This window comes from Phalacrocorax carbo, chromosome 9, assembly GCF_963921805.1.
Source record: "Phalacrocorax carbo chromosome 9, bPhaCar2.1, whole genome shotgun sequence".
NCBI classification, from domain to species: Eukaryota; Metazoa; Chordata; class Aves; order Suliformes; family Phalacrocoracidae; genus Phalacrocorax; species Phalacrocorax carbo.
In genome coordinates this window covers 26943174-27085088 of record NC_087521.1, presented here as the reverse complement: position 1 = coordinate 27085088, position 141915 = coordinate 26943174, and the positions used below count along the sequence as shown (strand labels likewise).

General features: G+C 47.6%; 2 protein-coding genes and 3 long non-coding RNA genes across 6 annotated transcripts; 2 read left to right on the top strand and 3 right to left on the bottom strand.

Moving 5' to 3' along the window:
- The first annotated feature begins 12397 nt into the window (after positions 1-12397).
- On the top strand, positions 12398-18995 carry LOC135314940 (uncharacterized). Its single transcript, XR_010374359.1, has 3 exons — positions 12398-12510; positions 16789-16863; positions 18903-18995. It is a non-coding gene; the product is annotated as an uncharacterized LOC135314940 (long non-coding RNA).
- Positions 18996-24454: 5459 nt separating this feature from the next.
- Positions 24455-33308, top strand: LOC135315042 (uncharacterized). Its single transcript, XR_010374491.1, has 4 exons — positions 24455-24604; positions 27634-27755; positions 29360-29545; positions 31481-33308. It is a non-coding gene; the product is annotated as an uncharacterized LOC135315042 (long non-coding RNA).
- On the bottom strand, positions 25669-31188 carry LOC135315041 (uncharacterized). Its single transcript, XR_010374490.1, has 3 exons — positions 31000-31188; positions 29336-30693; positions 25669-27661 (listed from the first exon to the last, which is right to left on the bottom strand). It is a non-coding gene; the product is annotated as an uncharacterized LOC135315041 (long non-coding RNA).
- A 23174-nt stretch (positions 33309-56482) lies between the features above and the next one.
- TNFAIP2 (TNF alpha induced protein 2) lies at positions 56483-77702 on the bottom strand. The gene is made up of 12 exons (XM_064460823.1): positions 77444-77702; positions 70267-70618; positions 67675-68302; positions 65933-66047; positions 64575-64700; positions 63534-63634; positions 63346-63444; positions 63027-63150; positions 61926-62048; positions 60885-61040; positions 59597-59718; positions 56483-59184 (listed from the first exon to the last, which is right to left on the bottom strand). The coding sequence occupies exons 1-12, from the start codon at positions 77693-77695 to the stop codon at positions 59043-59045; spliced, it is 2340 nt and encodes a 779-aa protein (XP_064316893.1). The 5' UTR covers positions 77696-77702; the 3' UTR covers positions 56483-59042.
- A 14147-nt stretch (positions 77703-91849) lies between these two features.
- Positions 91850-115444, bottom strand: EXOC3L4 (exocyst complex component 3 like 4). Of its 2 annotated transcripts, XM_009504949.2 has the most exons (12): positions 115231-115444; positions 113167-113566; positions 109225-109876; positions 105915-106032; positions 104730-104855; positions 103385-103485; positions 101393-101488; positions 99055-99169; positions 96883-97005; positions 96078-96230; positions 94969-95090; positions 91850-92878 (listed from the first exon to the last, which is right to left on the bottom strand). In XM_009504949.2, the coding sequence occupies exons 2-12, from the start codon at positions 113516-113518 to the stop codon at positions 92716-92718; spliced, it is 2121 nt and encodes a 706-aa protein (XP_009503244.1). In that variant the 5' UTR covers positions 113519-113566; positions 115231-115444; the 3' UTR covers positions 91850-92715. The 2 variants fall into 2 exon arrangements, with proteins under 2 accessions (XP_009503244.1, XP_064316892.1); XM_064460822.1 differs by lacking the exon at positions 96883-97005.
- Positions 115445-141915: the final 26471 nt, after the last annotated feature.

The following is a 141915-nucleotide window of genomic DNA, read 5'->3' as shown; positions in this document are numbered from 1 at the left end:
AATAGTGGTTCCTTTTTTAATTTGCCTGATAATTTAGAAATATCTTCACAAATTACCTCATTTTGGTTCCTCAAGGACCACATCTTTCTCCTTTGCAGGGAAAAACTTGCTGTGAATGATTAACGCTGGCAGAGTGATTGCGATGAAGGTGGCAGAGGAACACTGCCAATGTGCTGGCAGTCGGTGCTGTGCAGCTCTCAGGAGCTGGGTTAGTGTCTCTGAATCCTTATATAGAGCTTCCTACTCTTTGCTGAGAAGTGGGAAGCAACGGAAAGATGAGATACATCCTGATACTGGCAGCACATGAATGCATTACAAATACTCTTCCCTTTCCTTTATCTGTATCTGATGCCCTGCCTCTGCCACCATGTTTTGCCCACTTATTGCTTTGTTGGTGTTTCATTCATAGAAGAGAGGAAGGGGTCAGAAAATACTGAAGACTCTCAGGGAGCTTCCACATCATGTAGCAGTGCTGAATCTTCTAGTGCCACATCTCCTCTAAATGCTTTTATGGTTTTGGAAGAAAACAGAGTGGTGCAGTGTAAATGTTTTATCACCATGTATTTGGGAGGCCTGCTTTATTCACCCTGAACTCATGCTGATAAAAATTTAATGCTTCTGTTCAAGCTCATGCAGAGTTCCTCCCCAGGGTATTTTTCTGAAACAGTTTCAGAGGATGATTAGCTCTCTCCTGGGACTCTTTTGGGTTCCTCCTGCTGTAGCAAACCCCTCACTGTAGCTAGCTAGCTCCGATGTTTAGAGATTGCAAAAATCTTCTAACACTGACCTTTTTACAGTGTGACATGACATCTTCTTGGATATCCTGAGCTTTACCAGGGCTAGTGGCTAAACCAGCTCCCCACTTGCAGTGGGGTGGGAATGGAGGTCTTAACTCAAGCGGTCCAGCAGTGACAATGGGAGATGCTAGGTGCTGAGCATTTCTGAAAACGTGATTTATTTCGGTGTCTATATGAAAAATTATCTCTCTTCTCTCACCTCCTCTCCTAAATAACATCTGCTGTGTCAGAGTGTTCAGCAATGAGGATAAGGGCCCTGAGCTGTGTTGTTAATATACCCCATCCCATTTAACAACTCCTTTGGCAGTGCAGGTGCGTGGGACATTCCTGCCTTAACTTTTAGGCAGAGATACCTGATGTGAATGTTGAGTGGAGAAATGATTGAGTTTTGATCTTACGTTAATATTTAAATGTGTCCAGCTCCTGTCTGAGAGATCTGGGGATGTCCTGGAAGCCAATCTGTAGTTATGAATTTTAGCCTCCAGATGGTAGATGGTGTCTGGCAGATGTGCCCGTGGAGCCATGTCAGTACAGGTGGGGGTGAAACACGAGAGACTGGAAATTACACAATCACTGGCCTCTTGTGGCAGCAGGAAAAACATGCCAATTACTTAATGTGGATTTTCAGTCCCAAATCCCCACCTGGAGTGCTGCGTCCAGCTCTGGAGCCCTCAGCACAGGAAAGACATGGACCTGTTGGAGCAGGTCCAGAGGAGGGCCACAAAAATGATCCAAGGGCTGGGGCACCTCTCCTATGAGGAAAGGCTGAGAGAGTTGGGTTTTTTCAGCGTGGGGAAGAGAAGGCTCTGGAGAGAACTTAGAGCAGCCTTTCAGTACTTAAAGGGGGCTTATAAGAAAGATGGGGACAAACTTTTTAGCAGGGCTTGTTGCGATAGGACAAGATGTAATGGTTTTAAACTAAAAGAGGGTAGATTTCAACTAGATGTAAGGAAGAGATTTTTTTCAATGAGAGTAGTGAAGCACTGGAACCAGTTGCCCAGAGAGGTGGTAGATGCCCCATCCCTGGAAACATTCAAGATCAGGTTGGACGGGGCTCTGAGCAACCTGATCTAGTTGAAGGTGTCCCTGCTGACTGCAGGGGGGTTGGACACGATGACCTTTAAAGGTCCCTTCCAACCCAAAGCATTCTATGATTCTATGATCTCTGCATATGCTGCTCCATGTAGTGCTATGGGTACAGATGTGTGTAGGAAGTTTCTTGTGAAGTTGTACCTAAAGTTTTTCCTGCTGGAAAGGATATGTGAAAAAATGCACAGATGAATCCTGTCAATCTAAACCAAATTAAAAGACTCAAATAAAATCATTTTAGGCTTGTCTGTCCAAATGGAGATGGAATATTCATAATACAAGCTTTCAAAAAAACCCACAACCCTCTGGATAAAATCATAGATCATCTTGTAAAGAGACATGGTGGTGGCTGAGGTAACACATTCTTTACCACGCTAGCAAGCAATATCGATAGTTTATTTTTTAAAAAGCTCTTTCCATCCCAGGATAGCAAGCAGCATTTAAGTTGTAGTTTTCCTCTGGCAGACCTGACCCTGGAGCTTTCCTTCAATAACTCCAGATAGCTCTTAGGATTAGAAAACAAGCTGATGGGTTGCTGCTTTTCTAGGGATATGTCCAGACTGACAGCCTGTAGCACTGCTGTGGTTTCTGTGGCAGAAACACTTCCCTCAGCTGCTGTTCAGGACTTGGGCTTTCTGAGTGCTGAAGTAAGAAGGGTGGACCCTGAGTAACAGGAGATAAGGTGTGAAAAAGTACTTCTGGGATACTACAGCTGAAGGAAAACAGAAGGAAGCTGCAATTACTACAATATCCTCAGTCCTTGCTGGAGGCCTTTGGGGCAAAATCAGGGAATGGGAATTCCCAGCTTGGTCTCAGTTTCTTTACTGAAGACTAAGCTGCTGCTTCAGGAAGTATTGCTTTATTCTTATTTTACTATGTGGATAGGATATTCTTAATGCAGGGATTTTTATGATCACTTCAGACATCCCTATTGCTTGGCTTTCTACAGTTCATCTTTAAAACTTTGGGGGTTGTGTGATTTATTTATTACTACTATTGTTGTCAAAAGGGGCAACATCTTCCTTAAAGCAATGCTTGTTTCATTCTGAAAAAAAAAAAACCAAACCAGAATTAGGCAAAATCCCTGGGTATTAGCTAAAAATGTTCCAAAGGAATGGCAAAGTAGGGTACTAATTAAGTGAAAATTGAGGTCAGTTTGGAATGGGGTCCTCACGATCAGGAGGAAAACGGAGGCAACGCAAATTGTACATCAAGTCCAATATTTCAGTCTTCAGCACGGGGGAAGGGGCAGCATTCAGTTCTTCAGGGAACTTGTTCTTAGGACTTTAGTGTGGTTTCTGAAATTGCTGGGACTGTGTAGCCTGTCTGTCAATCCATCTGTCTGTCACCTCCTCATAAACTGAATTCCTCCAGTTTCAGACAAATCCAGAGCAGGACAGAAGTCTCAGATTAACTTCTGCAAAATGGGATGAAAATCAGAAAATCAGTGGCTGAGTGGAGAAGAGCTACTTAAGCAAATGTGCTCAGTAAGGGAAAGGAAGAAACGTCCTTCTTTCCCTTTTGCTCTGACTGTAGCTGTTGGGCAGCAGTGGCAGCTCCAAATTAGCTCCAGACTTGCAGCTCTTTGGCCTGTTTAGGGTAACACAGATCTCTGGGAGGCGAGGGAGTGCAGCCTGGGGTGAGGAGGCACTGTGGGGAAGCAGCTTTGTTTCAGCTATTGCTATGGGAAAGGTGGCTTGTATTAAATATTTGTGCTGCTTTATTTACTCTTGCATGCACATGGGTTAGCTGGAAAGTAAAGAGGGGATTTGGTGAGCAACATTGTCAAGGAAACCATGTCCGTGTACCTTCAGAGTGAGCTGCCAGGTGGAGTCTCTGATGTCTAATAAAGGCTGAGTTCATACCATGTTTTGTTCCTCAGCAGGAGCAATGAAAGTCCATCCTCTCTCCTCAGCCATGTATTTCCATGAAGTGCGTAAAGATGTACTATTTTGTGCCAGCCACCCTCTGTCAGTTTGGTTAAAAGTAGCTTTAAAATTGGTTAAAAATGACTTAAAACCCACTCAAGTGCATTAGGGCAGGGGATCAGATGAACACACAGATGCACACAACCTGTGGCTGCATTGTCTCATTTCTTTAGGAAATAAGGTTATCCTTAGAAATAGGAATAAATATGTGCTTTCCACAGAATGATAAACAGCTAATTATGCACAATTAACAAAGTCACCTCATGCATATGACCATTATGGCAATGTCAACTGCAATGTCAAACTGGAGGGAAAGGTATTTTTATTTTGTTTGTTTGTTTGTTTTCTCTCTCACTGAAGCCTGCCTTGCTTGTCATACAGATTGGCTGTTCTTTGATTCCTGATGAAATCAAAGGTGTGCATGTGGGTGGAGGAACACATTGTCAGACAACAGCATAGCTTCACAAAGTGCTTTTGCATGGATTTATATCCTAGGGAACCACCATGTTTCTGTGCTGTACTCTGCATGTTTTATCACCATAATTAATATTATTTTCTGTCGTCTTTCATGCCTTTGATTCAAAGTGCTGGAGAGGACTAGCATGTTCTGGAAACAAAGAAGGAGGTGAAGAAAATTCAGATGTCTCTCCAGATACTGCAGATCCAGCCTGCCTGCTAGGACTCAAGTGTATTTCGTATAACAGATGCTACTGAGCACAAAGTTTCCATTGTATATGCCTGACTGCTCATGTGGAGCCCCTGCAAAGCAAGCAGGGGCATCACTGCATTGCTGGAATTGGAATATTAATGTAATTGGACTCTTGCAAAGTCATTTCATTTGAAGTGCTGATAGTCTGACTTCATCCGATTAGCATCCAGACCAAACAGCTATTGTTCAGGTCAGGCACACAATCCACTTATTATGAAGAGATTTTATCTGTATAGGCAAAAGAAAGGGGAAGCAGCAAGACAAAGGGTTAGGTCAACAGAGAAACATTATAAACGTTTATCCAAGATATTCACTTCTTCAGTGAAAGATCCCAAAGACAAAGGTGTTACAGTTTTTCCAAGACAGAAAGACAGAGTCTCAGTGATGTGGGGAGGCTGCGGGCTTTTCCAGGAGCTCCAGGCAACAGGGGAAACTCCTGAACACTGGGGATGTTCCCAGAAGACAAATTGCTCCTCTTTCACAGTGAGCATAGCAAGGGTCAGGGCAGGAAGGAGAATGACCCCCCCTAGAGAACGTCACACTGTGGATAAATAGAGCCATTGAAACACCAGGAAGAAGGAGAGGGTGGGGGCGGGCTTCCAAAAAGTGGCTTTTGAGGAAGAAGAAGGTCATTTGGTACACCTGACAAAGGAGATTGTTCAGAAGCAGAACTGTGCTTGTTACAGTCCTGTGTCCTTGTGGTCTCCTATTGCCTTTCTTTCTACTTGGAAGGACTCCCCTTGAGTGGGCACCTCAGGAGCCCACAAAAGGGGCAGGTGTAATGTAGCAGTGCCCTGATTCCCCTGTCCCAAACAATGGTTTTGGGCAGCAAACAGTCCCTTTGCTTTATGTTAACACTTGGTGAAAGACCTTTTTTCTAGTTTGATCTTGACACTTTTCAGCTTCTCTGCTGTAAAAGTGTAGCTTCCCTGGGGACTTTGCTTGTCTAGGCATAAAACCATTAATGGAAGCGCTGCGGTAGATGATGTTCCTAGAGATTCAAATCATTCCCATGTCTTAGGAGCAGAACTTTAGCCTGAGCAGTAAAATAGCATTAGAGACAGTGCGGAGAGACTTGTGCACCCTGCATGTGCTGTTAAGGCACATAGACCCAGAAAAGCAGGCTGGTGGTGGCCTTTTGGCAGCTTCTTTGTGGCATGTCCTCTTGGTACAGTGCATTCCCCCTCAGTGATGACATCCTTCAACCCTTGCCTTTGGAAAGTAGTTGTGGGCAGAGGTATGCAAGTGGGTGATGATGGATTGGTGCTCTCACTGCAGCAGGAGGGATGAGGCATCACCTCATGCTGGTGATGGGCTTGGCACCCACAGCCAGCAAGGTGATCCCCAACTTGCTGTCCCTTGGTAGGGTGCTCGTAGCTGCCTGCTCCGCCAGGCAACTGCCTGTTCTGCCTATACACACACACTGACCCTGGTTTGTGAACCAAATAAAGATGGAACAGATGACATCTGGGTTGTTGATGCTGCCGTGCTCAGATGGGGTGAGCCCTGAGGGCACTGTCATCTTGGGGAGTGTCTACCATGGCTTTGATTGAGTGGATCAGGTGGACCATGGAGCAAGAGATGGCCCTAGCTTCAGGAAGTCTATCCATCTTTGCTCAGTAACTCCCTGCTTTCGACAGGCTCATATTGTATTCCCTTGAAAGAAGCTTTCTGGGAAAACACAGCAATTCCCATACATCATGTTGCCCCAGTTTAGGGCACGATCTGCAATTTTACTGTGTTCAAAATCTGTATACTGCAGAGAATCTTGCCTGCAGGACTGGCACTTTGACATCCAATTTCCTTCCACAGAGAAGTCTGGGGAAATTATTTTTGTTAGAGCCGGGTTTGTTGGGAAAATGCTGATGAAGTGAAACGTAAACACATTGTGTTGGAATTTTCATGGGAAAATATTGCTGAAGGGTTTCAGCATGCCTGGAATGCACCTCTCCAGTACTAACCCTCTCACTCCATCTTGTATTCATATATAACACAGCTATAATATTCCAAAGGAAACATTTTAACTTTAGCCAATTAAAAATTAAGGTCAAAATGGAATGTACATGAAGTCTCTCAGTTTTCAACTTTTTTCGCAACCTGGGAAAACATTGCATTTTGCAACCTCAGTATTTCCTACTGGCAGCAGCTCAAACGTATGACCACTGCTGGAATTTCTGTTTGTCCTTCCAAATGAAATGTATTTATTTCCTTCTCCCTATCGTTACTAATGAATCAAACATCTCCAGGATAACATGCTGTGGAATTAATTACTGAGTAAAAGAGCCAGAACAACATAACATTTACTTGGTTTCCAAGTAGGAAACTAGTGGAATTTTACTGTCACAAAAATGTAGAAAATCTTGGAAGAACCTGCAGGTGTTAAGCTCAGAAGGACGAATGCAAATATTTGGAATAGTCTAGATGCTGTGTGGAAAAATTGCCCCTTAAATTCATATCCCCCAAAATCATCCTTGAATAGCATATGGTTTTTGAAGCAGTGCTGCTTGTAATGGCTAGTACAAGACTCTGTCATCAGATGATGAAAATCCTCAAGTTCTTGATTTCGTTTTTATAATAATGGAATGGAGAAATAAAAACCAGTCTGTAACTATCTAGCAAAGAAAGTGTGGTAAGGACAGCATTTCAGCTTATCTCCAAGTGTAGTGTCTTTCCCACAGCAGTGCAGGAACTTTTTTAAAATCTATTTTAAACATGAGCTCCTGGAGTTAGATGATACTTTCTGTGTAGGAATTTGTTCTGAGGTATATGGTCAGAACCTTTAGCAGCCTGAGAGTCGCTGATGTGGTCCTTGCTCTGAGTGGGCGTACATCTCCTTTCTCTTCACTGCGGACGTTGGCTGGTGAATAGACCTATGAGTGTGCATACACATATGGACACACACATGCACACACACAGTTATGGTGGATTGCTGCAATGTTATGCCATTTTTATATATGTGTGTGTATATAAATATAAAATAATATCTAATACTTATATAGTTGCTGGAAAATTGCACAATCCAGAAGGCTGAGATGGCTCTTATCTCCTCTGAAAGGTACTGCTAAAACAGGAAAACCAATGCCCATTCTCCAAGACTTTACTTCCCTCTTGGCTAACACAAGGCTTGTTGGGGAAAAATTTGGCTCCAAATCCAGGTGTGATCTCCTTGCCAAAGAATAACTCAGGTGCAGCCAGCGTGAATAGGTTGGGTGAAAAGTGATGTGTGCTTCACAGAAACTATTAATAATCAACTCCCTTAGACTGATAGGTTTGTCATCTAAATAACTGGCAGAGCACAGGGATGTTTTAGTCATTTAGAAAATGCCAAAAATCCCGCTGGCTTTCCCCCACTGCTTGTGGTTAGATTGTGTATGAGGTTTTGACATTATTTTCCTAGAAGAGAGAGAGATTACATAAGAGGGCTGGCAGCCTATAAAAATGTCCTCGCTCAGCATGGGTAGGAACCAGGTTAGACTACTTTGAAGGCAGCTGAAGCCTGTAGCCTCACAGAAAAAAATTAGTCTGGGGAGAAATGTCCTCTCTGAGAGACATACTGTAAGATCACCTTGCAGAGGAGTGTTTCTAACAGCTTTTTCTGATAGCATTCCCAGTTGGACAGAAAGCATCTGGACCTCCTGGGATCATGAGGAAGACAAAGTATTCCTGGGGAGACTTCACAGGAAAAGGCAGCAAGTGGGAGAAAATGGCTGGGGAAAATGCAAGGATGCTGCCTAAGGCTGCGCATGAGGAGAGAAAGACGCAGGAGACAAAGAGGAGAGGGAAACTGAAAACCATGGCAGGCAAATTGCTAGAGGCTGTGGCTCGTGGGAAAGAGGCAGTGGAGGAGAAGGCTAGCAGTGAGGATGTGGCAGGGAATTTGCTGAAGATGGCAACCAGTGGGAAGGAAGCAGAGGGAGGGGCGCCTGCAGGTAACCTTGAAGTTCTCTGTGTGTCCAGTCCTGGACCTTCTTGCCTTTCCCAGCCCTGCAGGCTCTTGTTTTCATTAGCGTCTGGTGTAGGTGCTTTACACTTTCCTCCTCCTCCTCCTCCTTCACCTGAGTTCTTGTCTTTTCTGAACTGTACACTTGCTCTTCTGGAAACTTCTGTATTTTACTTTCCTTTTACCTCACAAGTATTTCTCTTTGCTGTCCTTATTTTAATCCTTGCAAAGACTCCCAATGTGTCCTGTGAGAAAGACGATGCACGTGTGACTGACACCCTGTCAGGTGTGACTGTGCTGTCCTTCCACAGATGGGGAAAGGGAGGTAGGTTATACATGGGCCAACTGTACCAAGTAAACATTTCCTATGTGTTGCATGTGTTGAGGCAGGATGAGTGCAGCTTGCTAGACCCCTCCTTAGCAGCTTGCCCATTGCTTTGCTGAAGATCCTTGCGTCAACCCTTCTCCACTTTGTGTCATGCTCCTCCCTCCAGTTCTCTTTGATTTAATTCTTACTCCACAGACAAGGTATTTTCATAGAGGAAAGTTAAGATACAGGTGAAAGATAATGGAAGCCCATACTCTCTCATTCTTTACTCTGCACCCAAAGCTGTAGCCTGAATTGATTTTAGAGGTCCCACTTCTGTCCTTGCTTACCTTTCCCTGGGTTCTCATCAAGTTTGATTTTTCCTCTGGGATCTGCTCCAGATACCTTTGGTATCCTGTTAACCCTTTGTTGCTCAATTTTGTAATCTGTAAAATGCACAGGAAGAAAAAACACAGCTCTTTGCAGCTGTTGTGGGATTACTTTGAACTCTTAGTGGTGGGCTGGATGTGATGGGTAAGATACTTTGGTAAGATACTTTGGAAAAAAGCAGCAGTGAAAAAATTCTCCTTCCAGCTTCTGAACTCTAAAGATTTTGTAACCGCCTTGACGGGCTGTCTGGTGATGAGGGCAATGGCTCAGTCACCACAGCTTCTTGCAGATGTGGAAGTCATGGGGAGTTACATGAATCCCCTTTGTGAGACACTGCAGGTAGGTAGCCAACCTTCAGTTTTCATCTTCAGGCAAAACTGTATGCATAGTTGTTTGGCCTAGTTAAAAAGCCCTGTCAAGGGAGAGCCCTGGACTGCAGTGAGCAGCTGTGGTCTACAATGAGTGCTCGCTGGCAGGAGTGAGATCCTCTGCATAGCCATGCCAGACTGAACAGGAGAGAGGGACCTTACAAAAGAGTTTGCAGCACTTTGGTCCTGCCAGGGTTTCTGTAGAGAAGACAGAGAATTCCTTCTAGGCTTGATTTTCAGCTGTTGGCTCTTTAAGATGATGTCCTTTCTCTAATGCTTTTCTTCTGGAAAAAAGATACTTTCCCTAAGGAAAGATTGTCATTAATGAACCTGCATTGCCCACAAGAGGAGGTCTACTGAGATGATGACAGAAAGCTGCAGAAGACTAGTTTGCAGGCTTAGTTAGCCTGGAGGGGAAAGATGAAGGAAAGAAAGAGGAAAGTGCTTGCCTTGAGGAAACTGAGAAGTGCTAGTGCTAGACCTTAAGTGAGGTGATCTTGAGTAGATCGTGAAGATTTTTGGGATACATGTAAAGTACATATTTCAGTAGTCAGATGTTGAAGTGATGGGTCCTACAGAGGAGTGAACAAAGTTGTGTTGTTACTCTATTGCAGAGGAAACCATCTGCAGATTCATTGAGCAAGGAAAATTTTTAGAAGCTTGTGATCATATTTATGATCTGGAGCATTCTGGAAAAGATGATGTGGGAAAGTCTGAATCACTTTATAGACTACTGGCTGAACGAATGTGGACTGTGGTGGGAGAAGCGCTCAGTGGAAGTGGTAGGATGTTCCTGGAGCCGTTGCAGTCAGTGGGGGAATCACTGAAGTGGGAGAAGCAGAAGGAAGTGGAGTGGCTTGGCAGCAGCCAAGAGATGGAGTCTGTTTCTACCTGGAGTCCAAACTTCTGGAAGAAAGATCTGGAGGAAAAACTAATACAGTACATGATGGCCCAGATTGCACCCTTTGGTTCCTCTAGTAACACAGATGAGACTGCACTAAAACAGCACCTGAGTCACCTGGAAATGACGTTTCTCCCCAGCCTGGAGCACAGAAGTGGTTTCTTCAAGGAAGCAGGACTGCTCGTCACCTACGCCCGTTGCTGTCATGCCTCTTTGTCTTCTCACCTTTCCACCCTTACCGACAGTAACCATTTCAGCTTCAGCCAATGTCTTTTAGTTTATGAATGGGGCCTTAAAATGTACAAAAGGTATGTTTGAAGGACTTCTTTTTCTCTACATTTTTCTATGTCTGTTCTGAGCACAACCCCTGCTTCCTTTTGATGCTCAGGACTCTTACTGGATTTAGACTTGGCCACTGCCTATTTTACCTTCTGTGCTCTCAAAGCCTTTTTTCATTGTAGTACTGCCTCTTTCTAAATCCTTAGTGTTGGGCTCAGGGGCTTACCTGAGGTAGGCAGGTATTTTTCTGCTGGACTCCTGTTGGACATGCATAGTGTCCTGCTTTCCTGAACAATAACTTTTCTCACATTAAACCTTTTTTAGGAAGGTCTAGAATACTGTGATTACTCCAGAATAATTTTCTCTTGCCTTTATGTCGGCGTTATGCTTTATGAACTTCTCTTGTCATCTCCTTAGTTCTCTTACTGCTTTATCTGGCTTGTAGTTTGACCAATTGTTTCCATATTTCCTGCATTAGTGTTCAGATCACAGGAAAAACATATAGCAGATCATTAAATTCCTACCCAAGTTTGGGAAAACGGATGTGGTTTTCCCCATGATCTGAAGAGCAACACATCTGGGACATTTTGGCCCAATGTGAATTCAAAGCCTGTGGTTGTCATCAAAGCCTGAAGCTTTCTTGTGATTTCTTTTTGTGTGACAGTGGTAGATGAGGTGTTTGATTCTCTGTGTCCATGGCTACTTTGGTACTTGACAGCTCCAATCTACTTATGTCCTAATAGTTTTCAGCCTTTTTGGGCTATTTGATTGCTTCCATCCAAGCCTAGAGCTTCTCTGTTCTTTGTATTAATTACACTTCTAAATCCTCGATTAGCTCATAAATAGTTCATCAGGTGGGCTCTTCTCCTCACCAGCTCCCAAAGGAGGGAGGCAGGTTAGTGGGTACGTGCTGGTGCATACTGTCCTCAGACACATGGGAGATGTGGTGAGGATGCATCCCTTCTACTGCTGCTTTTATGGGTTTAAAATGGTAAAACTTTGGTTTTAGATAAGAGCAATGGATTGATGAAATACTGAAAACCTACATGAAATTGGAGGTGAATAGTTACATAATGTAAATATATAATGAAAAGCTCAAAGGTAGGAAAAAAATGTGTTATGTAATTGCTGAATTCCTTCCAGAAAATAAAAAAGCAAGAGCAGCCTGTGATTGTATTAGGGTCAGAAGATAGTGAAGAAAGTAGAAATGAGAAGAGCAGAGATGCCAGACTTAACTATTTGTATTTTCCTCTTTGAATACAGTTTCCACCTTAACGAAAGCTCCTGTGTGGATGCAGTTGTCCTGGCATATAGCTGCTTTTTCTTCAGCTCAGAGACAGTATGGGACGTTTGTAAAATTGTGCGTCCATGGAAGTGTGTTTGGGTGACTCTGCCCAAGCCCGAGAAGGAATTCAGCAGCAGGACTGAGGGAAGGGGAGACCAAAATGTGTAGTTTGGGCAGCAAACATAGGAAGATGGAAAAGAAACAGCACAAAAGCATAGCTGGCAAAAGGGCATGATAAAGATCATCTACCATGTTGTGGCTGCAAACATTGCTGGGTGCTGGCAGGGCACACTGTTTGCTTAGCGTGAGGTTGTGGTGCCAGGCAGGGGGTGCCAGGTGGGCGACAGGCTGTGGACCAGTGGGAAAGGCCTCTGGTTGAGCTCTTGTTTCTGTACGCAGTGGCAGCGAGACATGTCTGGGACCCAAGCAGACCCCCCAGCACAGCCTTTCCCTTGGCGTACAGTGTCTTTTGTGGATTATTTTGAAGACTGAAGAAAAGTTACTTGCAGTCACCCGGGTAAGAACTCAGGAGTTTTACCTTGATCTGCCTTTTTTATTCCTATGGTTTTAAAATAAGGAATGTCCTTGTTAAATTAGCTGCTCCCTTGCTAGCTGAGCCCGCTCTGCTCAGGTGGGTATGAGCCCCAAGGTCTCCATCTTGGCCATGTTTCATTGCAGAGCCTAAGTGTGAAGATCCATGACTGTTTTCTGCCAAAGGGATGCTTCCCTGTCCTTGCTCCTTAGCAAAGAGATGCTGGGCATTTGCAAATCTCTCTTCATCCTGTTGCTGCACCTTTATAGTGCTGCAGTCTAGTCTGCTCAGAAGCCAATGCATCTGGAGGAAAGGGAGGGTATGGGTGAAATCCACTTCCTTACTGAAGGCCATTTCAAGATGCTGTTCATCTTCTCTCCAGCTGTTAATGAGCCCATAGTGTGCAGCAGTTGGTTTTTTTATAGCCCCTTTGCCTCAGCTGTGCAGATATTGAGGCTGCTGGATTTGTCTGTATGTGGACCCCTCACAGCCCTTTCCAGCCAGCTGGACTGACATTGCTGAGGTTATAGCAAAGATTATTTCCAAAGCCCAGCTGAAGAAATCGTGCAGCTGGTGCACACCTGGCAAGGTTGGAGCAGGGCATCCTGACTTGAGATCCCATAGGAGACTTTAGCTCCAGGGCTGCAGGACCTCTTTCTTTTCTCAGCGAAGCTGCCCCTTTGAAGAATGCTGTCCCAGCCCATGGAATACAAATGAAGCAGGGAGGACGCACTGTAGTGATGAGGACCTCCAGACAAGACCATGCTATTTGGAAACTCAACGGGGCCGTATAGATTCAGCTAAAGCCGAAATGCAGCAGCAGGATTTACCACAATCATCTCTCTTGCTTTCCCTTTCCACTAGCCCTTGGGAAGCAGAGGAAGGGAAATTCCACGGCAAACTGCTGAATCACCCCAGGGAAAGTACTCTAAATTGCAGAGATTTTCCTCAAGATCTGTTCCTTGAAGGAAAATGTGAAGGTAGTCACAAACATGGAAGCAAAGGTGCCAGCTGGTGACAATATGCTTAAAACCTACTGATTTCGGTGTTTAATATTACACATCTTTATGGGCTGTTTCTAATCGTTACCCTGGGGAAAACCACATGTTCTTAAGGTCTGTTTTTAGCATGTATTTCAGTGAAGGAAATGACTTTACTCAGGGTAGTGCTAGTGGGGTGATCTTAGAGCACGTCACTGAGTCATTGACAAACCCTCACAGATGCTGACTAACAGTGATGGAGACTTTAACTCTTTTTCTTTTTTTTTTAAGTTCCCTCTAATGTAATAGCTGGAGAAAGCCTTTGTTTAACCATGGGCTTTCTGCTTTCCTGATACACCATGCGCTGAGCAGGCTCACCTAGATCTGGCAGTGGTTACAAGCTTTTGTGCCATGCTGCCCTGAATTGGCTGCATTTTTTCATGCTGCCTTGGATCTGGAAGCATCACAGCTTTACATGGTGCTGCACTGTACATGAAGAACAGAGCTGGAATTGCTGGATAGTGTCGTACGGCAGCATCCCAGCTTGCTTCATATCTGGCCAGCTTAGGACCAGCTCCAGGTTCAAGCTAATGAGCTTAAGTGGATATGAGCTGACTCCATATGGAAAAATTATGGATGTCTCTTCACTCAGCTCAGTGGCATAGCTTATAAAACTGCTTTATCCCTCTATTTCTTTTTCCAGGATACTCCAGCCCTTCATTATTCTAAATATACAGGAAGCTGCTAGTGAGCAAATATCCTGTCAGTTACCCCTGAGTGACTGTAATACATAATTGTGACTGTAAGTCACATGGTGCGAGTTTTGCCACTTCAATGATGACTAAATTTTTCTAAATGAAAAGAGACTGACCAGATTAAGCCATGGTCTGCTTTGCCTAGGAATACCTGGCTTGTCACTGGAAGTGCCAGCCTGGTATCTGTGCAAACTGAAAGCACTTTAAACAGAAATGAACGATGAGAACTGTGACCACATCTGAAGGTGCTGAGAGCTCTGATGCCACGTGGGGTTCAAAACCACTTCCAAACACCACTGTGGGGAACTCAGCCAGCTCTGCAGGCAGGCTGCATTCCCTCAGCCCAGACATGTCTAGGGCAAGGGGTCTTTGTGCCTCATGAGGTTGCAAGATTGGTGAACTGGAAATGATGGAAAAGTGACTGGGTTGTCAATCTGTCACCCCTGCCCTTGCTGTATTGGGCATTTGATATGAGTGCAAGGCAAACCTTCTGTACTGAGAGGTTGAAAATGAATCTCCTGTCCCCTGCTTCTGCAGCCTCAGCTCAAAACTGGCTTTGTCCAAAAATGGAGGTGGCAGGACTGGACATACATACCTGGACAAAAGCTGGAGGAGAGTTTAGACTGACCTGCAAAAGATCACTTGGGTCTTTGTCTTCTTCCCTCCCTCCCTCCCTCCCTTCCTCTATTTTTTCAAGTAGACAAAGGAGGACTGTTCATGTGCTTTGGAGAATTTGGGTCAAGGACCTGTTGCTACCCAAGCTAATAAGGCTGTGCAGTTGTTCTGCCCACCTGCCCGTTGGTGTGCCAACAGTGTGCTCCCACCCATGTTAGCCTCTTTCTCTTGACCACACTTGATAACAATGTTGTTGCTGTACGCTTCTATGGGAGAACTTATCTTGGGCCGCATATCTCCGGGACACAGGGCTCTACCCACCCTGGGGACAGTGATGCACAGACATCAATATGATGGATACAAAATGTCCGTTTATTTAGCTGCGTCACACGCTTATATAGCTCTTGTGCTTCCTGTTCCTGCCACTCCTATGGGGAGGAGTCTATCTTTCCGTCACATCCCGTGATCTTCTGGTCGCCGATCCCTGTCTATTCCCCTACGCAATGTAGAGGTCTCACGGATGTTAAATTCTTGGATGTTTCAAAACAGCAGCTGGACAGATGAGGGACCCAAGTTATAACTAAGCCTCTTGTATTTTCTGAGGGGCAGTGGTTGGCTGGGCAGTCAGCACCAGCAGGCTGGTGAAATTAAGAAACAGCATGGGGTACCATATCTTGGTCAGACAGAGAGGGACAAGGAGGAAACTGGAGGTTATTTATGGGCCTGTTTGTTACAGCAGAAATTCTGGTCCTCTCCATGTTGGAGATTTGGTGCCTGAGGTGCTGGTGCCACCATAAGAGCTACAAGCTCTTGGTAACTCAGACACATTGCCTGATCTAAAGGAACTAAGTACCATGGCTCAACAAGTTATTGCCTTGCAGTAAATGCATGCTTTGTCCCATTGGGGAGCAAGACCTTCATGTTGGCTTAAGCTGACACATTTTACTGTGCAACTGGGGCAGGCTAGAAGCGTTTGTGCTGCTCAGCTGGGATGTGTTATCTCAGCACATTGTGTTCACACAATTGCTTACAGTCAGGTGATGGCACTCGGGAAGAAAGGAATTTTTCTTGGGTTGTTTGTATCTTTGATTAACACTTTTCAATGAGAATGGCAGAGCAGTTGTTTTGAGTATACTCTTGATGGCATTCTTCAGTGACAGCCACAAATTTCCTAATTCATCAGTCAGAAAAGAACAAAGACAAAAGTGGAAGATCAGACTATTTCCTTGGAGGAGGATGCAGGAATGAAAGAATAAAGAAGCAAGCCAGGCTTTTAAGTTTAAAGCTTCTATAAAGGTCAGATCATGTTTCAAGCACGGAGTTCTTTCTCTGCAGTGTTAGTTTTGTTTTTACAGTCCATTCAAAATAACACAAGCCAGCCAAATCTTGGGAAATTTCCCATCATGCAGCCCCATGGAGCTCATCCCTCTGTGGCAGTAGCTCTAAACACTAACCCGACTCCTCTTTGCACTCACAGGTCCCTGGCTCAAGTGAGGGAATGATTTTAATTAGCACTGGCTGGTTTATGTGGGTGCTGGTTGAAGCTAGGAAGGGTGGAAAATCTCAGCTACAGTAGCTGGCAGCAGAGTGTTGTGTCTAAGTGTTGTTTTGCTGTGTAGGCCCCTTCATTTGAGCCAAAATAGCTAGGGAAGACTGTAGATAACCCGAGCTGACACTAGGATGAAAGAAAGCTACAAATCATTTAAACTCAAATAAACAATGTAGAACAAAACAGAACAATGTTATCAGGTCAGCTGGAACTGACTATCAGGTCAGCCAGGTTTTGGGTTAAACAACATGGCCAAAAAAAATAGAGGCAGAAATTCATCTAGTCCAAATGCATAATGAGAGACTGGGAAACCTCACTCATGATGTATCTCAACTGTTCTTTTTTCTTTTCTTTTAATATTTAGAAGGAAGTAGGGAAAGCCCTGAAAGAAGCCTTTGATATTGGGAAACCCCCTTTTGCAGATGCTGCAGTCATTCAGGTAAATGTGGGGTGGAATTAAAAAGCCCTTGTATGTTGGGGCAACTGTGTTTTTTCACACAAGTATGTAGGTATTTGGCAAGACCCAGTTTTGCATGTCTTGGGCTAAGCTGGTGAGTTGAAAGCTTGCAAGTTAGCTGCCATACTTAAACTACATCTGTTTGCTCCCAAACCTGTTTTTCCCTAGTGCATATGTGAAGAAAACTAAACTAAATAAAAAAGGACGAGCCTGCAATTAGCTGATTCAAGCTGAAGATGCAGTTTCATATATGCATTTGGATTTTCATATAACCTTTTGGAAAGTCATGGTGTATGTTAAACAATCTGCTCTGTATGAGTTTTGCAGAGTACTTTTATAAAAGCAGCGAGAGTTGCCAAGCCATGGCAGGTCCCCATATCTGGCAGTGCAAATGCGGGCGGCTTGCTGCCTGCTTGTGTGCTGGGTACAGCTGTGACTGCTGCCCGGACAGGTTAGGCAGCACAAGGGACTACTTCAGAGCACGGCAAAGCCGAGTGCTTGAAGAGCATCGCAGAAGCACACTCTTCTGATTTATGAGCAGTACATACAATGGCCAGAGAGTGTTTGGATCAAGACCTGTATCCTTTTTCTCCACTGCCACCACCCCAGAGGCAGTCATGTTTCAGGTCATGAGAGAGGGAAGTAGCCCCATGGTCCTTTGGGATGGCAGACAGCATCAGGCACCCCAATGGATGCTGGCAGTAGGCATCACAGATCAACAGCAGCTGGCCTTCCTTGTAAGGACATAGCTTTAGCTGGGAAAAACTGGCTTTTCTGGTCCAACTCAGACCCAGGCACCAAGTGCGGGAGCTCACGAAGGGGACTGCTACCTCCTCGCCCTGCCCTGTGCCCGCTGGAGTGGTGGAACAGTAATGTATTCAGTGATGTACCTGTGCTAGGGTGGCTTTTAGCTACACAGCTGCCTTTTTCTTTTTTTTTTCCTGCTTCTGGCTGACAGAGCAAAGGTTTCTAAAGGGGACCAGGCCAAAGCCTGATTTTAATGCTGTGGTCCTCATATTTGCAACATCTGGCCATGCTTCAGCATGGCTGTTTTTGCTCTGTTTTCTATGTAACTGACAGGTTTGAATGCTCTGGGACAGTTGATGGAAAAGCCTGGATAAATAGGCAAGCCTCATGAAATTACCACCTCCTCAATTTTCTCAGGCTGACACTTAAAGATCAGATAGAAAATGAACAAGGTGTCATGGAAACTCATCAGCCATAGTTTTCTGACATTTTGGTGTGGCATATTTTATCCTGTCCCTTTGGGTGAACTTTTACATCTGTTGTGAGCAGTGGAAAAACCCATTCATGGTGTGAGTCACCCTTTGTCTCTGGCTGACACTTCCCAGAGCACTGGGAGAGCACAGCATATGAGTCCATCTGTCTCCTTTTATCCATCTGGCTCTCCTCCCCTTGCAAGCTTTTGTTTCCACAGAGCAACTAATGGGCAGCATTAAGTTGCCACCTGCTCAAGCCTGCCCAATATGGAGTGGTTTATTAGCTGTCTGGCACAACCCACCTCCTGTAGGCACCTGGGCCTCCTAGCTGGGGCCAGTGGGGTGAGACAGGCGCCGTGGTGTTTAACACACACTGCTATGTCAGGCGTGAGCAGTGGTGGCTGGGAAGATGACACCTGTCTTCTTCAGACATCCCTGGTAGAGACCCTAGCAGAGGCCTAGAGAGCACTGTTGGAGCTGCCTAACCTTTTTTTTTCAGCAGCTGCACCCAAATTTATCTGTGAGGGTGAGTCACATAGAAGTGCAGGTGCTCCCGCAGATGTCAGGTCTTTGTATGAGCTGAGCTGCCAGGCTGGACATTGCTAGCGGAGAGCGTTTGTAGGGAAAGGCTTTCCCCTGAGTGCAGGACTTGACTCCAACCACAATGAAAGCAAACTGAAACAGAAGTTGTTGCCTAGAAGGCAGAAAGATTTGCAGCAGGGTGAGGAATGGGATGTATTCCTTTCACTGCTTAGGGAACAAATGGTTTTGTCCTGTTCTCTCATGCCTTGAAATCCACAGATACTAACAGAGAAGATGGAGGCTGCCTGGCATGTCAGTGAGAGCCTGGGCGAGAAGGTGGAAGCTGTGTGCCTGGAGGAGTGCCTGAGGTTCCTGGAGAGGTAGGAGGGATGCTGTTTTCCTCCTTGGCAATGTCCTCAGTGCTCAAAAGAAAGAAATCCTGATGAAGCGACTGGCAATGCTGTATTCACCCAGATCTGCCATTGCCCCTCTTTAGTTTGATGGCTGTTTCCCATCAAGCTGTAACTGGAGGGACAGCACGTTGCTGCTGTTTATGTGCTCAGCATTTGCTGTCGGACTAAAGCGGAGGGAACAAAGTGCACCCAGACTTGCCTGGACAGGTTAAAACCTTGGGGGATGTTTATTCTAGAGAGGCTCAGACCTTAAGAACAACCAGAAAGAGGGGCAGTGACGTGGCTGGTGCCCAGGCTTGGCCCTTCCTACCCTGGCTGTGCTTCCCAGGCATGGTGCTTTCTGCTTCTCAGAGGATGATGAATGTCTTCTCATCTTCTGTCCTTTTACCACTTCTTTTGGCTCCCTTTATCTGCTTTTTGCTCTTGGGCATCTCCCTCCCTGTGTATACCCCCACAGCACAATATGCCAGTGCTGCTGGTTATAGATGACTATTTCAGAAGGAGGTTTGATTTAAGATCCTTGGTCCTTCACATTAAGAGGGGAAGGAAATTTCTGTAAAATGGAGTTGCCCAGGAGCCATCTGTGTGACTGAAGCTGTGACAAAGCAGTTGACAGACTTTGTGGGCTATTCATACACACTGAGGCTTTATTCTGCAGCTTTATCAGCAAAGCCTGAGATGCTTCCCAGAAGCAAGTGTTGCAGCAACAGCAATGGTAAAATGAATGTCCTGCATCTAGATCCCTAACAGTGGCACCCAAGCAGCTTGAGGGCTCTCCCTGTGCCACTCCTGTGCTCTCCTTCCTCACCAGCTGGGCAGGACAGAGACTGTCTTTGTCCTGCTTTAGATCCCCACCTTGGGGAGTGAAAATGTGCTGAGAAAACAAATAATCACAGAATATTTCTCCCATTTCATGCTGGACTAATGCTGTCAGGAGCATTACAGAGCATGCTAGCTTAAAGATATGTCTTCCTGTTTTAATTTAGCTATGAAAATGAAGTAAGAAGCTTTCTCCAGCTTGATGGCTGCCCTGGGATCTGCAGCAGCTTACAAATCCTGGAGAACTGCTGTACTCTCAGGTTAGAAAACAGACCATATTGGCATGTGGAGCAAAACAAAATTTCTGCTGTCTGATCTTCTTCCAACTCTGCTATGGGGTCAGCCTTGCGTCCAGCTGGATCTGGTTGTCCAGCCCCATGCACACCAACACTTAAGCATGGAGGGAGCCAGCTGTGGTCAGCCAGACCCCTTCAGAGCTGCCCGGCAAGAGAGAGGGGGCTGGGACTGTGCTGTTGGCAGCCCAGTACTGCTGCTTCTCACCTGCTCCCAGACCCTGCAGGTGCAGGGGGCATGGCCTGTGGTTCACCATCTCCTTCATCCTGGTGCCCTGAGCAGTAGGCAGGCAGCAATGCCGCGTTGCATGTGGGGACATTATCCTGCCCAGCCCTACCGTGTGTTGCAATATGGTCCTCTCCTGGGCCTGATTCTCCCTCATTAAGAAAGCCTCATAAATGTTGCCCTGAGATGTGTGTGCTTGTGCACTTCAAGGTAAGCCCAAGCTTAAGTGCTTTGCTGAATGAAACCCTGTCAAACATGCCAGGCTTTCTCTGGTGTTGCTAGGAAGGAGGGAGGAAATAAAGCACAGAAGGGTGGGGGAGGCTGTTTGCACCTATGAGCTAATTTCAGAAGTGCTTGCAGTAATGGAGAAAACAAGGTTGTTTCTCTTCTTCCTGTCTAAAATTATCTGGGAATCTCTGGAGTCAGCAAAATGCCCAAATCCAGCATATGCACAGTGCTTACTTGACATTGGAGCCTTGCATTGAGCCTAGGTAGCTGTTTTGTTTCTTTTATTTGCATGTTGCTCATGATGAATCCTAGACTGAATAATTATGAGGCTCTTTTATGTAATTCTGTACAGTGATACTGAGAATGAAGTTATACACTGAGCTTTTCCAGAAAGTAAAATGTCCATTTTCAAGCTGGTGATCATTTTAACCAGGATTTGCTGACTTGAAGATTGTTCTGATGGAAAAAATTGTTTCTCTTGTATTTGTAGAGTGTTGGAGGCACACAGGATGCTCACCAGCCTCCATTTGCCAAGGCCACTTCATTCCTACTCATTTTTGAAAATACTAGAATTTTTACTTATCTAATTTCACTAGTGGTGGTTCAAGTGGCATTCGTGTGCACTGAGCTTTCATGTCCTTGTGGCAGTATCTTAATGAGAGCTATCCAAAAGATGGGTGCACATAAGTGGGTTGCTGAGCTAGCCCTGTACCTGAGCATGTGTCCATTAAATTAAACAGGCAGTTGTGTTCCATTAAATTAAACAGGCAGTTGTGTTCGTTACTGTAGGAAGAGTTTTGATCTGAGAGAATAGCCTGATTTGATCTGATCAATACTTTCCATATTCCCCCCCACCCCCTTTTTTTTTTAACAGGACTGTCTGGCATAAGCTAACATACATTTGCAGTGCCAGCACTGGTCAGGATGTTAAGGTAAATGGATTTCTAGACAGGATGGAAGATGAGATTACAGAGCATTTTCTGCAGAGGGTCACTTCTAAAGTCAAGGTATGGGAGCCCCATGTTAACATTGAATATTTTTAGACTCTAGGGCAGGCATGCACTTTACTGTCATGTCCTGATTTGGAGAGAGTGAAACTATAGTAGGATCTTCAGGCCCATTACCTTCCTCTGCCTTGCCTGAAGCTGTATATTGACAGCTTCATCTTTTCCAGTTTTTGGGATCCCAGTTCCACTGTTTGTAGCATTTGCTGTTGTGCTACAAATGGGTACACCTTGCTGCCCCTGGGCACCCAGACATGAAGAGTTGAGCTTCACCTGCTACCTACTCACTGCCAGCAGCCCAGCATCTTCCTGGGGCAGTGATAACTCACGGAGCCCAAGGCTGTGGTGGGTAGTCAGGATGTAGAGAAGGATGACCAGAAATTTATCCCTCCCTTAGGCTAAGTTCCCCTCCCTTCACACTTTCTAATATTAGGCTATTAGCCCAGACACCCACCTTCATATCCTGAGCTCCATGTCTAGATAACACACAGTTGCAGGCTCCTAGTGTGTGGTGGTGTGCATGTCCTTGGGAAGCTTCCCTGAGCATCTTCAGGCTCATCACACAGGCTCCCTCGAGCATGCTGAAGGCAGCAAAAGGAAAATGACAAAAGAAACCCTGGGCACACTGTGCAGTTTTGATTTCCAGAGCTCATTGTCAGCCTGTCCCATGGGCGGGAGCTGGGGGTGGTTCTGACAGGGAGCACAGACAACCCTGGGACCCTGGGGAGGAACAGGAGAGCTAGCGCTCAGGTTTCAGTCCTCCTCTGGCTGTGTCAACATGGGCTTCAAATCATGAAAGACAGAGTTTATCCCCTGCCTGCCTGCTAAATGGTCCTTATACTTTCCCATTGAATAAGAGGCAATGGCCATGCTGGGAGCAGGATGCCAGAGCAGAAGGGTGCAGAATGGCTGGGTCTTCCTGCACTCCCCATCTGTAGGGGCACATTTTACATAGACCCCAGATTAGAGCTATTGCCACCCATTTTTCATAGTTTTTGATCTTCCAGGTTTGGGCTTAAGAACTTAATACATCCTTCCTGAATATGAATTGTTTCTTTCTTTCATGTTTCACTTTTCTTTGAAATAAAGGCACAGTATGCTGCAGCTCATGGAGGAGTCTGTTTCTGGGAGCAGAAGGAGCAAAAGCACAATAACCCATGTCTGTTGTCTGTGTGGTGTCTCTACATGTGCACCCTTTGACTCTGTCTGTCCCTTTTCCTCAGGGAACACTGAAGGAGCACTTCAAAAAGTGTGACAGTGGTTTTGACCACATCCTTGAATCCTTAAAGCAAAGCTTTTTGGCATTAGGGAAGAAAAAACCAGACATGTATGAGGTAAGAAATAAGTAAGAAAAAGGTATTACTTAGGAAATCACTAAAACTAGTCCTTGAACCTCTGATTGTACAGTATTTTAACATTAATCCAAACGACAATTTTGTCTCTTGTTGGAAGGGCTTTTAAAGATCTAATTGTCTCATACCAGTTCCTCTATCCAACAGAGTTGGATACCTTCCTCACTGTGACAGCTAGGACCTTTCTGTAATCTCAGCAGAGAAACCAACAAGTGAAGAAATGTGGAAACTCAATGTAACTCCCAAATACAGAGAGGGAGCATTGGGCCATCTCTGATCCTACCACCGCCCCAATACCATTGTATTGTAAATCTTCTCAGCTCCTCATGTGCTTCAACCTTAGTTGTAAGGAATATTTATCCCTTTGATGGAGATTGGACACAGGGAGAAGCAAAAGGTCCAGATCCCCAAAGGACATAGTGTCTCAGGCACTTAAATATGCCAGGGTTGGCAAAGAACAACCTCACAGAGTACCTCAGTTTTTTCAGCTTTATGGTAGCCTAAACAACTTGTCTAGGGTCTCATGACACCCTTGAGTCTGGCTCTTCAGCAGTGAGATTGGTACCTGGGCTATCCTCTTCTGCATGCAGGTTGGATTTGCTGCTGCTACCAGTGCTTCACATGTCCCCGTAAGCACTGGACTCCCTTTCTCTTACCCTCCTAGTTCTGCAGGCCCTTTGTCAGTGCTGATTTTAATTAACATCTTGAAATGTGCAAAAGGTAATGGAACAGAAAAAATTAGGAGCTATTCTGCTGTTGTTCAGAGTCTGTCACTGGACATTATGTCACATTAGTGCTGGGGAAAGCAGCAGCTCTGTGGTGGAGTGCTGTGCCAGAGCTCTCTGTCTCTTGCTTTGTCTCTTTTGGACAGGGCTGGGGATTTCCTGTACCTTTGGACTGCAGCCTAAAACTGCTCTGATTTCAATTGCTAATGAAAATGAGCTTTCTGTGCAGCAGCCCATCTCCTCTTAGAAACACTCCCTTCCCCTTCAGGCACTGCATTGTCTCGGCACCAGGGTTTCTCAGCAGGTAGTGGGTGGCTCAGAGATGCCCAGGTGTCTCTGTGCCCAGCCACAACTGTGTGCCCAAGGGTATGGCCCTGGGATGTGTCTAGTGGGGATGCTCCAGGAAGGCTGGATCTGGCTTTGTCTGTAGTCCAAACTGTCCCCAAGTGACGTGTTTGTCAGCCTGGGGCTAAGCCAAGTGTCACTGCTGTTCTGCAGTGTGAGTGACCTCTGGCTCAGCTAACTTGTTCCATTGCTTTTGCTTGGATGTCTCCACACTTATAAACATTTATGTCATCCACATACAGCTTGGAGGTACTCCATGTGTTAGACCAGACATTTTAAAGGGATACTTAAGCAGAGAAACAGGACACCCATCTGCATGGACCCTATATCCCCTGTCTACACAGGTCAGAGTCCTATAGGTATGGTCTGGTCCTTGCTCAGTACAGGGAAGTTTATTTGGTCTTCTTTGCTCTGGAACAGGCTCTCGTCAAGGCTGTCAATGTCATCATTGTTACAGAATATGTGCAGGCCCTCCTGACCACTTCCAGGAAACCATCTTCTGTGCAGAGGAGGAGGATTGTCAGCAAGATGGAAGAAGATCATAGGATGCTGCAAACTGTCTTTAAAGAGTGCTTAGTAAGTCTTTGATATGGTTATGGTTTTCCTCTCTGTCATCAAGAACAGTACCAGCAGAGGAAAAGGCTCTGAAAGCAACAGAAAAGCTTAAGGCGTCTTACCACACTGGTATCCAGCTCCACAGAAATGACAATCAGATGTGCTGACAGCCCTTCTGATCTGCCAGAAGCTGTTAGTTTATAGTTTTGAAATGTGTGACTAGAGGAAGAAAGATTCACACTCCTGCCACTGAAATAAGAATAAGGCATGATCCTCTGAGTTCGTAAGACAGCTCCAAAGCTGTCAGCTCCCCCAGGCAAGCCTTTGGTACATGGCACAGGGGTGCAGAAGCGGAAGAGCTGTGTTCCCCCCAATGCTTTCCCTTGAGCCTCTGCGTTGATGGAGCACATCAGCTGGTCCACATCTTCCAGGGCTTCACCTTCCCTGTGGATTACCTGTATGCTGCTCCTCCCTGGACGCGGGGTATGCATTGTTACCCCTCTGTCAGGCCTCCTCCCTCCCTGCAGGCCCTCCCCAGCCCCTCAGAGCTGGGCTGATGGCTGTGCGAGCCATTTCCCTGTGCTGCAGTGTTTCCTCATGGGTGGAAACATGCTGATGCTGTTGTGGTTGGTGACGGTTGCAGAGAGGAGGTAAAGATGCCTTGCAAAAGGGACTGGTCAGGTGTAAAAGCAGAGCCACACCTCTGAAGAAAACTTGTGGAAAAATACTAGGTCATATTTGCAGAAGCAACTTTGGAAGCTTAAACAGCCTCTTTGCTTAATTTGTAATCTGGTGTAGCTGGCAGTGCTGCACACGGCATCTGTGGGTGCCACCAGGCTGTCACATGGGTCCCCTGATTGCCCAAGGGCAAGGATTGCAATGCCAGCAGCATCCCCTCCTGCAGCTGCCCCAGCCAGAGAATCGCTGCTGTGCAATAGCCCCTGGCGCAGCTCTTCTGCAATTGCAGGCTGAGAGCACCCAGGCATAGCACTTTGTAAGAGGCTGGACTGAGTGTCAGAGCAATGATTGCAAAGGTAGTCTGGTAACAGGACTCAGATGTGACACAGCAGATAAAAAGCCTTGCCTTTATTGGTTTTAATAATTTCGCAAATTTGGAGTCATTCTTAGAACTTATGAATTTAAGTGCTAGGGACTGGAAATCTATTTTCTTCCAGCTGAGCCCCCTGCAAGTCATTTTTCAGCAATTCTGACCTTGTCCAAAGAATAAAATGAAATCAGAATGATCGTCTGTAGGCTCCTCTAGAAACCTCTCAGACCCATTACAATTAATGCATTAGTTTCATGGTGGAAAGCTGGAAGCTGGCAGTGCTCTTAGCTGAAGATCCACCTCTCCTGGAGTGATCAATCACAGACAAGTCAATGCTTTGAGCAATCGAGCCATTGGGAATAGCAGGAGGATTCTCTAATCTTAGCTCTGAAGTCTACCAGTAATGCTGTTCTCAGCATCAGCTTTGGATGTAATGTGCAAGGAAAGCTGGTTTTATAGTGTAAAGGAGATACAGGAAATCTAATTATGTACTAAAACCCTACATTGAGCTTGGGTGAAAAAAGTCTGCATCTAGTTAGCACTGTTCCCCTTGCATCCCCGGTCTGTGCACTTTCTTATTGATGTGGGAACACCGAAAATCTCAGGGAGGAAACGTATAAGCGATTTGCAGGGGACAGGCTGATATTCAGTCAAATGAGGTACACAGTTATGCATGCAAAATATGTACTCTGCTACAGACTGAATTTATCATGCAGTTGCTGCAGAGGCTGCACCTGCTCCCTGCCCTGCTCTGCCCTCTCTTCAGGTTCTTCCTTCCCCTCCAACCTTAAAGCACATTAGGAAATACCTTGCTTCTCTCCTAAGAGCACTACCTGTCAAAGGCACTTAAGCACTGCTGACAAGATGCCTCTTTTTTGTCCTTTTAGATTGCAGGCTGTTTACCCCTGACCTTGCCTGTCTATATAGCCCTTAACTAAATCTGACACCTTCAAATTAATTAGCATTTGTAATAGCAAGCTTGCCAAGCATGAAGTCTTCCAGTATCAGTGCGTTGGGAGCTGAGTACAGCTTGTGTGCTGTGCAGAGCTAGGCATGCTGTTTGTCTGCAGTGTGGAGGAAGAGAGGGAAGGCTGTCTTTTAATATTACTATTATTTTTAATTTATGTTCAATGCGGAGGTGAGCTGCACTGAGACTGCAGCCTGCTGTTTCTAATGCCCTGTGGAGATCAGAGGAGCCCTGGCTTCTCCTGCCCCAGTTTGGCAGCCCGTTCTCCAGGTTTGCTTTGTCACAGAGTCTCTGTTGACGTGATGTCATCAATAATTCAGAGAAGCAATTTAATCGCATTACTGCACTGATGAAAAATATGAACAGGAAGGACCTGAAGCTTTCTCTTGGAAGTTCATCCACATTCTGCTTCCTCCGGCTTTGCTAAAAATGCTGTGTTTCTGGATGAGGCTTTCTTCTTCTGCGTGCTCTAGTTCAGAGGGAGCTGACCATATGCAGCATCTACCAGCCATGTCATATCCTTTTCAGTGTCCGGCCCTGCTTACTCTTTTTTCTGTTTTTCTGTTAGGGGATCTGTGTCCCCTCACCCTCTCCCCAAGGTCACTTTTCAACTTTCCCTGGGCTTGCTCCAGGACAGCAGAAATGCCATCATGTTTGGCCAACAGAGCTTGTTTTCACTAGATACTGGGCTGTGCTTACCTCTGGAAGGAAACCACTTCCCAAAGGGTGACATGGCCTTGAGAGGACAGGTGAGGTAGGGAAAAATGAGGTACATTTGGCCTCTTTGTCAAAGAAAGTGCAGGAGGGGATTCTGCACTGCTGAAGGTAGTCACCCAGCAGCCCTGGAAGCAGTCTGTGGTTACACCCCAGTTTCTTGCCTCCTAACCTGGAGGGAAAACAAACTTCTGTACATACACAAACAGTCCTGCAAAGCTCCTAAGCCACACAGTGAGATCCCCAGTCTGGTACGAGTCCAGCTCATAATGTTGTATGTTGTGTCCCTTGTCCCGAGCACAGCTTTGCTTCTCTTCCCAGGGTCCTGCAGCTGGTCCCCTTAAGGATCCTATAAAAGCAATTTTAGAACTTATTCAGACTTCTGATGCTGAGGGGATGAAAATAGCCCTGCTGCCCATTCTCAAAGAATTTCCTGATCTAAGGTAAGGTCTTTTATTGGTTTGACTTCTGTAGTTTCTTAACTGATTACTTGCCACCAGAAGACCTATAGCAGTATTAGTCCTGCAATACTTTCTCTTTGCAGCATGCTGGGCCTGGCGCAATGCTTACCTTTGAATGCACTCGATGCTGGCTATTTGCAGGTGCTGATTAACATGGTTTATAACTTTGCCAGACATTAGCCAGTGGAGTTGAGATGTCCTTCTGTAAAGGTGAAGGATGGATGAAATGGCTGTCAATAAAAACAAAGCAGGAATGCTGCAGAAAAATACTACCTGAATAGACAATTTTACAGGCACATGTGTGCCAAATGTAGGTTTCAAGAACATTCTTAACTCAGGCATTTCATAACTTCCAAGCACTTGGCTGTTGGCCTTAAACCTTCACCAATCCTTTCCTCGGTATAACTGTTTCCACAAAATCCTAGGTGTATTCAGCAAGAATATACACTTCCATTTTTCACAGGAAGCTGTTAACAGAAATGAAACATAACTTTTATTAAGAAGGTGAGATCTTAGCTAACTGCATTTGTTCCAAGTCTGTGGTTTATTACATCCATCTTTTGTTCTGATGTCTTGTCCTAGTGACTGTATTTTTCCAAGTTAACATGATTACAGTGTAGACCTCTCTGTCACAGGATGCTGTGAAGGCCAAAAGTGTGAATAGCTTCAAATGGGGAGCAGACAATTTGTGGTAGATGATTATTTCAGTGCCTATTCAACATGACAGTCATGATATAACCCCCAGCAAAGGAAGGCCCTAAACTGCAGACTTCCAGAAGGGGGGAGGAAAAAAAAAAAAGACAAAGAGACATCATGTTATGCTTTGTCTGGTTTCTGTATTCCTTTCCTAAGCATTTGCTACTTTTGAAGATGCGCTTGAGCTAAAAAGCTGCTTATCTGATACAGCATAGCAATTCTTATTCTCTTACTATGTATATACACACACGTATAAAAATAGTTAAATATATATATATAACTGTATTTTTATATATTTATAGTATAGGAAGTGGGCATAGGAAGTACTCAGGAGAACGTTATTTTGATCCAGATCTTAGAGTTGGTCATCCTGGTGTGAGTAGATGCACTGCTTTTGATTTCAGCAGAATCCTGATTGTTTAAAACTGCTCAGATAGATACACTTGCCCTGTTTGTAAATCAGACTAATATGTTGTGGCCCCATGCAGTGAAGCAATGCTATATAGAACAAAAATCCTATAGCCTTCCAGAAGAACAAGAAGTAGCTCCATTTGAGAGGAGAAAAGATACCAAAAGTGCTTCCAAATGGTCAAGTGCAGAGTTACATGAAACCTATTATGGTGAATACAGATCTTTTTCTGGCAGAAACCTGAGGTGAAGATTTCCAGTTTCAGGGGGGTGCTGTGTGCACTGGGCTTGGGACCCATGAGCTCAGCCATATCCCACACAGCTCTTGTGATACAGCCTCCTCCTTGCTAGGTGGCCAGAGGGCATCAAAAAGCAGCTCAGCAGCTTCCAAGCCTTGGTCTGGCCCAGCAAAACTGAGTAATAGGAAGCAAGCTTTTTTCCTTGACTCTTTCACTGACCTGCCCTCTTATCCTTTTGGAAAGGAAGGAACATCTGAGTGCAGTGCTGGACATCAAAGGTTCACTCAGCCGAGAAGACAGAGCTGCTCTCTTGAAGGCATTTCACGATAACTGCAGGGAATCAGAAACAGAAGCAAACTTGCTTTTTGCAGATATAGAAGTAAAATCTAGAAAATATGGACTCTGTGGCTGCTTCTGCTGTTAGAAAAGGTAGGTGTGCATGTGAGTGTGCTTGTGTGTAACGTGCATACCTGCACAGCACAGGCATTCCTGCTTTCAGGGAGGTGGAACCACCCTGGCTGTAGCGTCACCTCCCTGAGGTCCTTGTTGCTGTATATGCTGGTTCTACTTCCCTCTCTCCACCTGCAAATTTCCACATCATGAAGCACGGTGCTGTAGGCAGGGCAGGGTGCTGAATGTTTAGCTGCATGATTCAGGTTACTGCAGGAACAAAGGATAAGACAGGGTTCTTCCTCCCTGTCCTTTGCTCCTGTCTGTGTGTGCTGCAGCTGCCCCTCAACAGTATCTCCTGCCTCCCAGCTCCTACCGTGTGTGCATGGGCTGGGTCTCCCAGGCAAGTGCTGCTGCCTCCTGGCAGGGCACGCTGAAGGATTTTTCTCCTCCATGGTCCCCCTGCTTTCCTGGTGCAGAGGAGAGGGGTATGTCGGCCCCACTGCTGCCCCCTCCATGACAGCTGTATTAATTAAACTGGGCTCGGTGCTGTCCAGGTGACTGTGCTGTGCTGTGGGCACCAGAGGCCAGCGTGTCCCCTTTGTGCTGGCAGAAGGAGCAGCTGGTGGCAGAAGGTAGGAGGGATAAAAGTCAGAGGGATGACTGTCACTGTAATGTCTTAAATCCCCTTGGTGTGAATTGCCAGGGCTCATCTGGAGCACCTGCAATCTCCTTTCAATCTCCCAAGTGATTCTTTCACAGTCACAAATTGGGAATTTTGGGGGGTAAGCTGCAGCACATCTTGAAACTAAGCAGGTCCTCATGGTTCAAAAATAATCCTTAGTGAAGAAAATTCAGCTGTTTGCTTCACTTGAAATAAACTGCAACTTCTTTTTAGTCCGAATTTGTCCAGCTCCAGCTCATGCCAGAGAATTTTATCTTTGTCAGGCCAGAGCCCTTGGCTATCAGAAATAGTCTTGCTTGGTTGATATTTACAGATCGTCATCAGTCTGTTGGGTAAGCTGAATAGACTGAGTGTCTCAGGTTGAGAAGCACAGCCCCTTTCTACCTCCTCCACCACTCTCTGGTGTCACCATTTATTTATAGTTCCCATGTTAGCAGATCAAGAATGAGTTACGCAGGGCTCTGACCTGGGGCCTCCAGGCACAAGCAGACAGCAGGCTACCCTGTTAGCAGGGAGAGAAAGCAATTAAAGAAACAATTAATAAGCACACAAACTTTCCCTTCCTAATGAAAACTGATTCTGATATAATGAACTGGCAATCAGCCACCCACTTTTATACCCTCCTTTAAAGAAATTACCCACGGAACTGCCTTTGCTTTAAACAAGATATTCAGGAACATGTTTTTAAAACACTGTAAGTCACTTAATCTCCTATTTGCTGAAATCCCCTGGGTAAATAGGCTCCCAAATCCCAGAAGACCTGGCTGTGTCTGCAGTGCATGTGTGCAGCACAGGTTGGTAGCCTCACCTGAGCTCAGGGGTAACAGCAACAGTGAAATCAGCATTGGGATGTGCTCAAAGGGAGGTCGCCTTCCTCCTTCATCCCAGTCCCGCAATTTTGCTGCCATGCACTGGGGTATGACCTGTAGGTATATCAGGAATCATCTGCTTTCTCCCAGCCAGGAAGGCAATAGTTGCATGTATTTGTCCCTTCTGTATGCAGAGGTAGGAGGACTTTGGAAAATGTTTGGTTGTTTCATGTTAGGATGAAGTGACCTCCCAGAAGAGGAGTGGGAAGGTTTGGCTAGAGTGTCGAGGGAGCAGCAAGGTGCCCACGGTTGTGGGCCCATGGATTGTGTTAGCCAGAACGGGAGATTTTCAGCAGGTAAATGTCAATACAGCTTCATGTAGGAGTCTGTGCGTAGGAGGGATGTTTTTGCTGTTTGACTCTTGCATGTGTTTTGATGAGTGCTATTTAATTACCCAGCTTTTTTCTTACTTTTCCTCAGGCCTGCTATGAGAAACTTGAGGTCTGGCTCCCACGTGGCAGCATCTGAAATCACAGCTCCTTGAAAGCTTCAGGGACCTGTGCAGCTGGATGCACAGAGAAGCCTGACAGCTATGGAAGACACAATTCCTGTGCTTTTGCAGGAAAACCACGTGGCCCAAATCCTAATCTTCTATGTGAAGTCCAGGTGCAAGATGAATGGGATATGGCAGAAAGACATTCCTTCAAAATTTCCTAGAGATTGCTGCCTAGCTGAGTCCTGGTGGTTATTCCCAGGATGCGGCACATGTGGAGGAGGAAGAAGGTTCCCCCTCACCAAATTTCTCTCTGCTTCCATCCCTTGTTTCATGCAGCCTCACAGGAAACAACAGACTGCTGCACCACATGGTGTTTTAGCAGATGACACGGCATCACAACCTCTCCCAGGGACCCAGGACCCTCCATTAGGGAATCCTGCCTAGCCCACGGTGCTGGTGGGTGCCTCCAGGTTTGGGCACCTGGATCCAGCCCCCAAAGCCTGACCTTTACCAGGAGGGGTGCACACAGAGCTGCCTCTTCCCTCGTTCCCCACACACGAAGTCTGTGACCTGCTTTGTGGGTAGCCTGCTGTGGTACTGACTGTGGGATGTGGAGCTCTTCCCATATAAGTTTTACAGCTGGCTCTGGAGCCTTGCATTCATTTTTATACCTCAGTTACTGGAAATTTCCTCTTGGAGAGGGAGGGGAAAGTCTCATGGGAAGCAGGCAGTGAATGGAGCTGTTTGTCCCAGCCTCTGGGCAAGGTCTGTGCTGTTTTCAGATGTAAATAGGCAGTTCCGCAGGGAAAACATTGACTTTTCTTCCCAGTTATCTATGGACCGGTCACAACCTCCTAGCTGGATTTCGTTCAAGGCCCTCCTTTGGTATTGTGTTAATATAGGCCATTGCCATTCCTTTCTGGCTGTATAAACAAGCAAAAAAGGCTCTGCTACCTCAGACGTGCCAGTGCTTTTCTGAGTGGCCATTCCCCCTCGAATCTGCTTCCCTAACAAGAAAAGAGGAAAATTTGTGCATAACCCATCAGTGTGTAAAGGTGGGGACTTGTCTGGCCCTGGGACCCTGAGAAAGCACAGACCTGGGTGGGTGCTGCCGTGCTCTGCAGTGCCGTGCTGTCGCTCCAAGGGTGCGGGTGTCCTGGCTTAGGGGCAGCTGCTCTGCCTAGAGCCCGTTGTGCAGATGGGGTCCTGTGAGCTTGACAGGAGCCGGGGCGGGTTTATAATTGTTGTGAGCTTTGCTCCTGGCACAGTGCTGAGTGTGGGGCAAGTGGCAGGGAAGCGGGAAGGAACAGGCTGCTCTGTCTCCGGGGAGTCCTCTCTGAGGTTTCAAGGCACCATGAGACCTCGGCGTCGTTGCACTCTGTCCCTCACATCATTAAAGGGCAAGGAGAGTGTCCTGTGGCCTGCCTGCCCTTCCTGACCACACATCTTCTTCAAGGGCCCTGTCCCTGTGTCCCTTGCATTTTATAGCTGTCCACTGCAGCTTTGGTGAGAACTTTCCTGGGACTTGGGAAGGCTGGGGGAGCTGGACAAGCTGCAGCCTGGCCAGGTGGGCACGGGTCGGGTGGGCTGTGGGGCTGGGTGGACACCTGCCCTCCGAAGGGTGCCAGCCCTGCCAGGCATGCTGGGCCAGTCACCCTCCCCTCCCGCCTAATTGCACCTTTTTTTCAAGGGCGGGAAGGGATGACAGACGACTGCAACAGCAGGGGCAGAATCAGCCTCTGCCAATGGGGATTTCAAGCAACAAGTCTTCCAGAGAAAATAAATAAAAATCCCTCTGACATTTCGATTACCATTGGGCTAAAAATAATCCCACAGCATGTGGATGGCTCCTGCCATATATATGTTGATGGCTACGTGCATCTCTGCCATTTGACATTCACAGTCAGACGAGGGTATATTCTGCTTGCAAGTGATGGCTGGGAGCCATGGGGGTTGCCAGGCTTGCCGCTACTGACCCTGTGGCTGAGATGGCTGAGGACAAGCTCGATGCCATCACGGCTGCCGCTGTGCCTGTCCTCGCTGAGCAGGCGGGGGACGGGCAGCACCTCCTGCTCTGTGAGTGTGCGTAGAGAAGCATCAAGTTTCTCCACCCTGTGCATAGCATCCACTTATGGACGGGGCAAATAAAGATGTAAGATTTGGTGTGGAGGCAGATGGTGTGGGAGGGATGTCCTCAGCCACCCGCAAGTCGCCTGGCAAGAGCAGATGGTATGTGGGGAGGCCCCAGGTGGCTCCCTGGGAGAGGAGGTAGCGGCAGGGGGGATGCTGGGTCGATACCTGGGGCGGTCAGGGAGGGGAGGGAAGGAGTGGGGAAGGGGAGTGAGGGATTTCCCTTCTTTGGGGGGATTTTAGCCTACTTTGCCACGTGTCCTGACCTTACCCAGTGACCCAGCCTCCTCCTTTCTAGCCTTCACCCTAGGTTGGGGTTAAAGCGCTCGGTTGGGATTTGTGCTGTGCTCTGTGGAGGGCTGGGAAGCAGGATCACACTCAGGATCCTTCCACAGGATTATCTCATGGCCTCAGGAAGTGATCAGGGGCAGCACTGCCCTTGCTATCAGCCTGCCAGGGCCACCATGGCACTGCAATGAGCATCTCCCACTTGCCCTTGTATGTGGCAGCCCCCACAGTGGTTTCACCACTGCAGGACAGGATTGCTCAGAGCTCAGCACCCAGAGGCTTCCTGCACAAAGACCCTCTCCCACTTCTTCTGTGCCCAAGGTTTCACAAGGATCCCCTTGATGCCAGGGTCATGTCACTGTCATGCTCATCCATCACCTGGACATGCCAGCCCTGGGGATATGGGCAGCAGGGAGTGACACACTGCTTCTGGTGGTGTGACCCTCTGGCCTTTTTGGGAGCTCCTCTCCATCCATTGCCTCTCTGGCTCTGCACCGGGCTGACGGGTTGTGTGGTGAGCAGTGATTTGTCACCCATGTACCCCACATTGCTCGGGGCTGGGGTTTGGCTGGTCACTTTGAAGTGCTGTGTGCGTCAGAGCCTCCCCAACCACCCCTGTCATTTGAGCTCCTGTCTCAGAGGGTCACCTTCAGTGCTCAATGCTGAAGACAGTGGAAAACAGATGCTCCTTCATTATGCTGCAAGGTCTGAGGAAAGACCTGACATTTGCTTAGGTGCCACCTGCACTTTCCTAGTTTACTTAGTGGCTTTGCCAAGGATATATGACAGTGAAGGGAGGGCTTGATGGCAAAGAAACAGGTAATATTGAGGGTTTGGGACATGCTGACTTCTGTTGGATAGCAAATGTGCACACGCAAGATCAGTCCCTAAACCCATGAGACCTCAGAAAGGGCAAGCCACTTGCTGATTGCAAAGTGATATAGGAAGTATTTTATTCCCTTTCTTCCTCCCCCGCCAAGAGGAGCATGTTGATGCTGAGAAACTCGTACACTGATCCCAATATTAACTGGAATAACTTGCAGGCACCTTTGAGGCTTTCCTCTCCAGCCCCAGGCTCTGCCAGCACCCGTCTGGGAAGCAATGCCCAACCCACGGGTGGTGATGGGTCACGTGTGGGATTTACAGCACATTGCAAGCCACCACGGGTAATTCCCTCGCTGGGAAACACCCCAGCACAATGCTGAAGGTTTGGTTTTAAGGCTTAAATGTCTGCCTGTACCCCAGCACCCCATGGCTGGTGCCGGAAGGAGGAGAAGGAGGCACCGGCATGGGCTGAGGTCTCTTGCTCTGCAGGAAGGGCTGGGCTGGGTCTCCCCAGTTTCCCGTAGTGGCCCTGGGGACACCCCGGCCTGGGAAGGGTACACAACTGGTGCCATCTAGTGGCACTGGGACACGGAAATGGCCGTGGCTCTTTTATATTTATTATTTGTATTATTATTACGGGGTATTACAGGGGTATATGCCTGCATGACGTATGAGTTGTGTGGGCTGTGAGTGGCCCCTTACCGGGGTGTGAGACTTGCAGGAAAACAAAAAGTTGGGAATACTGATGTAAAGTAGGATGCGCAGAGCATATAGATATTTCTGCCAACAAAGTAACTGGCAGTTTTGTGGGAAGATTGTGAAGAAAGCGATGAGCAGAATTGTCAGGATGTGTCCTGTGTTTTATAAAAACAGCTGAGGCTTATAAAAACAGCACAGAGGAGAGGTTGAGAGGCAGTACTGCAGAACTAGGACCCAAGCAACTGATTTCTTCCCTCTCCACAGCAGTGACAGTTCCTGCTGCAGTGAAGGGCTTTAGGATAAGGTTTTAATTGGCTTAATCTGACCTAAGGCTGTATTGGCACCAGAAGTTTGGCTCCCGCCCCCACCACCTCCATTGTATTGGCTTTAGGGGTCAGCTCCACTTCTGTGACGGCAAATTAACAGCCAAAATTAATAGTTCTGCATGGGTTTGCCTCTCCTCTTTCCTTCTCAGGGGCTCTGGGGCAGTTACCTCCCTCCGAGCTCCAGCTGCCAGCTCCACACCTAACTCTCCTGTCTCCTATTGCCATCCCAAAGCTTGTGGTTTTCAGGCTGTTCGCAGTCGCCCTCCCTGAGCTGCCCTCTTGCCCGCAGTGGACAGAGCTGTTCCGTCACTGGCAGTTTGGTTGCTGCTGCCCACAGCATTGCGGAGAGTGTGGGCTGCAGTGCTGCCTGTGCCTGCCTGTCCTGGTTCATGCAGCCTGTGCAGGGGCCATTGCACAGATGGACAATGGTTTTAAAGCAGCTGCTGGGAAAAACCCTGTGTTTCAGGGCTGGGACAAAGTATTTGCAAGGACTTTTGCAAGAGCAGACTGTTTGGAGCAGTTTGTTATATCATATATCCTTGCAGGGTTTTGAAAAATGTGAAGCAAATCTTGGTTCACAGATGAGTATCAGATTTTTTCCTTCACTGGATTATACCCTCTGAACTTCTCCACACTGATCTTTTGTGCCTAACAAAACAGGCTTGTGCTATGACAAATGATGTCATTTTATTCCCCTCCAGACTGCCCAGTGCTGAGAAAGATTTGAATCTCCATTCCCAGACACTAGCTGTGGCCATGGCCCATTTTTCTTGCCAATGGCTGGGATCTGTGAGGTCTCATCCATCATGAATCAAACTTGAGAGGGAGCGCTGGGTGTGGCCAGGGCAAGGATGAGCCCACGCTGAGGTGTTGCAGCCCAGAAAGGAGATGGGGAAGCCGCTAAACTTTTCTAAACACGAGCTCTTCCTTAAAGCTCTGTGGAGGGAGGAGCAACTTCTGTGCCCGGGCTGAGGGCTGTGCTCTGCCTGTTGTGAAGCACCTATGTAAAGATCAGCGTGGAAGAAGCTTTGGCATTGCTCAAGCCTGCGTTTTGCAATCCTACCACATATGTCAGCGGCCTCACCCTTGCTGCACTGGTGACGACATACCAGGAGTGGCCTGGTGTAGGTGGCAGCACCCACCTGTGCGTGCAGCTCTGAGCTGCAGCTACCCCAGGGCTCCCTCGTCCCCCCTGGTCTGAGCCACTTGTTGCACCCTCACGTCTGCCCCCTGTGGCTCTAGGCAAGGCTGTTTGCTCAGGGCAGCCAGGGGCTGGTTTGGAGACGGCCTGTCAGCGGAGCTGGGGAGGCTGGGTGCTGCTGCCTGCCCTGGGTGCTGCTGCCTGCCCTGGGTGCTGCTGTGGAGATTGCGATGGTGCCTGGGGCTGAGACCAAGGTGCACACCGCAACGGGCAGGACACAGCCACAACTGCAGCACTTGTCTGCAGCTCCATCCTGTGCACTGTGGGGGACCGGAAAGGGCTGATTCCCAACTGTGGCGATCATGACCCCTCTCCTGTGGGTACTGTGACCTGCCTGTCTTGAGAGGTGACTCGTGCAATTCCTGCTCGAGAAGCTGGACATCTCCTGACCCCCCCTGCTGGTTTGTACCCCAAGTGTGCACTGGTGACGCAAAGCCCCCGCTGGGGCCGGCTCAGCCAATAACCCACGTGGCGATGGCCTCAGTGGCCTTACTGTAACCGCGTTTCATGATCCTTTCATGATGAACTGTCTTTTGCAGGTTGTCTGGGTGCCTGGGATGTGGCCCCGGGCTGGCTGCCAAGACACACAGGTGATGGGCTCTACTGGTTCTCCTTCAGAGCAGCAGCACAAAGATAACTGCAAAGACAGAGACCTCCCCCTGCCCAGGTGTGGCCCTGGGCTGGGGGTACTGCAATCTCCCCTCGCCTGTAATTGATAAGGTCTGGTTTTACCCCTTAACCCTGTGCTAGCCGGTCCCCGGGCAGAGGGGCTGCTCTCGGGCGGGCCCCAGGCACAGCCCTGCGTGTAGTTACCTCGACCCCCCAAAAGCGAGGAGGTCTTGTTGCCCCAGCCTGAGGCCGAGCTGCGGGTCCCCCCCCCTCGGGTGCCTGCTCTTTGCTGGTGAGGCGTCCGTGTGAGGTTGGGACCCGCCACTAGATGGGGGTAAAACCTGCGGGAACCGCCGAGGCCGCGCGCTGCGGCGGGGCACGGCCCCGCGTGGCGCCGGCGGCGCTGCGGGACGCGGCCGCGCGTGGGCGGCGCCCCCGGGGAGGGCGGCGAGGGAGGGGTGCCCGCCACCCCGGGGGGCGCGGGGGCAGCGGTGACCTGCGTGCGGGGGATTTCTCCTCCCAAACCCGTGCCCGGTGCCAGGCTGACTCTCGCCCCATTGCTAACTGGGAACTGTTGTTCTTGAGCCCAGCCCCACAGTCTTCCAGCTTAAAAACACAGGACAGCAAAGCTGCACTCCCTTGTAGGGGGAAATCTGCCCCCCGTTTGGAGCACTGCAGGTCTGATGCATACTCGGGTCCTGCCCCAACACCCAGTGCAGGCCCTGGGGTGGGCTCCCTGGTCCCCCAGCTCTCGAGGGGCTGCAGAGTCGCTCGCTGGCAGGGGCACCTCGTTTTCTCCTGCCAGGGTACTGCAGAGCAGGGCTCGGCAGCGGGAGCAGCTCTGCGCTGCGGCAGAGGGGTCACTGCGGGTGTGCTTACTTCTGTTGTGTCTCCTCTGAAATCCCCACCGGCTTGCCTGTCCCCATCCTGGCCCTGTCCTGTGGCCAAGCCTCACCTGATCCCAGAGGCTTTTCAGCTGAAGCCTGTTCCTTCCCTGCCCTGGGGAAAGCTCCGAAGCCAGGCTCCCCTGCTGCAGGGGATTTGCTCATCCTGGGGCTGTGTCTGTCCTGGCTGCCCCTGGGCCCCTGCTCAGCCCTGTGCCCAGCGCACGGCACTTGCCAGTGCTTCAGTCCTGGGGGATCCCATAGCAGGTGTCTGTGCTGCAAGGGGAGAAATGCCACGAGAAACAGGGAGCACTAATTCGAAGCCTAAACCTACGGTGGTTTCTTTATAGAGGCTGTCCCCATCCGGTGGGGGTGTAACAGGGGAGCTTCCTGCTCTGTTTTATGTCCCGCATAGTCATTGACAACCAACCCTGTCAGCAGCTCCTTCTTGGCTCCTTCTTAAACAAAAGAGGCCCAGGCAGGCAGAGCTCAGGCTATGAGATCATAGTTAAAAATAGTCACAGCCGAGATGTTTTCCTCAAAACTGCCTGATATCCACACGGACCGGGATTACTGTGTGGGCACAGTGGGAAATGTCTCTGCATATCAGACACTTGTTGCAGGGAGGGAGGAGAGGTGACAGTGACTGCAGGAGCCAAGTGCCCATGTCCTGTGGGGCAGATGGTGGGCTTGAGGCAGGGCCCTGGCACTGTTTCTCCTATTGTCCGCTCAAAAACCAGGGCCTCAGAGCTGTGGAGCTGTCAGCAAACCTTGTGCATTCACAATATATGAGGAAGCCCTGAGGGAGTAACTTCCTGAGAGTGATTGGGGAAGAGCTGCCATCAGGGCTTGGGATCAAAGCCAGCATAGAGTTGAATTTCCCTGAAGACAGCCTTGCCTTGCCTTGCCTTTTCCCTATTGCATTTCTTTCTAGAAGCATTTTTTAACCTGTTTGAGGACGAACGTCTTGTCTAGCCCCACCATCTTTCATAAATTAAGCTATGTTGTTTCCTTCAATGCTTACTCAGACATCACGTTTCTGGATTGTCAGTCATTCTCTCTCTTTTCTCTTGGACTCTGGAGTGCCAAGAGCCTACAATGTACAGTAGCTGAGCTCCGACAATGACAGCTAGAGCAGGGGGGTTTCTTTCCCTGTTGCCTAGGTGTCACTCGTGTTCGCAAGTCCCAGCTAGAGGTTTCCTTTTTCACAGCAACGTGTTGACACAACCCATTCATGACCCTTCATTACTCCAGAGTGTTTGGTTTTTTGCAGAGTTATTAGTGAATGGGCAATTTCCTCTCTGTATTTGTGCAGTTGCTTACTTCTGTGTCGTTGCTGTATGGTGTTCTTGTTGAATTGCATCCTATTGATTTTGGTTTGGGGTTTTTTTTTTTTGTTTTTTTTTTTTTTTTTTCTAGATAACTGCAAGGTCAGATCCTGTCCCCATCCCTGGCCACCACGCTTGCAGCTCCAGTCGTGAATCTCCATCCAGTTTTGTGTCTGCCTCCCAGGAGCTTTGCAAAAGCAGACCCACAGCTCGAGATCTGTATGCCCGAAGAGGTGTGCCATGCTTCCCAGACCTGTGCGAAGCCACAGCCAGCAGTGACAACCCTCCTGTTCTGCTGCCTCATCCCTGCTGCCACTGTCAGGGGCAGTGCTTGGCATCATCAGGGACCATGGTCCCTACCTTGCTTATTTACACAAATGGTACTTGACATGGTGTCAAAAACCTTACTAAAGTCGAGTCCCAAAATCTGCAGCTGCTCTGCTCTCAGGGAGACGAAACTCCTGTCATGGAGGGAAAGCAAATAGATTTTTACAGAACAAATTTGATTAAAAAAATCTTGGTATCGTTCGCATTCTTAAAGCTCTTTAATTCTACCAATATATTTCCAGGAAATAACCTCAGGGCTTATTCCTCCCCTCTTTTAAGATCAGCACTGCTTCCCCGTGCCCAGGGAGCCACCTGCCTCTTGGCCATCCCGGGGGATGGCTGCGAGATGGCTTTGACCAATTTTCCAAACACCCTGTGCTGGGACAAGGTAGGTGGATGATATCCATCTCTGGAAGCCTCCAGTTTATTTAGGCTACAGTTAGAAGCACGGTTTGTTAGCATTATCTTATTTAATTTATTTTTTGGTGGTGTTGGCGTAAGCAGCCTCCACTGCATGTCCTCCCCCCAGTGCTAGTGCAGCTGTTGGGGGCTGAGAAGGGGGCAGCGGTCATGGGGGGTGACAGAGGCTGCTTAAGCCAAAGCTGCTGCTGGAGCAGACGCACCTCCCAGTACTTACAGTTGTGTTCCCCTGGTGCTTCTCATCCCTCGGTACTGGCATGTGCTTTGGCTTTCCAGTTGCTCCCCAGATGCTTGTGCCACAGTTTTACATGAATCCCCTGGAATTTTAAGAACTTGTTTTGTTTCTGTAATTCTGTCTGGGATTAAGGAATTTATGATTCAGCTGAATTCCCATCGTGCTGTACATCCTCCTTCTGCACTGGGAGATTTCTTTGTGAGTTAAATATTATTTCCTGAGGAGCTGCCTGCTTCTCTAAATTCTGCTTTTCCCTTAGACCAACCTGCCCTGGGGTCTTTCCTATTGCATCTGTCTCCTGCAGCCTGCCCCACCAACTTCATTTTTCCATCTCCTCCTGTCCTGAGAATCAGCATTTCTCTGGTGTCCCCATCCCTGGTGCCTACCTTCCTCTGCCCAGGGCTGGATTCCTTCTCCCACCTCATGAAGAAGGGGATCAGGAAAGCAGTGCTGAGTCCTGCTTATTCAGTGAAGGGGTGAGGAGCACTTCCCAAGCCATCCACGGAGGCTCAGGCTCGTGAAAGGCCCATGAGAGGGTAGAAGCAGGACAGCCCAAAGGTATGGCTAGGTTGAGCCTCTCTGGAAGGTGGGGGAGCAGAGCAGCGTGCCCTGGAAGGAAAAGGGGATCGGTCCAAAATAGAAGACTGGGGTGTATAAGAGGTCTGAGAAGGACAACAGCCCAGAGGCTGAGGGCAGCCAGGAGGACTCATGCACACGGGTGCCTCTAATGCTGCCAGCCTCTGGCGCAGCACAGGGCTGTTTTGGGAATGGGAACTACCCTGAGTGGGTGAACTTCAGATAAATCACTTCTGTAGGCTGAAAAGGCTGCAGCATGCTTGGGGAGACCTTGGCATATGAGTGCATGGTCCTGGGAAGAGCAGCCAGAAAACAACACTGTGCCTCAGTTTCCATTTTAAAGCTGCAGCACTGCTGCTACCTGTCCTACATTTTGTCATGACTGTCCCAGCAGTAGAAAGGTGCAGGGTCTGTCTTGTCTCGCTGCAAGACTGTGCAGGTAAACCCAAGCTGGTGTGTAGCTCATGTGTGACCTGGTCTTTAGCAGAGGTTGAGCTGCCAAACCCTCTGGGGTTAAGGTGTGCGTTTAGAGCTTTCCCTCTCCTATCCCAGCAGAGTGCTGGGGTTGAATTCAAGGGCTGGCACTGCTGGAAGAATGCAGGAAAAGCAGCAATTCTGGGAAATCACTCCAAGCCTCTGTATACTGTCAAGGCTGCCAGGCATGATGCAAGCTCATATTTCTGCATGCTTTTTTAAGGAATGTGTCAAAGCAAGGCTGTAGCTACCAAAGGCGGCAGAGCATGGCTGGAGTATATTTCATTGGAAAAGCCGTGTTCTTTCCAGAGGACCAGCTCTTCCATCCATGGAGAAATGTCAGAGTGCTGCCCTGAAGGAACAGCACTCTGGATTCACTTAGACACCATCTGATTTCCATTTTCATAAATGTGGAGATGTTTATGTTAGCCTCCAATGTTTTGCACAATGCTGGACTCCCATAGTTTCAGCATTGATGAAATTCCCCTTTTGCCTCAGATAGGATGCAGCTGGGTTCCTCCCTCCTGGGGTTAAGTGAGGGCTGGGGACAAGTTTCTCTGCTGGCTGCTGGGCTGCCAGCATAGGCAGGGCAGCACTGCTGTACCACTGAAGTGCTGTCACTAGACACCAACAGCAAAGGCCATTCTTGAGCCTGAGCTGCCACCTCCAGCATCTCCTCCAGGACTGTGCTGGGGGCCAAGGCCAGGGGGCTGGGAGACAGGGGCAGCAGCCTGTCCTCTGACAGCCACTAGTTTTAGAAAACCACAATTCCTGGCAGGAAGGATCTCCACCAAAGTCCTCCATGTCTGAAAACACAAGCAAGAGAGAGTTGCCCCAGTAATGGGTATGTTATAAGTGAGAAGGTCCAGCTGAGGCGTCTCAACCATGTGGCCAATGAACAGAGGTTGCAGAGGCTAGGCTTGCTTTACCTGACAAAGATTAAGACAAAGGACAGTTTGATAGCAACCTACGAGAAGGGTGGTTACAACACTAACAGAGTCAAGCTTCTCAGTAGCAGCAGGTGATACACCAAGGGGGAATGGACATAGGTTGTGGTTTGGAAAGTTCAGGTTCTACATCAGGGGAAAACTTCTTCCCTAGAAGGTGATGCAGCCCAGAGAGCTGGTGGACTCTTCTCTTAGAGGTAGGTTTTCAAGACTTTGGCTGGGCAAAACTGTGGGCTGACCTGAGCTAGTATTGGTGATGGTCCTGCATTGAATGGGAGGGTGGACCGGAGGCCCTCAGAGCCCCTTTCTGGCAGTGCCATCACCCTGTGAGCCCTGTGGCCAGGCCAAGCTCACTTACAGCTTGTCTGAGTGTTTATGTGTAATGGATCATCGCTTCTTACCTGCCTGAATAGACATAGGAGGTGAAGGCTCTGTGGACTTTGTCTGAAGAGTTCTTTTCCCAAGCATGGTATAACAGGGAGGTTGATGGAGCAGAGAGCCGGGGTGAAGAACACTCTTAGCCTTCTGTAATTTTTAAACATTGACCTACTCTACTCAGAAAAAGAGCAAATAAGGAGAGGGGAAACATAATTAAGAATAGACTAGAGGGGTTTGCATCTCCTCAAAGTCATGAGTCTGTTTTCTTCACCACACACCACTCCGGGATGGGGACAGATGGAAAGCCAAAGTCCCTGCTGGGGACCAGATAAGAGTAGAGTGGAAGGACAGGAATTTTCTTGTGCCACTGGATGCTCCTTCCTAGTCTGGAACTTGTTGGCATCGAGGACCTACGTTTTTCTATTGCTTCCTGGGAAGCAAGGCCTCCCAAGACCCTGTGGCAAGAGTGGTATTTCCCACAAGGCTCTGCTTTCTCAAGGCATTGACCCAAGAAGTGATGCTTGCTTGGAATGTTTGTTCTTGTTGACATGAATGGAGCATAAACACATGTTCTAGCTGCACACAGGGACGGGAGGCAGGGCTCCAAACTCCCATGAAACCAGAACTCTGCAGTGAAAGATTTGGGAGTTTTTGGTAAGCTAAAGCTGACTTGAATTTATAAGTGCACTTCCTCTCTTGTAAAGATATTTTCTATATTTAACATAGCCTTGTTTTGTTTTTCTGCCGGGTCAGAAGAAGAAAATGCACAGAAGATATTTTGGGGGAAGAACTATGAGAAGACTGATTTACTGATCTGAATTCCCGGACTGCTTTTGAGCTTGAAAATGAGTGCGACTGAGGTTTGGCAGAGTCTGAGGGTGACCTTTCATAGAGGCACTCACTGCTTCTTCTGAAACCTCTGGGCACTACATCAAAATTATGAAAATAAACACAAAATTCAGATAGTATGGAGCCAAATGACACAAGCCATGAGCCTCAAACAACTGGGGAGTCTGGGAGCGGGTGCAGGATAGATGCATGGGTCAAGCCAAACATGTCTCCAGCACAGTGTCCGATCCCTGACAGTGGCCAGAATAGGCACCCAGGGAAAGCAGAAGGGATGGGAGAAGCATAATCCACCCCCATATACTCTCCCACACATCAGCAATTTGTGGCTTACACATTTTCCAAGCCGGAGCAGTGCCTGTATTTAAAAACCTTTGATGTTATTTTGTTCCTCTTGCCCCCTCTCTGTCCCTCTATGGCTGCTTTCTGCATACAGCTTAGCTTTTAGCAACCACAGCATCCTGCAGCAGGAGCTGCTGCAGCCTAATTACACAGTGAGTGAAAAAAGCTTGTTTTCTGTTTTTGTGTCTTGCACCTACTACCATCATCTGATACCTCTTGTGTAGGAAGAGACAGTTCTCCTCCTTCCTCCCTCTCTAGGCCTCCATTATTTTGCAGACCTGCATCCTCAGTTGTCACGTTTCCAGCCTGAAGGATCCTGTCCTGCTCACCCAGAAGCACTGTCATGACTCTGCTAACCCCACACCTCTGCTCTGGACCTTCTGCAGGCACATCTTTGAGATGGAGGGACCCAAACTGTGCACAGTCCTTGAGCTGGGCCTGCCATGAATTTGTGTTATGGCACAATTTATTGTTCCTGATCTGTTCACTTTTTCTTCTCATAGAAACTCCTAGCATTCAAATTGAGATTTCTGCCTACTTCCTTGCATTAGGTAACATTTCCACAGCCCTGTCGCCCCATGGTCTCATTTGCCTTCCTTGTTTTCTATGTAAAACAAGGATTTTGCATCCCTTTGTGTAGATCTCCTCTGCCACTTGAACACCTGCTTGCTCAGCCTCATAAGGTCACTTTTACTGCCATAAGTAATTTGGTGTCATTCGCAAATGGTAGGGTCCCCTGCCTGTCCACCCCTGCCCAGGTTCCTGGAGACACCCCTCCAAGATGAAAATTGCTTATTTCCCATCTCTTCTCTGTTACTCGTCCCTGTGAGGACCTTCTTACTCATCCTATTGCTTCCCGTCTTCTCTCAGAGACTCTGGCAACAACTTGTCAAATGCCTTTTGGAAACCTCGGTAGGTTACAGCAGCCACATCTTTGCGCTCCCTTTCTCACCCCCTCCAAGAACACCAGTGGGTTTGTGAGGTGCCATTTCTCCTTGCCGAGCAGAGCTGGCTCTTCCTCAGTGCATCACTGTGAGAAAGGTGACAAAGGCTCCTGCCAGGCACCTGTGCCACCCGACAGGAGGGTGCTGGGCTCTGTGGGTGTCTTCCAAGTTATTTGGAAACATCCAAGGTCTGCCCTTGCTGCCGGGGCTGTGCCTGCCACCATGCAGACCCTGTACCAGAGGGAGCCTGCCCCTGTCCCCGTGAGGAGACCTTCCTGGGCATGGGGCCACCATGCAAAGTGGGTACAGCTGCTTCGTGCTTCTCCAAGGCCCACCCAACAGTTTCACATGATGCAGAAAATCCTTCCCACGTGAATCTGCTGGAGAGATGGAGCTGCCAGCTTTCCTAAGGCTTTTACATGTGTCTGTCTGGGTGTGTCACATCCCTCCTTTCCCCATCCCCATGTCATATTTGAGCTTTGTATCTCAATGTGCAGGGGTCCCTCCTTGTTGTCCCCAAGGTTTTGAGATATGTTTCATGAGAACCACAGAGATGCAGATGGGGACGTGCTGGTGAGGCTGCTGCCTTACAACAGAGATGTCTCAGCTGTGGTCTGGAGGACAGCCCATGGGGAGATGGGGACAATCTGCTGCACCCATGATGATGGCCTTCCTCCTTCCTTCTAACCCTGGAGGTTGTTCACTCAGTTTCAAACAAACAGGATTTGAAGGTAAAGCTGGAAGCACAGAGAGGGGGCCCCAGCTCGCAGACCCTGTTGGGAGGTGCTTTTTTTAAACTGGAAGATCAATATTTGGGGGAGATGTTGTGGCAGGCAGAAAGGGTGTCTGTGGAAGAGACACAGAGATGACAACTAAGGAAAAATCTCAAATGCTTTTCTGGGGTTACTTATTGGTAAAAACAGTCATTCTAGTTGTGATGGGGAAATGGCCCAGTTGTGAGTGGGAGGGAGTACTTGTGCTTGGGGACACCGTTCATTTGACAGTCATCCTCTCCTGGTGTGCCCCACATGGGACTGGTCTCTGACTGCTGCTGGCTTGCAGCAGTGCAAAGCCCATGGATTCAAGGGAGGCACTCCGGAGCAAGATGCAGACAACTTTGGATCCAGAAAAGTGATTTAAATAGTCAGAATTCCGGGAGATCCCAGGGACAAAATTGCCGCAGAGCTGTAGATTTTCTTCAGGTGGGTCCTGGGGGTCCAGGCAGATGTGGAGGTAGGCAGCTGCCCTGGGGCAGGGGGTGCAGTTTGGGTTATCACACATTGCCCAGCTTGGCCAAGGACACAGTGACTTTTCTCTGTCCCTTCCTTTCTGTGGCATAGTTAAAAACTTGCATGTTCCAATCTGCAAAAGATAATTTACAAATGAAGTAAAACCTGTAAGGCTGTGATACCCAGTCCTCAGCCAAAGTGACCCTTTGCTGGAATACACCAAAGTGTTCCAGGAAGAAAATTCTGCCCCAAAACATACTAGTTGGCTGGAGCTAACCTTTTCAGGAAAAAGGCAGTGTTTCAAGACCTAATGGCCTTCTACACCGTGTTCCTTTCCTGGCACAGACAGCTTAAGCACATTTCCTGGCCCACGTGTCCAATTAACCTGTACTGGTTGTATTGCAGGTTCAACATGTGTCCAGCAGTGCAGGGGGTGTTGCAGGCATCCCAGCTCAATCTGAGCAGACGCAGTCAGGGAAAATAGAAAACCTGCTGTTAAATCCCGTGATATTAGTTCACTGGCTTTGCGTGAGGTCAGAGGCTTTCAGATAGAGAAGTGAAAAAAGTAAAATGGGTCAAGGCAACAAACAGGAAAACCAAGGGTTATCTACTGAGCAATCAATGACAGCAACACAGGGAAAGTACAGGGGAAGTAAGATGTTGTGGCAGAGCTATGGGCTCATTGCAGTAACGAGAGATTGTGAGCCCATTACATGCTCTCTGATTCCCATGTCCGTGGTTTCTGCTAGTCTGTTTTTAAGGGTGAAGACTGGCTCTTTGGAGGCCTCAGGTATGCATCAGGGGGGTGTAGGGCAGCAAGTGTAGAAGGAAAATACTATATCTAGGTCCTTCTGCAAGGGCGGTGGGGTGTAGTTAACCATGTTGGAGCAGGAACTGCTCTTTCCGGTTGACTCTCCATTTTGCACAGAGACCCCGCTATGCGTCTGGTTACAAATGATGATAGAGGTGCTGGGAGGACAGGAGATGAACAGGGATGGTGGCAATATATGTAACTGCATCATCTGATGAAAGCCCTGGAATGGCTGTTGTCTAATACAACTGAAATCATCCATGTACTGTGTGATTAAACTGGTTTATGTTATTCATCGGTGTCCATTCCTCATGCACACTGCTATCCTTGCCACATACGTTTTGCAACAGTTAAAGAAAAAAGCAAACCACCACTGGAAACAACCAGCCATTAGTGGTGGCCAGGGAAGGAATGTGAGACCCAGGCATGCCCACAGTGATGCTCTCTGCCACGTCCGGCCCCCTGCAGCATGTGACACAGGGACTTCCTGAGCCATAGCTTGCATCTTCTTGCTGGTGTCTTTTGCATCACAGTGCCATCAGTATTGCATAAGGGATGTCAGAAGGGAGGAAGGCAGGAGACTATTCTCCATTTCCAAACTCACTGCCTTAGCCTGATTGAAAATCTAAGCTGGTCTGGTGCCCAAAGAGTGAACAGTGACCTTTGGGCCTGGGCTCAAGTCTGTGTCCTGCTGCAAGCTCACAGCATGTGTCCTAAGGCAGGTCACATCTGTGTTTCTTCTCCTGGTCTGTAAAATGCAGCTCAGTTCTTTTGCCTGGTGCACAGAAAGGATAAATATTCAACACTGGGCTGTGATTTTGGGCATGAGGGACCATCTAAATAGATGGCTGTTTCAAGGAGGAATAAGGCCAAATACCTCTTCCCCCAGTGAAACAGCAGTGTGGTTTGAGTCAGTCTGAGCATAATGTGAATTCCTTCAGGGTTATTGCTATGCATCTGCCTTGAAAAAAGTGCAGTCCGCTTCTTCAGGAATTCTTTGGCTTGACTCAACTGAAGCATGTTTCAATGGGACCAGGCAAGTGTGTTGTACTGGAGATATAAAGCAGAGAGCGCACTGTAGTAAAGGCTTTTAAGCCCAGTCCTATCCAGCTTAAATCTATAAAGAAACACATGACTCAAAAATCACTTGTGTGGTTAAAACTAAGTATAGTTGTAGAAATATGGACTCTATTATATTAACTCAACTTACAGGTTTTTGACTGAACTATGCAAGCTGTTTGGGTTTGATTTCTCCCAGCCATTGTTAATGTAATGAGATTTGAGATTGCTCAAAGTTCTCTTGCCAATGCTTTCCTGTAATAAGGGATAAATTAAAGCAAACAAACCCAAAGCAAAGCAAACACGTTTCAACTGCGCGGAGGAAAGCCAATAAAAATAAAGCCTGATGTTCTTATTTTTTGCTTGATGTGGGCTGACCAGGTGGATGCACATTGTGGCTATGTCAGCTGGACTGGAGCACAGTGAAATTTGTGCCTGCTGCTCTGCTGTGCTGCTGGAGATGCTTGACAGCTCTACTTATATTTGAAAAGCAGGTTTGGCTAGGCACCAAGCCAGCCTCACATGATGGCTGCTCCCCCAAAGAGTTACAGGCTAAAGCACGCATTGGACAGGAGAGAAAAGTGAGAGAGCAGAGGGCAGAGGAAACATGAGACCAAGGACTCAGGGCATGTGCATTCCTGGGGTGATGAAATCACCACCTGTCTTGCTTCTGTGCAGGGTAAACACAGCGCCCACAGTCCCACAGCGGAGGCTGGAGGGAGGCTGAGGACAGCACTTGCCCAGCTGCTGGTCTGATGGATGCTCAGCCGCCGTGGGTTCCCTACGCACTTCTGTGCTCCATTTGCCCACAATGATCTCTACGTAGTTCTTGGGAGGAGCAGTTTTTAGCCAAAGGTGCAACTACTACCCAGGCTAAGACCGCAGAGGTTTCCTCCTCTTCAGAGTGGAGCAGCCATGTCTGGGACTTAAAAGGTTGCACAGTGCTGATGAATTACCTGTCTCCTCCATGTGATAAGGGAGAAAGACTGATCTGCTTTCTAGAGCTACCAGATCCCCTCTGAGACCAACACCATGAGTCCCTGACACATGGCTTCGGGAGGGAGCTTGGTGCGCATGTTGTCTTCTTGCAGCAAGAAGGTAATCTTTGTCCCAGCCCTCGGCAGGATGCACTCTGAGCTCCCCACACTGCACAAATACAGCTTATCCCTAGGTTTCCTTTCCCTCCCAGCTTAGCTTGGCTGTTGTCAGAAGTAAGTGAGATAACAGCATCTGTCAGGGCTGGGTGGGGATGGAGGTGGCTGATCACCACTCATCAGCTGTTGCTGCATGTGCCCGGTGGCCAGCAGAGCTGCTGGAGCAGGATCAATGCCCGCTGGGAACAGTGCCTTTGGGGTCCCGGCAGACACAGCTCAGCATATTTCTGGATTGATATAAGTCAGGGGCACTTCTGTCCGATGCATGTGAACGCTCTCTTAGTCTGTGGTCATCTCCCTCTCCTTCCTGCTCCCCCCTCAACTGATCTGCATAATGTGCAGTGTTTAGACATTTTGGTCTGGCTAGAAGAGATGTGATGCTTGGTGAACTTCATTAATTATATTACTTTAATTCAGTTGGATGAAGGACAGACAATGATGGGAGAGCAGACACATGCTGAGCAACGCACTCCTCTACCATAAAGAAAATGCCTTCATCTGGGCAAACGGCAGCTACAATCAGAGCTAGGAAAGAGCACTGGTGAAGCAGCTCAAGACAGGCCTGTTTTCTGGAAGCTGTAGCTGAAGGCAGGGTTGAGTTTAGGACAGGACACTGTTGTTTGTGGGACTGGTCGCTCACAGACTGGTGAAGATGCATCTGCAGGGCTGTGGTTCCTGAGGCTGAGGGGCAGCAGAGGGCAGGGAAGGGTACTCCATCCTCCAGGGTCCTGCTGCTGTTTAGCTAAAGTTTGGCTCGGCACACACTGCTGCCTGACACTTCATGCTTGAGAGCATTTTGGCCTCCGATTGCCTTCTGTGTGCAGCAGAGCTGTGGCTGAAAGTACCGAAGCTTTGCAGATTGACAAAGAAATCCTGGCTGGGAAAGGAAACCTCTGCCTCAAGTTGTGGAAATACCATGCCATTTCTTGGCATCCTTGGTACTATATAGCAGGAGGGAAGTAATGCATTCTCTGCTTGTTTTTTTCCAAGAGAAGCGAAGCTGCATTAAGAACTGTTGACCATGCGGAAACACAGGAGAGTCAGATGGTCTGAATCTTGACAACATATCGTCTGTCACTGACAGTGCTCGTGTTACCTTTGGTGATGGTTGCCCTGCCTACAGATCAATGGAAAACAAGTATTTGCTTCTAGCTAATTGCGTCACTGCCAAATATAGAACCACACGTCCTAAGCTGGTCATCGTCTGACCTTGAAGGCTGTGCCTCTCTGGCTTTCAGCTGCAGCTGTGACGTCCCTCCTGTGGCTCTGCCCATGTCCAGGCACTTGCCCCCAGCTCATGCTGTGTACTGGAGAGCCACCAGGCCCCAGGAGACACCTTTGCTGCCCTCATGTGTCGTGACTGTGGCTAGGAGTATTTGGGGGAGCTTGATACTGTGTTATGGTGCTTCACCCCCCTGATTGTGGGTTTGCTGTGTCTTTGGAGGAGGAATGCCATCGTCTGTCAGGATAACCCATTGCTACCCAGTCACCTCACGCTGCAGCCACCCAAGCCAGGTTACAGTAAGAGCACAAGCACAGTCAGATATTCATAATTTGTTCTTCCTCCTGAGAATACCTTTGCAAATGAAGACATGAAAGACATGCAAGCATTGCTGTCTGTGCTAATGCTACACCAGCAAGGTCCCCTGCCTCTTCCTGCTCCTGGCTTGTGCCTGTTGGGAGCCTCTGACAGAGACTCACCTGCAGGAATGAGCAGTAAAGAGCTTTTTCTCAGAGACCAGTTCTGGGTCCCCCTTCCTGGTGCTGGTGTCAGATCACCTTCCTCTCCCATGGCACAACCATCCTCCTCTGACATCTTCCCAGCACATCCAGGTAAGTATCACCTTCCTCCTGGGAACTCTTCCTGTTCCCTCCTTATCCAGGAGATAGACAACCACTTGATTATGGCAGTGGTCATTTCCCATCCTTACATATGTAGGCAGGGATTTCCCTCTTGCAGTGGCAGTCCAGCAAGCAACTCTTTGCTGCTGGGAGAGGTGACCCTGCCCCCAGCCTGTGGGTGACTTCTCAGCCTGTTCGAGAGAGGAACACCTCCTTCACCAGACCTCACAGGCTGCCCTGATGACACATAGATGAAACACCTAAACAGAACAACGATGTAGCTCATCACTGGCTCCTGAGACCAGTCACATAGCCTCTGGGGGCTGATGTCTGCCCTTGTCCTTTTGGGCATACCCTGCATATATTTGTCTTTGTCTACCAAAAGCTTCAGAATTCAGAGAATTCAGAATTTCAGGCCTCCCAGTTTGTCAGTCTGGAAGTAGAGGTAAGATCGTAACATGTTTTCTAGTTATTAAATTATTTTTTACATTAGGTGGGAATTGCATGAATGAAACACTGAGATTCTTGACAGCTCACAAACCTGGAGAAGACAGAGAAGTCCTCTGCACATTATTTGTATTCCTTTCATAATATGTCAAAGCTCCTACAACATTGTGACCTTGCATGGCCTGATTTTTCTGATGTTTTCCTTCAAGGAAAGGTTACCAGAAGGAATAACCCATGCTGGGAATCATCTAAGCACACACTGTGGCAGACCATAGGAAGAGGAAGGGGGTTTCACATATTGGCACAACTAGCTCTCAGGTCTTAGGCTTCATGGTTTGAGTTTGTCAAACAAAATACCCTGATTTGGCCACTTTCTGTGGAGAAAAATGTTGAATTTCCAGAAAACAGCGTTCTTTGAAGGGCTGAAACTGGGCAAAAGGCTGGATACAGAGTGTCTGTAAGAAAAACAGTTGTGATTGTTGTGATTGTAGTAGTGTCTGTGTGGGGGCACTATGTACATGTGTGATGCAGGAGTCTTAGACTAAGAAATGATCTAAGTATCCATTACAACTCCAGGTATTAGCTCTCAAAACCCTGTAGATTTTATTGCCTCCATTTTTGTCTTGAAAGCACCCCTATGAAGATTTTTTTTCTGTGTATAGAGGCAGACAGATTGCAGAAATCTAATGCAGAATGCTAATTTGCATGTTAACATGGAAGCATTACTCGTCTACTACTGAAAGAATAAATCTGTTTTTCAAGTCAAGCTATATTGAAATGTATGAAAATGGACAATTAGTATCATTCGGAATAATAAACTGAAGCTTGTGGTATAGAGTTGTTCATATGAGATAGTAGAAACTTACACTGGGAAGAACAACATCATACCTGTGTAGAAATAGTGTTATTTTGTACAGAAATAGGGTTTTGTAGAGAAAGTTTTACATGGAAAGATAGGGTTTTGACCCTTGTGCACAGGGGACATGGAGGCTGAGATTTTGAGGTAGGGAGAAGGAATGTAGAACCTTTTCCTTTTCTTAACTGTGGTTTCTACCCAAGAAAAGTTGCCTTAAAAGGTTGTTCTGGACAATGGATGAATCTGGTCTTTCTTCAAAAGCTGCTATTGATTTCATGCTGTACGTGCTGATCTAACAAAATGTTCCCTAAGTAAATACAATTTGAGCTCCTTGACAGAGGCTCTGTAGAGTAATCAAATCAAACAAAAATGGGAGCTTGGGCAGTTCATGCATTCCACAGTAATACTTCAGTCTTTGTGATATTTTAATGGATCAGAAGGGGATGCTGAGCTGGGCAGTTAAACAAAGACTAACAAAAGACTTTTGAGTACAGCCAGAGACATGGCAGGTACTTGAAGGCTGCTCTCCCACCTTCTCAGTCTCTACTTCTGCAGCCTTGTTTCTCTAGGGCACCTCCTATGTTTCTCTTACTGATATACAGCAAAGGTTATCTGGATTACTGCTCACGCTGTGTTTTGCCAGCTCCAGGATTAATAGTTTTACCTGTGAGATCTTCACAAGCTGTCAAGGTTCCTCCAGGAGCAGATCTATCCCACTCAGCATGTGCAAGAGTTGCCCTGGTTTGGTTTGTGCCCCTTTTTCAGTAACTCTTCTGCCCCATAAGATCACAGGGTTGGTCTGTGGATCCTACCTGCTGCTCTTGAGTTACCCCAAGCCCAGTGATCTCTCAGAGGAAGAATGGGATGCCCCTTCCCAAGCAACCGGGGGGAGGGAGACGAGACTGCTCAGAGCTGCTTTATGCAAACCACCCACCTCTGAATGAAGTGTGGCCTCTGCAGATGACATTTCCTTCACATCTGCTTGCTGACCAAGGGACCTCAAGGCAGGGGTGGTCCCAGAGTGCCTGCACAAGCTTGTCACAAGCAAGTGGCTGCCAGGATCCTGCTGGGATGAATGCCTTTCTTGGGGCATTGGAAATACCTCTGTCACTCCCCACATGCTAAACAGAGGGAGTGTGTAACTTCAGCCAACCTTTTTGGGTCTGTATAACCTCATGCATATTGCAAAGGGGCTGTGTCCAGCATGTGAAGTTGGGGTTGGGACCTTCCTAAAGACAAGGGGTCCACTGTGCAGGAGTGTGAAGATGACAGTCCCTGCCCCACAGCTCAGGTGGCTGTCACCACTTCTTGTAGGGTAGAGGGAACTGCAATGGAACCAAAGAACAGAAACAAGCCTCCATTAACTAGGACATAGCACTATTAACTTTATCCTGATATTTTATCTAAGCTGTACTCTTGGTTTAGCTCTCAGGCTGCACTGCTCTTCCCAGTGGGACTTAGGGGTTGGCCTCCAGCCTTTAGGATAGGGCTCAAAAGCTCTTGAAGATTCCAGGACCAATATTGTTCTACCCGAGACTTTGTTATAATCTCCTCCCTTTCAGAGCTAATCTCTTCCCATCACAGCTGTTCCAACATTAATGAGTACTTTTGAGAGCTCAGCTTTTCTGCTAAATGATAGGTTTTCCTCTTTTATTAGTCCATTAGGAGAGTTATTACAGCTCAAGTGCTCTGTCCTATTTGGATGAAAACTACTTAGATAAATAGCAATGAATTCCTTGTCCTCAAATTATGGTCTTTCTGGGTGCTGGTACATGATGTGCCCTGGTGTGTCCCATCTGCTGAATGAAGGGTGGGAGGATTAGGAGAACATGGTCCAAGGGCAGTAGTGGGTAGTGTTGGGAGGGGAGCTGGGATGAGCATCTAAGACTTGTGGAGAGGTGAAAGAAGCAACTGAAAGCCTCTCAGGGGACAGGACCCGAAGAAGAGATGAAAAATGGGTTTGTAGGGAAGCCTCCAATCTGGCTGTTCAAAAAGATTTTTTTTTAATCTGATTTCTAGAGGAGAAAGGTAGCAAGGAGAAATGGTGTCCAACAGGTATGAACATTCGCTTCACAGTAGCCTTAAAATCTTCATATTGCTTTGAAAAATGCAATTAACCTCCTCTAGTAATGTGCATTGAAACAGCCTGATGTGTGTGTCTGCTCTATTGCATTTCCTCTGGTTTTCTCCCCAGGAGGTGACATTTGTCTCCATCCCCAGCAGTGTGGAGTCGCACCTTTCCTAAGGGGGAAATCTGTGGTTGCTACACTGATGAGTAACTCTTGAAATCCCCCAATGTTAGCTGCTATCTCTACTATTTTGACTACAAAAGAGCTACTTTGTGTTTCGAGGATATCAGTATGGGTGGTGTGGCCACATCCTTTTTTAAGTCATGCAGGAAGGCTGCAATTACTCTCATGGGTTTCAATCTGCAGTGTGGCAAAGCACAATTTTGCTAGTGTCACACCCAGCCTGTAGCCCGTTCCCAAAATATCCTTCCTCCCCAACGCTCAGTGATGCTGACTCCTGCCCGTTTGGTCCCCAGCACTGGCTTTTGTCCCAAGCTGTGCAAAGTGGAGGCAGGTGCTGGGGCAGCCCATGAAGCTGTGCTGGGAGATGCAGGACCTGCAGCCTGTGAGCCCTAATTCCCCTGGGGAAAGAGGCTCTTGCTGTCCACACTCACTGCAGGTGCACCTTTCCTTTGAATGCTTCACGCATTGCCAGACTTCACGGTCTCTTCCCACTGGATTTGGGTTTCCAGGTTTTCTCCTATTGAAGTTCATACCAGATAAACTAAATACAATATTTGCAAATGGAGCTCAGCAAATTGCTGCCACACCCTTTGTCAATATGTAATTGCACATACCCTTTGTGCTTTACATTGGTTCGTAGGTGAGGAACTGTGTCTCCTGTGCATGTCAATGAAGCCAGGACTGTACAGCTGGCGATGTGGGCTGAATTCAGAAAGGCCCAATTACCAAAGCATTTTGGTCTAGTGTGTCTCTCTTAAAATCTGCACGTCAATAAATCCTATGGCCTTTAGTCCAGTGCTGTCATCTCTCAGGGGATCCTGGTGAGAAGATCCAGCCTCAAAGGAGAGGCATGGCAGGCATTCTGGTTTCTTAACTCTTCACTTCTAGTTCTAGACAGCCCAAAGTTTCTCAGCAGGTTCTAGCAGAATGGTTCTGCTTTTTTTCATCATGCCCACCCTTGAGAGGAGCCCAGGAGTTCTCTGGCTATTTCTGGCTTCCCCTGCAGCAAGGGTAGAGGTTCCCTGGGTGTCAGTGGGGGCTTGGCATACAGCAGATGGCTCCTGCAGGAGCAGAAGAGGCGAGCAGAGCCTTGGTCCACCCTCTGATATGCTGTGCTTTGTGCCCCTGTGTCTTTTGCACCACAAATTGCCAGTCTAAAGCCAAATGATGGAAGTCCCTAGTGGGATAGATGGGTAGGGAGCAAGGAGCGTGCATGTATGTGTGCACAGTCCATGTCCAATGCTGTGGCTGTTGCAGGCTGACGTCCTGGTGGCACCGGTGACAACAGACTCGGTGAGCTGGCAATGCCACAGCAACTGTGCCCAGGAACCAGCTTTCTTAACTGTTTATAAAGCTGGATTTATTTTTTTAATTTTAGCTATCTGCTCTGCCTCCAAGGAGGGGCTGAGAGAAGCATCAGCAGAGGTTGCGTGATAAAGAATATCCAGCCACACCGGATACCTCAGAAACCTCAGAAAATTTTATTTAGTTAGTTTGTAAGAGGGCTATTCATCAGTATGAATCTAACACTTATCAGAAAACATTCATGCAAACTCCTGAAAGTACCTGGTTATGTTTAATATGCCACATATAAAAAAATGCCATTGTAAATGTTGAGTCATATAGGAAGATAAATATATTAGTTTAGTGGGCTCATTAGAGCTGAAAGCTGGGCTTTTATAGCAGGATGAAGAGAATTGCACAACACAGTTCCCTATGGCTTATGAAATGTGTATGAAAATCATTTTCTCCTACCCATCCTAATTATGATATATAAATAGATTAACTATTTTCCTTCAAGCACTTATGTAGCTGGAGTCTTTTTTTTTTTTTAAAGACCAGCACAATCACTTGTATAATGCATTTCTGTAGGCCCTTAACAGATATCTAGGTTAAAATGCAATGATTTATAGCAATAATATGACCTTTCACTAATTGGGAAAGTGTTGCACAATAGGTGACAGTTGTCATGAGTGCTCAGCACTTTCAGAAGTAATTTTAAATTATGTGTATATATGAGGTTTTGTGGGAGCGTGAGTGTGCTTATGGAAGGGGAAGGAGATTTGCACTACCCATGGCTAGGCAGCAGACTGAAACCAAAGCACTGTTTTTCACCCAGTGTACAATTTTGTCACATAACCTGTTGGCAGAGGACTCTGCTGCATCTGTCTCACCACAGACAGCAGCAAAGCCACAGGATTGATAGCAGCTGCTAGGAGGGTAAATGGGGGCCAGCAGGGCTGGCTGGGGCCGAATTCCGGTGCTCTGTATCTGCTAAAGACTCGTATGAACAGGAGGAGACAACTGAGATGGAGGAATGGGGGCTCCAAAGCAGTAAGGATGAGACATATGGCAAATATATATCTTTTTATTATTCAGCATTGAGACTGTGGTAGTGCTTATAGGCTGATGTTTTGGATCTTGTTATACCAGATACCATAAACACAGTGCACATGATAGTCCTTGCCTAAGAGACTAAGGAAAGCCAAGCTATGGGACCTATACACAGCACAAACAGAGTGTGCCTTTGCTTCTCCAGCTTGTCTGTAGTCCAGCAAGACCCTCCGTACCCAGAACTGGTGGGTCACATTGACTGGAGCAGGCTGGGAGTAGTGGAAGAATTGGCTCTTTGAAGGAGTACGTAGGACTACATGTGGCAACGCAGTAAACAACAGCTAGAGCCAGAATAAATGCGTCAGTTCTCTAGCATATTTGAATACTGTTTAAATATAAACATTGCAAATTAATATCTCTGAGAAAATAAAATTGGATGCAAAAATACACCAATGATATACTGTATATGCGTATAAATACATTATATGGTTTGCACAGTCATTATGCGTCTTCCTTCTGGACTGACTTTCTACAGACTGATAAAAAATTTGAAACAAAGGAAAACAGAAGGGAAAGCTCTTCAGCTAAACACATTGTTGTTTTGGCAAGTGATTTGCTTCCCAAAAAACTGGGCTGTAAAAACAAAACAGTTTCACAACAGACCCATTTGTGTTTTCACATCATATCTACCTCACAGCAAGAGGAGAAAGAGCGAGCAAGGAAACGGTGATGCATACAGGATGCTTGATACATTATAATGGCATTTGAGACGAGTTCCACCACCCACTCAAAGCCTATGATGTTAAATGGGGTCTGGAAAAGTCCCCTCCTTGATGAGGAGGGCTTAAGTAGTTTCCAAAGTGCTTTACTAGATGCTGGTGCTTAGCCCACACGACCCACTGCAGTAGGCGGTTTGCTCCTAACCCTCTGTTAGCAGGGTGCCACTCCAGTGAGGGTGCACTGGATGGGGTCACTGCAGAGGGGCTAGCGGCTGCCAGGGATGTTGGGTGCTCCCACCTCATGGAGGTGAAGGAAGCACACGCTGCCCTAGCCAGACTGCTGCTGTGGGGCCAGCTGGTTCTCTTCCAGGGCTGGTTCAGAAGCCCTGATGCCCCTGGGCTGCTGTATGGGGCAGAGCGTGCAGCCGGGGCCACTCCAAGCTCCAGATCTGCGGGTGCTGCAGCTCAGTGGGACAGCAGGAGTCCCAGTATGGCTGAGGGACAGCTCCTCCTGACCAGAAACTTGGTGCCTCTCCCATCAGCCTAACGCAGCCACCCCTGCCCAGCTCAGAGGAAGGCAGGTGGGGTTCAAGCATGCTCACACGGGCCTTTTCCAACATCTTTAAATTTTGGCTTCAGTTTTTTCTTCCCTCCATATCCTTAGAAGACAAAAAGCTACATAGAAGGTGCCTGCCCAGTCTGGGCTAGCTGGGGAGTCAGTGACGTGGCCTTCGCAGCACCCTGTGAGGTAGACAGAGGTCAGAGCACCAAGGCAGTGTCCAGGCAGAGAATGTGGTGGTACCAAGGAGATCTTGGAGGGAGTCTGTGAGTGCTGCGAGGAGCAGCGCCAGTCCTTGCAAGCACTGCTCCTCCTATGGGTGCCCCCTTTACCCAGCTGTGCGTGGAGGACAGTGATTCCCACAGAGATGCTGAGCACCAGTTTAGGTCAAAATACTTTCCGTAGGAAAAGGCAGTGGTGTGTGCTGTGCATCACTCTGGGGGACTGTCTCCATCGCCGCATAGCCCACAGTCCGGCACAAGGGTGTGCCAAGGGGTGCCTTGGCCTAGGACACGTTTATGTTGGAGAAGAGCGGGACCACGGGTGGCGTGGATGCTGTGCTGTCTGCCAAGTAGCCCAGGATGCTTTTGAGTTCACCACGTGACAAATTGGCTTTGATGTGCAGGAACGCTTCCAGGTGCCTTTTGCTGTGGAAGAGAAATGGGCAGGTGTTATCTTCTCCTGCAGATCTCATCTCAGCGTGCCAGGTCCCTTGTGCCGGGATGCAGCCCCCAACCCGTGGCGGGTGCTGAGGTCCCCGGCAGATGCCAGCTCAGCATCTGGCGATCCTACATGGGATCCAGCACTGCCCTGGGAGGTTTGGGGTCGAGTAGGGAACCTCCAAGGCAAAGGAGAAAATCAGACCAGAATTTGGAATATATAAATAGGCCTTTTTTAATAGTTTACTTTGGTGTCCAATGACACTGGAATTGCCACAGCCTGGCAGGCAGCCCCCACCCATTTTTATAGACTCAGGCTATATGAACCTCACCTATACTCATTCCTGGCTCAGTTAAAATTATATATGAGTACCTGCAAATCTGCTTCAGTATCTCTTACCGGATATCTGGGTATGTTGTGGCAAGTGTTGCAACTTCAATTTTAATAGCACCTAAATCCTGAAGTCGGATTATTTCAGCCAGTTTGGGGAGCGCTGAATTCAGCCACGTGGCTTGAGAACCCTGCCAGAAGAAGAAGCAGTCAGCAGGGCATCATGGAGGTGCAAACCTCTGCCCAGCCCAGGAGCTGTGTTTCACCAGGGGTGCCACCGATCCAGCTCCTGAGGCTGTTTCATGGTGAGGGGGAAGGACACAGCAGCAATTCTATGTGCCTCCTTATTTTCAGTGATGTTTCTAGTTCAGTCATTGCCTGCTACAGCCTTGGAGAAATTGGATTAGTTTTGTGGTGGTTTTTAATCCTCTTCCACAAGTGGTGTAGTGTTTGCTATAAAACTGAGGTTTCTGCATCCAACTTGACAGACTCTCTCTGCTCTTCCCTCCCATCGTGTTTTCCTTTCCTTGTGTTTCTATGCTGCCTGGTGTGTGTACAAGGTCTGAGGGACAAGGTAATGCACTAGCCTGTGCTGCTCTCTCCCAGCTCCACACACAACCCTGCCTTTAGCATCTCCAGGCATTGCCAAAATCCTTTCCCTGCCCACTCAGGTAAAAGCCCCAACTGGACCTGTTATCTGGCTGTTGGATATCCCAAGGCTCTGGCTGCCTGACTTCCTGCCCACACCAAGTGATGCTCAGGCTTGTCCCTTCTCCTGTCAAACGTGCACGGGGTGGTGGAGGACAGGGCTTGACTTTCCTTTTTTGCAGGTAAGTTTAGAGGCGTGAAAGGAGGGATGTGATCTTAGAGGATAGAGAATGGTGTTTCAGCCATGCAGAAAAAGCAAGTGTCTCTGGTGGAGGAAACCCTTGTGTACCAGAGACCCCACACTGCCCACTCCAGCCCCTGCCTGACCTAAAAGCAGCAGATTGAGGGAAATCGAGGGTGAAGGGAAAGAGTTAAAACCCAGACTCCATGTAAGTTTTACTGAAACCGGAGAACTGCAGTGTTTAGCTAAATCTTCTGACCCTATTAATATAAATCTTCAAAAGGAAACCACTGCCTACAGGACAAAAGAGGATGAAGTCATCACTCTCCCTCTGGGGGAGGGCAGGCCGGTGGCAGGGGAGCCTTCCTGCCTGCAGCCACTTGAAGACCTCTTTCTGCCTACGGTCCTTTCTTCCAGGAAATTAAGCTGAGTTGGAAAGCTTAATGGGAGGCATTGGAAAATTTATTTTCCTGTTTTTCAGTGTACCCATGCTCTGTGCTGGTGTGGACACAGTGAGCACTCACGTACATTGCTGGTGCAGAAGGCTTCCAGGTCGGCAGCGTTCTTGGAGATGTGTTGGGCCAGATTTTGCTGTTGTGCTGGAGTTTTCAGGCTGACTTTCCTCTTCAGCAGCCTCACGATGTACTCTTTAACCAAACGGGCATGGATCTTCTCGACAATAGCCTGTTGGGAAGGAGAGGAGGGATGACCCGTCTATTTTTTGCTTGGGGACAAAAAAAACATGGGTGGATGGAGGACAAAAATATCTTGGGTGTTGTAAGACATGCCCCACCAAATGCCTGCTGCTGATCACACCTGAGCAACAGTGCTGGTTGCCAACCTCCCCGTGACTGGTTATGTGACATCCTAGATGCTGAGGATTCCTTTGTACTCAAATTAATGAAATGTGGGAATTTCCAAATGTTGTTTCTTTCTGGGAAGCACTGAAGGCATAGAAAAGATAACTCGTTAGAGAAGAAGTAGCAGTGCTCCAGAGAACAGGAATTCATCCTGTTCCTCTCCCTAATATACAAAACATCATAATTTTGTTTCAGCTACTAAAAAGACAAAGGCAGGAAATCAAAGATTTTTTTTTATATGTTGATGTTTCATATATAATCCAGCACCACTGAAAATGTGGTTGTGGCTCAGTTATCTGGGATTTGTCCCAGTTGCATCCGTCTCCTCTGGTCCTTAGGGCAATCAGAGGAGCCATGAGACAGAACCATGCGATTGTATCCATGTTTCAAGGTTGCTAAACCAAACCCATACATAAATAAAGCCATATTTTGGGTGATCCCTAGAGCACTTTCTCTACAGCAAGGGTGGTTTTCTCTGTAAACACTGCAGCAGAGCTACAGAAGCCTGCTTCTGCTGGAGAAGAGTAAGATTTATATGGCTAATCTAGATAAACTGCATGCTGATGGAAATCCTACCCGAGAGAGCTCTCTGACACCAGACCAGAGCATCAGCTTAATGCAGGTCGAGGCAACTCCAGTCACAGAGGATCAGAGCTTAAAACGCAGCCTTGGCGTCCCAGATTCCCTCTGATACTTATCTTGGACTTACATGGTAGAAAGGGTCCTTTAGGGTCCGGAAGTCTGAAATATGTTTGCTGGTGGTGTTAATGATCTCGTTCATAATTTCATTGCTGGAGTCCCACTTATTTTCTGTAAACTTCTTATAAATTGGCTGAAAAAAGGAAAATCTGCTTAGTTCCCTCAAACAAATTCCATGCATACATATATTTAGCATTTCTATATGTACAGTATCCTACATAGCGACAGCGTGGGGTGCAGTCCTGTGCAGGGACGTGTGACAATAACTTACAGGGCCAGGGGAAGAGGGGACTGTATTGGGTTTGTGCCCTGTTCTTGGTTCCTCATGATGAAGGAGGCTGTGGGCTTGAAAGGCTCATATTGGAGATGCTTTTTTTATTTCCACATTTTTAATGTGTTGTCCACACCATCTTTTCTGTTTAGAGAATTATGGAACCATCAGGGAAAAAAATGAATCGTTATGAGATGTTTTCAGTCACAATTTTTCTTGGCCACAGTAAATAAATATGAAAATAAAAAAGCTCCCCTGCTCTGTCAGATGCCTTCCAAAAGGCCTTACAGAGAAGGCAGGGAAGATTGTGGCTGAACATTTCTGACTCCTATGCCTTCCCCTCCACCACACTTGCTTAACTTAAAAAGCCTGTGTTATTTCTATATTAAAAAAAAAAAAAAAAGGAAAAAAAAAAAGGAAATAAAAGACTGAAACCAGAAGTGCCTTTCAGGCTGCCTTTATGAAGAAGCCAAAAGCTGCGTAATTGCTGTTCGTGTCATTTGTGATTGCTTCCTAGTGTTTGGCGTGTAAACAGTTGCAGGTTGAGACTCTCCCTCCTGCAGCAGATATCTTAGATGTGATCAGCATGTTTTATGTTTGCCTGCACAGTCATGCCTATGTAGCTGCACCCATTTTACCTGCAGGCTTGAGGACAAGCTCAAGGAGAGGCGATTCAGACTTTCCTGACTGATGCTGAGAGGTGACCTGCCCCACAGCCCTTCTGAACTTTGCTGCATTTGAATTGGACATTTGGGCAACCGATAGCGCAGTGAGGAACATGCCTGGCACTGGCACAGGCTGGGCCATGGGGCAGGAGGGTGTGGGGCGTGGATACAGTACCTTCAGCTGGACAAACAGCTGTTGAAGCAGCACATCAAAGCCGCTGTTTTCAATGTCGCTGAGTGTACTGAGGATACTGGCTTTATTGTCATCCTTTTCTGCTATGTTTTTCTCTGTGTAGTCTCTGCAAGGAAATATCAGCAAGGTGAGAATAACCTGTCCTCAAGAGAGACATTTAGAGAGAAATTCAGAGGTCTCCAAACCTTCCTCTGCAGGCAGGTGGACCTTCCTCTGCCCACTCTGGAGTACCTCTCCTCTATCACACTATTATCCATTGCCTGCAGAGGAAGAAGCAAAGCCTTTTCTTTCAGACCCTTACCTAAAATTCCAGCAGTTGTTAATATTTGCAATCAGTATAGGCTTGTAGTATCTGTGCTTCTTGCTTTTCTCCTTAAAGTCTTCAAAAGCATCCTTGTAGCTGGAGGGGAGATGGGAAGAGGAGAGGTGGATGAGTGTGAGCCCCGGGCAGCGCTGTCAGCCCTGCTGCCCGACGCTGCCTTACCGCACCTTTTCAGGAAGGCAGGCAGCTCCTTTGACAGGCGATGCGACAGCTCCTCACCCACTGCCGTGCTGATGTCCTTGGCTCGCTTCTGGCCGCTGTAGATACTCTAACAAACAAAAAAGATCCATTTTAAATGCCGCCTGCTCCAAAAATGCCAGGTTTGCTGGTTAAAAAGGCTGCAGCTCCTTCTATGTATTATTTTCCTTTTTATTCTCATTTGTGCTGTGGAGGAGAGGCTGGGAGCAGTGGCTGGAGCTGCTGGCACCAAGGCAGACAGCGAAGCAGCCACTGGTGCTGAGCCAGTGCAAGGAGTGGTATGTACACCCAGCTCTCCTGCATCCCCCCCCCAGGACTGAGCCAGGGACTGTGCAGAGCAGCTGTACTTATTTGATGGGTTCAAGCCAATTTTGAACTCTATTTTCAAATGGGGAGAAAGTTGAAGAAGAAGCTTAAAAGACTGTCTATAAAAATAGATGAGAAAGAGGAAAGTGACACTTTGCCTTTTTTGCTGGTTGTCATATGATTGCATTAAAAAAATTTAAGCAGAACAACCTTAATATATGGAAAGTTTATTTTTTAAAAAAATAAACTCTACTAATCCTCTGCAGCCAGAGGAGGGAGAGCACTGAGCACAGGGAAAGGATGTGAGCGCTCGGAGAAGCTCTGCCTGTTAAAGTCTCCCTGGGATCAAGCAGGGCAACAGCATTTCACTGCTCCCTTGCTCGGCTAAACCTGTCTCTTTTCTCTCTCCTGCTACATTATCTAGTGCCTAATGGCTTGGCTTTGGCTGGGGGTGCAGAAGAGACCACACGGGGAGAAATGAAGGCAGCTTTCCTGCTCATTTTGCTTACAGAGAAGTTTGTTTCCATCACGTGCTAGACCAGGACTGTGCCAGACCATGTGTTAGGGCTCTCCTATACCACCCACTTCTACTACCACCCTACGCAAGCAGCTTGGCCTTTTGCTTTCCCAAATTGACTCATTAGTCTCACACCCTATATACAGGCAGGATGCTGTTGTTTATTTTCAATATATAACTTTATTACCTGGATAACAAATATTGCTAGTAGTTCACTCTGAAAATGTCCATTTAGTTTCTCTGGTTCTTTGTCTTCTTTCCATCTTTGGATTTCTTTATCTAAACATTTGCTGAGTGAATTTTTGATAGTAGCCTTTAGGGAAGGGAGAATAACAGCATTTACCACAAAGCGGATGTAGCAGTTCCTGCCTTATGCAGGTTTTACTCGCCCACCCACCATTTCTCTGGCTGAGCAGACTTTTTCCTCAGCCTTGGCTGAGAAATAAAGGCTCTTTGTTAGGAGACGCCTTATTCACAGCTTCACGGCAGCAAGGACAACCCCCTCACAATATCTGCCTATGCAATAGCGAGTTGAATATTTCAGGGTAGGAATGAAGATCAAGATCTATGTCTGCCCACCACCCCACCACGTCAGTGGTGATCTCGAGGGCAGGGGAGGGGACTGGTGGCTAGGAAGGTTGCAGGCAGCTACGCCTGCCAGAGCCCGAATTCCCCCAGCCACACACTGCCTGTGCGTAACACTCAGTGCCACCCTCTGGGCCTGGTTTTGCAGTCCTTTTTCATAAGCAGTTCTGAGGTCTTATGAGCACCGGAGAGTGAAACAAAGCGTTCTCAGTTTTTTTCTGCTCTGACCCCTCTTGCGTGCACACTGTGCAGCAAGGCTTTGGAAATGGTCTGTACAGTGGTGGTGTGTACTTTGCAGCTCTCACACCCACCTCTCCCATCTGCAAACCATTATAGGCTACAGCTAAACCTGGAACTTGTCATCTCATTTTCCAGGAATTCCAGCCCCAAATGCCAGAAACACTAAGCTATGGGAGTACTGTAAAAGTTGCTTCTTGTTTCCATTAAGGCAAGAGTGATCCAAACACCAGAGCAGTTGTTATTTTCTGCAGACCAGGCTATTCTCCATCAAAGAGACAGATTTTTCAAGACCAGACATGCATGCTCTGTGCTCACCCAAGGTCTGGCACTGCTGCAGAGACCAGAAGTAACGCTGAATCCATCATCTGTGAGAAGGAGCATAAATTCCTCTGGGGATTTAGTGGAAAACTGGAAAGCTACCCACAAAGATCTGTTCTTGGATTTTTTGTCCACCTTCCTACCATAGGTTTGCAAGAACAGAAAGGTTCTTTTCTGAGGGCTCCCAGGGCAGAAGGGTGGGCTAAGCAGAACTTTGCTCTGCAAGCCCCATCTAGCAGAAAGCCTGCCTGTCCCCTGAAAAGAAGCATTCTTGCTTTTGCTTCCTTCTGGAAGGGTGTGTGACTCACAGCTGAGAAGTGTGCATGCAGGAAAAGTCAGAGTGCCTCTGAGGAGTCATATGGGAGCAGTCACAGTGAGAGGAGGGGCTGAACAGATTCTCACCTCTTCGCTGTCAAGGTATTTCCTTTCAAGCTCTTTGCTCAGACTTGATGGCAAAAGGCTTCCAAGCTTAAGTTTTTCCAACTCTTCTGCTAAAACATGTTCTTTTCTCATATCTCTGGAATGAAAAAGCCAAACAATCATTTTTCCAAGGGCAGTGTAATTCAAGACAGCTGTTGATGCAAATCACTAACACTTTTTTAGGTTATCGGTGAAAAAGCAGATGGAAAGGTATATTGTCCTTAGTCCAGGCAGGCCCTGGAGGAGCTGAATCTGTGCCAGTGGTGGGACCTGTGAGGGTGGAACCCTGAGCAACCAAGGGGCATGGAGTCATGTTATGCTGAGCTCCTGAGCACTGGCCACTGCGCTGAGTGTGGGGGACCCAAAGCAGCAGAAGGGACTAGTCCCAGGACACAGCCTCTCTCCGTAAATATAGAGAGGTGATCAGATGAAAAGCTGGCATTTTGTGGCTAGTTGGGAACAGAGCAGGCAGTTTCATACCCTGTCGTCATGTCCCCACCACATGCTGGCTAAGCTAGGTGCTCCTGAGCAGCTTTGAGGGCAGGGACCTGCCAGCCGTGGGGGGCTCAGGCCAGTGCTTGTAGGAGGGCTGATTTGGACAGCGTCTCCATTTGGAGCTGCAGAGAATAACCCTGAGCATTGCCTGATTCTTGTGTTTGCACGTGACCCAGCTCCATGGGGGCACACCACCATGCTTCCCGCACACAGGATGTTTCTGATATGATGCTGGAAGCTGGGGCCAGGCTGTCGTGCAATCCTCCTCCTCCTCATTGCTCCCTTCACCGCTGGCTGTGGAGAGAGGTGGTCCCTGAGCAGCCACCTGGGTCTGGCCTCTGGGAACACTCTGCAAAGCAGCCGCTGCCCTGGCCAACACCGTCCCCAGCACTGGGCTGCGCAGCTCTGCCTGAGCCCTGCTCCTCACAGGATTTCCAAATACACACTGGTTCAGGCCAGAATACCCTGACCTAGACCTCAGCACTGGCTCTGGAAAACTTCCAGGATCAACAGTGACTCATTATACCGCATCAGTGAAACATGAGAACAAAAAAGTGGAGGCGAAGGTTGACTGGTTTTAAAACAGCAGAAGAAACACTGCTGCTGTATTTACTGGTTTTCACCTAAGAAATGAGAGCCCTCGATTCTCTGTCCAGTACTATAAGACACAACAAGTAATATATTCAGTTCTATAACATATAAGGCTTGTGAGGATGAAGGGTGACCCTTGGCTGATGATGTCCTCTCACAGGGGCGCACCCTTTGGTTTCCCAACCCAAAGGAGAGCACAGACTGTGGGTAATGCCTAAGCAATAACAACTGCATCTCATGTTGTTCTATTTATTGTCTGCCCTCTGGTCCAGAGGGCTGAAATTTCCAAATTTTCCAAGAATGAGTTCAGGTCTGCAACTGGAATAGAGATCAGGGCAATGAGTCTGCCCAATTTACGCCACAAGTGAAGCCCTAAATATCTGTATGCATGTCTGTTGCCCAGAAGCCTGAATGGTGGGGTGAGCCCTTGGTTTACAGTCTAGCAGCTTTGAGCGTGTCCCTTCCAGCTGTCCTGGCCAACTGGTGTACAGCAGCACGATGCCAGTGACACTAAAACCTAGCCAGGTACCAGATTGCATGGCAGTGATACCGATTCATAAATCAAAGACATGTCTGGTTTGCAGCCAGTAAACCTGTGTTGATCACCAGGGATAAACATGTGTAAAAGCCTCACTTACTTTGGATAAATGCTGTGCACCCATGAGAGGAGGAGGTAAATATCCTTGTCTTCCAGATGAGACTCAGCATTTTTTGTTGCCTGGGAGGCAAAATAATTGTGGTAGAGTTCTGCATATGTGCTGAACACATTAAACTCAGGAGGATAAAGCTGTTTCATGTACTTTACAACTACTGTCAAATCTTCTCTCATTGTCTTCCCCATGTGCAGGAGGTTCTGACCAACTGTAGAGAGGTTCTCAGTTCTAGGAGTATGGCTTGTGTCTTTCATTCGAGTCTCTACTGACTCCTTTACTGTAGCCATCCAAAGCTCTTTCCATTTTCTAGGTCTAAATTGCATGCTTTGGTCAGGTGGATTCTCCGACATGTAGTTCTGATCTTCTTTCTCCTGCTCCTTCAGTGCCTCTATTGCCTGCTGCAGCAGTTCCGGGTTTGTTTTTGCTAGCAATAGGGAGTCTTTCAAGATGCTGAAGACTTTGTGCTTCAGAACTTCGTAGAGGGACTCGATGTCTTGCTGGCTGGCGTTCAGTCCCTCCTCACTTTTGCTAGACAGGCTCTTCTCCAGGACAATTAGATGTTGAGCGGCATCAAAAAGCTTTTGCTCTTCAAGCAGATCAATGACTTGTTTGACTGGTGAAAAAGAACAGCCTTTCTTTACCCAATAGCGAAGATTTAAATTTATATTTTATATGAAGTGATGGCTCTGGAATACTTTGAAAAAAAAAAAGTTTGTATTTCTGTAATGCGAGATCTTAGGCTCCTTCACCATATAGAAAATTGTGTTCATTTAAAGATCAGAGTACTTCTAGCCTGCTTCTAACTGGGGCAATGGACATTTGAATACCTAGCACCAGTGTGTTTCATATGGACAGACACTAATGCGCTACCCATCATTTTTCCAAAATTTAGATTTGTGGAGGTCTATTTATTTATTTATTTATTATCCCCCTTCCCATTAATATGACCTCAAGTAAGAAGCATGGCTTTAGGAAAAAATGTAGATTGAAAGATGTAGCTAGATAAGATGTGCTAAAGGAAATACCATATGGCTTTTCCAGAAATAGGTTGGCACAATCTGACCTGTGAAATTGTTTTGGAGGACACATTTAGCAGGCAAGATAAATTAAATTGAACTATCTTATCTGAAGTACAGCCAGTTATTCAATATGGTACAATCTGGGGAATCATTAGTTAACTGGAGGAGTTATATCCCAAAATAAGTTTTCTTAGGTGTGTAAGGTTTGTATGGAAAACCCTGGGTGGAGAAAGCTTATGTTATTCATGAAACTCGTCTTGCTTCATATTCTCCTTTGAGACTGTGGCACAAAAGCTGGGAGTGCCCTGTTGGCATCTGCTGATTACACAAAGTTCAGACACATTATCAAAACTGAGGGCTTGGTGTATTATAGAGGAACAATGGGATAACTTGAATAGCAAAAGGGCTGAAATTTGATAGCACAAAGTATAAGACACAATTTCAATAGTACAAAAGTTACCTAGCAACGAATAGGATTTTCTGCTGCAAGCTGGATGTGAATCAGCTTGAGTTGGAGGAGGAAGAGAGATGCCTGGAGAATTAGTGAATCATTACTGTGAGAAGATGGTGAAAATGTCAGATATGACCACAGGATGTATCCAGTAAGGAATGTCCAGCTGAGATAGGAAAATGGTAACATATTGTCCCAGGCATTGGTGGTATCTCATCTGGAATATTTTCTGCAATTCTGATTGCTTTATTAAAAAAAAAAAAAAAAAGACATTGGGAATGGGGCAGTGCAGCAGTAAGAACAGGGGCATCAAGGGCCTGTTTTCAGTAGACTTGGTTTGTTTAGTTGAGCAAATTCAAGGCCAAAAACAAAAGACACCAGTTAGGGAAAACATTTGACACATGGAGAAGGAGAAGCCAATTAGCCAGGTAAAGGCTTGCCTGGAAATGAGATAATATGCACTAAAACAGTGAGACTTTGGAAAAGTCTCCCAGTAAAGGAGGTAGGACTGAAAAATGAACTTATTTTAGGTACAGCTTGCTAAGTTTATGAACTAGGTAACATGATACATCACCTCAGATGGCAGGTGAGCCTTGGAAGTGCCAAGGGGCACTTTCCAGTTCTGGGTTTCTCTGAGCAGGTATTTTTCTATCTCTCTAAGCACTCTGCAGGAATGGTGCCCACAGCTGGAGGAGCTGTAAATTCATATATCAGCCCTGGGAAAGATCTATGTGTGCTGCTCACTGCTGTCTGTGGGGGAAGAGGAGATTTCACAGGAGATTTCACGAAGGAAGAGAGCAGAGAAGTATGCCTTAGTTTCTTACCCACCGACAGATCTCTGTGCCACCATGAGAGGTAGAAAGAAATTTCATTTTGGACAGAAAACTCGCAAACTGGCAGTTCCTCAAGGAGTGTGCCCTTGGTACCAAAGGACCAGGACTTGAGGTCACGTCCCCCCTCAGCCCATGTTTCCCGAGGCTACTTGGCCAGGTCACTTTAATCTGTCAGTGCCCTATTTCTCAAAGGGACAAGTCTCCACCTCGTGCAGGCCCTCTAGAAATAACCATGGCCTATGAGGTGTTGCAAGGAAGATGGAGGAGCACTTACCACTGGGTGGCTTGCTCTTTTTCATCTTCTTAAGAGCACTTGTAAGGATTCCCTTTATTCCTTTCTTCCCCTTTTCAGGACTGTCCCCAGCAGATGTGCAGCTCCCATTGCTTGTGATGGAAGATGCGCGTGAGGGTCTGCAGGCCGCCTCTGGCCTTTCACTCATCTTCTCCTGGTCCCTGGACCAGATGTCCTCTCCAGAAGGTTCAGGACAGGCAGGGACTTGCTCAGCTACTGATGTCAAAGGGTTTTCAAGCTGCCTGTTTGCACCAATGCAACCCTCTGATCCATTGCGTATTCCAATAGGACCGCTTTGGAAAAAAGGTAACATTTTCATCATTTTCCTTCTAGCCTGTAAATTTCAGAAAGAACTGGTCAGATTATAACTGTTTGAATGAAAACTACCATGGCACAATGTGGCAAGATGTATTCCCGTTAATAAAAAATAATTTTGGAATGAGTTGTCCCTGTGCGGGAGGTGTGGAGAGCACTACACACATCTGGTATGAGCACAGCGCTGCAGGAGAGCTCCTGAGCAACAACACCTCAGGTAACGGAGAGGATGGAAGCAGCTCTCTGGTCTATTAAATAACTTAGAGAAAAATCGATCAATGATTTTAAGGGCGATTCAGATGTTCTGATTTGAGACCTCGAGCTTGCCTGGATACAGGAAAGTAGGGCTTTTCCACGGGATGCTGTGGGAATATGGACGTGAGCATGGATGCTGCACACGAATGATGTGCGTGGGTAGGACAGGCATCCTGTGCCTATTCAAAGCAACCACAAAATTCTGATACTTTTATGTGACATTGGAATGAATTCCCACCTTCCTCAGGGTCTGTTTTTGCTGATGTCTGCTCAGTTGGCTGCAGATATGTTTGTGGAAGCACCCATGTAGCTACCTGCACTCTGAGTTTGCAAGTACAGCATGAAAATGAGATGAACCTACCAAGACAGGTATGTGCCAGTCTTTGCTGAGCAAAAGTCCTGCTGGTTTAACTGTGTCCCCATTTAAGTCAGTAATAAAATTCTTAGCTTTAATGAGGAGAGTTCCCAGAGAAGGTGGCTGAGAGTTCAGAAACATCAGGGATGTGAAAAACATGGTCAAAAGGATGGGAGTGTGGGAAGCACAGCAGTATCTCTTGATACGAGTATCATGAGGCTTATCACTTTAGGCCCAAAAATCCCAGTCAGAAGCACAGCTTCAACGCTCTACATGCCACCTACATCTCTACAGTGGCAGAGATAAGCTCAGGGAGGTATATGTATTCAGACTCTTCAAACCCACTCACTGTCTACGTAACCTCATTTTCAAAACTGTCCCAGGGTGACTATGGCATCCCAAGATAAAGCAACTTTAGCACAGCTTATTGCAACTTCAGTGTAACTTGTTGGGTGTTTTCAGATACCTGAGAGCACTTTTCATGTCATTTGTTTACACTGAAATGTGGGGCTGTAGTGCAGGCCATGGCTTGTGCCAGAAGAAATGCTAGTGAAATGGGGTTGTGGAGGGGACACGTTTCTGATAGCAGGGACTAACCAGACTGGACTTTTCCCAGAGCTGCCTTATAAAACTGGTGCTAGTGACCAGGGCTGCTGCCTGCCCAGAGCAGTCCTCACCTGGCTGAGGGGCAGTAGGAACAAGAAACGAGGATTGGGGTGGTTTAGCCTTGTTTAAACAGGCATTATCCTACCAGAGTCCTGCTCTACCACCAACACACCTGCACTACAAATAATGACAGAAATCCGTCATTGTAACATCTTTTTAGAATTTATATGTAGAATTATTTATGTACATGTATAACTTAATATATTGCTATAGATTTATTTGCATAATTATATTCATTTAGATAATTGTGTAATTATTGTAAATAAAGTGACTCATAGCTTCCAATCCTTGTTCTAACAACATTTATTTTAAGTGACTTTCTGGGAGACCAGTGCACTTATGTATGAAGAACCCTCAGGCTTACTTCTACCGCGTAAGGGCAGAGGAATTCAGCTCTAAATAAAGGAAGAATTTGGCTTCAGTTATAAGGCCACAATGTGGTGATCTTCCAATACCCTTGTTGAGTTTATATTATTGATATGTATCATGCTGCTACAAACTGTGATACTCAGCTCTGGGCAAACTGGTTGGAAGACTGTGTCTTTTTGTTTTAATTGTGATTCCTCCTGCTGGATCCCAGCAGCTTGGAGAACTTTGAGGCATCAAGTCAGTGGTATCAGCCAGGTGGTGCAGAGAGCAGTTAGAGTCTGGCATTGCTGAAAGCTCTCCTCCTCTGTTTTGTCTGTCAGGTCATATTCAGGATTAGTAATCCTATTGCTTTTAAAACATAATGAAGATGAAAACTTATTCAGGAAGGAAAGAAAGGGGTGTGGGTGTCCATGATCTGGCCGGCTTTCAGCTAAACTGGTGGTCTGTGACACAGGGCGAAGCACGAAGCTAAACTTAAGGTGCTGCTATGGCTGAGTGTGACAGCGGTGGCTGCTGGAGGTGTTGTGTCAGAGCCCTCATGCCCCAGGGCTCAGGGCCAGTTGTGTGGGTGAGCAAAGGGGGCCCAAGCACCAGAACTGCCCAGCAGCAGCGAGCCATGGCTGGAGCCACACACCTACCTCTTCCCCTGGCACACTTACTGGGGAGGGAGGGAGGAAAAATCCTTGCAGTTCACTCTGGCTACTCAAGTCAGGATGCCCCATTAGAATCCTAAAAACTGGGAGGAAGAGCTCCTTTTTCTACATTTCCATTACAAAAACATATCACGGTAACAGGGTTTCTCTGTAAGTATTTGGGACTTTCCTAATTTTTTAAGGCTATTTTCCTGGCCTGCATTTCCCAATACGATGCTATGTTTATATTCATTCTGCCAAATCCCTTTCCTGTTTGTTCAAGCACAGACTCAGCTGAGTCATTTCTCTCTCTCCTATTATTTAGAAACAAAAACAAAAAGAACAATAAAGAAATTACCTTTCCCTTTCCTATAGTCAAAGGTGACTTTCAGCATCTTTTGCTTTTATGAATGATGATCAGAAATGTGGATTTCAAAATGGTTTTGCTTCTTCAATACTAAGATGAGTGTCATTTATCTTTGAAAACCATTGAAATGACACTACACTTAAGAGTCCATAAGGGAATGATTTGGCTGGATGAAAGCTTAGTTTTTAACAGCTGGCAGAACTTCATCCCAGTAATGCTCTGAAAGAGCCAGGCACAGGGGCTGGTGATGCCCAGGAGGGAAGCAGGTAGCTGGGCACATACTGACAGGGGCTGCAGCCCAGGTGAGCCCCTGCAGTTCTTCTGTGCAGCGCACCAAGCCATCATCTGCAGCGTGTCCCTTCCTAAAAAAGTCTCACAGCCAAATTAGAAGAAAGATAAAATCAGCTTCGGAGTTTTCACCCAGGGGCTGCACATCAGCAGCATGAGAACTGTTGGCCATACTGGCATGTCAGGGTGTGCTTTTTCATCTTGAACTAATAAACACCAACAGAATTAAGCATCTGAGTAAGGATGTCAATGCAATAGCTACCATGCTTACTCGCATTTGGCCAGCTTGAATGCTTGCCCAGCTTTTACCTGTTTGAGGCTGCTGGTTTGCATATGTTTTTATCTGCAGCAGGAAACACCAGCAAACTCCAGCTCCCAGTTCTGCCTTGAAATGCAGCCACTTGAAACATCAGTCACTTATGGCAAAAACTCCCCCTCCATCTATTCTCTTTATCATTAGATGACCAAGCACTGTAAGAAATACCTGTAAGAAGCTTCCTGTAAGAAACCTTCTTATAGAAAAAAAACCCAACCACTTTCTATAATAAAGACTCAGCTAAAAGGAAGTGGCACGGGCACCAGTGCTGCTCCTTGTGCCTCCCCAGCATCCACTCTTGCTCACTGTGGCAGACAGGACATGCCAGGAGCTCACCTCTGGCTTGGATGGCCACAGGCTGCTCATGTATGCCTGTGTTCTGCTCACAAATCAAAACTTCTTAGAACTCCAGCAGGCTCCAAATTATTTTAGCAGTTAACACTTCGGGAAATGCTGAATCATTTCCCAGGCACAGAGCTCAAATTCAAGTCTTGTGAAATTTAATGATTTAAGGTCAAGACTTGACATAGATCCTAACTCATTATCACTAATTTACTGTTACCGTCATCCTCATCCTCATTATTATGTGGCACTGTAGTTTGTCGTGGAGGAGTCCAATTATTTTTGACGTAGTATATTCAGCTTATGGTTTCCAACCAGAAGAGCAGCACAGCACACATAGCATCCTCTGCTCCCTATACAGAGGGCCTGTACCATTAGGACAGCAGTGCTGTTGATGACTGGGGTGGCTGGAGAGGGACGCTGCAAGCGCTCCACACAGTGCTGATCACAGCACATACCCCTGGGCTGGAGCCTTTCCAGAGCGGGCAACAAGGGCGAGGGAAACACCTGGAGCAGAGCCACAACACAGAGGGACACAGCCTGATCTCTGGGCACAGTGGCTTCCCATTTCCCTCCTCAAAAAGGAAACAGCCTTCACACCACACACTTAAGAATGAGCTTATTCACAAGGGACGGCTCATGGCGTGCCAGAGAACCCTGAGGGGAACAGACTTACTGATGACCCCTATTTTGAAATTTTTGACGATCTTTTTCTTGATTTCTTTTTCCTGGGCTGCTGCCAGTATTAACAAGCATTTGTTTGGATTTTTAGTCCTCTCCAGCCTGCTGACATCCTAGGTTACAAGGATTTATGTCTCATTTTAGTGGAAATCCCCCACTCTCCCATAGCCTCTCAGAAATCCAAAGTTATTTAGCAAAGTTTGTTCTCTGCATTTCCATCAGCCTTTTCTCCCCTGCTGCCGCTCTCCATGGAAGTGGGGTCACCCCTGCCCACATGAGAAAATTCTACTGGGTCAAACCATCTTTTGAAGCAGTAAAGCAGTGCGACCAGTCTGAGTATAGTGTACCTCAGCCTATGCAGTGACACCTGAATAAGGTGCTAATAAATCAAAGCAAAGAGTCTGTGGAGATGCCAGCCCCAATCTGTGCAAGTTGGGAAGCCCTCCTAGGAGATGGGATGTTTTCCTACCAATTTTTGTTAGCTGGATTGGGTTCTAAAGCTGGGAGCTCCCATGTGGCTCTGCCTGGGAAATTACAGTCCATGGATGAGCTGGGCCACCAGCACCCCCACCTTGAAATTTTACTGTGCCACTCAAAACCATACTCCTGTACATGGACCCCTACAGGACACCCACCACCCCATGTGATCCAGCACCACACTGAGGGTGGCCAAGTTCTGCTCCTAATAGGTTCAAAAGCTGAGGGGAAACAGAACCTATGTCTCCAGCAAAGAAGGCAAGGCAGAAGCAGAGCCTCGATCCATGTGCCTTAGCAGTGCCAGACACCCCATGGGGCTGGGGGTGACAGGGGACCCAAGGCACCTAGGGGAATGGCAGTGGCAGACCAGGTAGAGGATCCCAGGGCATCTCACCTGGTGCGAGGTGCTTTAAACTGGCATTAAATCATGTTATCACCTGTCTGAGAACAGCATAGATAGAGCTACACAGTGCCTTGGTAATTTTTAAATGAAAATTTGGTTTCTCTAAATTACTGAAGCATAACTGAAAACAGCCCTGTAAACCAGCATCTCCTGTTGTTAGTGAGAATTTTTCAAACAGCAAAAGAGAAGAGAAAATTATGCATATATGTTGTTATTGGGAAAAAGCAGAGAAAATGCACTGTAATATGCTCCTTTTTCTTCTTGCTTAAAATCTGAGCAGCATAATTTTAAAATGCTGCTGCTGAAAGAGAAACCAGCTGCTGCTGTCTAGGATTTTGTTTTCCTATTACTATTCCCAAAGCCAAATCCTGCATTCAAACTTGGAGTTTGCAAAGCTCACAGTTAGAGCTAACAGTGACCAAGAAGATACACAAATTCCCTGGGAGCCAGTCAACGAGCTCTGCAGTGCTCGCCTCTGCTGGCGCATTCAGACTCTTTGGTTTCCAGGCCTCTTTTTACAGAAAAAGTGACTGAAGCAAACCCAAACCCAAGTTTTCCAAAGCTCTCTGCTCCCCTCTGATTAGCTGTGTAGGAACTGGCAAGCCTCAGCCTCCCTCAGTGGGGGCAGGCAGTTGAATGCTTTGGAGAATGAATGTTTCTTCAGGTTTTCTGCTCTGAACTTGGGTGTGATGGCAAGGGACCATGGCTTCTTGATCAGCCATATGCTCCGGTCACAGAAAGACTTACTTTGGAGAAGCCTTAAGAAGAAATCCTACTTTAAACGCACCAAGGATCCTAACCCTGAGGCTGGACCCTTCAATTTGCGCCTGAGGAGCTCACGCAGTAGATGTGGGATGGCTGCCCAAGGATAGGGGGGAATTTCAACAGGGTCTTCAGCACTGTGGGAAAAGGCATGTCTTAGGGGCAGTGGGAATTCCCTGGCTGGGACAAAAACAGTCACAACATGGCGAGCATGGCAATGCAGAAACATGCCAGCCTGGCACAGTGACTGCAGCAGGGTGCAGGTTACAGAGGCTGCCTGGGACTGTACGGGGTCCAGGCACTGAAACAGTCTTTCCCCAGTGCAGTCAGGCTGAGTGAATAATAATCCGATTATTTCCCTGTGATTTGGGAAAAAACCACTTCCTTCTGAACAGAGACAAAGAGGAGGGGGTGGGAACTGCCACACTGAGTCTGGATCCCGGTGCCTGATCTGGGTTTAGGATGCGTTGGTGCCCAAGACCTATGCCCAGGTCTTAGGGAAGGGGGTAGTGGTGGGGTAACAGGAGTCACGGCTCACAGCCTGTGTTCATTCCCTGAAACCTGGGGACTGAGCAACAAAATTCAGACCCAGCTGTCACAACGCAATTGCCAGACACTTACTCTTGCAGCCCCCAGCCCTGGGATGTGTCTGGAGCTGCTGTCCTTCTCGCAGCAGTTCACTTTATTCTCTATTCTGGTAATTACAAGGTCGGGCTGAAGTCCGTTGCTTTGTCCTGGAATCCATCCTTTAGCACCTTCCACTTATGTTTCCCCTCTCCCAGAGACAAGAGAGCCTTCACGCTCCCTAGCCGTGCAACGAGTGAGCCGGGAGGGAGGCGGAGGCGCGGGAGAAGCGGGACAGACACGGGCCCGGCGGGGAAGGGGAAAGCCCCGAGCTCGGCAGCACGGACCGGCGGCACGAAGGACTTACTGTGCGGCGGCTCCGGGCGGGCTGGCGGGGCGGCGGGCGGCGGGCGGCGCTGGCTGCGGGGCCCCGGGGCAGCCCGGCTATAAGGGGAGGGCGCGGGGGCGGGGACCCGGCGGCGCGGGGAGCCCGGGGGCTGGGAAACTCCGGCTGCGCCTCCCCTCCGAAGACGGGTTCAAGCCAAAGGGAAGCGAGAAATCCCCTCCGACGGTGAAGTGCCCGCGGAAGGGGGTTGGCTGGTCCCAGTGGTGCCGGCATCTGCCCCAGGTTGGTCCCTGCAGAGATGCTGAGCGCCAGCGTCACGCCCTGATGGACGGGTGGATGGGGTGCCCAGGCCACATGCCCCAGGGGCTTGTAAATACGATGTGTCTGTCCCCCATTGCAGCCTTGGAAAGCCAGCGTTAGGGATGGAGCAGATGCCTCCAGAAGCTGTGGTCCCTGAGCAGGGCATGGCCACGGGCAGGCTGGCACAGATGAGGCACATGAACCTGCATGCAGCGATGAACCTACCGTATCAGGGTCCTGCACTGTGCCCAGGGTGAAGTGGCTTCCCTGGAGTGGGGCTTGCAATGCTGCCGGGAGACACTAATATCATCGAGCACCTTCAGTATGATGGTTTGAGTCCATGCCTCAATGAAGACACAGGCTTAATTCCTCACCCCAAAGCCTCTGAACCTTGCAGAAGGGTCTTCCCAATTTCCTAGGCACCCACACCCCTGGCTGTGGAGGTGTGGTGAGCCAGTTACACTGGGGAAGCATGTGTGCTGCTGCAGCACAGGATCACTAGAGGATGGCTGGGTAACAGCAATGGCTGTGGGGGGCTCTTAGAAAGGATCTGTGAAGTCTGCCATGGCTGTGCTGTCCCCTGCCTAGATAGCCTTAATGCGGAGCATCTTCTGCATCCACATGGGTGAGATCTGGGCTGAAGCAGCTACCCTGCAGACAGAAAATAAATATACTGTGGTCCCGCAGAACCTGACCTCCTCTCTCCTTTCCTGGGAAGCTCTTGTGGGGCAGGGAGGGGTTGGCCAGGTCCCGATATCTGGTTACTCTGCCCTGAGCAATTTCTTTTCCGCATCTGATAGCTGTGATCTAATACAAAATGCAAAAAAAAGGTCCAGAGACTTAGAGCTGAGTGTGAACCTTGAGCTTTCATGGTGCTGCTGATGCCCACACTCAGCACGTGTGTGGCTGCACAACTTTGGGAGGGGCTATGCAGGTCCAGCATGGGGGCATGCCCCAGCAGCAGATGTGGTCTGGGGCCAATGCTTGTGCTGGAAGGAGGCACCTGGCTCAGTGGGCAGGTGCTGAAGAGCAGATCCTTCTCCCAGTCTGTGCCTTTCAGCAGGCATCCTGCCCGCCAGGGCCACTGCTTTCCCCTCTGGGACTTTCTCCCCAAAAAGGCCATGGTAGCAGGGAAAAACTCTCCCCTCCAACAGTATCTGCCAAAAACAGGAAGCAGAAGTGGCGGGGTCACCCTGATGGGCAAACCCATGGTGTCTGGTCTCTGGAAAACACTGATTCATCTCAGGCCATCCTGCAGCTGAGCTGGGCGGAGGGTCCCCCTCTGGGATTGCCCAGGGGTTGTGTCCTGTTGCTACTTGACAACTGGTGGCCAGAAACAACCATCATCATGAGACAGAAATATCGGGTGCCACATCAGTCTGAAAATCGTTGGAAATGTGTGAGTTTTGGCCCTGAAGTGCAGTAACATTCTCTGTGCTTCATCTCCTCCTCCAATGGCAATATGAAGGGGAGATGAAAGGTTTGCCATCTGCAGTTGCAGACATTTTTGCAGCAGCATGGTGCAGCTGGACTTGAGCTTGGTGCTGCATCCAATGATCCTTTTGAGCAGGAGGCAATGGGACATGCTTCCTGGAAGACACCAGGGAAGCCAGCATGGACCAGGGGTTACACACACACGTAGCTCTAGGCATGGGCAGGCAGACAGCATTTGTGGCTGTCTGAAAGCAGAAGATGCTGTTCTGGAGGCAGGGAGGACCTTGGAGCTGGTTCTCTTCTCATGTCCTCAGTTATATGATCTCTGCGGGATGCAGGGGTGTCTGTCCCCCACGTGTGCTGCGAATCTGCAGTGGGAAGTGGCTCAGGGACACATGTCTCAGACCCACTGAAACTTTTTTTAAAATATTCAGGGGGTCTTTGCATTTGGCTCAGCAGCAGTGCTATTGTTTTATGAGACCAGTGTCTCACCCCTAGATTAACACAGGAGGCCCTGACTGTAGGAGACTCCTGCAGCGTGCAAAGTGGTAAAGCCCAAGGGAATCCGATGTTCAGCTGGTGTTATCAAATTGTAGCTGCAAATCTGCGGGCATCCTTAGTTGTCTTCTTGTGTAAATGTCTGTACAGAATTATTTTTGTGGGATCCAAAGTAGATTCACATAGTTAGTTCTGTTGCTGAGCCTTGTCTTTAGCTTCTGTAAGTTAACCTCAGCGGGGTCAGGGCAATTCTGCCATCAGACAGGGGAATAAGGAGCCTTAAATTAAAAATCTAGAGCTTAGGTATTATCCTCCAGGTGCCCTTATTTACCTGAAACAAACCTATCACTGCAGTTCGCTTTGCCTGTCTCTGCAGCCTGATTTCTGAGACAGACACCTTGTATTTACTTATATAATATTGGGCAGTGTCTGACCAAGTTATACCAGTGCTGCATGGAAATTTTTCTGTGGTCTGTAACTACTCAGAGTGTATTGCATAGGGCTACACTGATGTTCTGTGGTTATAGTTTATGCTATCTAAGAAGCTGTCTTAAGTCTGTGATTTTGATAAATCGGGATTTTACGCTTACCTTCCATAATATGCACAATATGTTTCTCAGCTGCAACCTACACTTAAAAGAAGGGTGTACTTCAGAGATTTGTAACTTAATTTTGCAGATGCTTCCTTAAATTTGAACAATGAATTTTCATGAATTGTTCACCTCTTCCATATTCAGCATCGAAGACTTTCTCACTAGCAGTCTTAATATCCAAATATAGCTGGGCAGAGGCCTACGAAAGGGATGTGTCTCTGCTAAAAAAAAAAAAAAAAAAGTTGTGAATCCTTTGCACAAGACAATGAAAGATTTGTCTTACCTGTAAAAATGAAGGGACTATAAACAAGAGGTGTTGATAAGGAAATTATTTTTGAAGTGAAATTTTAATTTCCTCTTTCAGTGTGCAGAAAAGCTGTTATGCTTCCTTGCCAGATAAAGGTGTGACAAGAAGCAGATTGTTTGGGGGTAAAGGTTTTCTTCCTGGAATCCATGAATTCAATATGCTTATTCACTGAATGGTATTTGAGATTTTTTTTTCAAGTTTGTTTTAATTACCTTTATTACCAGACAGGGGAACTATTTGTTTTCTTGTGGGATTTTCCATGAGCTTAACTTGTTTGTCGTAAGTAATTTCAGCTGTGCATGTTTCGATGATAGGAAAGCAGCAGGTCTGGGTGCAGGTGTTTGGCAGGAGCCCCCTGAGTGAACAGGCACCACCCTGTCACCCTCTGTGAGGCATTTAGGGACCATTTCCTGGAGCTGGTGAGGCATACAAGCCCAAGTAGAGCTGTGTGAACTGGAGCTCGAGCGTCAGAAAATGTTCTCAGTGTGGGACTGGAAAGCCAGGGTGAGGTATTGTCCAGCAGTTTTTCCACCTGGGATGGGAAACAGGGTGCGCAATAGCTCACGGAGGGGGATGAGGAAGGATGCCACCATGGTGGCTGAGCTCCCTGCAGTGCTGGGAGAGGCCCACGAAGGAACATGTGATGGGGATTGCATCTGCTGTGCCCTGAACTGCTTGTAGCTGGTTGCTTCACTGCTCCTGTGCACAGAAATACCTTTTCTATTTCTGCTTACTGTGGGGTATTTTGATAGAAGTAGGGGCATGTGCAAACAGGGGTAACAGGAGAATTTGGGGTCCTCCTTAAACTTTGGGATAAAAGTCCAAGAGGTCATACCAGCCTCATTTATCCGCCTCTCTCCAGAAGTTTATAGAGTTTGTGGTCAGCAAAAGGGCTGAAAGTTTGAATTCTGAAGACTGACTCAAGTCTGCAGGCCAGAGCAGTGGCATCTTGGTCGTGAGAGGCCCCAGTTCCTCTCCCTGAGTGGAAGGACATGGCAGGTCAGTAAGCTGTGGAAAAGCTTCCTGGTTCAAAAGGCGCTGTCGCTGCTCAACAGCTGGTAACTGGTGGGAGTTCTGGAGGAGATGGATCCAGCTCTCAAGACTGTTGTACATTTTAACTCAGACCACTCAGATTGTAAAAGGATTTATTGGATGCTGTGCTCACCAAAATAAGCTACTTCTGATTGATTGAGGCATGTTCCATCCCAGTATTCACGACAACTGCAAGTAATGGAAAGAGCTCTTTTTCTCTACCAGTGACCAGGCTCAGAAGAGCTGTGATGATATACCCAAATATTGGCCTTGTAGCATAAGAACAGGCAAGTTGTGAGCAGCAGGAACACAGCATGCCCATCGTGTCACACAGTACTAACTACTGTGGGAAAAGTTACCATAGCAGGTGATGGCTGATTCATGTAAAAGCCTTACATAAGTAGTGGTTAGCAAAGATGGAGGACCCAGGACTTATCTTCCCAGACAATATCAGAAATCACTTGGATGAAGTTTTGCTTCCTCTTTCTGTTTCTCTATGTGCCAATGAACTGAGAACCTCCTAGGGTGCAGCTAACTGGACTTCTTTTAGATGTCCTATAGCTCAGCCTCAATGGGTGAGTAGAGTACCTCCTGGTGAGGATAGTCCTGCTGGGACACAAGTCTGAAGTCTTTAAGGCTGACAAGACTTGTTTCTAGCCAGTCTGGGTCATGCTATAACCAGGGGAGCTATGGAAAAAGGGAGGCACAGCCGGCAGAAATTAGTGTGTGCTTGGTCAGCGCTGGAAGAACCAAGTAGTTAGCAAGTTCTCTACAGTATTTAGAGGAACATCTAGTTTTTGGATTGGACTCGTGTGAGATGACAGGATGTAACCTCTCATTTTTCATCTTATTTCATCAACTACTTCCCTGACCCAAATTTGTTTTCATTTGTGCCCTGCAACTCTTGAAAATTATGCATTTGCAATGAATTTCTTTTGCCTGTAGACACCCATTAAGATATATGGTTATAAGTACAATATCCCTTGCCTTTCAAAATGATCACAGAAACACACCAAGGGAGAGAATTCTGCTGTTCCCTTCCTCTTGAAAAATCCTTTGTCCTTTCCAGCACGGGCTCTGTTGCCCCAGGCAAAATCTTGCCTTTGTGCTGGAGAAGATTGCTCTGCTCAGGCTTTGCTGAATCTAGATGTGAAAGCCAGGCAGGACAGCCTCCACCAACCATATTCAGCAGCAACAGAATATTTTCTCCCTTCTCTCATAGCTCTGGCTCCCTTCTCTTCCTCACCAAATGGTGAATACCTCTGTTTTTACCCAGGTCTATTTGAGGGAGGTTGGTGTTTGGGGTTTGACCTGCAGAAAAGCTGTAGTTTGGTAGCTTCAGAAGTGTGAACCCCTTTTGAAAACTTGGCTTCTGATGGCACAAACCTGATCTGGCAATAATTTTGCCATCTCCAGCCACATCTGAAGTGATCTAACCATACAGAGCTTTCCTGGTTTTGGTTTCTACTGGCATCAAAAGTCCTACATGTCTGAGTAATGGACCAGGAATTCAAAACTGACAAGAACATCCTAAATCTTTGTCAAAGGCAGGGCTTGTATGCAAGTATGGTCTTCATCCCTGCCCTAATATTCCTGCTTGAGGAGTGGTCCATAGCTGAGGCTGATGACACCTTCGCCATGATATTTCTGGTGGAGGGGGCATCCGTCTCTGAGGCCACTCTGGCACCCTCCCTCTGATATTTGTGCGAGGGGGGTGTGCATTTCTGAGGTTGCTCTGCCACCTTCCCCATGACATGGACACTGGAGGAGGGGTCCATATCAGAGGTTTCTGGCTGGGCCCAGCTGTCCCTGACATGTTCACAGTGGGCAGGCGACGTCATGTGCTGAAAGTGAGGTCCCCTTGTCCTGACAGCTGGACGTTCCCAGTTTGCTATCTCTGGACCTTTGGCCAGACAGCTTTGCAACCTGGGACTAATCGCCCCCATCCTGAAATGGAGGTAGTGATATTATCCCTGTGTTTGGAGTTGCTTGCAGACTGATGGGCATCCTCAATATCTGCTGTGCGGTGACATGGGGAGGAGTGGCAGGTGCTAAGGGAAGTGTGTAGTTTTTTCTCTTTGCCTGGAAGAAACTAGAAGTGCTTTTTTTGTTGTTGTTGAAGTCCAGTCACTTTAGCACAATTCACTCCAGAGGAGCGGGAACTCACACTTCCTGCCATCCTGTTCCTGTTGGGAAATGGAGAGTATGTTGTGGGGCCACAGCACTGGGCTCGGGTCTGGGACAGGGGCTGAACGAGGTGCTCAGAGCAGATCTGCAAGAACTTTGGGCTCGGGCAATCGGGGGGTGTCACATCTGCATGTATCATAGATGTTTTGGGAAATACTGCTGCTTTGGAGAAGCCTCAGAGATCCTCTGACTGAAAAGCACCGTTGTGTTTGTCACCCTATTTTTAAGATACTCCAGCACTTGCTACCCCATAGTTCTTCTTTGTTTTTCCCAGCTTACTCTTGCTTCTCTGTTTACAGCTCTAAAACACTGCTTCTCTGTTTGTAGCTTCCTAATGCCCTTGGCTGGGGCAGCATGAACATACAAGGACCAGCTCTCTGTAAAGCTATACAAGCATATGTGTGTGTGTGTGTATGTACTTGCAAGAAGCACACTGTTTTTCTCACAGTGAACCTGTATTAAAAAGGGGTCACTAAGATAGGCCCACTTTTGCCTTGGGTGCACTCAGAGGTCTGCACAGCCAGGGGCCGAGGGAAGGTTAATGGGAACTGCCTCACCAGTTAAACTACAAGAAATGATGCAAAAAGCCACATCCTGGGCAGCACCAGGCATCCATGCTTTCCACAATGTGGCTTGGTACTCCTGGATGTGGCAGCACAGCCGTGCTGCACAGCACAGGGATGGGTTGCTCACCTCCTGGTCCTGACGCGCCTGCTCTGCAGTGTTAGTCCTGAGCTTGGTTTTGTATTCAAGACCTGACACTTGCACTGGGCTGCCTGTAAGTCAAATGATCCTCAACAGCTACTGCAAAACAAACCTTGCCAGCTTCCAGCTGAACCCTGGCACTGCCAAAACCACCCTGCAGCAAACAGAGCTGCTTTAGCCATGCTGGAGGGGCCGCTCGAATACTTGCTGCCCACGGGTGTGGGAGAAATGTGCCCATCCATGTTTAAAAGCCAGGGCCGGGGCATGCCTGTCCTCACTGACACTTAGCTCCTGGGTCCTCCCCAGATGCCAATGGCTGTGCTCAGGCTGACACACAGCTTGAGTGCAGGGGGTGAGAGGCCTAATTTTAGATCAGGGAATGCAACAGTGATCCCAAAGGTCACTGGATGGTACCAGATCCCAGCTGGCCCTCATGATGGTAGCAACATCATGTTTAGACCTGGTGGGACTAATCAGGACACCTTTTCACTGCAGTTGTTTCTCTCCTACCAGGTACCTTTTCTGTCCCAGGACTTGCCGCCTTTGGGTGTCTCTTTTTGCCCAGCAGAAAAGCTGCCCGTAAACTCCCCATTACCATGTGGTGGAAAGTACTGGGGGGAAAACACGTGGGAAATTGCAAAAGCAGTACTCCCTTTTGAGGTCTTGAAAGCAAGACACCAAGAAGTTCTTCTGTTTTGAACTTGAACTTCCCTTTGGGTCCTCAATGTTTGCCCATTGTTGTTCCCAGCATCTCTCCTGCTGGGCTATTCTCGTGTGTCCCAGCAAATTCAGGCTTGGTGAGTGGCACAGAGGGAAGTTTCCAGGGAAAATCCAAATGGCTGTGAGGACTCAATAGCCTGTGTTTCAAACCCTCTGACTCAATAAGGCAATCATTGTTTATCCTGCACTGTCGAAATCAACGGTTTTTGCTATCGAATTTACTGGCAGTACAGAGAGGCTCTTCATCTCTTTGTACGCAGTGGCATATGTGTGAATGAGATTCACAGGTCTCCCGGGGACTGAAATTCCCACTGGCCTTGCAATAAAAGATCCCTTTTTCCTCAGCAAACGTCTCAGGAATGCTGCTGGCTCTTCAGGATGATAACCTTTTTCTTTGGCTGCCCCCGCCCTGGCAGAGCCTGCACTGCTGGGCTGGGTAAGGTGCTTTGTACACATTTGTTCTCCTGGGATTTGTCCCAGTAGTGCAGCAGCCAGACATGGATCCTTCCTAAACTACTCCAGCACCTGATGAGGTGGTTGTAGTACTTCTAACAACCCCTTCACAGAACAGCAGAAAAGCACTGAAGTAAGTAAAGATGAGTGATGGATATGAAGCCCAGTATTGCAATGCCTATGTAAAGGCACTGTTTTGGACACGGTATTTAAAGGTAAGCCATATGTGTATTTTTTAACTCCTTCAGGCTTCTATCCACCTGCATTAGGAAGAAGCAAGTTTCACTGAAAAGAAGGTGAAAGGGCAGTTATATATAGTATTAAAGATTTACTTTTTTAACTGTGGAAGAGAATATTCCTTTGAGGGTTCTGTTCAGTACACCTCATGCAAGCATTTTCCCAGAGCTGTAAAAGCAACAATGCAATTTTTTGTGTTGTGACTAAAACAATGGCATCTAAATCCACACGCCAAGGCCCAAAGTTACCCAATTGTTGAGAAATAGCAGTTTTGTTTGCAGTGGATTGTGAATAACTCTGGGAAATAGAACAATATTGCTGTGAGTTTAGCTGTCTGTAAGCAGCTTTGTTAACTCAAGATTTTCTCCTGCTCTGGACGTTTGATAGAGCAAAACTAGGCATCCATTCAAGTAGTCCAGCCCTGCTGCAAGCCAAATGCTTTTTTTTTTTTAATAAATCCACTCAGAAGAGACAACCTTGAGCTGTTTCAGTATTTAATCACTTGCAAAAGGCATTTTGATGGAAATGAGAAATCCCAAACTAAGGGTCAAGGCCAAAAGCGTAGGAAATGGTGTGTTCAGATTCAGCCCCCTCCCTGTGGGCAGCACTGAAACGTCACGTGTGGGACTCCACCATGGGCTCTCTTGCCGTGGCATATGTAGCCGTTGCTGCAACCTTGAGTGCTGCCATGCCAAGGGCATGCCCATCCTGGGAGGGTGCTGCAGCTGCTCCGAGATCCTGGCCAGCACTGCAAAGGCAGGATCTTCTCAAGGGTGGCTTTTTCCCTTGCACAGAATATTTGGGTTAAAATTTAGGCCACAACTTGATACAATCCCATGGATCTTTTTTTTTTCTTGTGCCATGGCTGAATTTGGCTTTGTGATGATTCGTAGTGAAGAAATGAGCAAAAGTCATATGGTTAACAAAAAAGGAAAAAAATTTTTTTTTTTTTTTCAGATAAAACAGAGTTGCAGAGAGGCATTTCACATGTGATGCCACAAGGCTGCACATCCACGCTTAGGGCCAGAGGCACTCCTGGGACAGGAGGGGATGTAGAACCAGAGCTGTGTGCATGCCTCCTTCTCCATTACCTTTCCCAGGGCATCATCTCCTGCTGGGCAGAGGCAGGGGGAGGGCTGGGCTGCAGGCTAAGTCAGGGGCAGAAGATGTATGGGACAAGCAGCACAAACCATTTTTTGGTGCCTCCCTTCCCTGCACCTCACTGCCTCCCCTTCACACCTCACCCTACTCCACCAGGGCCCAGTTATCAGATCCAGAAGAAGGTCTCCTGAGTCGGTGCATTGTCTCATCCATCCTCCAGCAGCCACAAACAATTGTACTTCTAAATAACAGCTCTTCCTTGAGCTTTCCGGGAGAACTTCTTATCACAGGCAAATCGAGTCTGACCCTTTGGGCTGTTATTTCTCTCTGCGCATCCCCTTGAAGACAGTACATGTGTCGTCTGGTGAACTGCCTTTGTTTCGGAGGGTGAGTAACAGCTGCTTAGCAAGAACATGTGCTGGGTGGATTCAGCCTTGAGATCACCAAGGGAAAGAGTCACGGTGGGCTTTCACTAGTACTTTGGAGGGCCCAGGGCCTGTTTGTTTAAAGGGCTGTCAAGGTGGTAGTATGTGTAATGCATTCTTGCGCTGTAATCAGGGCTGCAAGGGGAAGAAGATGGTCCATGTGTGCAAGTGACATGCTTTTGGAGACAAAAGCCACTAGCTTTTTTGGCCTTGCTCCTAATGCATCCCTAATGATCCATGACTGCCTCTTATCTACCCAATGAGCTTCTGCTTATAGCACAGTTCCTTCAGGAAATATTTTTTACCAAGTATTGTAAAGTTGTGAACTCCCTGACTCAGGAAATGATCCCCAGCACTCTGTGCCCTGCTCAGAATGCCAGACTTTTATGATTACTTTGTTTTTCTTTAATTTCTGTTCTGGGATTACCCATGATGAGTGGCAGTGGAAAGCGCTGTTGGATATGTGCGTGTGAAAGCAAGAGAAACTCCCTGGTTTTGCTCTTGCTGCTGGCACTGCAGGACACTGAGGATGTAGCTCCTTGTTGTAGGTCAGCGTCCGAAAGTAAAACAACCCCCTGGGGCTGGTTATGGCCCCATGGCCCCTCACATCACTACAGCCCTAAAGAGCCATAGCATCGGTGTCACCGCATGTTATCAGCCTGGTGGCTCAGGTCACCAACACACCCCTGCTCCTGTGTCTGTGTGAGCACGCAGCCCTCCTGGAAGGGACTCAGCACGTCTGTCCCCACTGCAGAGCAGGACCAGCCATTCTGGCACATCTTTTGCAGGTATCTGCCTGGCCTGCCCCTAAATGCCACTGATGGTATGGATGCCACACTGTCCTCAGTGCTTCAGCCCCATGAGCACTGGTGTTGGTTTTGCTGCATCTACTTCCTGTAGCAGAAGTTTGTTTCTCTATGCCTGACCCCCACAGAAAATGGAGAGGGGCTTAACCTTCCCTTTTGCAGCAATTTTTTAACCAACTGGAAGACGATTATCGTGTCTGTGCTCTGTGTCTTCCCTGGAAGTCCATAGACAGAAAAAAGCTGAAGGCCACTGTTCTGCACTGATAAGTGTTAAGCAAACCTCACCTGCTCTGTGGATGCAGCTTGCAAGATCATTCCTGTTTCCTGGGCTTTCTTCTGCTAATCAGCATCTTTCTCCCAGCTGCAGTTTGCCAGCCCCTTTCCAGGGGCTGAGTGCAGCCAGGGGATGGTTTGGCAAGCTGTATAACCACCCCTTTCTACCTTCTGGTTTGATTTGTTTTTCTGTACTTGTGTAACCCTGTTCACAAAAAAGCAGTTCTGTCTTGCCTGATGAAAGTCTCCCCACAGTCCTGGGAACCAAGGCATAATCCTGCATCGTGTAACAAAGCCCATGGCAGCTCCCCAGCCCCACGCTCATTACAGAGCTCAGGTTACAGACCTACTCGTGCTGCCAGGCACAATTTCACGCAAGGCCAAACATAAACTATGCCTGGTCAGACATCTTGGGACTTAGGTGTTCGTCTTTGATCTGCCATTCACTTCTTCTGCCTCATTTAGCAAGGGGTATAATCGCTGTGCAGCTAACAGAGAAACACTTACACAAGCACTTTGAGAATCACACTTGGGTATTATCAAGATGGCAAAGATGCTACAACTGTCTTTTCCTGGAGGTTTCTCTGCTTTACAAGTTACTCCTTTTCTGGCATAATGTATTTGAATGACTTGATATTAATTTACAAATATAAATGGAGAGTGCTACATTGGAAGAGTATTACAGGCCGTCTGCAGTGCTCTGTGTGATGGACGAATACAGGGAGGCAAGGTTCACGTTTGCAAATAGTTATGTGGCTGTGGGACTAAAGGAAGTTCTTGTAGTTCTTTAAAAATTAATCCACTTTTGCCACACATTAATTTACATCAGTCTCTACCTTTTCCCAATACTGTCTGATTATTGTAACAGTAATAGTATATAGTTTAAACATGCTATAGCCTATAAATGCTCTGGCAATCTGATTGATCTTTTGCACGGGTTTTATGGGAGAGGTGGGCCGATCCCAGTGCTAATGGTATGTCATCATCATCAATATTAAATAAAAATGGCCTTACGGGATGGAAGTGTACAGTGATGCTGAGCAGAGAACTCCTGTATCTGCCAGTGCCCAAAGAAGTTAAATGACGGGCTTTGGGGCAGTAAATCCAACCACAGAAGATTTCATGGAGAAACGTGCAAAATATAGAAGATAAATATTTGCTAAACACTGGTAATTTTGAAAACTGTGATGCATAATTACTAAAGTAGTTAAGCCTAAAACTAATACAGCTTTACTTTTCAGCCACCCTTGAGATAATAACGCTCTGTCACCTCTTTTCTTCCCAGCTGGGTGGTGTCAGGCCACATTGCCCAGCTCGTACAATGGGTGTAATACTGCAATCCACTTCTCACTGAATATCCTTAATATTTTAACCCAACTGAGAGCTCTTTGCTGAAAGATACCACATGTCAGGAAGATAAACATTTTTCTGGAATATTTTGAATGATTGATTAGGATCCTCTGTTCAGGCACAGCCTCCTGTGCTTTCACTGCAGTGTCTTGGTATTGTTCCTTTCTTGCTTGGAGTGAGCCTGTTTTGCATATCTTCCTTCCAGGAAAGGACAATTTCACCAGGCAAAATTGCTGAAACAATGGCACTTGAAGGCTGGTCTCAGATGGCAACCCCCAGCCCATGGGCCACCCTGGCTGCAGGCACTGTTCCCTTGGACAGAGAGTACTGGAAACACTGCTTTTCACCCCAAACCAGAAACAAATGGTATTGTGAAACAGCAGAGACCTCTGAAACAAAAAAAATCTGTCACCACCCACACAGTGCTGTGAGCTGTGCCAGATCCCACCCTGAAGTGCAGTGTTCACCCCTGAGAAGCTAAATCTGGAGAGAGTTTGGCTCATCCATTTAGTTAGGTCCTTTTGAGATAGCCTTATTCACTGAGGGATGTATCTGCGCTTGATAGCTGGGACCCGCCAGGGTAAAAGTGAGCTGTGTCTCCTGGTGGGGAACGTAACTGTGTGCAGAAGGAGCAGGGCTGATTGTGGAAACCACAGGGCTTCCAGGCTGCAGGATGTGAGTGTCCCAGGAGAGGGTGTGCCAAAAGGCAGGTCATTGTGCCCAGCTTTCCTCCATGACATCAGTGTAGCAACTTGCTTTTATTAGAAAATGGAAGCTGAGTGCCTTATCTAATCCTAGGGCCAGTCGGCTGGAGCCTGAGGAAAGGCAGCTGCTTTGTGGAGAGACTGCCGGTAAAATAGTAAGATTGAAAACCCAATATACGTTTAATGTACTTGGGAAAATTTGTGTGCCACAGGTACCTTGCGTGAGGTGCTTGGATCAGAGATGCATACAGGGCAGAGGGCAATTTCTGATGCACAAAAACTCCTGCTGAGGCTTTAGTGCCTCAAATCCTGTGCTCCTCTGAAAATCCAGTCTTGAATGTCTCAGACCGAGGATGCAAAAGTTGAAATCTCCTTTTTATCTCCCCCACTTAGTCAATGCTTTTGACATTAAATGTAAATCTCTCAGTGCTGATGCACTTCTCTGCGGGGATGGGGGATGCAGCTCACACACCCATGGGGGTGCCATCCAGGGCTCCCTGCTTGCACCATGTCTCCAGGACAGGCAGTAGGAGCTCCTAAGTGTTCTTGAGCTCTGCACACATAATGGGAAATGCAGATGATATTTTACTTCTCCTTCTCCATAGCAAATACAGAGAGTGACCAAGCTGAGACTTTGCAGGAATTGTCACGAGCTGTATTGAAGAATGATACAAGGCAGAAAATTTCTCCCAGGATCTCCTGCCTCAGGCTCTTAATTTATACCTGATATTTCAAAACCATCTTTAGAAAGGCACCTCATCTTGGCTGTGGAGGTAGAAAGTCTACCTTAGAAAAGTTTTCATATGATGATTGTGAATTAAAGGTGCACTCCGTATTTCTTATCTGTCAGAACAGCTCCCTTGGCCTGTCACTAGCACCTGCTGCTCATCTGGGCTGAAATTTATACTGGTGCAAACTTGAGCAAAGGAAACAAAAGAGGCTCACTACTGATGCTTTCAACTCTGCAGCAGACAAATTAATATTCAATGCTATACTATGTCCATATTTATAACATTAGTTGATAGATCATAAACATATCTTTGTACAGTTTTTGGATTAATTCCTGCAGAGGGCAACCGAAATGATAAATTGGATTAAATAAAATCAAATTTGTATGGCTGTAGGCTGCTTTTAGTCTTCCCTGCAGATGCTGGATGTAACACTTTGTTCCCTCATGGAGTTACACCACTGGTGGTTTAACCAGTGGGGGTTATCAATGGGGTTTACACCAGATGAGGATCTGATATGTAGCACTATCCCTGTCCACCTCACATTAGGTTTCATACTGCGGTCAGATTGTACCAGATTTGTTAAAATATATTTGAACATACAAGAAAAGGGACTAGGGATATGGTGGCCCTTTTCCCTGGGGCAGGCAGGACTTGGAGCCTCCCTCCACATGGTACTTCTGATCCAGACATGTCTGCCCACACAGAGAGGCTGTGATGGCATGAACAGGTCTTCGGTCCAACAGGAGTTTTACAAGGCAGCGCACGAGTGAGGAAAATCTGCTGAAACACCAGAAGGGAGACAGCGTCCATATTGGAGTACAGAGTGGTCCATGTGCTCCATGTCCCAGCTGTGGGGTTTGGTTACTCCAAGGTTTTCCTCCTCAGGCAGGTAGTGGTTTGTGGCATCAGGTCACAACATCACTGACCTTGTGTTATGCCAGCTCAGCCAGCTGGTTCACAGGGGAGGAAATAAGTCTTGGGCACTACCACATCCCTATCCAAGTTCTGGCCCGTGGTTGCTCAGAGACACTAATTATGAAGGAGGCTCTTGCTCTGTGCTGTATAATTATGCAACACAGAGTCCAAGCCTAATGTAGCTCTGAGCGAGCTCCTTTTGGTTTTCTCCTGTTCTCTGAGAAGAGACTCAATCTTGGACCAAACAACAGAGCAGCTTCCTAGCAATAGAATGTGTATTGAAGACAGGTTGGATGCAGTGCCTGGGCTGGAGTTGCTGCTCAGGGGTTCTTGCAGAAGGTCAGGGCCTTGGCATATCTGTTGCCTTTGGTTTCTGAACTCAGGGTAGCAAGTTCAGAAAAGTACTCCTTTTCCCACTGTAGTCAAAAGTTGCATTGCAGATGGGTGAGGCAGGGTAGCAGATTTTGGATCGTGCTGTAGAGGCAGCATAGGAGGAGGGAGGACTGCTGTTTGGGTTCTGTTTTAGAAGCAGCTGATGATCACTGGGGCATCGATTTCAGTGAAGAGAGTGCTGCCCTCCCCACCGTCGGGGCTTTCCAGCGCACGGTAGCTTTGCTGCAAAATAGCCGCTCTCCTGGTGCGCCCCAGCCCCCGGAGCACGAGGACAGCCAGGACGTGTTCCTTCCTGCAGAAACCAAACAAGACCTCACTCAGTGCTGGCGAGAAAAACCAGCCCAGAGGTAAGCAACCAATAACCGTTCTGGGGACAGAGTGAGGCCATGGCAAAGCACTGGGGAACATCCCCTCACCGCACTGTATGAGCCACCAGGACAGGGGTCTGCAGCCTCTGGAGGTACTGAGCCAGCGAGCATCAGCTCCTTCCACCCTGCACTGGTGGGACACCTTGCTGCTGCTGGTGCTTCAGGGAATTTCCTCCTCCGTCTCCACACACGTGGTGTCTTTTGCAAGTTTTCCTGAGAGGCTGCAAACCTTTTATTTAATGATTATTTTGAGCTGAGTAATGGGAGTGCTAATATTTAGGAAGCTGACAGGCACTAATTAGATTAGAGCTAGGAAAGCCAACTTGGAAACATACCCTGTTCCAGTAATCTCAGTATATACAAATTCAGCAACACCTCTGAGAGTTCAGGGGAAGAATTAACAGAGACCTGAACAGGAAGCAATGCAGGTCCAGCAGGTCCCACCTTGTTTTCCAAACTTAATTGTTAAAAATAATATTACACAATAATGGAAAGCCAGGAAATAAAACAACCAAGAGGATGAGCCTTAAAACCTGGCTTGGGTCCAAAGCTAATGTTGAGTAAGTACCACAAATCACAGCCTTGTAAATGGCTTTTCTGCCTGGAAAGTTGTTTTCAAATAGCTAACCCTGACTATCCATCCTTTATGTCCCACATCCTTCCCAGAATGGACAATGCCTCCTTCATCAGCTTAGTCAAAGCTAACCTTCGTCACCTTTATTTTTTTTTAGGATAGGTGTGTTCACCTAGGAAATTATCCGGGAAAAATGATTCTTGTTCAAGTGCATGTTTTGAATTTCCCCACACAGATAAGCCCAAAGAATATCTGACTCACTCAAGTTAAATTTTAAGCCTCAGTTTTGGGGAGAGGAAAATAGATTTAATGTAAATTTTTTCTGACTATTTGAGGGTCCACTTCAGTGTTCTGAGCAATTTGTTAAATTTATGGTTTATTCTGATTGTATAAATGTTATCCAGCAGGAACTGTGTAGCCCAGTGCAAAAACCTTTGGTCTTTTCCTGAAATGACTCTGATGAAATGGTATTTTTTTGCAGGCTGTACCACTGATATTCCTCCTCAATGGTTGGTAGAAGGGCTGTAGAAGAGGAAGTAACTTCTGTTACACAACTGCTTAGCCATGCATAGAGCTAGTCACTTTGTTTACTTTTCCAGTAGCCTTAAATTTTGCAGATGCTGCTTTGGAAGAGCAAATGGAAAGTACAAAAGAAAGAATTTGTAATTTATTCCAAAATTTAGTGGTTGTGTTGAGGCCCTATCAGAAACTGCTGCTGAACTGTGTCAGTATTTGCTGCACTTTGAGGTCTGAGCCTGGGAACAGGAGACAAACTATTTGCTCCAAAGCTGCAGCCTGCAACTTGGCAAGCTGAACTAATACTGGTCATGCACTGAAAGGCAACCTGGAGCTTTACAGTGATACAAGGTTCATTTGGAGCAATAAAATGGTATCCAGCAATAGGATGCATGGGAATGATTCAAAGCTGCGCCAAGGCAGGTTTAGGAAGCATTTCTTTACCAAAAGGGTGGTCAAGCACTGGCACAGGCTTCCTAGAGGGGTTGTCAATGCCCCAAGCCTGTCAGTGTTTAAGAGGCATTTGGATAACATGCTGTTTAACTTCAACATGCTTTAACTTTTGGTCAGCCCTGAAGTGGTCAGGCAGTTGGACTAGATGATAGTTGTAGGCCTTTTCCATGTGCAATTTCTATTCTATTCTATTCTATTCTATTCTATTCTATTCTATTCTATTCTATTCTATTGAAAAGGCTTTTGAGGTAAGTTGCGTGCATTATAAGATCTGGCAGATGGGGGAAAAAAAGAGAAAGAACATAGCCATGAAGAAAAATAAGGTGGGATTCCCCCTGTTGCCGGCACCTTCACCTCTAACGTGTGGCTAGCAGCAGAGAAGAGAAGCTGAAGAACTTGGCCAAGGCATGGGGCAAGCTGGTGCTATTTGTGATGGAGCCCAGCAGTTCTGGCATCTGCTGTTTCACGTACTTGATATCTGGATAATCCTGACACAGCTCCTTGACGCACTCCTTGATCTTGTCTTTTTTCTTCTCCCCAATGATATTGGCGATGTGATGTATGGCAGGAAGGAGCCAGTTGGAGTCAGAGCCCTGTGAACGAGGAGGCATACGAGGACGTCAGGGAGAAGCACAGCACCTACCAAATGCCTTTTACCTGAAGGGCAGAGCATGGCAGTGGGTCACTTTTCCTGCTGTAAGACAGTCCTGCTGCAGGCAGGACAGGCTGCCCTCGGGCAGGCAGGGTGCTGCTGCCGGTGGAGCAGCAGGGTGCTGGCTGAGGCAGCACTGGGTGGCAATGGCAAGGCACCTCCCGCAGCTCCACTGGGGCCTGCCTCTGCACTCCCAGGCGCTCACAAGCACCCCAGTAAGCCAGACCCTGAGCAGGGCATTGTAGCTGTGGTCCAGCACAGCAGCAGATGCTAGAACTTTCATCCCTGCACTTCCTAATAGTTTCATGTGCCTCACCTCTGAGAAGGATCTGCCTCAGCCAAGCAATCACTCTGGTGGGGTTCAGTGCCCCCCCGCACACATGACCTTCTGCAAAATCCAATGAATTCATCTTTGGCTTCCCTGAAAATCCTACACTGATGTTGCCTAGCAAACAGCAATTTTCGCCCCATCACCCTCCTGTATGCGACTGTGTGCCTGGATGGACCCTCTCACTGGAGTCATCTCCATGAGCTGATCCCAGGGCAGGGATCCTTTGGTGGCAAGGTGTATCCCATGGCTCAAGGAAACAGGCCCAGGAACAAGTTGCCAAAGGATGAGCTTGATTCTACAGCATGTAACCTACCCTATGCAAAGTGCCTGTGAGCCTGGGAGTGTGTTAAAAAACCAGGAGCTGCAATCAGAGAGCTGCCAGCTGAGCAAACGTGCTGCCATTGAAGAGTAGCTGCCAGGCTGGAACCTGCTGTGAACCTGCAGTAACTACCTTGCTTGCTCTCTTTTAAGCACTTTTATGTTTCTTGAGGCTTGCTCTCCTCAAGAGCCTGCCACCTCTGTCCCCAGAAGGCCAAGCATGGACATTGCACCCCCAGGAACAGGGCAACTGGGAATGCCATGAGGGAACTCACATACCTGATCGATAAGTGTATTATTAAGGATTCTGGCTTCCTGGTTCATCTTTTCACTCACTTGCTGCCGTGCCTCCTTATTAATTTTCCGTCTGGATTTGATGACCTCCGTGATGTATTCCCTCACCACATATTTATGAATGTCGCGTAGAAGTTCCTGGTTAAAAAAGGCAAACCTCATGGTTTTTCTGTGGTTCTCTTGCAAGGCCACAGCAGTGAGAGAGGGCAGGGGAAGCTCTCTGATCTTTAGCAGGAGACCAGGGTGTAGAGGAAAGCAGGGCACTGGCAAACACACACTGCCCGTGCCAGCTTTGCTCCTTGGCACAGACTGTGCCCAAGGGAATGCCATGGAAATACTCCTCATCCTGAAGCTGCCCATGATTTTGTGTTGGCAATTTGGCCCTCAGTAACAAAGGGGTCTATTTAGGATTGTTTTAAAAGTATGTTTTGATGGTGCTTGCAGATTTTAGATATAGAGCTGTTGTCACCTATGCATTTATTTCACAACCGATGTCATAGATGTATAGATTTCACATGCATAGATGTGAAAGGAGCATATAAGCCCGCAACTCATGGAATTGTAATGTTCACCAAAACTTGTTGTTCCTCCTTAAAGAAATCAATTCCCATATTTAAACTACAGAAAGGAGAGATGTTGCTTACTTTCATGTGGAAGCACAGTAATAGCTGAGCTCCCCCACATCAGCAGTCCCCAAGGTTACAAACAGCCTGCAGGTCGAACCACAGCCTGCAAATGACAGTGGGACACCCCAGCATCACTGCCCCTTGGCACGGGACCAGCTGCCTACCTGCCCCATGGGCTCCCTCATGTGCTGCAGAGGCTCAGAGAACTGCGATACCGCCGATGCCAGTGAGTCCGGCCTTTCTGTTGCCAAAATCCAGTCCTTGGTCAGGATTTTCTTAAGGAGTGGCTGAAAAAAAACCCACTCACTGATGGCACTGGTAATAATCAGACTGGCTGATGGAGTAGCTGAAGGCACCCAGCATCTTCCTGCTCAGGGATCTTGAACCGAAAAGGACAGAGCACTGATGGTGCACCCACTCTGTGTGAAGATGCACAGGAGGTGGGTTTCTCTCTCCACCCCAGGGAATTCAGAACCCTGTCTCCCATTTCTGCACCCTGATGCAGGCAAAATCACTCCCCGAACAGGAGATGCTTTGTCATTAAAGGCTTGCTTTGGACAACTCATTTCCTTGCTCTGTGCCTCCTTTTAATCCACCAGCTGTATTTCTGTAGGTAAATAAACTGGTATCCCCACTGTATGGATGAAGAAAACAGATGTGAATGCTAATCAGAGGAAATTCAGGCATGGCTAGAACAGACTGTGACATGCAACCGTGTATGCTAGAGTTACATGGGTTTGTACCAGCTATGGACATGACAAGTCACTTGGTAGTGAATCTGCTGGAAATTAGCCCAGTAATCCATCACCTCTCCAGCCTTCTCCACACGGAAATCAAACTCATCTTGCTCACAGCACTTGCAAGGGGCTGTCTGTACTCCCTGCAGACCCATGAGTGTGCATGAGGTCTCAGCGGGATTTTCCTTCTGCTCAGTGCTCTGGCATGGGGGCTGGAGGGGTGGGCAGAGGGGGAGAACAGCAGCTCAGAGCATCCCCAGCTTGATGCATCATGGTCAGTGATGACAGTGGAGTGATAGCACTGTTTCCCATCTGCCCTGGGTACAAGGTGCTCTGACCAAACATCCCCAGCAGGCTATTTCCCTTACCAGGTCCTTTAGAACTAAAATGCCTCGACATGGAAGCACAGCAGTATCTGCTAAAGGCCTCCAGTGGCACCTGGAAGAGACACCCCTAAGGGCCAAATTCAAAATATCCTTTGTCTGGCACATCTTCTTTGTACTTTTCTCCTCTTTGCTCTCAGGATCTCTGTCTTTAGACTCCTGGCAATTTCCTCTCCAATTATTTCCCCAACTTGAGCCCTCCTGCTGTGCTCCCAGCCTGCTGGAGGGCTGTTTAGAAATGCTTTGCCTTGGCTCCTTTCAGTTCTCATGTCAGTTCAGCACTTTTGCTCAATGGCTTGGCTTGACTCCTTCCTCGCCTACCCCTTAGGCTCTGAGACAAGCTCTGCAGCCACTGGAAAGTCCCCTTGGCCAGGCAAACTTGGCTTAGATTGGAGACAGTTGCGTGACTGTCTTAGTTTCTGAAAGTTGTGCTCAGTAATTTAGAAAGTGAATTAGGATGAGTGAAAAGGGATGGGACCAAAGGCTTTATTTCCCCCACCTCTCATGTTATACCAGCTAGAGCTAGTGGACCACCAGCTGGTGGGGAGCAGAAAGCCCCATCTACAGCACCTGGGAAGCACAAACTGCATTGCAGTACGTTGCCTTTTAGGCCTTGTAACACAAGTTAAGCTGATGCCAGAGCTTTATCAGCCAATACCAGAGCTTTAGCATCCTCACACTGAAAGAATCAGTCTTTCTTCACCATGGAAACAGCCTGGACAAATCACCTCTACCAGGATGAATTCTCTCCTGTCTGAAGAGGTTGATAACAGACAGTGATGACAGATGTACTAATAAGTAAGAGTAAATCAAAGTCCTGAAAAATCCAAATGTTTTGATAGAAGGAAAAATGTCCCATTGGTGTTGTCCAGCTGACTTCCCCAGTGCTTCACTATGGGTGAGGTTTCCCCCCACTGCTTTGCCTGAGATGCTGGAAGCCACTAAATACCCTTTTATTCTTGTTGCTGTTGTACTAAATAAACATCTTGACAAATATATCATATATCAGTGAAAAACTTCCAGGACGCTGAAAGTGTCGCTTTGGGTTAAGGAGGATTTGTGCCAACGTTAGGCATGATATATTTTGGAGGGACCATAATGTCATGCACTGCAAAATGAAGTCTAGCTGGTCAGACAGAGAAAGGGTCTCAGCTGCTGCAGTGGTCCTGTGCATACCCCTTATATTTAGGAAATAATGTGGGCAAGATCCTCTTACCTGTGTTTTTGCTCTTAATTTATTTAAAAAAATATTTGTGAAGTTCCTTGTCAGAGCTGCCAAAATCTTCTGCAGTTCCTCAATGTTGACTTCAAACGCTGTTTCTAACCCTGACCTAGAGAGAGAGAAACACATCACCAGTGATTTAATGGTAAAATGTAAACTATTGCACTGCCCTAAGCATTTTAGCCAGATTGGCATCCTGGCCATTATTTTAAAATAATTCTGCATATCCAGTGCTTTCTCTTGGAAACACTTAATGGGTCAAAATAATGACTATTTTGCACAATCCCTGTACACTGATAATTAATCACAACTGCGTAACTGTGCTTAAAAAACCACCTATTTCCTCATCAGGTGGGACAATTCAACCACGTGGAGCAGTTGCATAGGCTGGTTACTTTTTCACTTGAGCAACACTTCTGCGAAATGATCTGCAGGTATTTGATAGAGCACTGAGGGGCTTATGGGGTAACAGAGAAGTAAATAATAAAGCCAGAGAAGGGAAAGCTGCCAACCCTGCATCCTTCAGAGTGCTGCTGACTCACTCCGTGCAGTGTCTACTGGAAGTAGGTGGGGTGGTGAACTACAGAGGTGGAAACCTGTGGAGTTTCCTAGGGACAGTGCATACGTCTGCAATGTTTCACGCTAACAAGGAAGAAAACACAACTTCTAAGAGGTTAATGAAATCCCCAGCAGTATGTGTGGGTTTTGGGGGAATTGCAAGCTCCTGGTTTTCTTCTCGCTTTCCATCTCTACCCCACTGTAACCTGCTCTGGGGGGAACTGAGGCAGCACCACCAAAACGCCAGTGGTCCCTGAGCATTCCCAGATGTGCTCTTTCCAATGCTGTGACCACAGAGCACGCTGCGTTCCTGCTACTGCTTAGTAGCTAGTTTGCGTGCCTGAGGCTGCCCAGCCAGGACTACAAACACATAGGAGCAAACCTTTCACCCCAGGCTGGGGCTCGGGTCCATAACTCCTGCTGAACACCTGAAGTCTGTGTCCGGCATCCACAAAATCATGCTGTCAGGGCACCTACCTCTGCCCAGCAACTCATCACCCCAGGCTGCCAAATATTTAACTCGATGCAGGAATAAACCCAGCAGAGCTAATCCACCACCCAAATGCCTGCCCAGCTCTATGCCCGGGGCTGGCTTCTCCTTTCACCACCTCTCCAGTCCCCAGCAGGGAAGTGGAGAGCAATTTTCTGCAGGGACAGAAGGGAGAGAAAGCTGGCTCCTCTGCAAGGTTAGCATTGATGGAGAGACCGTGCCATCTAGAGACTTCCCGATGGTAGTGCTCACTGCGGCTGGAGCTGTCAGCTCCTGTGAGACACTGCAACGCAAAATCTTCTGCATCCCCTGAATAATATTTGGCATATAGCGTCCCTGCTGCAGGCAGTGCCAGGCAGCGATGCAGCAGCATGGGCTGGAGGTAACAACCCAAGCTTCCTGGTGGCCAGACCCCAGGTGTTAGCTGTGTGTCGGCTGGCTGGGTTGGCCTCTGAAGCACCGCATCTGCATGGCAGGGATGACCCCAGATGCTGAAGAGCCCCTGGGCCTCGGTGGGCCATGTCCCTGCATGGCTGCTGACCATCCCCCTGGGGCAGGTGCCATATGAACAGCCCCAGTTTCCTGTGGCACCGGCACCGGAGGGCCGGCAGCTGTGCAGGCAGATATGGGGTGTGAAGTGCAGGGTCACCGTGTGCCACAGCACTGGCTGATGGACCAGACCCTGGGACACACAGTAACTGGCACCATCCTACTTACGGGAAGAATGCCCCTCTCCTGAAAATACTTTTTAGTCAGAGCTGGTGGGCGTACCTGTTTATCAGAGGCCTTTGCAATGCATGGCATTAAATAAATAATTCTTAACACATACAAAGCCCTAGAAGTTCCTCCTGCCAGCGGCCATGGCAGGGGTTTATTTGCAGGTTGAGTGTTTTCACAGAGTTTCCTCCAGCCCAGTCCCAAAAGCAGCCATCAGGCTGTGTTGCTGGGTTTATTCTCCTAATCTCCAGAACAAAAAATGGAAAAAACCCTCCTCTGAGGTTGGAAAAGATGGGCTGAAAATTACTTTAAAGCTTTCATGCAAGCACCAGATCCATCCCTGCACCGGATCCATCCCCACCTCTGTCTCTTCACCCTTTTGCCCCAGTGGAGTGACTTTTATCTGCATCTCTTGGGCAACATCCCCGCCATGAGGTGAGGAAGGGCTGGAGGCTGAGCACTCTGCGGGGCACCCCCAGGAGACCTTGGTCTTTCCTTTCCAGATGGTGCCACCCTCCTGGACCCCAGCAACGCAGCAGCTCGGCTCAGGGGAGCAGACTTACTTACATCAGGTCATGGAAACTGTTGATGTAGGCAGCAAAATACGGTGCAAAGATGGGGCTGTCCTGGGCAGTGCTCCACACCACAAAGTCCTCCCCGAACCTGCAGGAGAAGACACACAGGTAACACTAATGGCGGGGGGACTGAGGATGGCTCATCTTCTGTGTACACCACGATGTCAGGAGACACCGGTGACTGGCCCAGCCTGTCCCCTCTGTATGCGGACATGTTTCTTCCGGCTGTCATAATGTGTGTGTGCATTGGAGGGGAATAGATGGCAGATAATGATGGGTTTAGGGTGCGCTCACCTGAGCAGGTATGCAGCTCTTTTGGAGAGATGCCAGGGATCTCAGCACACCAGATGTCTGACTTCTCCTCATGCAGAGGGATTAATTATGGCCGTGGTACTCTGGCCTATCAGTCTGGTCCTTCATTTCCCTGGCTTTTGGGGCAATATAATACGTGCCCTCTTAAGCACACGAGGAAAGGTACCTCAGGGATGATTTTATAACAGAAGATGAATAGGAACAGGGCAGCACATGTACATTTCCCCCCCCATGACCTCAGCGTGGTGTGTTAGGTAGCTGTTTTCTGTGTAGCACAGCTTTTCTGGTTTTGACAGCTGTTTCAATGCCAGGTCAGTGCTGCTGGCGGGAGGCTGCGTGCTCAGGCAGGCTTTGCCTCCTAGTCCCATTCTTTGTCAGGGTAAAGGAACCTGCTTCGGCCAGCCTCAGACACTTGTATCTTGGGTTTGTTTAAGAAAAACCTTAAGTTTCAGTGACTCATCTGGGAGCACTTGCTGCCCCAGCTTGCATTTTACACCAATTTTGTTTTAAAAAAAGAGAACAAAGAAAAAAAGGAAAAGAGAGAAAACAAAGGAAAAAAAAAGGGGGGGGGGGGGAATAAAAAGAAAGAATGGAACATCAGTACTGCATTTGTCCTCAAAAACCGAGGCAGACTTCAAGACCAAATAGCTGGTTTGAACTACATTGCTTGCTCAGAGTATGGGAGACAAATGTAGATCACTGGGCTATTAGAGATGAGGGTTTAGAAGGAAAAGCATTGCCTTCAGTGCACTTTGGACACCTGCCATGCCCCAGGTTCATGATCTGAGAAAGCGGTGCTTGGGCTCCCCACGCTCGCTCCTGCAAAATGTCTATTAGCAAACTCCCCACTCAGCACCTGCCGGAGGTGGGAAGCTTCAAAGGTTAATGCGAGATTATTTTTAGTCTCGCTCAGAGTTGATTCACACTCAGTGGCCTTGCTTCTCTGCAGATCGCTGATCCAGGGAGCAGCCACGACCCCCCGAAACACAGCCACGCTGGCAGGGAGGGACAGCATCTCGCTGTGCTGGGACCCTCTGAGAGCCAAAAACCTTCTCTGGAGCATCCCCAAAGCATGTAGCAGGGGGGAAGGTGTGAGGCCGTAAGTCAGGGGCTACCAAGCAGAAGAAGATTATTTCAGCAGAGTGGCACTGGATAAGCTATATGTCTTGCCCAGGTATAACCAGGAGGGTCCCATCAACCATTGCTATGCCCATAGACATGGGATGCAGGAGAAAACCCTCTTGGCAGGACTCACCCTGGGACACCTAGATGATGATTTGGGCAAGCAGGCTCTAGATCTGGGGCTCCATAACTGCTGCTTGCTTGTGGCTGTAGCTGCAAGTGACGAGCATCCAATGCCACAAAGGTCCTGGATGGATGGGACTGCAGTGGTCCCATCCCTTTCCAGCCAGCAGCTCCTTCCCAGCTCTGACCTCTGACCTCAGATTTTGGGAAGGGACTCACAAGAGTCCCCTCTGGGTCTGTTTATTACTTCCTCCAAGTTGTTTTGCTGCTTACTCATTTTTGGGCTCATTGTGATCTCTACTTCTCCCAGGAGCAAGCCCATGCTCGCCTGGTGCCAGAATCTGGCCCAGTGCATGGACCTTTTCCCTGCTTTTTTACCAATGTGGGACTCATGTGGAAGGAATGTGTTGCCCGGAGTGGCGATGACCTTTGTATGAATTCATGCAGCTCTTCCAGGCACAGCTCAAGCATTTTTGTTCCCAGGCTTTTGCTGATTGCTCCAGATATCTTCACGTGCTCCCCAATGATCTAGAAAAGGGCATGGAAAAATGCCAGTGAATAGGACATGCACGGGAGAAACATCTTTTGCAAGGATCTCGTGCATCTTTGATTAATAAAAATGACTTGCTTAGCAAAGGGGGAAACAGCCAACTTGTTGCCAGGCCGTTTTCACTATTCTCTGGCAGTTTTAAAAATAATAATCCAGAATGGACCAAGAGGCACAAACTGATTTGTGGCATAATCATTCATCCCTCATGGCCCATGTCCTGCTGTCTGAGCGTGAGCTAGACACGTGTCAACTGGAGCCCCAAGCCACCCTGGTGCTGTCCTCCTCTTCTGGGGGGATTCACGGGAAGGATCAATCCCCAACCCAATGGCCAACGGAAGCTGAGCTGCCCCTGTGCCCCATGCTAACGGCGGCTATAAGCACCATCCATGGGGGCCTGCACAACTCCCCTCCTCTGGAGCAATACTGCATGGAGGGTCGGGCATCATGCTGAAATCTTGCTTGCATTGGGGCCCCTCCCTAATTCCCATTCCCCCAACCCCAGCTGCCTCTCCGGAGTGAGGCAGGCTGCAGCCCCGCTCCGGTGCTTCCTAAGGCATCCTACCTATCTGGTAATCCAATTCAGACCTGCCTTCCCAGTGATCACACAATGTGTAATATTCCTCTATGGAAAATGAGTCACGGCAGCAGGCAAAACTCTTTGATTTTCTTTCTTTCTCTCTCCATCTCTTTTTTCTTTTTTTTGGTATTAATTGAAATGACTCAACCTTTTGAGTGATGAGAACGTATCCAAACCCCTCCTGGATTTATCACACTGTAGTCCCTAAAGCTAGTAGGAGCTTTTGTTTTTTGTACTGTTTAAATTGTAGTGGCTGTCACTGCCTACGGCCTTTTCATGGCTGCTGCAGCCCCGGGACAAAGTCTCTCTTTCAGCCAAGGGTTTCTTCTAACAAACCTTTTCTTTACGCCTTTTTTTCCCTTTCTCTTTCTTCTTTCTAATCAAAGAGATTTCAGGATTTTAAAATCAGTTGCCTATTATGTTGCTGACACAATTGACAGCAGGTTTAATTTGCAGCTAGAAGGCAAGCGGGAGAGCTAAAAGTTGTAATAAATGGAATTTTCTGCTCTAATATATTCTGCCGGTGCGTGACTAACATAAATTATCACAGGAGGCGGTACCTCCACCCCAGAAGGTAACAATCCAGTTTCCCTGGAGCCCCGGAGCCCCAGAGCCCCCCACACTTTGCCCCAGCTAATTAAATACCGTTTGAATATCAAAGGAGAGCGAGGAGTGGTAGAGGTTTTCCTTCACTTCTGGATGAACTTCCTTCTCCCACTTCTCTGTGACCTCCAGTCTCAGGATGTTTCCAAAATAGCTTTTGATTTTCCCCTAAATGTTAAATGTAGGAAGGAAACACGAAGCTCAGCATAACGAAGCAAGCATGAGTAAAGCGGCTCGCGGCATTTTGCTCCATCGACACGTGTGTAAGGCTCAGATATGGGGCACGGAAAGGTAAGCAGAGTCAAAGGTCTTGCTCCAGACCCCGTCAGTCTACACAGGATCCTGGGAAAAACCAGGACCTGTGCTGTGTGGGGACAAGGTTCTCCCAAATCAAGGGAGAATCATTCTCCTGACAAGGATATACTGTGTTAGCTGTTTGACTGCTTGATTGCAAAGTCCTCCAGCATATGTAATGCACAAGGTCAGGATTAAAGATCAAACTGGTCCTTTCTGTTGGTACAGCTGCTTGTGTAAGTGGCAGCATTGTTCATTACTGGCTGATAAATCAAGCTTGTTGCCAGTGAAACAAAATGATCCTTGACCAGCACAATGGAGCCACACCAATTTTATTCAGCTGGGTACCTTGAGCTCACCTTCAGCAGCACCCTGTTTCAGAAATGGTTTGCAAGAAAATGTCTGAGCCCACCAAAGACCCAGGAAAGCATGTTGTCTTACACTGGGTCCCAGCCAAGCACATCAGAAAGACAACTGCAGAAGGGGCTTCCTAGGAGGAGCTGAACCATGGGGAGGTCCCCTGCTGGGGACAAGCCCAAAGTTATCTGGCTATAGCAAACATCTGATGTGCTGAGGGAGCTCACACACCATTAAATCAGCTGTTAAAATGTCTTTATACCTAACTTTGCAATGCATTCAATCTGATGAAGCCCAACTATGACCTTTTGGTATGCCTCTGCCATACTGTATGGGTCCAGTACAGTCTTTTTAGCTCTGTGATCATCCCGGTTCAAGCTCATAGCTTGCTTCAGTCCCAGAATTGGTGTTCAGCATGTTTTGGTTTTGATCAAAGGCCATTCTGCATGGTGCTGGCAGGACTCAGCACCTGGTGGGGCTGGGAACGATGATGCAGCCACCCAAGACCTCTGCCTGGGAGACTGGGGCTCCCATACTCTCCCTGGGGGCACATGGGGGCAAGGTCAAAACTCTCACCTTTGCAGAAGTGATGTAGTCATTCTTCAGTTTATCCCAATCAGCTGGTGTTAACAGCAGGGACAGGTTTTCTGTCTTAAATTCTGGTTTGAGATCAGGGTGACCCAGAAAGAGTTCACTGGAAAGATTCAAATGAACAAATTATATTGCCTCAAAGTGTGAATAAACTGATGGAATATTCATGTGGCATGAGCTACACAATTACTAAGCTGTGAGAAATATACTTAAAGCTTAAATTGCAATGCTTGTTTTCAAGCTTTAACAAGAAAATCTTTCCTCGCTATTCAAAATTCTAATTATTCAAAATCAAAATGATCTAAGGTTCCAGCCCACCTTAGAAATCATGAGACTTCTGAGTTGTTTGGACATGAAAAGTGCTATGAGAATTTACTTTTTTAAAAACAACCTGAAGCTGATTCATTTGACTAGAAGCCTGCAATATGCCTTTCAGGGTAATTCCTGTAGCAGCATGCTGCTTTGGAGTTAGCCGATCTCCCCAGCTCCTCTCCGGCGTCACATCACAGCTTATGTCAGCCTGTTATTTTTCCGTGTGCATTATCCCTAGCAAGGGGAGGTGGAAGAGCAGGTCCTGCTCTGCACAGGGCAGCCTCTGGAAGGCACTCCCATACTTGGGACACAGACCATCACCGCACCGCAGTTCCTCTGCATATGGAAGCGGTGGGTGGACATGCAGCTACAGAGTCTGACTCCAAAGTGCGCTCAGCTGACACACGACTTTACCACCCACTTTCCTCTGGATTGCAGTGTAATCAGGCCAGCTGATTAGCAGGGAGGCAGGGAAAGGGAAGGGAGTGCTTGCGCTCCTCCCTCTGGGGTGAGAAACCCATTATTAGCCTGTACAATTGAAGGTTAACCCCTGTGATCTGCCATGGATGGTGGAGGCATTGCATCTTTCAGGGTGATGAAGATGGAGAGGAGAAAGAAGAAAACATTCATGCACTTGAATAAATTGCAAGCAGTCACCTGGTTAGCGAGGAACACAGCTGCAATGCCCTACACACAGCCTGTTCAATCACCTAACAGGGTTTCCATAAGCAAACCAGTGCTGAGCACATGGTTAGGTTTCGATCCAAGCGAGGATTGTACTGTACAAGGTCAGGCTGATGCAAAATGACTGCTCAGCAGAAAAAAAAACTCAGCCTGCTGATAGTGTCCTGGAGTCAACGTTCCCGCAGTCATGGTTGAGATTTCCCGGAGAAGTACATCTGCACATGTGGAACATTGCACAGCCCAGCTGCTGCAGGAGTCAGCTGCTCATTTAAAAGGACACCACAGATTTAAATAAAAAAATCTCTGCCGTGACTGAAAGGACTGGCTCAAATGTATACCTGAGGAGCTTATTCCCTCTCTTTTTTCCATTTGTTTGAACTGTAGCATTGATAATGAGTTTGGGTCAGACAATTTCTTCTTTTTTGGGATGAGTCCCAAGAGGGGATGAAGTTCTTTTAGAATGCAAAAATTAGATGGAAACATCTCAACGCAGCAAGTGATTGCAGGCCCTCAATAAGCTCTTTCACAGCAACTTAGATAAATATGACGGGGGCATTTTTCTTTAGTGCAGAACCTGGCTGACAAAGCTAATTTCTTTCCCCCTCTCCTGCAGTGCTGGGGTGCAGTACAGTTCCCAGGGGCTGGGCACATGCAGGAATTTCCCTCCAGATGCAATCGGCAGGGACACATGAGGTAGAAGGGCAATGGGTGGGAGTTTCATTCCCATAGCGGTCCAGACATAACTTTGGTCAGCCAGTGCCCTGATGCTGAGGGGGTTACACACGTCATCACAGTTACCACACCATAAATGGGGTTTTAGGAGCAAATAGGCAAGTTCACTGAATAAATCTGTTGAGGGCTATTCAAAACAAAGACCATCTGTGGTCCAAATGGCCTGAGCCAAATGCTACGCCAGGCTAGGAGTGCTCTGGGCAAGTGTCACCACTGCTTGCCCTGCTCCACCACTGCCCCCTCCCCAACCATTTTTGCCCACTGCTTGACTCAGTGTTGATACTCTGAGTAGCAACAGGGACAGGACCCAAGGGAATGGCAGGAAGATGTGCCAGGGGAGGTTTCGGCTGAATATTAGGAAAATGTTCTTTACCCAGAGGGTGGTGGAGCGCTGGAACAGGCTCCCCAGGGAGGCAGTCATGGCACCAAACCTGATGCTATTGAAGAAGCACTTAGACAACACCCTCAGAGACATGGTGTGAATTTTGGGGTTGTCCTGTGCTGGGACAGCAGTTGGACTTGATGATCCTTGTGGGACCCTTCCAAATCAGGACATTCTACAATTCTATGATTCTACTCCTGCCTTCACTCACTTTTTTGTTTGGGGAGTGTCAATAAGTTTGCATCCATCCCATCCTGGGGCATTTGGTTCAGACCATTCCTGGAGACCATCTATCAGGGCAGACATGATTTTGCTTTGATGTGGCTTATTAGCAGACCCATCTTCTGTGGATATTGCCTCCCTCCTCCTTCCCACCCCATTGTGTATTTCTGTTGGGTTTTAGTCTGGGAGCTCTTTGGGGCTGGGATGATGGGCTGTTGTCTAGCCCAGTGAACAACTGAGGGGACACAGTGCCTGGCCCTTCAAAAGGTACCTTAGAAGTCTCCTTTGGCTGTTAGAGGGTAATGTCCAGCACCACAATTTTTGCTGTTGTTGTGAAGAATTTCTGTATTTACTGTGACACACACAGGGTGCCCTGAGGATGGTGTTTTATATATCTATGCAGCTCCTAGAGTATTTGTCACCTCTGAATTACAGGCAGCTTCAGAGGTCCTAAAAAACATGGACCTCCCATTCAGCTAGTGGGCATGTCTGAGCCAGAGCCTTTGTTTTAAAGGTGGCTAATTCCACATGGTGATGTCTTGGCACCTTCTTGAGACAACTCTGACCTCCGAACGTGGAGAGTAATGTGGCCTGTTTCCAAATGCATTACAGTTTTAATTAAACAGGAAGAAGGCAGGGCTCCCCCACAGGTCCCGCCCTGTGCCTGGAAAAGTCACCAGAAAGCTGCTGGACCTTGCAAAATATTTGTAGAAAGGGAGAAGGTTTATCAAAGCTGCAAGGAGGAGCTTCCTGGCATGAGTGAACAGCAAGTGGGAGAGGGAGGGGAGAATAAACCTTTGTCCCCACCTATTAATAGATTAGCTATCTGGCTCTACTGTGGAAGTGACTATGTCTCTCTTGCTTGCTTAGGAAACTGAACGTAGCTTGGTGCTTTCAAACCGCCTTGTGGCCCTGCCACTCTCTGGAGGAGGCTGAAGTAGTGTAGCAAGCACAGGATCTTACCTGCGGTAGATGTTGGCCACCCAGTCAAGCAAGGTGTAGAGCTCATTGAACTCCAGCGGTCTCTGGGAGAGATATTGCAAATGTGAGGCAATGGCCTTGTGAAAAGCCTCCACATACACGTCACACACCTGGTACTCCTCTGGATAAGACTTTTTTACTAATAACTTGATTTTCAATAAGTCTTCACCCAGGTATTTCTGGAGGAAATGTAAGTGGCTATCAAGCCAAGAACTCTCTTCTTCCTTTGATGCCATGGGTACCCTCTGGACTCTCTTTCTAGTGCTCTCGTTGACAGCTTTCCTCCACTCTTCTCTCCACTTTCTGGGTGTGCCGAGCAAGTCTGACCCAGGACCAGCAGCATTGCTGGTGTTAGGATGAGCTGCTTCTTCAAGGGCAATTAAAGTCACCAGGGAAGTCAACATGGTATCCTCCACAGTAGGACACTCCAGTGTTCCCACCACAATGGACTGGATCGCATTCGTGATGGAGTTATAAAGCAAATCCACATCCTTTGATTTCCTCATAAGCTCCTGGGGGTTATCTTTGTATTTCTCATCATTCCTTTCAGCTATAGTCTCATCTTCCAAGTACTTGATACTTGCAAATGCTTCCAGAAGTTGCCTTTTCTGAATAAGTTCATTGATTTCCATTACTGCAGAAAGAAGCGGGGAAAGGATTTGGGCAAAGTCACTGTTAGGTGATTGGCAGGTTGGTAACAGGACAAGGTGCCCCACAGGGAGGCCTGCAGGGCTGCTCTGAGCAGTGCCCCTGAGACTGACACCGTCAATCTCTCTAACTCCTGTTTGACACAGGAGAGGAAAGCAGTGCAAACTCAGTCACTGCAAATTAAGCCACATCTCTAAACTGCTGGTTTCAGAGGTAAGAAATATCTGAAAACTTGACTGTAGCCCTGCAGCAAAACCTCAAGCAATGGCTAGTGAGGCTGCACCGAGGAGCACTGAGATCTCAAGCTGTATAAAACCACCCTGGCTGTGAGTCTCTGTTAGTGTGGAGCTGAAGTGGGACTGGCAGCGGGAGCAGCTCATGATACATTTTGGGAACATTCCCTGTTCAGATATAACCCTGGGCAAACTCCAGGCTCCCCTCCTGTCCTGCGTTTGTACATTATCAAGTTTTCTAAGATATGCTCCCAACTAATGTCACAGCTAAACTGTCTCCTGCATTTCTGAGGACTGAGCAGAATGCCAACACAAACTGCAGAGGCTATTGATGGTGATTTGCATTATGTGGACTCCTCAAGATGCAGGGATTGAGGCAGCAAGCCAGACACTAGCCCATCCTTGGCTGGCCACCCTTTCCAGCCTGTGCCTACCACAGCAAGTGGCCTCTGAGAGATGCCTCTTACCTGTTCCAGACATATAGGAGATGTTCTGTGAATGTTTGTGGTCCTCAGCCTCCTCTCAACCAAAAAGAGGGACTTCTAGATGACCAGAAGCCACAGCTTCTGAGATATACAGTGATTGCAATCTGCAATAACCCTTTGGCTGGGGAGTGAGTAGAGTCTCTGGGATGGTGGTCTCAGCAGGAAAAAAAAATATGGAGAAATGCCAAAGTAAGGCAAGTATGTGAAGTTCACCCTCCTGGGGTGGTTTAGGGTTGGGTGACCTGGCTATTCACTACCTGTATATAAACCTACAGTCAGATGCCAAGCGCTGCCTCTTATCACTGTTTTCCAAGCAGTGAGCGCTGTTGTCCCTGGATGGTTTGGGGAGGTGTGTGCATTGGAGGGGGAATCCAAACCTGTGGGTGCTTTCTCCTGGTGTTCACATCTCATGTGGGTTTTCCCCACCTCCTTTGCTTTTGGCAGCCACTACCAGTACTGGCTGGCATTGGCTGAGGCTGGGGGAAAGTCACCAAATACTGTTACGCCCAAAGTAGTTGGGGTCTACTGAATTTTGCATTTCTTTTTTGAAGCCTCGCTGGTGCAAGAACCACTGCCTATTTGCCAGTAAGAAGAAGTATTTACCATGTGTTGAGGAGATCCAAGAGCACTGTTTGCTTTTGAGAGGCACTGGGAAGCTCTCACCATCTCCAGCATCATAACAGATGCTCTGAATAGGGGATCCCACTGATATTGGGCATAAGGCAAATATTAAAGAGGAGATGGGAAAGGGTATTTTTTAGGCTTGTGTGGCCACCGCTTCTGGGACATATGTGTATAAAAATAGACAATAAAATAGGAGAACATTCAAAGAAGATATGAAGGACTGGTTCATAGCCCATCATTTATGCCCTTTGGCTTGTCTACACATGGATTTTGTACCATCTGCACCAAATTATCCACAGCATAAAAGTATCTGTATTAAGACAGAAATACACCAAATAACCCAAGTATTGATGCAGCATACAATGTTTATAACTTTGAGTGCCTATATGGAGCTACAGTTGCTTCTGCACTCAGAGGGGAATTTATCTAGTCCCTTCTAGATAAATTAATATAAAACCTGTGTTTGCACAAGTACTTGCAGAGACAGACTAAAGGAATACATTCTGTTCTGTTTATCAAAGTGAGAAAACACTATTTAATCACCATCTAGGATAATTATTCAGGGAGGTGATGTTGGGTGCTAAATGGATCATTAATTTAGCAATACGAGATCAGCCAGCTGGTAGTTGAAGGAAGACAATTGAAAGGCAATTAACCATTATGCAGCTTAATGGTACACATGGTGAAGTCTCCATCACTTGCCATTATCTCAGGATGGGATGTGTTTCTGACAGAGCTGCTCTAGTCTAGGCCAATCACAAGTTATTGGGCACAGGATAGGCCTTATTTGTGCAGTTTTTCAGCTTGTTTATTGCAGGACGTGAAAAGGCCTTATGATAACATTTCCTGTTTCTTCTCATCTGTGACTCTTTGAGAACAGGCTAGCAAAATGGATGAGGTGGGCCCAGATCCATCTTGCCAACCTCACAATAAATCAGTGCAAAGCAGTAAACTTCGTGGTATAATAGAGCACATTAGAGTAGTGAGACAGCATCAGGCCTTCTATCTGATCCCCATGACATCCTATGCAGTAGATCAATTATTTCCTTCTAGAAATTTATGCTGAGGAAACATCAAGCCATGTTGACCCACCTCAGTCTAGTTCCTGGTGGATGCACTGCAGTACCTCTGCCTTGAAAAGGTGGAGAATGGTGCTCAAACCAAGATCAAAGTCATTGCACTCTGCCCACACTTGGGGAAAGGTGACAGCTATGCTTGAAAGTAATTATCATTTGAGTAAGACCTATCTATATAATGCTGACAAAATGCATGAGAATGACCAGCCTGAGGAAGCCAAACCAAATACTTGCAGCATTGCTGTTGTGAGGAGAATAGATGGAAAGTCAGCAGAACAAAGTAAAAGCATTCGCAGAGGTCCCTTTGCAAGGCAGTCTCTAAGATTAGGAACCAAGGTGGAGGTGACAAGATCCAAACCATCTTTTTTCTCCTTCAGGCCTTGCAGCAACCTACAGAGTAAAATCTGGGGACCATCAGTCCAAGAGCTAAAGAACAGAAATTATCTAGAAGTGTAATGCAGGCAATGGCATAGGAATAGCCCACATTGCACTTCTCAATACTGTCAGACCAGCAGTTCCCAAACTGTGCTCAGCAGATTGGGAACTAATATGTACAATGCACAATATGTCCACTGATATGTAAACCAACAATTGATGTGTCAATTGTAGGTAGGTTATAGATATGGCAAAACTAACATAGTGGACACCACAAAGAAGCCTGTTCAGTGACAGACTACCAGCCAGGCTGGGCCAGGTAACACCCAACAGGTCTGTGCAAGGGGTGACAGTTGTCTCTGCCCTGTAACGGATGTCTGGTCCTTTAGCATCTCTATTGGGCCCAAGACTTGCAATGTGTAAATTACTTGAAGGTTACCTATATTCTGCCAAGCAAATTACACTGATGGTTTTGCTTCTTACCTGAAAGAGGTTTTCCTTGAATAGGCTCTGCTGTTATCTTCTCACTAGTCTCTTCCACGCCATTACAGGTTGTGCTTTTGTTCTCATAGGTCTTGGAGAATCGCAAAGAAATTCGTTTTCCTTTCCAAGTACCTGTACCTTCCTTACCTTTCTCTTTGTTCAGACTTAGTTTTGATTTCCGGATGCTTAACATTGTCTTAATACTTCTTTCAAAGAACCCACTGTCTTCACTGTGCAAAGTTGGGCTGCTCAGTTCAGAAGCAACTTCCATCTTTTCCACCCCTAGGCTGTTTGTCAGAGAGGCTGGTTCTGAGGTTGCGCTCCTTGTGACTAACTCTGTATTTCTATTCATCTTGTTGCCTTTCAACAATGGGTTTTCCAAACGGGTTGACAGTAATCACTGAAAAGCACAGAACAGCAGAATTAGATAAGAGTTCATAACTCTCCGAAGTCATTCCTAGACTGAAAATCTGTCCTATCCCTTTCCTGTGCTTAATACAAGGAAAGAGCAAGTTGTTCTAGCCTGTAGCTACTGAAATGATCTCTCTACCCACAGACACCAGGTGCTGGTCTGCTTTTAGCTCTAGAAGCCTCTGCTTAACTCCTTAATTCATGCAAGTGGCAGCTATTTCTCCAGCACCAAGGAATCACAAAACAGAGATGTTGAAATCTGTGTAAACATACCATTTTGGTTGGTAACAAGGTAACTTTCCATTCTTCTAGGTGGATTTCCTGCCATATAGGAATGATAATCCTTCCTGAGTCTCACTGAGGTGTTGCTACTTTCTGGTGTGGATATGGCAATTTTGGGTCATGCTATTGCTTCTGCCCTGCTTAAGCCCTGACCTGCTGCTGCTGGAAGATGGCCCAGGGTAAGTGGTCCTCAAGGGCAGGAAGCTCAGCTCTGCTCTAGACACAACAATCTCTGCATTCCAAATCATCATGGTTACAGCACGGGAGGCTTTACAATGCAGTAAAGGTTCTCATCACTCATCATGCCTCAGAGCACTGCATCCTGGCATGCTGAGAATGGGTATCTTAAGGGACAAGCAAGCCTCTGCATGAGCTGCAGGGAACATTGCAAGAGTTTTCAGATTTCCACAGAAGTGCTCCTGTGCTGTAGTCACATCCCCAGCACTTGCTCAGCTCCTGCCCTGCTGCAAACAGATCGACTCCCCTCTGCCCACTCTAAGGGGTGGCCCAGGTGTTCAGGAAGGAGGTGGAGGGAGAGGTTTTGCCTTCCTTTCCCTCCCTTGCAAAGGGCTCTCACGGGCTAACATGGCCCACCCACAGGGACACTGTGTGTTGCAGGGCTCTGAGGATGGAAAATGCTGCATTTCCCCACAGCAGGCTCAAGGCAGCTCAGCAAAGTCATTAGAAACAGGTATTGCTTGAGGTGACACAGGAACTGCCTGTCTCAGGTATGACCAGCTCATAGGAGCCAGAGACTGAAATATGGTTGTAGTAAATAAACATGTTGGGACTCCAGAAATACATCTCAGCCTTCCTCGATCTGAGTTTGGCCAGATTTTCACTCTCTTTTGCATGGTTATTTCACAGGTTACAAACTGCATGGACTGTGCCTTCCCTGTGACTTTGCTGAACTCCCACAGCAGGGTTCAGACCCTGCCTCACACCCTCTCGGGGGAATATTTAATCATTCATTGCCTCACTTAGGAGCTGACCTCATCACAGCTCATACAGAGGGTGGGAGGGAGAGGAGGGCACTTTTCAGGGATTTCAGTAGGAAGGGGGCTGAGTTCCTAGATCAAACCCTGCATGGGGGGATCTACAGCGAAAGCAGAGCAGCAGCTATTGAAGGGGTGAACTGTGCAGTAGAGAGAGACAGGGCAGGATGACTGTAAGATGTGAGCCCATAGTCAAGGGAAGAGCAGGGATACACACCCCAGTACCGACTGAACCTCTCTGCAGTGAGCTGGGATAACACAGTTGTGATCCACAGAAACTGACAGCAGCTCCATGCCACGGGAAATCCCGGGGAGACACAGGTGTGGGGCGCAGGGGGCAGCTCTGCAAGGCAGGGGTCTAGGTGAGTTTACCCACCTCAGCTGACTGGAGCACTGTCCTGTACACCTGTGCTGGCTGAGGGGCTCCCTCCAGGCATGGCACTGCTCTTCATCCTCCTTTGCCTTCTGGAAAAGGGTGGTTGGAAGTGGGGGTGTGTGTGGAAAAAAAAGGCCTGTCCCCACCTACATAAGACTTCCAGTACCTTTGCTTGTTTGCTTCCCTGGAGATACTGTAGCACTGTTTCACTTTTATTATGTCTGGGCATTTAAAAGGGAAGAGGCGGGGAGAAATGCTGAATGAGCTCCAGGTATTCAAGGTTAATTATTTACCCTACAGGCAGAGAGGGAGTGAAACCAGGGGCTTAACAATGGGGTGAGCTGCTGGGCTCAGCCAGCCCTGGGGCAGCTGGGGGTAGGAGGATTTTGTCTTCTGGTTCTGGTCCTGCCCCAGCAGGGCGAAGCCCCTTGGTGTCTGGGTGTGAGGGTTCAAAAGCAGCCCCAGAGTTACTGACTGGGAACGGCTGCATTTCACCCCCTTCTGCCCTGTTTCTGGAGGTCACGGGTGGCTTGGTCCCAGTGATGATTGCCAGGCATGGGGAGGGCTGTGTCTGGTGGTTATACATTTATATATTCACCTCCCTGTTTGTCACTTTGCCCCAAGGGCACTTATTTCCATGGGGACGCTGGCCCTGGATCCTTCCATCCCCAGAGCATTTGGGCACCTCAGAGGGAACTCAAAGGAAGAAAAACGGGGCCTGGAAGGTTTAAATGACATTGAACAGGGTCACTTGGCTTGTACTGAGTCATGTAAGTGATTTAAGCCTGGACACCCTGTGGTGCCCAGATGGAGGTGAGCCAGGATGTCTGGCTGGGCACACTGGGCAGTCCCCGGCAGCAGAGACCCCGATGTAAAGCAAGAGGGGTAAATCAGGAGGTGCTACTGTGCCATGGGCAACATGCTTTGCTTTGCTGTAGGAGCCTGCCAGTACATTGCTTATCAGTGTGATAGGGGAGATAGAGGGTTTTGTGAGGGATTGATGCAATAAAATAAAGTTCTGTGACACCTGGACTTTCTGCTGTGCAGAGAACAAAGGGGTTCATAACTTCCCTAAGCTGGGAGAGGCTGTGTGTCCAGGCGATGGAAAGTGTGTGGGGTGGGAATAATTGTGATCTACTAAAAAGGGAATGGTGGCAGCGCAGACTGGTGGGAAGATGCCCTGATGGCGAGGCAGAACTGGGCAGAGCATTGTTTGGGGCTGCCCCATGGTGCAGGAGCAGTCCTGTCTAAAGCCTCCCCCAGCCAGGTGGGCCAGAGCTGAGCTTTTTCTCCTCAGGCTCTTCAAAGCCACGTTTAAGCCAGAGACTTTCCTGCCATGCTGGGGAAAACCATGACGGGTAACGCTTCTGCCATGCTGGCAGGGTGACAACAGGGACAAAGGGAGGCAGCTGTTTACTCAGGCACACCCTGAGATGTGGAAAGCCCCTTCTTTCCATCCCAGTCAGAAAGTGCCTCCTCTGCCAGACATTTGCAGGATGTTAGTCACTGAAGACGGGCTTGCTGTGGTTGGAGTGCAGCCAGAGCAGGTGGCAGGTCTGGTATGGATGGGGTCTGATCTGGACCTCCCTGGGAGCTGTCAAACACCCCAAAACACAGGGCCTAATGGGATGCTAATAAACACCACCCTGGAGGAGCTCTGCACCCCACAGTTTAGGTCACCTTTCTCCCTGCAGCTCTTCCTAGTGCTTTCTCCCAGTACCAGCTCTGAAGGAGCATGCCTGCTCCTGGAAATCCCATCAGGGCAATGCTGATTCCAGGAGTCTGGCCCCAAAAGGTCATGAGAATTAAAAAATTTACTACATTGTGCAGTTGTTTATCATTTTCCTTCAATTTTGCTAGAAGATCATAACCCTCAAGCTAGCTGTGAGGGTTATTTTTCTTTAAAAAGGAAACCTAAGGGTCTCCTTATTCCAGCAGGCGCCTTCAAAGAAGAAAAACCCACTGATTGTTGTGAAGTTCAGTGAAATGGAGAAGCTGGGAGGTGGTATAATGCATCTTCCTATCCTCCATAGCCCCTGGAGAGAAAAGTCTTCAAGAAGTCCTGCTCCCTTATACGCCACCGTCATCAGTCGTGCAGTATCAGGTATATATTTTCTCAGCAGTACCATGGTGGAGCTGGTGAGTGTTCAGAGAACTTTGCACTAAAAAGCTCATGGTCCTTAGTGCCATGGGCACCGCATGGACACCACCCTGTCCCCAGTGAGCTGTGGGGCACTCAAGCCAGCCCTGCTAGGTGTTGCAGGCCCATGATGCTCCTCCATCCCTCCCAGGCACCAGGAAGGCATAGCCCTCCAAGGCTAAACTCACAACCATGCTCTTAATTTGAAGTGGATGAGTGAACTGGAGAAAAACCCAGTCCTTGCAGTAGGTGGCCTCCAACTGTTTTTTCCCAGCAATACTTTGGGTTGTCTTCGCTGAGCCTTTGCTAATCCACCCACTGACGCAGTGACAGCCACTCAGCATCCTGACTGCACCGTACGGTTGTTCAGCCCTGCCATCAACAGGAACACATGTTCCTGAAAAGATCTGGCCATCTGGAGGAAGCATCATGAAATTACCTTCTACCCAGCAGCACCAGCTTAATTGCCTTTTGGGTCTCCGGGCACAGTCATGAGAACAGATTAGTCACCATCTGGGGGTTTGAATATCGATGCTCTCAGGCTGAGCTAGTAGCAGGCTGGTGGACCAGGCTAAGCTTGGACCTTCCCACCAGGACAACTCAACTGGGGAGAAGAAAACAGAAAAGGAGGAAAAAAACGGGTTGAGAAATCACGAGTAAGAGAGAATCTACCAAATCCAGGTGAAAGCACTGGTGCTTCAGAGCTGTGGTCAGGGATCTTGTGGCAAGGGACTGCTGCAATACAGTAGCCGATTTTTGCAAGCTACATTCAGTGGGAAATTTGCAGCCTGGCTTTAATGAAAAACCAGGCTTATTCTCTGCTGCTTGGCTGTGTGATCTCAGGTCCTTTTTCTGACTATACTTCATCATGCAGCAGTGACAAAGTGTTTTCACTCTATATTTTTAGGGTTAGCCCAATTACTGATAGATGCTAATGGCAAGGAGTTGCTGATGTCCAGATGCCAGGCTGATGGGGATGCAGAGGTGCTGGGCAAGATCCAGGCATGAGGTAAGGATTAGAGAATGATGTACAAACTCCATGTCCCTAAATACCTGGATATTTCTGGAAATGTTGGCACAGGGTGAGAACCAGGCCAGGACTGGGGCGGAATGGAGGCTTCTGCCTCACAGGCTTTCAAACATGCATGGCTTTCCTCACACCATGGCAAAAAGTGGCAACCTTGGGGGTTTCCACAGTGACCCAGCCCCATTCCCCATCCATTATGCTCAGTTGCGAGGAAAAGGAATCTTCTTTTTTCCTTCTCACAGCAAATTAATCCTCAAGTCTAGCACATTTCTCCCTGGTTTCCATGGCCATGATACATGCTTTCACACTGTTGCCACCCTGTCCCAGGATGGGACAGTCCCAGCCTGCTCTCCCTAGGGGCCTAGTCCATGGCAACGGAGATATATTTGGAGATATCTCCACTGGATCCTGCTACAGAACTGCTCACCGTAGCCCATATGGGGCAGGACCCCCTCCAGCCTTTGCCATGGCTATGCGCACCAGCTTGCAAGCAGAGACCTGCCTCAGCAGTGCTCACAGGAACAATAAACAATAAAATCACCCTGACGTGCAAAGCCAGCTCGTCCTCACATGATAGTTTACCCCTTCTTCCAGCATGGCTCATATCAGAACTCAGAGGTGTAGCTGGGGTGTTACGTCAATTACAACACAACTGATACTTGTCAAAACAAAGTTCTTCTGTTGGCGTTTATTAGAAGAGAAGGGTCTGATCAGTGCAAGAAGTCTGGTCATCTCAATGCAACCTTCCCAGCTGACAGCAAGGACTGACTGAAGCTGCAGGAATCTCCCATGTGTTGTGGCTCCCCGTGAAAGCGGGATTAATGTAATTCTTTTTACCCTTGATGAGCTTTGAGTCTTGCAGCAGTGAAGTCCACCCATGCGCAAGCAACCTTCTCCACGTGGCTTCTGCAAAGAGTTTTGCAAGTTGTAAGTGCATAAAACTGGCTATAAATAGGGCTGGAGAGAAGCGGGGTGGAGGGGGTGCAGAAAATGTCACAGTCATGCAGGGGGTCAGATCAGCTTTTCAGAGATTTAGAAAATAAGGCCTGTGAAGAGGAATTGAATGCATTGGGGTTGCTTCAGTTAAGAGATGCCACACAACAGGTTTCAGCTACAGAAGGGACTGCTGAAAAAAGAAGGGAATAACTTGCCCTCCATCTGCAATGGGGAAAGGACAGTGGTTTTCTGCCTGTTGAAGCTGTACCACCTGAGATCTTCAGGATGGACTTAGACAAGTGTCTGTGAACAGCAGTTTAGGTGCAGGGTTCCTGTCCCATCTGCCTTGTGCATGGGGAGATAACCCTCTGGCTGTGGCCAAAGAGAAGGCATGGGGTCCCCTGCTCCCTCCCTTCCTCCATCCCCCACCTCCCTCTGGGGCTCAAGGTTCTCTTCCCAGTGGGTATTTGTGCAGCTCACAGATGTCTCTGGCCCCTGTGTTTGCTTGTCCTGTCCTTGCTTTGGCTTAATCTGGGTTTAACAGACACAGATGAAGCAGGACAACCTCCAGAGTACGGTGCTGTGCCTTCTGCCATGATTTCCCTATCTGTGAAATGCAAGTATTCAGTTTAGCCTCCTTGGGAGCATCATATAGATGAGGTGTGTTGGTTGATCTCTTGCTATGAGAATATTTCCTTAGCCATAGTGTGAAGAACATGTGTGGCCCAAATCCTCAGGGGCGTTGCTGGCCAACAGCTCCCCAATGCCCTGCACCCACCAACCTCTGTGAGGCTTTCACACTGCTGCTTTGCCTCCTGACCCTTCTGAATATTTGGGTTGAGGCTTATATGCTCCTTCTTCCCTTCTTTGTGGTTATTACTAATATTTATTTTCTTCCTGCTTATTTCTTTTCTTGCACCTAACACCCATAGAGCACAGTGGAAGGCTCCGGAGGCACAGTGCTGCTCGGTGGGGATGAGAGGCAAGGAGAGTGGCATGGGGGGCTCCCACAAACCACTCTGCAGCCCTGAGGTTTTCATCAGCTCCCAGTGCCAGGAGAAAAACACATTGCTGAGGCCATGGGGGAATATTGTCCCAATGCACCTGCAGAAAGCCGTGCTGTATCCCCACACTCAGCTCAGCAGCCCAACCAGCATGGCCTCGGCAGGGTGTGCTATGACCTGCTCCCTTTCTGCATGCTTCACTCACCCCATGGTGGGGCCAAAATCTCAGCCCATGCAGGTGGAGGAGACCCCAGAGCTGCAGTGATTTATTACAGTGAAGAAGCTGGCCTGATATTTTTAACAGCATCATTGGTAATGGATGAGGCAAAGGCGTGCTCAGAGGCTGCATGTGCCTATGCAGCCATTGCCTCCTGGGGGGTGGTTTGCTGTGAAATAAGATATATTTTTTCACCTGCAATACTTTTCTTCTTGGTTTTCAGTTGTAGGGGGTAGGTGGGGGTAGGCTGAGCCTTAAGCTGAAAAGTCCTTTAGTAGGGAAGAAGCAGATTGTGATTTGGAGATTGGCTTTTTCAGAGGTGATGCTGGCCCCTGGGCTTGAGTGGAAGCATTTGGTCTGCAAAGCACAAGAGTGTTGCCTGGGAGAGGAGGGTGCTCCAGACCCAGGGGAGTCAGGTGTGTGACGGCATCCTACACTTTCTGTGTAGCCATGGAAGGAGACTACTGGGATTAGTGAATATTACACTGGGGAACAACACCATGAGTGCTCACTTCATGGCAGAAAGTTGGGCCAGCAGGATTTTCTATGAGAGCCGCTACTGCTGAAAAAGCACATTCCAGGTGCTTTTGAAGGATAAGCATCAAAGTTTTCCTTCTACTCCTCCCAGAAAGAGTCCTGTGTGAGCAGGATCTCTTACACTGTTTTTATTCTTTTTTGATATATTGAAAATTTTTAACACTTTCAGCAAGCCACCAGCCCTGTGTGCTAGGTCAGGAGCTCTGCCGAAGCATGCCCGACCTCACATGAGGGCAACAGGGATGGTGTGGCTGGGAGACAGGCTTCCCCGTTCCCCCCGGTACTGCCTTTTGAGCTACAAATCCTGTGCTGACCACTCGCTGCAACAGCTCCACAAGCACGTTTCACCAGCATGGCACGGACGGGCCCCTGCCAGCCCCAGCGCTGTGTGGTGCAGCCGGGGCCGGGGTGCAGTGCCTGCGCGCTCCCCTCTCCCTGGTGGCGGCTCCGCTCCCGGGGATGCTCAGCTGGTGCATCAAGGACACACTGTGGTGCCGTCTGCGGAGCGTTTCCTTCTGCTTGTTTTTCATTAGTGGTGAGCTGAGGAGTAGATGGATGGTAATTGCTCTTCACACTAAAAAAACGAGCTGTCCAGTTTGTGTGCTCGGTAGCCCATTAGTTTGCAGCAAACGTCAACAAGGCCAGGGTGGAGTCTATCACCCCAGCCCTTGGAGCAGCCTCAAGATTGAAATGTCACAGCTCATTGACTTCAGAAAGAAGTTGCTGTCCTGCCGAGCAGGGTGTCCTCATCCCATTCATCACAGGAGCTGCCAAACCAGACCTCGAAGAGCAGAAGTGCTTTGTGCATGACAGTGACCATGGATTATCTACATGATTATGCCTCTATTTAATGACACTATTCTAAACCAGTCCTAGGAGTTTGTCCTTTATTTTATTAAATGTGTAATCCCTATGGAAAACTGGAGACCAGTAGAAAATGGTGCCAGAACAACACCGGAGCAGTGGGAGCACAGCAGCTGCTAAGGAGATCAGTGGGAAGAGCCCTTGCTTGCACCCTGGCTGTATATCACCCATGCAGTCAAGTGGCTTGAGCGTACAATTTGAGTATCCACAAAGCACTCACCCCCAAGGGCCATCTGTTGATCCTGTTTGTCCACAACTCTTCCCAAACAGACCAGTTCTCTGGCAATTTTTTTCTTTTTCAGCCCGAGGGGATTTGTGTAGCTGTGTTTTGAAGCCTTTTAGTGTGCAGGGCTATAATGAAGTCCTAATTGCAGTAGCATAACAGGTGCTATTGTAAAAATGCCGTTTTCTTTTTTGCAGCATTTCGTTTGATTTAAAGCAGTGACAGGGACACAATGAATCAATCACATGTGCTGGCAGATTTTGCCCCTCCTCCTCATGGCTTTTGCAGAAATGGGTGCAAAAGCAGCATATGGCAGCACATGTGCCCGCCAGAGAGGCTGGCAGTGCCAGCCGGCTGCCATGGCCAAACTGAGCCCAAGTTGCAGGGGCACAGGTGAAGGAAGCCCAGTCCTGTACAGACATCCCCATAGGGACCAGCTTTTTGGGGCCATGGGCCACTCTGCTGCAAAACAGGGGCAAGCTGCTTGGGGAGAGTGTGGTCACTTGCATTGCCCTTCCCAGCTACCCTTCATGGCCACCCTTCGCCCACAGGCTCCCACGCATCTCCTCCCGCCAGGCAGCAGCAGCCTGGTTCCTGCAGCATCGCTCCACTGGCAAACACTCTGCAAACTGCTCAGCCATCCCCTGCCTCTGCATCCCTGGCACTGCCTTCCTCCAGCAAGACAGGGCTGCCACCGGCACAGGGAGCTGGCATGGTGCAGCGGCAGCGATTTCCCCCACCAATGTGCCCCACAGGAGTTTTGGGACTGTTGCACAAAATCAGGCTCCATTGCTCACCCCGATGGGTGATATTTGCATTTTGCATGTGCTGTGTGGCCCTTTAAGAAAGCCTATATATCACATTTTCTCAGGGATAAAAGAAAAAAAGGATGCAAGTAGAGCAGATGTATTTCTGCAGTGCCGGGTCTGACTCTGTGCGTGTGTTAGCAGGAAGTTGTGATTTATCCAGGGTGAAACAAGGAGAGGCTGCCTGGTGGTGCACTCCCCTCCACCACAGGGTCTGTGCTGCTGGGGGAGCAGAGCTGTCATTGGGGTGTGTGGGTGTCCCGGGCTCCCAAGGTGCTCTTGCAAAAGCCTCGCTGCACTGGAGCCAAAACCAGAAAGTAAAAGATCTGCTTAATTGCCTCTATCTGCTCCAGCATCAAAAATCTGCTCCAGCATTGGACCTGGGGAGGCAAAACTGACTGTCTTCCAACTTGGGAAACAAAGACTTCAGATTTACTGATATTTACTTACCTCCACATGCCATTATGTCACCCCACTATGTGCTGTAATTTTAACCTGTCCGCATGTGCTTGCATAGACAGGTGTGTTCGACACACGCATGTATGTAGCTGACACCAAAGGACCGCAGGCCATCACATCTCCCTTCATATGAACTCTTGCAAGGCACATTTCACCCTCCTGTAGTGTTTCTCTCTGCTTTCTTCCTCCTGAAACGCTCCAGTGCTGGCAGTGTGAGGAAGATTAAAGCACAAAATTATTTTTATTTTACTTTCTGAATCATGTTGGTGGGAAATCTCCTACTTCTGGGTCTGAAAGTCAGTCTGCCTCTGCCCAGCAAATCTTGCAAGAATGGAATTAAATCATGGTAACAGACTTAAGACCCAGCTTTCCTCTCTGCCCCACTGGAAGGGGATGAAATCCAGCACTTGCAGAGGCAGGAGAGGGCAGGGTGGAGATCTCAGAGGGTCACATTTCCCAGGGTCCCTGTACCCTGCCAGCCCAGACCCTACTGCCATCTTAGTCCTCATGCGGGTGCCAAGAGCAAAGCCCAGCAGCCTGGCTTGGACCACTTTGTCCCTTTCACTGCCAAGATGGGGCCAAGTGTCATGGCAGCACAGCCATGACTCCACCCCTGAGCCCACAGAAAACTCTTCCAAGTGATGCTTGGTTCGTGCAGCACTGAACACGCTGCAGCGTGGCTGAGGTTGAGCAACCCATGTCAGCCTGCACTATGTCCTAGCTGGGTAAACCTTGCCAAACTTTCTTCTTTTTTTGCCAACAGACATGGTTTAATTTGACCTAACGCTATTGACACAGTTTTGAGAACACGACATGCCCGACAAGCCACAGCATAGCCTTGGTATGCAGAAAACTCAGGTTCACATCCCTCCTAGGACCGAGCCAAACTCATCTGTGTATCGCTGAGGATGTGCTGGAAAGCCCCGGGCACTAGTTGGAAGGCTGGAAGGTGGATGAAGCTCTCAGTGCCGTGGTTATGCAGCCCTCCTCAGCTGTGCCACTGTGGAGCTGGGCTCTCCAGGGGACATTGCTCCCTCCGCCTGGCAGCTGTGTCCTGCTGCCAGTCCCTCAGTTTGCAGCAGTGCCCATGCCCCTGCAGAGCACATCACCGTGGGCACAGCACCCCCAACAGCCCCAGGGACAGGATGCCCACCTGGGAGTCTGTGACCCTCGCCGCTTCTTGATGCTGCTGGCACTGGATGGGCTTCCCACTGCCACTGCAGGAAAGAAATAATTTTAAAAAAACCCACAATTTTGAAGGCAGCAGATAGGAGTGAGCTGAGCGTTCTGCCTATTTCTATGGAGCCCCACGTGAGGCCCCAGCTCCTAGTGGCTCTCAGCACCATCCCTTACTGGAGGGAGACTTTTTCCCTTCTCCCCACAAGGAAGCAGCAGCTCCGTCCTCTGTTCCCAGCCACCTCAAACCTGCATCCCACACACCGAGCAGTGCTGCAGAGCGCTGCCACAGCCACATGGATGGATGCCCTGGAGCTGGGCAATCTCAAAGAGAGCTGCAGCTTTAAGAGCGGACTGGTGCCTTGCCATGGGGTATCCCTCTTGCCTGGTTTCCCAGGCCAGCAGCCACACCAAGCAAATTGTGGAGGCAGAAATCATTCACAACTCATTTTTCATTTTTGGGGTTTCTTTAAAGTGTTTTACATGAAACCTTGCCTGAACTTCCCCGCCCCTCTCCCCATTTTGCTTTCAGTTATCTGTTGGTAGAAATGGGTGGCAGGAGGTGGCAGATGATGCTTGGTGTCCTCTTTGGTGTCCCCTGTCATGCAACATACCTTGGCCAGCCAGACCCTCACTGAGGTATGCACAAGGTTGCCCAGCCAGAGGTGGCTGCCCAGCCTTGCTCCAGGGACTACTCTGCCACTGGTGCAATGCAGAGCAGGCTCTGAAAGGGACACTGGCACCCTTCTCCCAGGGCAGTGCCTGGCAGGTAGGAGCTCAGCCCTACGAGGGGTTTTGGGACTCCACAGCCTGGCCGAGCACACCCAGCTACCACCCAAAACCTCCCCCAACTCCAGTGACAACTTCACCAGACCCAGTCCTACCTCGCTACTGGTTTTCCCCAGCTGAAGCTATTTGGAGAACCCAGCCCTAGGCTGTGAAGAGCTGCCGGGTGGTGAGGATCACCTCGTCGGAGGTTGCTGCTCTCTGAAAATACCCCATGTGCACCTGCATGGACAGAAATTGCATTTCCACTCTGAATTCCTTGTTTTACCCTTCTTCAGTGTTTAGGTGTTTGCAGGAGCCCACAGGTGCATGCAGCTCTGATCTAAGTAAGGCTTCAGACCTCTCTTATGCAGGAATTTGGATTTTAGGCCATTTCTAGCAGTTCCTCAGAAGAGCCAGATTAGATGTGTTTGAATTAACAAAAGTCCAAGAACATTCCTCTGGTTTTCTGCATTCTTTGTTTTCTAATCAGCCATTTGAGAGACCTTTTTGTGGAAGGGGAGAATGAGGGTGAGAGAAGATGGCACTGAGGGGGAAAGGTATATAAATCCTCCCTCTCTATGATTGCAAAACAGCAATGGGACTGATAAATCACATTTTAAATCCAAACACAAACGTCTTCCCCAGCCTGCTTAAAAACCAAAGGATAAGCAATGAAGTAAAATTTATATTGCTTATATGGCTATTGCACATTTTGTCTCCCGCATTTTAATTTTCTCTCTGGATTCATCTGCTAAACTGACACTGAAAAATATTTGGTCTCGTGATGATTATCATTGTACTACATTGCAGAGGAATGTCAGTCATCTCTTCTTTGACCTATTAAACACTTATTTCTAATATATTATTGACTTTATCAGGTAACGAACAAATATTTTCAAATTTCCCTATTAAACTTCTCCAGGATTTTGTTGGGTTGGTTTTTTTTTTCAACATCCTATTCTGAAATGCAATTCACCCTCTGCTCAAGCTGTGATTGTGGGCTCTGAGTTATTCAGTGCAAGTGCTGTTTGGTTTCAGATTTACTACACACTGCATCACATTGTACAACCCACCATGCTACGGCACTGCGCCGAGATGAAAATAAACCCCCCACAAGCCATGATTCAGGTCATTATGTGCAAACCAGTAACTGTACCAGTGTAATTCCTCGAATTGCAGCCTCTAATCTTTCCATCCCTTCAGCAGCACTGATACGCGGTGATAGTCCTCATTCCTGTAAGCAACCTCTACAAAGTCTAAGAATTGCTTCTGCTTGACCTTGTTACTTCTAAAATATTTCTTATATCTGGGGGGTGTGTGTGTGTGTATCAGGTGGAGTGAAGTCGGTGTGGATTTACCTCACGCCCACCAGCCTCAGTGGGAGCAGAGCTGGCAGCCACTGGGCACTTTTGGGAAGTCCCATTATGCATCACGAAGTCAGGCTTTCATGTGTTACAGGGTCCAGTGGTAACAGGAAAAGTCAAACAGATGTGTGAAACCTGACCACAAAAAGCCAAGAATCAGCGTACATTGCATAATATTAGAACTGCAGTAATTATTCATATTTACCTGCTGCATTGTCTGTGAAAAACTGAGGACGACCTCTGGGTGGCCTGTCTTCACCGTGCTTGACCACATTTGAATACAATGGTCAATAGCCAAGATCATTATACAAGATACAAAGCAGGACTTGGCCTTGGATGTTGACCAGGACAAATTAATGTATCCTGTTTGGTGCTGGCTGCAGCCAGCTGCTGAGTCACGACCCATATCACATCCTTGAACTTAACTGACCAGGGCTGTGAACAGATAAGCAAGGTAAAGCGATGCAAGGCGAGCCGTGAAAGAACTTTCACTTGATACAAAGGTCTGTGCCTAATTTTTCTGGTTCACATAGAGGTCTGAAAGAAAATAGAGTGAGAAACTAGTGCAAGTAGCTGTGCTTTTTCTTTCTTAGGAGGTAGAGCTGGCTCTTAGGCAGTGAAGGTAAACCCTGGATTCAAGTGTCTTCATACAACAAGGGATGTAAGATCTGGACCAAGATCTGAAAGTGGTGGCTGGTGTCCCCCTGTCCATGTCTGCTGCAGGAACAGTGAGTGCCCGGACCCCCTTGCCCTGCCATGGCCAGCAGCTCAGGGACCCCTGCCCTCCCTCCCCCCGGCAGCCACGCAGCCTCTGCCAGACACCCTCTCCCCATCGCCTCTGTGTGTCTCCCAAACAAATGGCAATGTTGACACAACCAACTGTCGGGTGTATGGGCATGAGTGGCTCCCACAGTGATCCAGCTGAGCGGTGCGCCAAGGACTCCTGGCTGCTGCCAGGAGGCAGTGCCAGGAGTGGCTGCATTTAACTGAATGCATCTTTTTTCTGTAGACTCTCAAGAGTCTTGTTGTTCCTCAACCAACAAGCCCTAAGCAAGTCCCCAAAAAGGTGTAGAAAGCTGGTGGTAGCATCCTACCCCCAATCTCTTCCCTGCAGCCCCTTTCTTTTCATATGTCCTACATCACTGTATTTCCCACAGGAGAGGCTGCAGCACCTGTGCTTCTTGGACCTGGGTGGCTTTTAATCCCAAGGCAGAAAGCAAAGTGCATTAAATTTAGGCAAACTTTGGACTCTGGCTCCAGCGAGGTTGGGCGCAGCAGCACTTTGCTTTGTCAGGCAAAGATTCACTCATGTTCATGCTGAACTGGTGCCTATCTGAAATGGTTACTGGTACGGACAGCTAATTCCCTGCCTCCCAGCATCACGCTGGTGGCACCCACATCTGCTCCCCTGGGAGGGTCCATGCTCTGCAAGGGGGCCTTAGAGGTGATAGGGAGCAGAAGTGGCAGCACCAAGTAGGGGAAGAGACAGAAATATAATCTGCTTTGGGAAGGAAAACAAGCAAAGCAACAGAGAAAAAAAGAGAAAGTTTTGTGGCAGAAATAAAAATATTTCCAGCAGAGGAAAAGAAGACAGATGGGAAGACAGGAGAGGAACAGTGAACAAAGAAAAAAGTGCAGAGAAGTCAAGGAGAGGTTGGGGGAAGGCTGTACAATCATTTGGCACCAGTTCCTCGCATTAGTTCCCTGAAAATTGTGCAAAGCGGGGGCAGAGAGCTGCAGATTACTGAAGTGTAGCACCACAATATCGTGGGCTGGCCACTAAATTACCATTCAGAGAGTCTCTTGGCTTAGCCTCACTGCTGCCATGAGAAGGAGAGGGATGCATGCTGAAAAACAGATCTATGGGGAAGAGGGTTGAGACTAGAAGTTGCATTATATTCTTGGCACTTTGACATTTTTCCTCCCCTTATGTGAAATCTCAAGGGAGCACTGCCTACTCTTGCAATAATAATAATAATAATAAAAAAAGGTAGCATATGAGTTGGCATGGTAACTTCATCTGCTAAGTAACTAACACGTAGGATTTGCTTCTTGATCTAGAATAATAATGTCAACAGCCCCCAGGAAGATGCTTTCTTGTGACTGCCTGCCTATTGCCGACTGGATTTCATGCTTCGCTCACGCTTGGTGGCCTTGGTGATGCTCGCTGTGTTGCAGGGACAGACCTGCGCTACTCTGACACTAAGGTACATATTTTCTGGCTTCCTCCTCTACACCCTTCAGGCCAGCATTACTTGATCATGTCCAGACACCAGTTTGCATTTAATTACTGTTATTCTTCAGCTTTTCTGAAAGGTCTTTAGAGAGGATCAAAGGTCTGAGAACTGAGCAAACTGTTTCTGATGTGCCCATGCTGGGAGCATCATGCTGCTGCAGGTATATGGGGCCAGTAGCCCCAGTAACTCCTGCACCTGAACCCTCCTGTGCCCACAGAAATTGGCTGGGGGGCTCTGCTGCTGCTGCTGAACCTCCCTGGGCAGGACAGACAACCTCAGGTTGATGCTGGCCAAGCAATGTTCCCTTTCATGCCTTCAGATTGGGTACGTGCAGTACTACCATGGAGGGCCTAGCTGGGGAGACCTCAGTGTTTAGGAAGCAGAAGCAACACGGGACAGAAGTGGAAACTCCTTGCTGTTGCCATTAAAAAAAAAAAAAAAGCTTGATAGTTTGGTTTGCTCGTGTTTATGGCTGAGGATTAGCTGTACAGTTGGACTCCACGCATCTGGGGGAGTTGGACTCCTCCACTGGGGGTTGGTACTTCAAGAGAAACAAGTACAAAACACAATGTGCAAACAAACAAGGCTTCCCGTGAGGAGGGGGACAGTGGGTCCCCAGCCTAAAAAGGAATTTCTCCATTCCTTTCCATATTTTTATGTCCCTGCAAATGGGTTTCCTTCTGGGCCTGGCGGGGGGACTGACCGTCCTGGTCCAGGAGCTGGCAAGCTGCAGCTGTCCTCGTCAGGGATCAGGGAGAAAAGAGAAGGGCCAGGGGATCATCCAGAGAAAACTTCGCTTTCTGTGGCTGCTCCTGGGAACTGGCTTCTCTTCTCACTTCCTATTTTAGATTCCTGCATCCCTCAGCCCTTCCTCTACACAGGTCCCACGTAGTTTATTTTGGTCCCATTGAACAGATACTGTCATACTGGTGTAAAGATGATTTGGATCAGCATGGCTTGTTTTAAAAGAGCACAAATGTGACTATACCAGATCTGGCCATAGGTCCATCTAGCCCAGCACCCCGTCTCTGAAAGCCATCATAAATGCGTGCACAGAGAAAAGTAAGAAGAAAACAGATATATCAGATACTTCTCCAGCCTCCACACATTTTTGGCTCAGGCGCATCCTGGGCTAAATGTGGTTTGCAGCATGCATGTAGCAACCCTCAGCAGGTCCCTTTTCCAGGAACTTCTCCAGCTTCCTCTTGAATGCTTGCAAAGTTTTGTTTATCTATATCTACATGTTCATCTGTGTATATACAATACTTATCTGTTTATCTACATGTTTATTTATGTGTAAATGTTTAGTATCCAAAACATCATGCAGCAAGTACTCCCGCATGGCCACCCGCTCTCTGAAGAACCACTTTCTTCTGCTTGTTTTGAAGCTGGGCTTCACTTTGAAGCAGGCTTCACTTTCTGCCCCTAATTCCTGTACTGGAAGGGACAGAGAATGTTTTCTTCAATGTACAGGTGAAAACTATTTCAAAAGACACCTTTTAATTACTGTGTGGCCTGAAAAGTGAGTTATGCTACTTTAGCAACGGTGATTTTAGTTCAGTGCAGCTAAGCAGTACTGAACAGGTCGTATAACAGCCCTTTGTGGTCTCCACAGCCTCTGCAGACTCCATCCTTGTTCAATAAATTAACACAACTGCAAAAAAGACAAGTCATAGGGTACCCAAACCCTTTCTGGGCCAGAGTTTGTCCAGTTTTTCCAACACATCAGCTGTTATGATAAAAGATATATCTTCTTGCACTCCTTACCTCTCTTGCAGCCTTAGACTGCCTCTACCTTAACTCAGTTGTGTCTTGCTAACTGTGCCAGCTTTGCAATCCCAAAGAGAGTGCAGTGAATGCAGAGATACCTGAGTGAGTTTTAGATGAGTAAACTTTGCTCCTGTTAGTAGTGGCCAGCTAATCCCACCAGCTCCAGCAGCCTTAAGCCGCCACGTTTCTGCCTGCTGCAGCACCCAGTGGTCCTGGGCTGTGCTCTGCCCGTCCAGGGCCAGGCCAGCTCCAGCAGGGTCTGGCCCACGTGCTGGCACCCGGGGTCTGCTGGGGGTCAATTCAGTCTCAGCCTTCTGTTTGAGTGGGGGCCTTCATCTATGACAGCACACCGTTCATTTCCAAATGCGGGCCCTCGCCTCCCTTTTCAATGTGAGGGGTGTCTGACTTAAGGATTTTTGTATCACACAAAGCTATTTAAAATGGCTGAGTGATTACCTCCTCAAAGGAAGATTTATAAATGTTTGCATCCAGTTCCCAGTGGCACAATAAAAATATATTGTACTTTAGGTAACTGCTTTGCCTAGGGGAGTCCCAATAAAATCAGTGATCCTGTTTTTTTATTTTTTCTTGAAGTGAGCAAGAAGCTCTAAGGCTTTTTATTTCCTTCACTGATCAGTGACTCAGAAATATTCTTCAGTGCAAATCTCTTCCCCATAGAGCTCCCTTTATCTTTTCTGTCTGTGCTGGAGAAACAAGCTATCAAAAGGCAAAAGCAGCTACTGTGTGAACTTTTATCTTGCTTTATCTAGTCTCTAAAGTCTGAGGTAAGCAGGGTTTTCTGAGAGTTTCTTCAGGGTTTCCAGATGAGCTTTGTAAATGCAGAGTGATCAGACTCCATTTGCAGCCTTGCATGGGTTTCAAACCCTCCAGCTTGACTCCTCACCGGAGGTGCCTGCGAGGTGCTCCCGTTTCATAGTCCCCTGCCATCGCCTTGCCAGGGGCAGTCACAGATGCGGAGGGGGAGCAAGGATCCAGCAGCATCAGTGTGGGAAGCAGTGAGCAGAAGTGGGAGGCATCCTCAGGGTGCTGCCTGCAGACTGGGCGATGGCGTGGGTTTGGTCTCCTCAAGAAAAACATGGGCTTGAAAAGGAGAGATGGACAGTATGCTTTACGTTTCTTTTGTGAGGATCACATAGCAATGCAAGGAAAAAAATAATGACTCATGTATGTCATGGTGCCTCCTCCTGCCACTTATAAGCACTCATCGGTGCTCCCGGCTTCAGTGCTGGGGCTTGGTGTGTCACAGCAGTGCTCAGAGGCACCACGCACCCTCCGCACGGTGATTCAAAGCAATGACGGGGAGGTAAACAAAAGGAAGCTCAACTCTGGTGATTTTTTTCCCCTCGCACAGGACAGGGAAGAGGCCACGAGCATCCTGGCAGTGCCCAAAGCCCTGCTGCTGCCAAGGGAGGGGGTGAGGGAGGTGTCATACCTTGGGGATAGAGACAGACTGCTGGTGCGATGTGCTGGCACAGACTTCTGCTGTGCAGGTAACCCATGAAACAGCCCTGCTGAGGGACTTCACACCTCATTTCATGGGACACCTGTAAAACACCACAATGTCACCAACAGCGGGCGGCAAAGGGCCCCACTGAAGAAGAGTCATTAAAGCTACATTATTTTGGAAAGTGAGAAGTGATAGAGAGCAGGTAAAATCCCTTCACAACTTATTTTGTGTTACTGAGAGCTCCTTGGGTTTATTTTTTAAACTGATTTTAATGATAAGTAAATATTGCTCATCAGTTGATAATTTCCAGCTGAAGCACGTGAGCTAACAAAACTCCTTAACTAGGGTTAATGCCAAGCCTACTATTTTCTCCACAGCTGTGTGCAGTATTGCTAAAGCAAACCAACCAAGAGGTATCTTGGAGGCATTGAATTTGCACTTTGGGGTAGTGTTAGGGTGAGGTGAGCTGTGATGGTGCCTGTTCCCCAGTGGGTGATTCTCCTCCGACTCTCCGGAGGGGCAGGGGAAGCTGGAGGGAAGGAGAACTGAAGCTGAGTGTGGGGTGTGTGTGAGTGCACAAAGCTCCTGAAAACTCCTGTGTGAGAGGGCAGATGACCCAGAGGGCCTTGGAATGAGAAAGTGACTCCAGCTTCAGCTGGGATCTGGTCTGCACATTGTTGTGTTGGTGCAGTGCTCCAGCAGGACCTTCTCTGGCATGGGAAACATCTTCCCTGTGGTAACCTGAAGCTGTTAGGCAAGACCACTGGAAGCCTGCTTTTATTCTTTAATCTGGTGATTTTCTATGGTGTTTGCACTCCTTGGGGTGGGCACTTCTGGAACTGCAGTACCTGAAGCACTGAAGTACTTTGGAGCTGGATCCTGAGCTACATCCCCTAATTGGCAGGTTGCTGTTAGGTGTGCTTGTGTGGAGAGGCAGCTGCTGTGAAGAGTGCCTTTTCTGCCTCTCTTGTGGGTCTTCTGGGTCCTTAATGTCAGACAGTGTAAGGAGGCCCCAAGCTTCCATAACTGGACTTTGAGGTCTGCCTTTAGGTAGTTCTTGCTCTAGAGTCTTGCGTAGTTATTTCACTCTCTACCAAGTACCTGTAAAAGTGGCAGCAGAGACTTCACCACAGCAGGTTTCTGCCTCCGAGCTGCTGCTAGGAAGAAGTCGTCCCACATCAAGTGCTCCATGTGCCTATTTTAAAGGAAGGTCTTATCCCTCAGTAGAAGGAAAAAAACCCAAAACAAACCAAAAAACAAACCCCACAAATCAACCCATCCACCAACCAACAACACAACTTGTTTTTTGCTTCTATTTTGTTTTGTGTCAGGGTCACAGGGACACTGAAATGTCATGCTGTGGACATTTTGGTGTGTGTGTATCCCCATGAAAATGAAATTATGCTGAAATTTTGCTTACTGCTGTCTATATGCTTACTTTTGAGTTTATTTCAGAGCAACTTCTTCCTTTCTTGCTTAAGCCAATGTTTTGCCAGAGATGCTCAAAATGTTCTGTGAATGAGCCCAAGGAACAGATTTCCTGGCTGATGGAAACTGGCAAGGCTCCTCTAAAGTCAGGCGATATTAGGATACAATGATTTTGGATTGCTATTAAAAAGCTTACAAGTCTCTAAATTATTACATGAAGTTGTCTAGCAATCTTATCTTGTGCATTTATATAAGCCTGTAATAGAAAATGTTTTAAAACTTGGCTCCCTTTGCTTTCCTAAGGGTAAGGCTATACTATGAGACACAAGTCAAAGTAACATTAATGTACCAATCCAAAGGCAAAAAGGTGCATTACATTTAATGCAATTTTAAAAATAAAATTAGGCCTTTTCACTACATGGGTCAGCTGCATGAACAGCTGAGACTCCTTTTATTACAGTATCACTAATGTTGAGTGTCATGGGACACAGGCTTGAGGCATCACAAAGCCCAAAAGCTATAGTAAGGAGGGTATAGCAAGCCAGAAAGATCAGGCAGTGTGTAACGTCCTTGCTTATACCGCAGGGGTCATGATACTTGGGATCTGTTTGGTTCTGATGCTCCTGGTAAGCTCCAGTCCAGCCTCTGGTCATCATGATGCATGCCTCACCTGCCAGGTGCAGGAGGCAGAGTGCGTCCCTGCCAGGCAGCCCTGTAATGGACAAATGCTTTTAATTTGCTCAAACTGTTCCTTTATGAAATGACTGTTGTAATTTTTATATTGCAGGGATCACACTAGGCTGGTTTTCATTTGGGTTTGCCTGTGACGGTTTGTTTAGAGACACTGTTGCCCAGCTTTTGTAGGACATACCCAAGACAATTCTTCTTTCCTATGCTGTTTGTACAGCTGTGGGTGGAATTGTGCACTATAAGATCTCAGCAGTTTTCATTATGTCTGGCCATTTTATTCTGAACATCTGCTGCAGGCATTCATGATAAAAGCTATTTAATGGCTGTTGGCTGGACTTACCTCCCTTCTAAGACTCGGACCTATGCTCAGTGCACTATTGCTAAAGAGCTGTAGTGTGCTGCTGAGGGTGCTGGAATTACACTGCTGATCTTGCAAAAAAAGTGCTATCCACTGTGGATGAAGCCACCAGATTTAGGAAAACTGCTGCCTAGGTAAGTAAATGTATCAGAAATCCTCAAAGATCCTGTTACTAGGAGATGGTATGAGGACACACTGACTCTTTTCCCTCTGATTTTAAGATTTGTTTGCTGCTAGCTGGTTCTAACTAGGCACTCTGTATGCTGATGCATCCTGTTTGTCACTCTGGAGATAACTGTTGTTAGAGAAGTGCAGACCGCCAACCATGCTGTCCAAACCTGGAACTGTAGCTGCCATGAAAAAGGCTAGTTTTTTTCAGAGAAGTGAGTATTGAGCTCAGGGAAGGAGAAACATCTGGTTTTGTTACGCCGTAGTTGCACTGAGCATTTCTTAACTCATGAATTGAGATCACATTTGGTGTCTGGATGATTTCCCTAGATCTAGATAACTAAAGAGTTCAGGCAGTCCACAAATCTTCAGTCTGGAAGAGAGTAATGGGAATGTAAGAGAGGTCTATGAAATCGTTAGAGGCAGTAGAAGAGTGGAATAAGGGATGATCATACCCTTTTTCTGCTAGTACAAAAAATAAGGATCATCAAGTGTAATTATCAGGAGGTTGGCTCAAAATGTAAGAGGCGTTAGTGTTTTTCTGCACCACACAGTTCAGCTGTGTATCGCATTGCCAGGAGATGCTGTAGATGACAGGATTTTACAAGAGTTCATAAAATGAGTAGATAGTAATGGAAAATGAAAATCCTTTGAAGGCAATTAAATACAATGATGGTCTTCTAACCTAGTAAGACCTTGAGCCACAGATATTTGTGGGTAGATTCATTGGGGAATGAAGAAAGTACACCTGGGGAAAAAAATGTAAAATCACTGATGTGTGCTCCATACCTATGTTCTTTCCCTGAACATCTGCTGTTGGCTGCTGTTGGAACAAAGATGTAGGACTAGACGGACTTTCAGTGTGTCCCAGTGTGACTGGTCTGGCATTGGTGAATATCTGCCATGGAAAGTCTCTGTCTGTCCTGTCAAAGACTTTCTGAAAGCCAGTATAATATGGACACATGATAGATGCTATTCTTCCATTTGTTTAAGTGATGTGGAAAATATGGTCAGTGCAAGAATAGGACAAAACCCAATTTGCATTGGAAGCCTGTTCTTGACAGTGTTGCGGGCTCTACTTAGTGCTGTTATGCAAAAAGAATTGCCTTGGAACAGGCAACAGCATGTTTCCATCCTGATTATTAGAGTAGTTTAAATCTCTCTGCTGAGGAAATTTTGAACATCTTTTTTTCCCATCCTTAGGGGTAGATTCCTTTCCGAGGCTCCTGGGCAAACCTGTCAACAATATTTAGCTCTTTTCAGTAGCTGATCTTTTGCAGGATGAGTTTGGAACATATCTTTCATCAGTGTTCTTCTCCTATCTATTAACAATGAGGACACTAAGAGCAGCCTTTTTATTTTCATGAGCACTTCTCCTATGGTATTTTGACATAAATTTTACCTTTTACTTCCTATTCTCAGGAAATCACAAACTGCAATATTCACACCATGTGTGCCTGGCATACATTTTTGAGGTTTGGATTCCATGTGGATAAGTTGTTTGAGGACCGAAGTTCAAGTTCTCTTTTGTGTCTTAGAAGTTTTATTTGTTTGCTTTTTATAAAATTACTGGGGCGGGGCGTGGGGGGGGAGAAAATTTGCTTTTAATTTTTCTTGAGGGGAAAAGTTAGGAGTTGCCAGTGAATTGTTGGCAAAGATCCTGTCTTTATTTCTAATGTATGATGTTTCATACATTAGTGGGCCCCATGGCCCACTAATGTTACTTATTTCATCCTTATCTATCCTTACTTGCACAGTCACTTTGTCCGTGAAAGGTTTGGTATTATAACCTTGCTGTAACAAAGTCTTTGATGACATGATAGCGTTTGTCTCTGTCTTCTTCACTGCACCCTTCTTGTTTAGAGGTAGTGCTGGATGACTTTCAACAGCATAATCCACGTCAAAAGTCTTGCCCCTACTGCTGGTCACTTTTTGCACAGTGCTGCTCAGAGGTAGGGCAGTGTCCCCTCTTCCTCCAGACGGGGTGCTTCAGAGGTTGATCGCGTTCTTGTCCTTCAGTTTGATGCAACCTGCTCCTGGCTGTCCACACTCACTCATGATGAGAGATCATTGCTCTTTCCATCTTGCCTATGACTTGAGCTGATTTTCCAGCTTGCATCGTTGTAGGTACATTCTGGAAACCTATCTGTAATGAGAGTCTTGCTCCAGTCTTGCTCTTTGAGGTCCTGACTCCTGGCCAAGCAGTTTGGTCAGTAGAGGATCACTAACTGGTCCAAGGCTCATAAATAGCCATCGGCATACTCTTTCCTCCACCTGAGAAATATCTTCTGACAGGCTGAGCTGTCAGCCTTATTCTCCATCTAGAGGCTCCAACCCTCATCTCCATTTCTAGACCTGAGAAACCAGTTTTGCCTGGCCTGTATGCTTGTATCTCCTAGATCCCTGTCACCTTCAAGGTCAGAAATCCCCCTGGTCCTGTGCACTGGGAGTATGAGGAGGGTGAGCATCTTGCACTGCAATTAAGTAAAGTCCCATGTCTTCCTTTCTCTTTTGCAGTAAAAGGAAGAAGTAGCAAAGAATGTGCAAAGCTAAGGAGAAATGGGTGCTCAGTCAACTTCTTTGTTATGGGAGGATGGTATAAAAATTGTTTTGTTTCTTGTTTCTACATTAGCAATTCAGGTCTTGTCTTCCCTGTTTGTTTTTTCTTCACTGGAGAACTAATAGTATTATGACAGTGCAAGTAAAAGCTGACAAATTTTGAGTAGAATTGCTTTTCCTACAAAATGTTTTAAGCAGTCTGTATTTAGCTAACATTTATCTAACTCCACTCCTAACCAACAGTTGGAAAAGAAAAATCTTTGCAGTTCAACACCTCCCCCTCACCCCCTTTCACTAGAAGCTGCAAAACCTCCCACTCCACTTCTCTAGATCTTCCGAGGAGACCTCTGCCAAAACACAACTTGATGTTTGATATTTTTTTAATGTAAGAAAAAGCAGAAAACAAAACACTTCCAGCCCCTCATACACAAAGAATCAGAACAGGGCATGGATCCAATTTATTTATCTTCCCATATTTCCTGAACATGTACTCTTGTAGAGGCAACCAAGGCACTCTGCTACATGGTCTACTCACCAGCTTTGCTATGACTTTCTGGCAGGAGCAATCTATCTCCTATGTGACCCTGTTCTTCAGGGTGGGTATCTAAGCAGGGACTTTCTAAGGCTTCTGAGCATTTGGCAGCACATGAGATCCTGTCTTTGACAGCTTAGGATGAACTTTCCAGCAATGCCACCAGCCCACATTGAAGACTCTGGGTATCCCTTGTACTCATAATTTCTGCAGCTGTTAACTTTCTCTTGCAAATTGTGGGTGTGGAGGCTTTTCTTGCAAGCAGAGCATGGCCAGGCTTCCCACAGGCTTGCCCAGGAGGTGGCAGGCAGAGAGCATCTGCCCCACAGTCACCTGCCAGCGTCAGGGAGAGACTGTACTGGAATGAAATGGGCTGTGCCCAAGCCTTGGGAACTGGCTTCCTCCCTCCATTGCAGGCAAAGTTTGCATGAAAGAAATGGAGGTGACTCCCAGCCCGGGGTCCCGGCCAGCCCATGGGCAAGGTTGGGGCAACTGAACAAGCCATGTGCAATTAGATCCTGGCCAGTGTAGAGTAATGCCTGTGCCAGGGCTACCAAGCAGTCTGGAGAGCAGCAGCCTGCACATGCCAGCCCAGAGCCAGTGGCAGGAAACTGGAATACATACATTTGGGGTTTTGGTTTGGTTTTTTTTTTGAGAGCCTATTTTGCTTCTCTTTCCTGTCTAGAAACTCTGTTCTCTAGAACTTGCTGATCAGTTAGGAAGCTTCACTGCGGTCTCCTAACCACTAACAGCAGCCAGGCTTTCTTTCTTCCTACCATGCGTGAGAAGTTAAATCCTGTTCCAATTGACAGGTAGGCAATGTCAGCTCCGAGATGGCAGAGAAGGCCTACAAAAGCTTTTTTTCCACAAGTTTCTTTACCTAGAAGACCACAGTTTCCAGGAAGGCTGCTACCTCTTTCCAACCTTTGCCAGCACAGATAAGCAGCAGCTCTGGCATCTCACTCATGCTGCACAACTGGTCCCTGCTCAGCTGAAGCTGCAGGGACAGTCTCAGACAACTCAAAGCTGTTTTGCTTGGGAGGTGGGCTGTCCTTGTTTTGGCTCGGATAGAGTTAATTTTCTTTCTAGTAGCTGCTATAGTGCTGCCTCTTGGATTTAGGATGAGAATAGTGATAACAGACTTACGTTTTAGTTGTTGCTAAGCAGTCAAGGACTTTTCAGCTTCTAATACTGGCCTGCCGGTGAGAAAGCTGGAGGTGCACTAGAAACTGGGAGGGGGTATAGCCAGGACAACTGACCCAAACTGGCCAAAGGGATATTCCGTACCACATGACGTCATGCTCAGCACATAAACGGCAGGGAGTTAGCTGGGGCGCGGCTGCTGCTCAGGGGCAGGCTGGGTGAGCAGTTGTTCTTCATTTGCATCACTTGTCTTTCTTGGGTTTTATTTCTCTCTCTTTTTGTTATTTCCTTTTCACTACAAATTATTATTATTATTAGTGGTAGTAGTAGTGCTTATTTTTCAATTACTAAACTGTTCTTACCTTTATCCACAAGTGTTCTCACTTTTACTCTTCTGATTCCCTCCTCCATCCCGCTGCAGGGGTAGGTGTTGAGCAAGCTGCTGTGTGGTGCTTAGTTGCTGGCTGGGGTTAAACCACCACATGGGCTTACCTCTTCCTCATTTTCAGTATCTAGACATCTTGAAGGATGTCATAGGAGGCTTTCTGGCATGAGAAACCTGTGATGATACCTATGGATTGGCTTTCTAATATCCTCATCTTGCTACTCGTCCCTCATAGGGCCACTGCAACCATAGTTTGACTGATGGTCAAGAAATACAAACGCTTCCAGTTAACTCTTAAAAAAATGACATGAATCCATTAAACTCCCATGAGAGACCCTCATCAGATGCTGCAAAGTAAAATGAAAGCTTCAGCATGTGGTAAGCAAGGGAGTGTGGAGTCCTAGTGCATCTTTGAATTGAGCATGTGTCCAATTAGCAGTGCCTCTACTGCTAGAAAATGAAATGTCTGCATCTCCTTGTCTCTTCCTTTCTCCCCAAATACCTCTTGGAATCCCATGGTCCTACTATGGGAAACCTGCTTCAAGCCTGACTTCTGTAATCTTTCCATGAGCAATAGTGCAGCCTACCAAACATCCCACATCTCTGAAACCTGTCCCAGGACAACTCAGATACCGCTCTAGGGCGTGCAGGCTGAACATACAGATCTTTCCAGAAATTTCATTACTTTAGGAAGCACGGGAAAAAAATCCCCCAGGCACTGACAGCTTGTGCGAGTGGTAAGACCCTTCTTCCTCATCATGAAGGCTCTCCAGAGATGATCCCTGCAGAGTTGTTTTCTCTGAAGCTGCAGTTTGCAGGTTGGGTGTTACACAGTAGGTGGTGGCTGCTATCTTTCTGTGTTGACTAATCTGTGGAAATTGTGCTGGTAACTACATTAGGAGGGCAGTCCTCCAGAACTGCAGCTTTGCCCTGTCCTATTTAACTTTATAGCTTGCAGAGAAAACCTTGACAGCTTGCAGGTGTAGATGCTGGGAGAGTGGTAACTCATGAAGACGACCCTGATACTGAGTGGAGCCTCTTGGTAAATTAGGTTAAAGAAAATAGGTTATGTCAGCACAGCTGAATATAGGAACCTCCATCTGAAATCAAAGAGTCGGGGCCAGGCTTACTGTGTTGGAGGGTTTTTCAGGGAGTCCAGCACTTGTGAAAACTTCTAGAGAGACAGAGGGGAAGGTCACTGTGGACAATAAGATGGGGGGTGTGGATACATGCTGTGCTGATGACCAAGAGCTAACACAGTTCTCCAGTGCATAAAGTGGAGAGTGAGTGGGAGTGGTGAGACTGTGCTTCCTCTGTTTGATGCTGGTGCAGCTGCTCTTTAGATGCTGCATCCAGCCCTTGTTTGCCTGTGTTTCCTGATCTGTCCTATGCGCTGGGGGAAGGCAGAGAGGGGAACGGGAAAAATAGGAGACTGAGCCTAATACTAGGCATCAAATTATGGTCTCAAAGGTAGGAGCGGGGCTGCCTTGTATAGTTGGTTAAGAGAGAGAGGGTCCCCCCTGCCCAGCCCTGAGAGAGTGCAGGGCACACATAGTTCTGGCCGGGGCTCCCTGCTCAGTGCCTAACCCAATGTGCTCAGTACAGTGAAGGGAGGATGGCATCACACTGCACATACACCTTCGCTGGGAGCAGGCTGCTTGGTGGAGGAGGTGACAGATAAGTGAGTGCCTACATCCCTCCACTTGCCATTGCACTGCCCATGGTGTACTGTGAATTGAATTCCCATTAACCTCTGCACTGTTAACTGCCACTCGTCTATCCTAATTACAAGCAGAAGGGATGATGGCGCCTTACAGAGGGGGAAGCAATGAACGTAGCGGTTCAGGAGCACAGCAGCTTGAATGTGGGTTTGTCACAGAGTTGTCTGGTTTTGATGGGAAATTCTGTGCAGGGCTGAAAAAGAAACTCCTTCACAGGCTTTAATAGTCACAGCGGAGTATTCGCTGGGAAGGTGGTGTTTCATAAGCATGTAACTGCTGTGTCAGTTTTTGATTATTTTAATTATATTTTTTAAATGGGTAACTCAGATTCCCCCTTCGCCCTCCTGTAGGGTGATGTGCTGTGAAGACTGCGTGATATGGAGACAGATGGAGGGAAGGAAACATCTGTTTGACCATGCGGTTCTTGCCTGTTGACTTTCTCTTTTCAAGAAAAAAAGGTCAGTTTCAAACTAAAAATGCTGTTTAGGCACTTTTTGTCAGAAATGCTGAGCTAAATCTTTGTGGTGTTTTTTTTCAAAAGTACTTTTTCTCAGCTGGAGCTGTTGACAGTGGACATTGTAAAAAGAAACGACGAGTGCTCGTGGTGGGTGACTTTCAGTTGAAGGGTACTGAGGCACCCGTCTGCCAACCTGACAGGGAGCCACGAGAGCTATGCTGCCTTCCAGAAGCCAAGGTCCAAGACGT

Coding starts and splice junctions, on each gene's coding strand:
- TNFAIP2 (XM_064460823.1), bottom strand. CDS start 77,695: ATGCCGGCACCACTGGGACCAGCCAACCCCCTTCCGCGGGCACTTCAC. Junction 64,701..65,932: donor AATACCTTGACAGCGAAGAG/GTGAGAATCTGT, acceptor CCTTCCCTAAAG/GCTACTATCAAAAATTCACT. Junction 61,041..61,925: donor TAAAGGACCCTTTCTACCAT/GTAAGTCCAAGA, acceptor CCTTCCCAACAG/GCTATTGTCGAGAAGATCCA.
- EXOC3L4 (XM_009504949.2), bottom strand. CDS start 113,518: ATGAATAGAAATACAGAGTTAGTCACAAGGAGCGCAACCTCAGAACCA. Junction 104,856..105,914: donor ACTACATCACTTCTGCAAAG/GTGAGAGTTTTG, acceptor TTTAACATTTAG/GGGAAAATCAAAAGCTATTT. Junction 101,489..103,384: donor CTGCATGAATTCATACAAAG/GTCATCGCCACT, acceptor CTTCTCCTGCAG/GTTCGGGGAGGACTTTGTGG.